This window comes from Coregonus clupeaformis, unplaced genomic scaffold, assembly GCF_020615455.1.
Source record: "Coregonus clupeaformis isolate EN_2021a unplaced genomic scaffold, ASM2061545v1 scaf0079, whole genome shotgun sequence".
Lineage (NCBI taxonomy): Eukaryota > Metazoa > Chordata > Actinopteri > Salmoniformes > Salmonidae > Coregonus > Coregonus clupeaformis.
Window position 1 is genome coordinate 341,808 of NW_025533534.1, and position 124,540 is coordinate 466,347.

General features: G+C 43.7%; 7 protein-coding genes across 17 annotated transcripts; 5 read left to right on the forward strand and 2 right to left on the reverse strand.

The window, feature by feature from the left end:
- The first annotated feature begins 4,482 nt into the window (after nt 1–4,482).
- On the forward strand, nt 4,483–11,372 carry LOC123483328 (kynurenine/alpha-aminoadipate aminotransferase, mitochondrial-like). The gene is made up of 7 exons (XM_045213132.1): nt 4,483–4,551; nt 4,725–4,893; nt 8,071–8,201; nt 9,000–9,076; nt 9,123–9,332; nt 10,126–10,215; nt 11,268–11,372. The coding sequence occupies exons 1-7, from the start codon at nt 4,545–4,547 to the stop codon at nt 11,370–11,372; spliced, it is 789 nt and encodes a 262-aa protein (XP_045069067.1). The 5' UTR covers nt 4,483–4,544.
- Nucleotides 11,262–28,943, forward strand: mfap3l (microfibril associated protein 3 like). Of its 3 annotated transcripts, none has more exons than XM_045213110.1 (4): nt 11,262–11,364; nt 19,014–19,433; nt 26,541–26,836; nt 27,016–28,943. In XM_045213110.1, exons 2-4 carry the CDS (start codon nt 19,160–19,162, stop codon nt 27,667–27,669), a joined length of 1,224 nt encoding a protein of 407 aa, XP_045069045.1. In that variant the 5' UTR covers nt 11,262–11,364; nt 19,014–19,159; the 3' UTR covers nt 27,670–28,943. The 3 variants fall into 3 exon arrangements, with proteins under 3 accessions (XP_045069045.1, XP_045069043.1, XP_045069044.1); XM_045213108.1 differs by lacking the exon at nt 11,262–11,364 and adding an exon at nt 17,496–17,841; XM_045213109.1 differs by lacking the exon at nt 11,262–11,364 and adding an exon at nt 18,605–18,645.
- A 5,061-nt stretch (nt 28,944–34,004) lies between these two features.
- On the reverse strand, nt 34,005–81,388 carry LOC123483320 (H(+)/Cl(-) exchange transporter 3-like). Of its 8 annotated transcripts, XM_045213115.1 has the most exons (16): nt 81,255–81,388; nt 73,012–73,204; nt 49,605–49,765; nt 47,966–48,065; nt 47,622–47,809; nt 46,405–46,527; nt 45,936–46,142; nt 44,695–44,775; nt 43,850–44,398; nt 42,767–42,953; nt 42,268–42,485; nt 41,786–41,966; nt 41,329–41,545; nt 37,999–38,074; nt 37,008–37,066; nt 35,303–35,385 (listed from the first exon to the last, which is right to left on the reverse strand). In XM_045213115.1, exons 2-15 carry the CDS (start codon nt 73,175–73,177, stop codon nt 37,052–37,054), a joined length of 2,469 nt encoding a protein of 822 aa, XP_045069050.1. In that variant the 5' UTR covers nt 73,178–73,204; nt 81,255–81,388; the 3' UTR covers nt 35,303–35,385; nt 37,008–37,051. The 8 variants fall into 8 exon arrangements, with proteins under 8 accessions (XP_045069046.1, XP_045069047.1, XP_045069051.1 ...); XM_045213111.1 differs by lacking the exon at nt 37,008–37,066 and having other exon boundaries at nt 34,005–35,385; XM_045213112.1 differs by lacking the exon at nt 37,008–37,066 and having other exon boundaries at nt 34,005–35,385; nt 73,012–73,284.
- On the forward strand, nt 77,463–78,074 carry LOC123483329 (proline-rich extensin-like protein EPR1). The gene has a single exon (XM_045213133.1). It carries the CDS (start codon nt 77,463–77,465, stop codon nt 78,072–78,074), a length of 612 nt encoding a protein of 203 aa, XP_045069068.1.
- Nucleotides 81,389–81,621: 233 nt separating the features above from the next.
- nit1 (nitrilase 1) lies at nt 81,622–96,792 on the reverse strand. Its single transcript, XM_045213119.1, has 7 exons — nt 96,521–96,792; nt 84,224–84,412; nt 83,689–83,922; nt 83,426–83,529; nt 83,195–83,331; nt 82,929–83,054; nt 81,622–82,599 (listed from the first exon to the last, which is right to left on the reverse strand). The coding sequence occupies exons 2-7, from the start codon at nt 84,319–84,321 to the stop codon at nt 82,330–82,332; spliced, it is 969 nt and encodes a 322-aa protein (XP_045069054.1). The 5' UTR covers nt 84,322–84,412; nt 96,521–96,792; the 3' UTR covers nt 81,622–82,329.
- Nucleotides 84,345–88,813, forward strand: LOC123483322 (prefoldin subunit 2-like). 2 transcript variants are annotated; one of them, XM_045213120.1, is made up of 6 exons: nt 84,345–84,452; nt 84,585–84,735; nt 85,208–85,252; nt 85,522–85,610; nt 86,192–86,315; nt 88,476–88,813. In XM_045213120.1, the coding sequence occupies exons 2-6, from the start codon at nt 84,658–84,660 to the stop codon at nt 88,662–88,664; spliced, it is 525 nt and encodes a 174-aa protein (XP_045069055.1). In that variant the 5' UTR covers nt 84,345–84,452; nt 84,585–84,657; the 3' UTR covers nt 88,665–88,813. The 2 variants fall into 2 exon arrangements, with proteins under 2 accessions (XP_045069055.1, XP_045069056.1); XM_045213121.1 differs by lacking the exons at nt 84,345–84,452; nt 85,208–85,252 and having other exon boundaries at nt 84,610–84,735.
- Nucleotides 96,793–96,942: 150 nt separating the features above from the next.
- On the forward strand, nt 96,943–103,329 carry b4gat1 (beta-1,4-glucuronyltransferase 1). The gene is made up of 2 exons (XM_045213122.1): nt 96,943–98,362; nt 101,843–103,329. The coding sequence occupies exons 1-2, from the start codon at nt 97,256–97,258 to the stop codon at nt 102,032–102,034; spliced, it is 1,299 nt and encodes a 432-aa protein (XP_045069057.1). The 5' UTR covers nt 96,943–97,255; the 3' UTR covers nt 102,035–103,329.
- The last annotated feature ends 21,211 nt before the right edge of the window (nt 103,330–124,540 follow it).

A 124,540-nucleotide genomic window follows, 5' to 3' on the forward strand; every position in this document is an offset into this window, starting at 1 on the left:
TTCCCAAATTTGGAGAAAAATGTCCGGGTGCAGACGCCACTCGTCGTCACGAGGACCCCCTCGAGACATGAGGTCTGCCCCCACGTTCAAATAGCCCGGAATGTGTGCTGCTCTCAACGAGCGAAGGTGCTCGTGAGCCGACAGCCACAATTCCTCCGCCGACCGGTGGAGTGCAGGAGACCTGACTCCTCCCTGGCGATTTATGTAGGCTACTGTGGTCCGGTTGTCTGAACAGACCAACACATCGCAACCCCGAAGGGTAGACGCGAAGTGGGTCAGAACCAGTCGAACCGTTTCCAACTCCAAGAGGTTGATGTGGCGACTTGAAAGAGGCCACACCCCTCCTATCGCTTGGGTCTGACATGTCCCTCCCCATCCCGTCAGAGACGCATCTGTGAAAACACTGGAATGCAGGAGGACACTTTGCCTATCGGGACTCCGTGCGTGAGAACGCGTGGGTCTCTCCAATAGTTCAGATCTGCCCTGAGCGAGAGAGGAACCACCACCAACCGATGACGTTGACTCACTGGGTCTAGTCTTAGTTGGGCGAACCAACGCTGCATCCTGCGCATGCGCAGGAGTCCCAGCGGGACCACGAAATGGGCTGACGACATGAGACCCAAGAGTGACATGACTGACAGCGCCGTTACCGTGTGATTCGGACGAAACCTTCTCAGGGCTAGCAACAGTGCTACCCTTCGAGGGTCCGAAATTCGAGCCCTCATCATTACAGTGTCTAGCTGTATCCCCAGGTAGACAATCTGATGACTGGGCCAGGGCGCGCTCTTTTTCCAATTCACAGCGAACACCAGACGCGTGAGATGAATCACTGTCTGTGTCGTGTGAGTGAACACCAGTTCTGCTGATGGGGAGAGAACCAGTAGGTCGTCTAGGTAGGCTAGTAGCCTTATTCCCTGACGACGCAACGGTTCCAATGCCGCCTCCACACACTTGGAAAACGTGCAAGGTGCCAGGGCGTACCCGAATGGCATCCTCGTGTACTCGTACGCCACCCCTTGAAAGGCGAATCGCATAAACATTCTGTGATGCGGCTGCACCCGCACATGAAAGTACGTGTCCTTTAGGTCTATGCTCGTACAAAAGTCTCCTTTCTGGACACATTCCAGTAGACGTTTTGTCGTGAGCTTTCGGAAGGGCCGTTTAGCTACGCTCTCATTGAGAATGCGTAAATCCAATATCGGCCTCATTTCCCCCGTCTTTTTGGGCACCAGTAAATAGGGCGAATATAGCCCTTTGTTCCTTTGCTCCTGGGGAACCACTGTGACCGCCTCCTTCGCCAAAAGTTCCGTAATCTCTGAAACCAGAGCGGCCACTTTTTGGGGCGTTTTCATCACCATCTCCACCACCCCCCTGAATGGGGGAGGGGTCCGATGGAATTGGATGGCATAACCCTTCTGCAGCGTCTGGTCTAGCCAGCGTGAGAGGGTACAGCTTCGCCGCCACTCCCAGCAATGCAGAGAAAGCGGAAGAGCGCGAAGCTGTGGTACATTCAGTAGGAAGGACCTGTATTCCTCGATGGCCCTCGCCGCCGCTGTTCCCCAGCACTGAGGTGGTGGAACAGCCCAAGGCGGGCCTCCCATGAAAGGGAGAGGAAACATAGGCGCGTTCTGAGAGAAGCGGGGGCGCCAAAGCATTGGTTACACCCGTAACCGTAGTATTCCGGCCCTCCGTGAACGCAGCACGGGTCTGAACTGCACTGACCGAGGCGGTAGCCTGGGGCAGAGCGCCATCCCGGGGCAGAGCGCCATCCCCGCATAGCGATTGCGTCATCAATCCATTACCTGGTCGTGACTGCATTCTGCTATGAGAGACCTTCACAACAGCACTCCTAGGAGTCTGTGGTGTGAGATCTTTATGAGGTAAGCTAAGGCTGCGCCTTGCTACCTTTATCACACTCGCTTCTTGTGTGTGCTCAGCTATGCACCCTAGGTGGGCTGAGCTACACTCAGAGTAGTGGGGGAGAGACATAGGGCGTGAAGTGTTCTGAATGTTCTCAGACGTGTTATGGAAAAAGGGCTCTCTTGTGACAATGTCAATAGGAGCCAACTCTTTATTGCACACATCAAAACATACAGTCTCCTCCATACCCTCAACAGAACGGTGGGGGGGAATAGTGGGCTCGGTCGTACTACGTGCCGAGCCAGCTCCCATTCTCTCCCCCTCGTCCCGTCATTGGCGCCGTCTCTTGTGAGCCTCCTTAGGGTGCTGCCACGTCGACGCCGTAATCACCTCCCTCGCCGGTGGAATCGTCGTAGCCACGGGTGCCGCTGGGGGGGCGGGGCCCACTCGCTTGCTGCTCGCGGCTGACGTCTGACGCCTGGCGTGCCGCCTCGCTGTAGATCCTGATCTACTGGGGGCGTTGGAGGTAGACGGCTTCTGTGATGCGTGGCTAGACTTCCCTGCCAGTGGCAGGTGTCTTGCCAGCTGCATCTTCTCCTCGACAATCTTGGCAAAACGCTCCGTCGCCTCTTTGACGGTGACTCCGAAGAGACTGTCGTCAGAGAGGGGGGCGTTGAGCAGTGACGCTCTGTCGGCCTCTTTCATGGCCGTTAAAGACAGTCAGAGGTGTCACTCCGTGACCACCGAAGTGGCCATGGACCTCCCCGCACATACGGCCGACGCCTGAGTTAGGTGAAGAATAGCGCCAGAAATTCTGGACGCCTCTTCCACCTCCTCACTCGTGAGCTCAGTCCTACCCATTGTTAAACGGGACAGAGAGGCCGCGAGGAGGGCAATATTGTTAGCTGCTGCTACAGCTTGGGCTCCCAACGTGAAGCGCTTCTCTGCCAGCTGCGCTGTGAGTCTGTCCTTTTGTGGCGGCAAAGTGGCTTTTTTGGAGGAGGGCCAGGGACTCGAACCCGGCACTAGATACGCCTCCATGGCGCTCTCGAGCCTGGGGATTCCCTTGGCAACCATCTCTCTTCCTTCCACTCTAGTGAATGGGAGGTACGCTTTAGCTGGCGAACGCGCCGCTAAAGGTGCCTCCCATGAGCCCTTAACATATTTGCTGAGAGAGGGCATGGCTGGAGCCAATGGCTCTGCCGCCCTTCTCGGCCGAGAATAGGGTCCGTCCTCCATCATATCCACCTCCACACGGGGGGGAATGGGGGGCAACGCTATCTCTAGTTGTCTGGCAGCCCTCTTAATGAGCCCAGGAAAGTCTGAGCGCAGAGAGGCCGCTGCGAAGGACAGGGCTACTGATCTCTCAGAGCCCGTGTCGTCATCGTCCAGGGAGTTACAAGACCTCTCACTCTCCACTGGAAAGGGGGTCTTGGTCTGGGTCAGAGGGACGGATTGTTCCATCGGAATATCCATCTCTTCCCCATCCTCCCTGTCATCCTCAGAGTCAGCGCCCTCAGATGATGCCTCAGAGGCTGAGGCTAACACTGAGAGCACATCCTCCAAGGGGATATCCTCCTGAAAAACACCCAGCACTGCTTCCTCTCCTTCAAAGGAAGGAGGGCGCAGCTGGCGCAAATAGGGGGATCGCTGATTCCATCCTTGGCGTGCTGCGCACCCAAACACACGAAACAAAGGTCGTGGGAGTCCGCAGCCACCATGGAGGAACAGCTGCATTGAGCTCTGAAAAGAGTTTTTGGGGGTGGAACATTTCCTGGTGTGCTCATTTTAGGACGATGTCGATGAACTGGAAAATCGACGGCGTAATCTCGTCCTGAGTCTTCTCTTCGTCTCTTCTTAGCTTCTTCAGTCTATCGCTGAAGATAAAGGGAGGCTGATTGAGGGGAAGCGTCCCCTCTTATAGGGACACAGGTACTCCTATTGGCTGCAGGTGTGTGCATAATTTTGTCTCAGTCTGTTGCTGCCTTAGGGCAGTGGGTAAACCAATAGGAGCAGAGCTCCCCTATGGGGCGGAGCTCCACGATATAGAACATATGAACTCTCCTAAGCATGTGTTTACCACAGGCTTTGTCCAACAAACCATGGCGGAGTTAGTGCCTACAAAAAGACTCCATTACTATTGCTCTCTACTCGCTCTGCCTTTATTGCAAGATAATCCACTCCAGTGCTGCTGTATGCAGGAGCAGGACAACATAATAGCCTTACTACTTAGGAGTTTAGTTCGCTACCTTCTACTGTACAAGTCTTGCCAATAACATAGAAGGTACTTTGTCAAAGTGCCAAGGATATCACACTCAAACTAAACATAGTATAATGCATCTCATCAGTTTTTATGAAGATGATTCACATGGAATGGATGGGTGAACAGTATTTACATGTCTTGTTGTAACTTGACCCAACAATCAACATTAGTAGGCAACATGTGAATACCCTGTCTGTACATGTGTCATCATGCAGCATGATGTCATGTGTTGCTGTTTACAATCATACACTGTCGCATTGTATATATGTATTCCTCAGGAGTGTTGACACACCACAGGCAAGCTTGCTCTGTCAGTGCTGATTGTTAGAAACCTACATGTGTGGTGATTTTACAGGAGCCATGAACTACGCTCAGTTTTTGACAGCTGTAAGTGCAGCTCGGAAGCCCTCCCATCATCCGAATGTTGAGTAAGTCATGGTTCTTTGTCAGTTTTCAGGTTTGATCCATAGTTAAATTCATTACATTTTATTAAGTTCCTAAAGTGTTGGGGTAAAATCATTTGGTTCAGTGTAATCTACCATACAATTTCATCATATGAAACTTGAGAAACCAACCTGTCTTTCCCTCTTCCACCCCTAAGCTGAGCTCCAGCAGAGGGCTCCCCTCTCCATGATCTCCCTGGCCGGAGGGGCTCCCAACCCCAACACCTTCCCCTTCCAGTCCTGCTCCATCCAGGTGAAGAATGGGGACACGCTTATCTTCAACGAGACCATGATGAAGAGGGCTCTGCAGTACTTGGCCTCCAGCGGGTGAGTCAGTGACTGAGGAAACATTGGGTGCGTCCGAAATGACACCCGATTCCCTATATGGTGCACTACTTTTGACCAGGATATTGTTTATTAGGATGTATTTTAGCCCACCAAAGGGCTAGTCTTCTAAAAGTCCCTGGAAGCTTCTTCAGAACATGATATTGTAACGACCTTAACCCAACACCTAGTGACCTCGTGAACAGGTTCGGATCTCTTGGCGTAACGGCTAAGGCGTTGGATTGACAGTTAAATCAAATCAAATCACATTTTATTTGTCACATACACATGTTTAGCAGATGTAATTGCGGGTGTAGCGAAATGCTTGTGCTTCTAGCTCCGACAGTGCAGTAATATGTAACAAGTAATATCTAACAATTTAACAACATATACCCAATACACACAAATCTAAGTAAGGAATGGAATTTAAGAATACATATATGGACAAGCAATGACAGAGCGGCATGGACTAAGATACAGTAGAATATTATAGGATACAGTATATACATATGAGATGAGTAATGCAAGATATGTAAACATTATTAAAGTGACTAGTGTTCCATTTCTTAAAGTGGCCAGTGATTTTAATAGGCAGCAGCAGCCGCTAATGTGCTAGTGATGGCTATTTAACAGTCTGATGGCCTTGAGATAGAAGCTGTTTTTCATTCTCTCGGTCCCAGCTTTGATGCAACTGTACTGACCTCGCCTTCTGGATTATAGCAGGGTGAGCAGGCAGTGGCTCGGGTGGTTGATGTCCTTGATTATCTTTTTGGCTTTCCTGTGACATCGGGTGCTGTAGGTGTCCTGGAGGGCAGATAATTTTCCCCCGGTAATGCGTTCGGCAGACCGCACCACCCTCTGGAGAGCCCTGCGGTTGCGGGCGGTGCAGTTGCCGTACCAGGTGGTGATACAGCCCGACAGGATGCTCTCAATTGTGCATCTGTAAAAGTTTGTGAGGGTTTCAGGTGCCAAGCCAAATTTCTTCAGCCTGTTGCACCTTCTTCACCACACTGTCTGCGTTGGTGGACCATTTCAGTTTGTCAGTGATGTGTACGCCAAGGAACTTGAAGCTTTCCACCTTCTCCACTGCGGTCCCGTCGATGTGGATACGGGGGTGCACCCTCTGCTGTTTCCTGAAGTCCACGATCATCTCCTTTGTTTTGTTGACGTTGAGTGAGAGGTTATTTTCCTGGCACCACACTCCCAGAGCCCTCACCTCCTCCCTGTAGGCTGTCTCGTCATTGTTGGTAATCAAGCCTACTACTGTTGTGTCGTCTACAAACTTGATGATTGAGTTGGAGGCGTGCTTGGCCACGCAGTCATGGGTGAACAGGTAGTACAGCAAGGGGCTGAGCACGCACCCTTGTGGGGCCCCAGTGTTGAGGATCAGCAAAGTGGAGATGTTGTTTCCTACCTTCACCACCTGGGGGCGGCCTGTTAGGAAGTCCAGGACCCAGTTGCACAGGCGGGGTTCAGACCCAGGGCCTCGAACTTAATGATGAGCTTGGAGGGTACGATGGTGTTGAATGCTGAGCTATAGTCAATTAACAGCATTCTTACATAGGTATTGCTCTTGTCCAGATGGGATAGGGCAGTGTGCAGTGTGATGGCGATTGCATCGTCTGTGGATCTATTGGGGCGGTAAGCAAATTGAAGTGGTTCTAGGGTGACAGGTAAGGTGGAGGTGATATGATCTCTGACTAGTCTCTCAAAGCACTTCATGATGATAGAGGTGAGTGCTACGGGGCGATAGACATTTAGTTCAGTTACCTTTGCTTTCTTGGGTACAGGAACAATGGTGGCCATCTTGAAGCATGTGGTCAGGGCTACCCTCGAATTGCTACAATATAGGAGAGTCAACAAGAACATAGCCACCAAAATCTCTCCTTGACACAAACAGAGTAATGTACAGTACATGGCTAGCTCTAACACACAATTCATATGGTCAGGAATTGGCTAAGTTTACAATGTAAAATAATGCGGAAACTAATAGTTTCATTATGGCCTGTTTAAACTTTTGACCTGTTACAGTGCTGTTCAACATTGAAAAGGTTAGGACAACATGACACCTATACTAGTCAATGGCAGTGTTAGAAGGAAGGTTATCTCTCTAATGGCTCATTATCTAGCTTTACAACTGTCTATGTAAATAGTGGCTCGTATTGGTCTATAGCTCTCTCAACCAGTGTGTGTGTGTGTGTGCGTGTGACAACTGATAAGAGATAACGGGACAATAAAGCCAAGGCTGTATCTCAAATGGCACCCTATTATGCACCACAGTATCGAATACACACATCAAATATTGAATATGTTATTAATACATACCTTGGCTGCTATTCAAATGTTATTATTAATGATTAGGCCTATTTCTTGTTAAAAAAAAGAAATAAGATAATTTGGTGATGTTTTGTAACTGTAGGTTGTTCTGTATGGGGCGAATCCCAACCTCCAATTTCAAGTCTTTCACTTAGCCTCTCATTTACATAAATTAAAATTCAACTGAATTTAGGATTCGCCCCTATGAATGCAAAGTTTAAAGTAACTGTCTAGTGAAAATCTGACTTTGAAAAGTTCATTTTAGTGATAATGTCAGAGAAGCCAGTGTTTGTTGGATATATTGGCATGGGTGTTGTTAGGCCCGAGACGAAGTCGAGGACCGATCAAGTTTATAAAGTGCCTGACTGTTTTGATGATACAGTGGATTGCACAGTCAGATGGAACAGTGTAAATAGGCATTTTAACGTCATAGATTTAGCTGGTGGTAATTTGTGGAATAGACACCGGCTGGAATGCGGTTTTAACCAATCAGCATTTAGGATTAGACCCACTGTTGTGTAAATTCTGTTAACTCATACCCAAGTAATGTTGTTGACTCATATTTGTGGCCAAAGCATAAATTGGAGAAAAAACACTTCAGACTGTTTAAAAAATGCTTGCTATTTCCTCATATAGGATGATGTCATTCTCCTAATATTTTTCATGACAGATGCACACATCATTATGTTGTTGGGGTACGCCCACACCATTCCAACACAGAACAGATGCTTTTTAACAAACGTAATTACAATATTTTGGAAGGAAAACAATTTCACTCATATTGCAATTAATTATTGGTCATATTTCATAGAATTCTGGAGAAACACTGGCCCGTTACTTTAATCCTCTTTCTCCCCTGTGTAGAATCCCAGATCTGTTGACTTGGATGAATAACCTGCAGAAGAACCTTCACAACCCTCCTACAGCCAACTACAGTGCAGAGAAGGGTCAAATGGATATGTGTGTTACAGGAGGGCTTCTGCAAGGTATGACTATCAGTAATGATCCTGTGATCTCATGATCTTGTTCTATTCTCACCCTCTCCTCTTCTATATGCAACAATTTCAACGATTTTACTCAGTTACAGTTCATATAAGGAAATCAGTCAATTGAAATAAATTCATTAGGCCCTAATCTATGGATTCTATGCATAGGTCCACCCACTAGGGAGCCAGGCCCAGCCAATCAGAATTATATTTTCCCCACAAACGTTTCATCAGCTGTCCGGGTGGATGGTCTCAGATGATCGCAGGTGTAGAAGCCGGATCTGGAGGTCCTGGGCTGGCGTGGTTACACATGATCTGTGGTTGTGAGGCCGGCTGGACGTACTGCCAAATTCTCTAAAACGACGTTTGAAGCGGCTTATGGTAGAGAAATTAACATTCAGTTATCTGACAAAATCTCATTCCTCCAGTCAGTATGCCAATTGCACGCTCCCTCAAAACTTGAGACATCTGTGGCATTGTGTTGTGTGACAAAACAGCAAATTTTAGAGTGGCCTTTTATTGCCCCCAGCACAAGGTGCACCTGTGTAATGATCATGCTGTTTAATCAGCTTCTTGAAATGTCACACCTGTCAGGTGGATGGATTATCTTGGCAAATGAGAAATGCTCACTAACAGGGATGTAAACAAATTTTGGCACAACATTTGGGACATTTCTGGGATCTTTTATTTCAGCTCATGAAACATGGGACCAACACTTTACATGCTGCGTTTATATTTTTGTTCAGTATACTTTTCTCTATGTTGAAGGGAATGTTTTGAGTAATAATTTTTTCTAATTTTTTTGGTAGGTGTTTGAAATGCTTGTCAATCCTGGAGACAACGTTCTACTCCACGCACCTACCTACTCTGGAACTCTCGCTGCAGTAAGAAGCCCTTTTCTCACTCACTCACTCACTCCCCCATCCCTAGCTCCAGCCGCTGGGGTGTAACCTCATCAACGTGCCCAGTGACCAGCACGGTATGATCCCGGGGGGCCTGAAGGAGGTGCTGTCCCGCTGGGATCCGGCAGACGTCCACAAGCCACACAGCACCGCACCCAGGGTCCTCTACACCATCCCCAACGGAGGAAACCCCACCAGGGCCTCCATGACCACCCAGAGGAAGAGGGAGATCTACGAGGTCAGTCCACTCCCATACACTCTCAGAAAAAAAGAGTGCTATGTAATACCATGTGTCCCTGTAGGAGAACCCCCTGAAAATAGGCTCCAGATAGAACCTTTTTCAGGTTAGATAGAACCCTTTTGTGTTCTAAATAGAACCTGGGTTTCAAATATAACCTATTAAAGGGTGCTATTTGTAACCAGAAAGAGTTGTATTTCATCTTAAATGATTCAATCTGGAGCCTTTTTTCAGAGGGTTCCCCTACAGGGACAAATGGTGCCACATATCACTTTTGTTCTGAGAGTATAGGCCCTGTTCAAAGACTTGAAAATGCATCCTTCCTTTCTACTGTTCTTCCTTGAAGTAATCACAGATTTGAATTGGTTGAATTGGTGAAAGCAAGAGGTTGGTAACCTTGCTTTCACCTATTTCATCACTTATAGATCAGTGCTTACCTCAAGGAAACAAGGAAGGAAGGATTTATAAAGTAATTAAACAGGGCCATGCATTAGCGAAGGAAAGAGAGGGAAACAATCTGAATCCATTGTTCTAGTTCTCATTAATGATTTCCCTAACGGTCTGATTCACGTTGACTAGCCTATGACTAGGGCCTGGAGTTTTACACGGTCCTGGTCAGGTCACAGGGCCAGTAAAAACTACTGACCCTAAAACAATGACTCATGCATATGGGAGCGAAGGAAAGGGTTATTTTCTAAAATGATTGTGCTTCTATTCTGGCCTCAGTGGAAAATTGATTTCCCTAAAGGTCTACTTCACCAGAACTAATCAGCTTTTGTTCTCGTTTTGACAGCTTGCGAGACAGTATGACCTCCTTATTAACGAGGATGACCCCTATTACTTCCTACAGTTTGAAAAGGTAAAAATTGTGTCATTGTTTCATGTATTATGACTTTGTGTGGTTTATTGGGACACAGCACTGGCATCCCCCCTACTGTATATCATAAACAGGCTGCTCGTCTGTCTGTCTCTGTCTCTGTCTCTGTCTCTGTCTCTGTCTCTGTCTCTGTCTCTGTCTCTGTCTCTGTCTCTGTCTCTGTCTCTGTCTCTGTCTCTGTCTCTGTCTCTGTCTCTCTTCTCTCTCTCTCTCTCTCTCTCTCTCTCTCTCTCTCTCTCTCTCTCTCTCTCTCTCTCTCTCTCTCTCTCTCTCTCTCTCTCTCTCTCTCTCTCTCTCTCTCTCTCTCTCTCTCTCTCTCTCTCTCTCTCTCTCTCTCTCTCTCTGTCTCTGTCTCTCTCTCTCTCTCTCTCTCTCTCTCTCTCTCTCTCTCTCTCTCTCTCTCTCTCTCTCTCTCTCTCTCTCTCTCTCTCTCTCTCTCTCTCTCTCTCTCTCTCTCTCTCTCTCTCTCTCTCTCTCTCTCTCTCTCTCTCTCTCTCTCTCTCTCTCTCTCTCCCTCCCCCTGGGCTCCCAGGTTTCTCTCCATGGACGTTGACAGGCAGATCATCAGGACAGACTCCTTTCACCTCTAGCTCTCTCTATCCAATAAACATACAAAGACTTTACAAATATAATTTTAAAAAAGAGACCTGTTTAGTTTCAGTTATTACACTATTACTAGTTATATCAGTGTAATTTTGTAGTAGTCTCTCTCCCTCTGAGTCCAGTGTTCAATGAGACACGTAGGCAATGTGGTTATCTATTTACCCGTCTGAACATGTTTACCGAGAGATTGAGTCAGAATGTGTGTACTTAGTGGGTTAGTGGCTCCTTGATTTACCAGTTCATGTGGCCAATTTAATTACACACACACACTTACACACACACACAGACACACAGACACACAAACACACACAGGATGCATATGCACAGAGTATTCCCTTCAGTATGTCAATATGGACCACAGGGACTCTTGGGGGGGGTGACTGTGTGTGTGTGTGTGTGTGCGTGCGCGCGTGCATGTGTGTGTTTGTGGTGTGCGTGTGTGTCTGTCTTTGCAGGCTGAGAATAGGCTTTGTGACTGGGCCCAAGCTGCTGGTGGACAGAGTGGTACTACACATCCAGGCTTCTACGATGCACACCAGCACCTTCACACAGGTGAATGAACCTCTACTTCTAACCCCACCTTCCCCTTTAAAAGTAGGCCTAGTAGTAAACTACCCCACCATCCCCTTTAAAATACATGTTGTAATAAATTACCCCACCTTCCCCTTTAAAAATAGGCCTAGTAGTAAACTATCACACCATCCCCTTTAAAATACATGTTGTAATAAATTACCCCACCTTCCCCTTTAAAAGTAGGCCTAGTAGTAAACTACCACACCATCCCCTTTAAAATACATGTAGTAATAAACAAGTAACTACATACACTACCAGTCAAAAGTTTGGACACACCTACTCATTCAAGGGTTTTTCTTTATTTTTACTATTTTTTACATTGTAGAATAATAGTGAAGATATCAAAACAATGACATAACACATATGGAATCATGTAGTGAACAAAAAAGTGTTAAACAAATCAAAATATATTTTATATTTGAGATTCTTCAAATAACCACCCTTTGCCTTGATGACAGCTTTGCACACTCTTGGCATTCTCTCAACCAGTCTTGAAGGAGTTCCCACATATGCTGAGCACTTGTTGGCTGCTTTTCCTTCACTCTGCGGTCCAACTCAATCCAAACCATCTCAATTGGGTTGAAGTCAGGGGATTGTGGAGGCCAGGTCATCTGATGCAGCACTCCATCACTCTCCTTCTTGGTAAAATAGCCCTTTCACAGCCTGGAGGTGTGTTGGGTCATTGTCCTGTTGAAAAACAAATGATAGTCCCACTAAGCCCAAACCAGATGGGATGGCGTATCGCTGCAGAATGCTGTGGTAGCCATGCTGGTTAAGTTTGCCTTGAATTCTAAATAAATCACAGATATTGTCACCAGCAAAGCACCCCCACACCATAACACCTCCTCCTCCATGCTTTACGGTGGGAAATACACATGCAGAGATCATCCGCTCACCCACACCGCGTCTCACAAAGACACGGTGGTTGGAACCAAAAATCTCAAATTTGGACTCCAGACCAAAGGACACATTTCCACCGGTCTAATGTCCATTGCTCATGTTTCTTGGTCCAAGCAGGTCTCTTCTTCTTATTGGTGTCCTTAGTAGTGGTTTCTTTGCAGCAATTCGACCATGAAGACCTGATTCACACAGTCCCCTCTGAACAGTTGATATTGAGATGTGTCTGTTACTTGAACTCTGAGAAGCATTTATTTGGGCTGCAATTTCTGAGGCTGGTAACTCTAGTGAACTTATCCTCTGCAGCAGAGGTAACTCTGGGTCTTCCATTCCTGTGGTGGTCCTCATGAGAGCCAGTTTCATCATAGCGCATGATGGTTTTTGCGACTGCACTTGAAGAAACGTTCAACGTTTTTGAAAAGTTCCTTATTGACTGACCTTCATGTCTTAAAGTAATGATGGACTGTCGTTTCTCTTTGCTTATTTGAGCGGTTCTTGCCATAATATGGACTTGGTTTTTACCAAATAGGGCTATCTTCTGTATACCCCCCCCACCTTGTCACAACACAACTGATTGGCTCAAACGCATTAAGAAGGAAAGAAATTCCACAAATTAACTTTTAAGAAGGCACACCTGTTAATTGAAATGCATTCCAGGTGACTACCTCATGAAGCTGGTTGAGAGAATGCCAAGAGTGTGCAAAGCTGTCATCAAGGCAAAGGGTGGCTATTTGAAGAATCTCAAATATAAAATGTGATTTGTTTAACACTGTTTTGGTTACTACATGATTCCATATGTGTTTTTTCACAGTTTTGATGTCTTCACTATTATTCTACAATGTAGAAAATTGTAAAAATAAAGAAAAACCCGGGAATGAGTATGTGTCCAAACTTTTGACTGGTACTGTGAATGTACATGTGGAATGCATGTCTTAGTAAACTACCATACCATCCCCTTTAAAATGCATAGTAGGTAGTAATAAAAACTTCAGGCATGTTTCCTTTCATGTGATTGTATTTTCTACTTTGTGTCTATTCTCTAGCCATTTTTTAAATCCCATAAGAGGCCTCTTTCCTGTGACTGTAATAAGAGCAAAACTGGAAAGCTGCTGGCTTATATGCATTAGTGCACACCGTCTCAACATGTTTCACAAAAGAAAAGGATAACAAGCGTTTCTTATTGGACAATTTTAGGTAGTCCCTCCCCATTTTGGTCTGTTTGCTTCCCTTTGGTTCCTAGTGAATAGGACCATGATTTTAAAAAAACATTTGAAAGTGCTTTTCCCAGAAGAGACAGTTGGCCTGGGTTTAAATGCGACAAATGCAATCATCGAGAGAGATATTTACAATATTTTTTTCTGTGAATGTACTGTAACATTCTCAGTATAGATTAGTGGCATAATTGTCTGTTGTTATATCCCAAATGGCACCCTACTCCCTATATAGTGCACTACTTTTGACCAGGGTGGTCAAAATTAGTACACTATGTAGGGAATAGGGTGCCAATAGGGACGCATCCTGAGTTTCCATGTAGATGAGAGTAGAAAGAAAGTGTTGGTAGTTTAATCAGTGTCATCACAGAGGTTAATAAAATATTAATTCACATTTCATGAGCTGGGTGAAAGAAACAGTCACACTCACTCACTGCTTTCTCTTTGTAGACGAACGTCATGTTATCGTGACATCTGTGGGTTATTCTCTCCCCCGCAGGAGGAAGTTAGGGAATAGATAAATGAGGATGTGTGATTAAAAGACAAGCACACTGTCTAGTGCTCTAGAATAGATGGAATTACATCGGTCAGTTTGATCATCACTTCAGTTTTTCCTGAGTAAATGTAGATGATATAGAAGTATGGAATGTTATAGACAATATGGAATATAAAAATAGTTCATTCCATTTGTTTACAATGTGGGAGAAGAAAATACCAAAAAATGCAGTCATAACATAGCTATACTGTATATTCCTTTTCCATGGTCAAGTTCTCAATGGTTCGTAGTACCTTACATTATTGCTCAGTGGGGGCTGGTGAGAAGTCTCTCATGACTGCTGAAACATTAAAATGTAGTTGGCCAGCGTGCGCACGAGATTTGGTTATTGGTGTTGAGATTGTGGTGACTTCTACCTTTGACTACTACACCCTGGCCTGGTTCTCAGTCTCCTATCTCTATCGCTCCCTCTACAGTGAGGGAAAAAAGTATTTGATCCCCTGCTGATTTTGTACGTTTGCCCACTGACAAAGACATGATCAGTCTATAATTTTTATGGTAGGTTTATTTGAACAGTGACAGACAGAATAACAATAACCTCTGTGATTACCAACAAGGGTTTTGCCACCAAGTACTAAGTCATGTTTTGCAGAGGGGTCAAATACTTTCCCTCATTAAAATGCAAATCCATTTATAACATTTTTGACATGCATTTTTCTGGATGTTTTTGTTGTTATTCTGTCTCTCACTGTTCAAATAAACCTACCATTAAAATTATAGACTGATCACATCTTTGTCATTATCAATTTGGAAGACCCATTTGCGACCAAGCTTTAACTTCCTGACTGATGTCTTGAGATGTTGCTTCAATATATCCACATAATTTTCCTTCCTCATGATGCCATCTATTTTGTGAAGTGCACCAGTCCCTCCTGCAGCAAAGCACCCCCACAGCATGATGCTGCCACCCCCTTGCTTCACGGTTGGGATGGTGTTCTTTGGCTTGCAAGGCACCCCCTTTTTCCTCCAAACATAACGATAGTCATTATGGCCAAACATTTCCAATTTTGTTTCATCAGACCAGAGGACATTTCTCCAAAAAGTACATTCTTTGTCCCCATGTGCAGTTGCAAACCATAGTCCTGCTTTTTTATGGCGGTTTTGGAGCAGTGGCTTCTTCCTTGCTGAGCGGCCTTTCAGGTTATGTCGATATAGGACTCGTTTGACTGTGGATATAGATACTTTTGTACCTGTTTCCTCCAGCATCTTCACAAGGTCCTTTGCTGTTATTCTGGGATTGATTTGCACTTTTCGCACCAAAGTACGTTAATCTCTAAGAGACAGAACGGGTCTCCTTCCTGAGCGGTATGATGGCTGCGTGGTTCCATGGTGTTTATACTTGCGTACTATTGTTTGTACAGATGAACGTGGTACCTTCAGGCGTTTGGAAATTGCTCCCTAGGATGAACCAGACTTGTGGAGGTCTACAAATTTTTTTCTGAGATCTTGGGTGATTTCTTTTGATTTCCCATGATGTCAAGCAAAGAGGCACTGAGTTTGAAGGTAGGCCTTGAAATACATCCACAGGTACACCTCCAATTTGCTCAAAATATGTCAATTAGCCTATCAGAAGCTCCTATAGCCATGACATTATTTTCTGGAATTTTCCAAGCTGTTTAAAGGCACAGTCAACTTAGTGGATGTAAACTTCTGACCCACTGGAATTGTGATACAGTGAATTATAAGTGAAATAATCTGTCTGTAAACAATTGTTGGAAAAATTACTTGTGTCATGTACAAAGTAGATGTCCGAACCGACTTGCCAAAACTATAGTTTGTTAACAAGAAATCTGTGGAGTGGTTGGAAAACGAGTTTTAATGACTCCAACCTAAGTGTATGTAAACTTCCGACTTCAACTGTATATATATATATATATATATATATATATATATATTTCAAATACTGTACACTCATTCACACTTGAATCACAGAAATACTAACTTACCTCAGACAAGATATGCATTTTGCCTTGGAGATGACTGTAAATGTAATCACCATTTTGCAGTCATCGGTCTAGTTTTGTAGCTAGCACTGTGTAACTCTATTAACAACTTTACAATCAGCATTACTTGAGCCAAGCATTTCTGAACACAAAAATATTCATCGTTTTTAACTGTTTTTGTAATGTGAGAGGCACCTAGGCAGCCAGACACGTGTTTGGGTTTCATCAGAAAGCAACCCCTATGTCTCACTCCTGCTTAGAATTGAACTTGCAGTTCCTTGAAACTCTGCTGTTGTGTATATTTATTGGGAAATAACACTCTTTCCACAATATGAACACTTGCTAATGCGAGATAGCTAGTGTTATGGATTAATTTATCAATGAATTGAGTCTTTTAAAAGCATGTGTCCATTTCAGAGATCAATTAATGCTTTTAAAGCACCGAGAAGGTCGGTCAATAATCCGCTCCGGAAGGCAGATATGACCTACTTGGGTTGAGCCAAACAGGTTGATATTTTTACCTGAACTTTATACACTCTCTTTTGACCACAACAGTGTGTGAGTGTGTGGATAGAGTGTGTGAAGAGAGTGTGTGAAGAGAGTGTGTGTGGAGAGTGTGTGGAGAGAGTGTGTGTGGAGAGTGTGTGGAGAGAGTGTGTGTGGAGAGTGTGTGGAGAGAGTGTGGAGAGAGTGTGTGTGGAGAGTGTGTGGAGAGAGTGTGTGTGGAGAGTGTGTGGAGAGAGTGTGTGTGGAGAGTGTGGAAAGTGTGTGGAGAGAGTGTGTGTGGAGAGTGTGTGGAGAGAGTGTGGAGAGAGTGTGTGGAGAGAGTGTGGAGAGAGTGTATGGAAAGTGTGTGGAGAGAGTGTGCCTACAATGCATACAGTAAGCTACTGATAGCATTGATTTAATTTGTTTGTATCTTAGTTATTTTGCCTATTCAAATTAGTCGTGTTCTGAATACAAATCATCTCATCAGTCATTTGTATATACAAAGGAAGTCTGAGGATTCAATAGAACCACAACATTAAGTGTCCTTGCATTTGGCCGCTTCATAAGTCTTCAGTACTGTAGTTATGTCCATCAGATCGAACAATGCAGTGGTTGATGATGGCAAATTGCCTGGACCTCAGAGAGAGTGAGACACCGGCCTCTGTTTACTGTCTAGAGAACTGTATGCTAATGTACTAGACTTCATATAAAGAAAAAGGGCAGACACAAAGCAGAAAGCCCTAAATGTAGCCTACAGTTTAGTGCATGAATGCACTTCATTCATTCATGAAAAAACGACATGTTTTAGTTGCTATGTGTTTTAGTTCTTGGAAGAAGAAGTGATGATGTTCTTTTCATTAATTGCTAATATTTTTGGGAAAAAATTAAATAGCATACTTTTGTAGCTACATTTAATTCCATTGTTGACACACTCATGATTGCCATTCATGTAGCCAACAGGTTACTGTGCTGTACTCTTATATTTAATGCAGCCATCGTTTTTTGCGGATGTGGACCCAGATCAAATAAAGTTGGTGCATGGCCAATGACCGACCTAGTTTTCTTGCTGCTTGCTTGTAATTTGATTAGGGTAGGTGCTTGTAATTTGACTAGGGTAGGTGCTTGTAATTTGACTAGGGTAGGTTCTTGTAATTTGACTAGGGTAGGGAGGCGGAACGCTACAGCGAAGAGCGAACGAATGTTGTGTCAAGCTGCCAGCTGAGCAAGAGAGATGAGGATGTCGAATAAATAGCGGAACGCAGCAGCATCCGAAAGATAGACGGCGATCTCCTTCTTGACCGCATAACGATAAAACATCTGTAGTAGCTAGCTAAGCAAAATAACAGTGGACGATTATCGTGTAAGTATGCAATCAGATGTTGGAAAACGTTATTAATCGAGATAGCGTTATCGCTAGCACGCTAGCTAGCTATGGTGATGGCTAGTTACTAACGTTAGCCATCATTCCCTGTACGTAACGTAACTAGCTACAGTAACCGTTATTTATTTTTCTGTTGGTTAGCTAGCTAACGTTACTGCATTAAACATGACATTTAACTAACGACCTATATTATGTGAGCTACTTGGCCGTTTATATAACTCCTTCTAAGTTATAGCTAAGTTAGCTAAATCAAAGAAGCTAGCTAGTTAGTTAGCCAAACCGTTGTGTCCTTTCCAGGCTAGCGACGTTAACGTTAGTTTGCTAGCAAGCCTCCGCTATTTTGCATCCAACCAGATATTAGCTTGCTAGTGCAAATAGCCGAAATTTGCTAGCTAGCTAGGTTAGCTACTTTTTTGCAGTCAAATTGTCAGTCAAATACATATATTGATTTATACTACTAGCTAGCTAACATCATTTATTGTTATCAAGCAACTGATTTTAGACAATAAGTTAGGCCTAACGTTAACTAATAAAAATAGACGGAATTTATTATGTAGGCGTCAATATTATTATAATTATACCATGTCTGTTACATTGCAGCTCTATGTTGTAACAATGACATGTAACAGATTATGTTGCTGTAACAACGTTGCATTCACTGTTGGCTTTACAGTAAAAAACGGTTTTTGTATTTGATAGTGTTTCTTTGTTGTTGTCCGAGTCAAAGACTGTATTGGGTCGGGGGGGGGGGTCAATTATCAACCAAAAAATGACAAACATCGTGTAAGTATGCAATCAGATGTTGGAAAACGTTATTAATCGAGATAGCGTTATCGTGTAAGTATGCAATCAGATGTTGGAAAACGTTATTAATCGAGATAGCGTTTCGGACAGGTCCCTGTCCTTATCTTTTGGTTCAGTAGAGAAGTCATCACTGTCTAAACAAATAATAATAATATGCCATTTAGCAGACGCTTTTATCCAAAGCGATTTAGTCATGTGTGCATACATTTTTACGTATGCGTGGTCCCGGGGGTCGAACCCACTACCCTGGCGTTACAAGCGCCATGCTCTACCAATTGAGCTACAGGGGACCACAGAATGTTGATGAGTGCTTTTCTTTGTTTCTTTTTTTTTTTTTCCTCTTCCAGTGGAATGCTTCAAGATTCGGAGCAGAATATCAAATTGCCTTTCATTACCGCTATCAGGAGATAGCCAGTATGTTTTGAACATAAAGACGCGAGTGGCATGACAAACTATCCTCGGGTGAAAGCGACGGTCAGGAAGAAGGGGAAAAATGAATCGGTCAAGTGGCTACGCTTTTAGCCTCTTCCTACTGTCCATTATCAGCCTCTACACCGCCGGGGTTCTATCGGCGGTTTCAGATGGAAACAGCACAGAAAACGGCACGGTGGCAGATGGTGGATTTGTCCCCCTGGTGTACTCGAAAGTAAGCCAGATCATCGCCCGCGAGGGCAACTGCGCTCTGATTGATTGCAACGTCACTGGAGAGCCTGTCCCGAATATACAGTGGTTCAACTCGCATGGAAACCTGCTAGACACGGAGACAAGTAAGTCAAGTTAATTGAATGTACAGTTGTCAATAATATCCCCGATGTGGCTTTAGCCAACGAATCAGCAGCTCTCAACACCAACTTGAACTGCCAGTGTCAGGGTTAAGGCAATACCATTCAAGTTCTCTTTCAATAATAAGGCATTATGAAATAAATTGTGTGAAAATGCAGACAGGCTGTTGCAGAGGATGACAGGCATTAACACAAACTGTCACTGTCATGAAAAAAAGAGCTAGAATTATGATTTATAGTTAAAATAGCCTCAATCCCCGTAAATCACTGACTAAATCCCTCTGTATTTAAGTTTTTGTGTGGCCAAACAGCAGCATTTGTAGACTACAGTCAAATATATTTGTGTGCTGTGAACAATGGAGAGATGGACAGACTGAGGAGGAGGTAGAGTGAGGGAGAACAGAGAGAGAGAGAGAGAGAGGGGGGGGGGATTTCAAATGAAGGTCACATTGAGTAGTTGCATTATGACAGACTAAGATGACAGTGATGTATGATGACTATATAAAAAAGGGGGATTATTTGCTGCGATTATGCAATGCCAACCCAGCAGATTAAAAAATGAACATAATCATACACCAAAGCCATGATGATGATGATGATGATGATGATATGATGACAACAAACCAAACAAGCTGGCCTGTCGGCTCTTTTTCCAAAACATTAAGAGTTAAAAAGTCACGGCCACTACTTAACTTCAGATACTTGATAAATGACATATTATTGCTGCCATTGAATAGGATACTATTGTCATAGATTACAACTGAAAGAGAGAACAATCTACTGTAGCCTATATGGAGGCAGATTGGTGGTCACGCCCACAACCTAACTGTTTGTAGATATTTAATAGTGTCCAGCTGAATCTAGGTCATAAGACAAGGAGGTTGTTATTAAATATGAATGGCATTGGATAGGATACAAACAGGTAGGATACTAACAGGATACTAACAGGTAGGATACTAGTAGGATACTAGTAGGATACTAACAGGTAGGATACTAACAGGTAAAATACTAATAAGATACAGGTAGGATACTAACAGGTAGGATACTAACAGGTAGGATACTAACAGGTAGGATGGTAATAGGAAACTAACAGGTAGGATGGTAATATGATACTAACAGGTAGGAGACTAATAGGATACTAACAGGTAGGATAGTAATAGGATACTAACAGGTAGGATAGTAATAGGATACTAACAGGTAGGAGACTAATAGGATACTAACAGGTAGGATAGTAATAGGATACTAACAGGTAGGAGACTAATAGGATACTAACAGGTAGGATAGTAATAGGATACTAACAGGTAGGTTACTAATAGGATACTAACAGGTAGGATACTAACAGGTAGGATGGTAATAGGATACTAACAGGTAGGAGACTAATATGATACTAACAGGTAGGAAACTAATAGGATACTAACAGGTAGGATGGTAATAGGATACTAACAGGTAGGTTACTAATAGGATACTAACAGGTAGGATGGTAATAGGATACTAACAGGTAGGATAGTAATAGGATAATAACAGGTAGGATGGTAATAGGATACTAACAGGTAGGAGACTAATAGGATACTAACAGGTAGGATAGTAATAGGATACTAACAGGTAGGAGACTAATAGGATACTAACAGGTAGGAGACTAATAGGATACTAACAGGTAGGAGACTAATAGGATACTAACAGGTAGGATAGTAATAGGATACTAACAGGTAGGAGACTAATAGGATACTAACAGGTAGGATAGTAATAGGATACTAACAGGTAGGAGACTAATAGGATACTAACAGGTAGGATAGTAATAGGATACTAACAGGTAGGAGACTAATAGGATACTAACAGGTAGGAGACTAATAGGATACTAACAGGTAGGAGACTAATAGGATACTAACATGTAGGAGACTAATATGATACTAACAGGTAGGATGGTAATAGGATACTAACAGGTAGGAGACTAATAGGATACTAACAGGTAGGATAGTAATAGGATACTAACAGGTAGGAGACTAATAGGATACTAACAGGTAGGATAGTAATAGGATACTAACAGGTAGGAGACTAATAGGATACTAACAGGTAGGAGACTAATAGGATACTAACAGGTAGGAGACTAAATGGATACTAACAGGTAGGATGGTAATAGGATACTAACAGGTAGGAGACTAATAGGATACTAACAGGTAGGAGACTAATAGGATACTAACAGGTAGGAGACTAATAGGATACTAACAGGTAGGATAGTAATAGGATACTAACAGGTAGGATAGTAATAGGATACTAACATGTAGGATGGTAATAGGATACAAACAGGTAGGATGGTAATAGGATACAAACAGGTAGGATGGTAATAGGATACTAACAGGTAGGATGGTAATAGGATACTAACAGGTAGGAGACTAATAGGATACTAACAGGTAGGAAACTAATAGGATACTAACAGATAGGATGGTAATAGGATACTAACAGGTAGGATGGTAATAGGATACTAACAGGTAGGATGGTAATAGGATACTAACAGGTAGGATAGTAATAGGATACTAACAGGTAGGATGGTAATAGGATACAAACAGGTAGGATGGTAATAGGATACAAACAGGTAGGATGGTAATAGGATACTAACAGGTAGGATGGTAATAGGATACTAACAGGTAGGATGGTAATAGGATACTAACAGGTAGGATAGTAATAGGATACTAACAGGTAGGATAGTAATAGGATACTAACATGTAGGATGGTAATAGGATACTAACATGTAGGATGGTAATAGGATACAAACAGGTAGGATGGTAATAGGATACTAACAGGTAGGATGGTAATAGGATACTAACAGGTAGGATAGTAATAGGATACTAACAGGTAGGATAGTAATAGGATACTAACATGTAGGATGGTAATAGGATACAAACAGGTAGGATGGTAATAGGATACAAACAGGTAGGATGGTAATAGGATACTAACAGGTAGGATGGTAATAGGATACTAACAGGTAGGAGACTAATAGGATACTAACAGGTAGGAAACTAATAGGATACTAACAGGTAGGATGGTAATAGGATACTAACAGGTAGGATGGTAATAGGATACTAACAGGTAGGATGGTAATAGGATACTAACAGGTAGGATGGTAATAGGATACTAACAGGTAGGATGGTAATAGGATACTAACAGGTAGGATGGTAATAGGATACTAACAGGTAGGATGGTAATAGGATACTAACAGGTAGGATAGTAATAGGATACTAACAGGTAGGATGGTAATAGGATACTAACAGGTAGGAGACTAATAGGATACTAACAGGTAGGATGGTAATAGGATACTAACAGGTAGGATGGTAATAGGATACTAACAGGTAGAATGGTAATAGGATATTAACAGGTAGGATGGTAATATGATACTAACAGGTAGGTTACTAATAGGATACTAACAGGTAGGATGGTAATAGGATACTAACAGGTAGGATGGTAATAGGATACTAACAGGTAGGATACTAACAGGTAGGATACTAATAGAATACTACCAGGTAGGATACTAACAGGTAGGATACTAACAAGCAGGATACTAATAGGATACTTTCTCTCATTCAGTCCTAATCTATCTACTATATGTGGAGGCAGATTGGAAAGAGAAGGGGGGAGAGGAGATTTGGGGAGGGGGGGAAGAGAAAGAAAAAGGAGTTGAGAAAAGATGTAGCGATAATACTGTAGATAGAAAAGATGTTCCAGATAAATAGTCGGCTACAATAATGAAGAATCTAAGCTCTTAACCGTGTGAGTCACCTGCTATAAAACAGGAATGCTAAATCAACATTGTGGGTTCCATTTTGAACAGACCTGTTGGAACTTGCTCTTGCGCAACAACCATCATTGAACCACTGCGACTAGGGCCTGTTACCTGTAGCATGCAAACAACATGAATACATTTTTCAATGTTTAGATTGATGTTTGTTGTGATCATAGCTGGGGCGGTTTTGTTCATGGTTGACGGTGAGCCAGTCAGTAGAAGACTTCATGTTCCACAAGGCTCTGTTAAAGACCTGTTATGACATGTATAACAGTTGTTTCTTCCCTGTTGCTCATGACTTTGCTTTTCTTTTATAGCTTTTGCCACTTGTTTTTTAGAGAGCTTTTGCTTTCCACACACTGACACACTTTCAAAGCAAGCCTTGAAACACTTCACATGGGGGTAGGGGTGTATACATTTAGCAGTCTCTCGCTACATTTCCTTTACGCATTCAGCTTTTCTAGAGACATGACAGACAGGCTGGAGGCTTGATGGATAAAGTGTGTGTGCGTGTGGAAAACGAAGGTGTGAGCACTAGTCTTTTCATTCTGTCTTAAAACGAACACTACTCGGCCTCCAAAATCTGTTTCATGCTCTCTCTCATTCTGCGATAGTCTCTCTCTCTGAGTCACCCACCCACTCAGGATGAGCTGTCAGAATCTGGAGAGCGAGAGACGTGAAGTCATCCATCCATCCACAGTCTCACCACATGCCTACGTACGTTGATGTTATAAGGCAATGGCAGATGATGCCACTTCATGCAGTGATAGGAGAATAGTGGTCAATGTAGACCATGGTGAAATATAGCCTGGAGGACATTTTATACTGAACAAAAATATAAACACAACATTTAAAGTGTTGGTCCCATGTTTCATGGGCTGAAATAAAAGGCCCCAGAAATGTCCCATACACACAAAAAGCATATTTCTCTCAAGTTTTGTGCACAAATTTGTTTACATCCATGTTAGTGAGCATTTCTCCTTTGCCAAGATAATCCATCCACCTGACAGGTGTGGCATATCAAGAAGCTGATTAAACAGCATGATCATTATACAGGTGAACCTTGTGCTGGGGACAATAAAAGTCCACACAAATGTGCAGTTTTGTCACACAACACAATGCCACAGATGTCTCAAGTTTTGAGGGAGCGTGTAATTGGCATGCTGACTGCAGGAATGTCCACCAGAGCTGCTGCCAGAGAATTAAATGTTTCTTTCTCTACCATAAGCCACCTCCAACGTAGTTTTAGAGAATTTGGCAGTACATTCAACCAGCCTCAGAACCGCAGACCACGTTTAACCATGCCAGCCCAGGACCTCCACATCTGGCTTTTCACCTGCGGGATCGTCTGAGACCTGCCACCCGGACAGCTGATGAAGCTGAGGAGTATTTATTTCTTTAATGAAGCCCATTTGTGGGGAAAAACATATTCTGATTGGCTGCGCCATGATTTCCTTATATGAACTGTAACTCAGTAAAATTGTTGCATGTGGCATTAATAATTTTGTTCAGTATATTTTGCCTTGATAGGTATAACAAAAGAGCTTCTTAATAAATTGGATATTATACCAAGATTAGTTGTAGCAGTAGTAGTAGTATCCTAGTAGAGGAAGACGAACCAATTTCGACAGTCAACAGATGTTTGTAACATGCTGTAATGTTTGGCTGGCTACTTCCTTGGTTCTACATTTACATGAGAGCTTATTTGTTTGTGTTCTGCTCCAGGCGTTTGTCTCCCAGTTCACCAACAAGCACCACTTGGTATTTTTCCAGACAGATTACAGCCTCCCTCAGCCCCACTCTCTATTTAAACATCCCAAATGTCACCCTATCCTCTATTCACCTTGTCATCCCCAGGTCCAAGCTCCAGAGCTTCGGCAACAGGGCCTTCTCCAGGGTTGCCCCTAGGCTCTGGAACTCCCTCCCTCCAGCCCTCATCACTATGTTTCAGTCCCTCCTAAAGCCCCACCGCTTTGACAAGGCCTACTCTTTCCCTTCTTTGAGCCCAACCATCTCTTTATTCATGTTTTGTTTAGTCTGATGTTTTGTTTTGACTCCTGTTCTTTCTTTTTAATTTCTATCATTGTAAAGCGACTTTGGGTCCTTGAAAAGCGCTATAGAAGTCCCATGTATTATTATTTAGTGCACTACTTTTAACCAGACCCCTATGGGCCCTGATCAAAAGTAGTGCACTAAATAGGGAATAGGGTGCCATTTGGGACGAATAAATTGAATAAACAAGGAACAAAACGCATCATCTGTGACACTTTCTGTATTTTGAAAGTTCTATATCTTGAAAACTTGATTGTTGACATGCAAAATATTTTTGGACTGTATCAACAGTGGACTAATGAAACAAAGATGATTTCTCAGTAACTAATAAAAGAGGAAGACTGGTCCACTTTAGTGGGGGGTCCAGGATTCAAATCCAATCCAAAGTATATTTTAAAATACCTGGTTGCTGGATTGCAGCCTCGAGGACAGTCCTTCAGTTGGAATAATATTATCACTCAATAATATAAATTATGCAACCTACTTAGTGGATTAATGAATTGCTGTTTGTTGCAATAAATTAATATAGGCCTAGATTATGAGTGATATTGAATGAATCGAGCAGTGCAAACCGAAAGGCCTTCTCAGAAAGCCTAGCTATAAAAAGCTGTTGCATGTGACTGTCTTGACAAACTAGCAGAGACCTTCCCCCTGGCCTAGCATAGCCTGGCCTGGCATAGCTGCTGTCTTTGCAACCAGGAAATGCATATTACACTGACCTTGAATCACAAGAGGTTGGAGGCACCTTAATTGGGAGAACGGCCTCGTGTTAATGACTGTAGCGGAATCAGTGGAATGGTATCAAACACATGGTTTCCAGGTGTTTGATGCCATTCCATTTGCGCCGTTCTGGCCATTATTATGAGCTGTTCTCCCATCAGCAGCCTCCTGTGCCTTGATTGATCCATAGAAATAGAATTCCTAGAAGGGATATAGCCCATTCCTTGAAGGAAAATAGATCCTGTTTCTATGGTATGATATTTCTTTCTGTAGCAATGTATCATGAGATTTTCTAGTTAAGTCCTTTACCATTGTTAATGTGGATCAGGGCTCTCCAACCCTGGTCCCGGAGCGCTACCATCCTGTAGGTTTTCACTCCAACCCTAATCTAGCGCACCTTATTCGAAAAATAAGATGGATGATAAGATGAATGTGAAAAACATACAGTTGATTTCAGTGAATTTTGGTTTTAAATGGTGGGGACCAATTTTTAAAGCTACACTCTTCTAAATGACTCTCTCTGTCTGTCTCTCTCTCCTCCGAAGGTGACAAGTGGTTGCTGACAGACGATGGCATCCTCAACATCACAGAGATCACGTTCGCCGACCGCGGCAAGTACACGTGCATGGCGTCCAACGTGCACGGCAGCGCCAACTGCACGGTGACCATGCGCGTGGTCCTGCACAGCGGGGACCTGGGGGCCTATTACGTGGTCGTGTGCCTCGTCACCTTCACCATCATCATGATCCTCAACATCACGCGTCTCTGCATGATGAGCAGCCACCTGAAGAAGACGGAGAAGGCCATCAACGACTTCTTCCGCACTGAGGGCGCCGAGAAGGTTTGTGTCGTGATTTACTATACTTGTGAGGACCGTACATAGGTAGTAACTTTGTTTGTGTAACTGTTGTACTGTTTTGATAGTACATGAGCTATAGGTGATTTTTAAAATCGAAAAAAAATCCATTCATGATAATTAAATGGCCAATAAATGACATTCCAATCTGTTCTATTCTAAAGCTCCAGAAGGCGTTTGAAATCGCCAAGCGTATCCCCATCATCACATCAGCCAAGACCCTGGAGCTGGCCAAGGTGACCCAGTTCAAGACCATGGAGTTTGCCCGCTACATCGAGGAGCTGGCCCGCAGCATCCCGCTGCCCCCGCTCATCATGAACTGCCGCACCTTCATGGAGGAGATCTTGGAAGTGGTGGGGGTTGAGGAGATGAGGCACACGTTCCTCCGCCAGGCCCCAGAGGGGCACCACCTGGACGGGGCATTGGGATGCCGGGCGGCCCTGGTGCAGGGGGCCCTGGTCGGGGTGGGGCCCGGCGACGTCTTCACCATCCTCCGGGAGAGAGATAGGGAGCGTGAGAGGGAGCGTTCCGGATCCCCTGCAGCGGATTCTGACGATGCGTCATTGCATGAGCAGCCTCAGCACATCGCCATCCAGGTGTCCATCCACCCCCCGCTGCCCATGGAGGCCCCGGCTCTAGCCGAGGCCACGCCCTCATCTCCTCCGCCATTGGCTCCCCTGCACCTAGAGGAGGAGGAGGAGCAGGGTTCCGAGCCGGAGCAGGAGCCAGTGGAGGAGGCGGAGTTGGGGGTGGAGGCGGAGGCAGAGGTTACTACTAAGCTACAGCCTGGTCAGGTGATTTACGAAAGCTACGTGTAAACAACAACAGGGGGAACCAATGGGATGAACGATCCTGTCCTATGCATTTCCCACCCCCAACCCTCCCTCCCCCACCCTCAAAAACATAGAATATGTCAAGAAAATGTCATTTTATTTCACTTTTCAATGGAACTAGCTTTGAAAAGTGAAATAGCTCCTACGTATGTAGGTCCATCTGGATCTATTCTGGATTCCAATAAATCAACTTGATAAGACATTGAGTATAATCATCATCCTTCATGCTTATGGATCTTCATGTTGAATATATTGTGGCTGGAGAGGATAACCAATAAGCGATATGCGTAAGTATTTAATTTGTATTAGTGAGCAGACGAAAGAGCTGTTTGTTATTCGATTCAAGCATTTCCTAAATCGATTTCAGGAGAAAAAAAACTATAGACTTGTTGACGATTATGCTTTTCTCTTTGCAGTATTATTCTGTTTTATGATAAATTCATAAATTAGCTCTTCAAGCTGACGTTGTGCAATCACTGTTACTAAGCAGACCACAAAGGCGTCTTTTGTTTCAGCTTCAAAAGACTGCACATTATCCTACCACTGTTACAACCAACCAACCTGAAGTTTCAGTATCATGCATGCTGGACTCTGAGAAAAGAATACTGATTTGAAAGTGTGATCTATAGTCACATTTTGTCATTTAAACTCTATATACGTGATTTATATAGACTGATGTATAACTTCTGTAACGACTGAATTATTGGATCATGAATAACATTTCAGTGGATGATTGAAGACCTAGTTGTTTCAGGCCTTCTGGTCTTTGATACACGTAATTAACAATTGCATAACCACTATAGCCCTTCTAGTGTGGTTCATTGAAACGTTTCTGAGAAATACATTTATTATTATTATTATTATTATTATTATTATTATTATGCCCACTGGTGTTTTGACTTCCTAGATGTTAGACATTTTACAATTTTGCCGCCTTTATACGCTCTGTGTTGTTTCCAATATTTCCATATTTTTTTCTCCCATTTCTATTTTTACTATGTTAAGTTCTTATCTCGTTTTAAATGGGTCTCAAACCCCAACCCCCTTCCCCCTCCTCTGTACGTGCTTTAATTAAAGAGGCTACAGTGCTCCATTGACAGTCTGATGCATGTTAAATGAGTGCGACGTATTCGGATTAGTCTTTAACGGGACTAAAATACTTAAATATCTGCTTAATAGTCTGGGGGGGGGGTTCGATGTTGCTCAGCTTTAAACAATGCTTTTTTTTGTAGTGAAAATAAAATCTGTGTGTTACCATGGTTTCCTCCAGTTTGGTTTTAATTGTGCAGTAACAAAGCATTATGGGCCATCCAAGGCCTCTCTCTCTCTCTCCCTCCTTCCCTCTCTTCTCTCTCACCCTCCCTCGCTCTTTCTCTGAGGACCAAGGACACCTAATCATCACCTGATTTGTTCCCCCAAACAAAAGGCACCCATCTTGTTTTTGTAACCATAGTTTTGGTGGTCATTATAGATGGGTCGCGAGCTAGCAAGTAAACATTTGTTTTAGCTCACTACTCGTCTTGGAAGGAAAGAATGTTCAGGGGAAGCAAAGCATTAACCTAAGCATGCGTAATGTGAATCATACCGACGGCGGTGTACACACACACACGCATAGAAATAGCCCAGTGGATGTTAAAAGGACAGGCACAAAGGCTTGTAGAGCAGATCAGAATTTGAATGGAAAACCAGTCCAAGGCCAGTGACTGACAGTGTGAACAATCCCTGTACTGTAGTAGGAGACTTGGGTGTGTGTGTGTGTGTGTGAGAGCGAGCAGACAGTGTAAACTGACTGGCATTAGATGCTGACTTCTAGGCTTTGTCTTTGCACTTCTCCTGACTCTCACAGGAAAGGAGGCCTTCACAAAGAGTGGTTTGTGTTGGAAGTCTGGGTGGCATAGTCCCCCCCTTCTTTCTGTTCTTTAACCAAGTGTTTGCTCGTCTCTCTCGCTCTCTCTCTACACCAGTGTTCCCTCTCTCTCTCTCTACACCAGTGTTCCCTCTCTCTCTCTCTCTACACCAGTGTTCCCTCTCTCTCTCTACACCAGTGTTCCCTCTCTCTCTCTCTACACCAGTGTTCCCTCTCTCTCTCTCTACACCAGTGTTCCCTCTCTCTCTATACCAGTGTTCCCTCTCTCTCTACACCAGTGTTCCCTCTCTCTCTTTCTCTCTCTCTCTCGCTACACCAGTGTTCTCCCTTGCTACACCAGTGTTCCCTCTCTCCCTCTCTCTACACCAGTGTTCCCTCTCTCTCTCTCTACACCAGTGTTCTCTCTCTCTCTCTCTCTACACCAGTGTTCCCTCTCTCCCTCTCTCTACACCAGTGTTCCCTCTCTCTCTCTCTACACCAGTGTTCTCTCTCTCTCTCTCTCTACACCAGTGTTCCCTCTCTCTCTCTCTACACCAGTGTTCCCTCTCTCTCTCTCTACACCAGTGTTCCCTCTCTCTACACCAGTGTTCCCTCTCTCTCTACACCAGTGTTCCCTCTCTTTCTACACCAGTGTTCTCTCTCTCTATACCAGTGTTCTCTCTCTTTCTACACCAGTGTTCTCTCTCTCTCTCTACACCAGTGTTCCCTCTACACCAATGCTCCCTCTCTCTCTCTACGCCAGTGTTCTCTCTCTCTCTACACCAGTGTTCCCTCTCTCTCTACACCAGTGTTCCCTCTCTCTCTACACCAGTGTTCCCTCTCTCTCTACACCAGTGTTCCCTCTCTCTCTACACCAGTGTTCTCTCTCTCTCTCTCTACACCAGTGTTCCCTCTCTCTCTCTCTACACCAGTGTTCTCTCTCTCTCTCTCTCTCTCTACACCAGTGTTCTCTCTCTCTCTCTCTCTCTACACCAGTGTTCCCTCTACACCAATGCTCCCTCTCTCTCTCTACGCCAGTGTTCTCTCTCTCTCTACGCCAGTGTTCTCTCTCTCTCTACACCAGTGTTCCCTCTCTCTCTCCACACCAGTGTTTTCAATACAATTTAAGGGCTTTATTGGCATGGGAAACATATGTTAACATTGCCAAAGCAAGTGAAGTAGATAATAAACAAAAGTGAAATAAACAAAAATTAACAGTAAACATTACACTTACAAAAGTGCCAAAAGAATAGACATTTCAAATGTCATTATGTGCAAATAGTTAAAGTACAGAAGGGAAAATAAATCAACATAAATATGGGTTGTATTTACAATGGTGTTTGTTCTTCACTGGATGCCCTTATCTTGTGGCAACAGGTCACAGATCTTGCTGCTGTGATTACACACTGTGGTATTTCACCCAATAGATATGGGAATTTATCCAAATTGGGTTTGTTTTTTAATTCTTTGTGGGTCTGTGTAACCTGAGGGAAATATGTGTCTGTAATATGGTTGTACATTTGGCAGGAGGTTAGGAAGTGCAGCTCAGTTTGCACCTCATTTTTTTTGGCAATGTGCACATAGCCTGTCTTCTCTTGAGAGCCAGGTCTGCCTACGGCGGCCTTTCTCAATAGCAAGGCTATGCTCACGGTGTCTGTACATAGTCAATGCTTTCCTTAAGTTTGGTTCAGCCATAGTGGTCAGGTATTCTGCTACTGTGTAATCTCTGTTTAGGGCCAAATAGCATTCTAGTTTGCTCTGTTTTTTTGTTAATTCTTTCCAATGTGTCAAGTAATTATCTTTTTGTTTTCTCATGATTTGGTTGGGTCTAATTGTGTTGCTGTTCTGGGACTCTGTGGGGTCTGTTTGTTTTTGTGAACAGAGCCCCAGGACCAGCTTACTTAGGGGGCTCTTCTCCAGGTTCATCTCTCTGTATGTGATGACTTTGTTATGGAAGGTTTGGGAATCGCTTCCTTTCAGGTGGTTGTAGAATTGAACAGCTCTTTTCTGGATTTGGATAATTAGCGGTTATCGGCCAAATTTTGCTCTGCATGCATTATTTGGTGTTTTACGTTGTACACTGAGGATATTTTTGAAGAATTCTCATTTTGGTGTTTGTCCCATTTTATGAATTATTGGTTGGTGAGCGGCCCCAGACCTCACAACCATAAAGGGCAATGGGTTCTATAACTGAGAAGTATTTTTAGCCAGATCCTAATTGGTATGTCAAATTTTATGTTCCTTTTGATGGCACAGAAGGCCCTTCTTGCCTTGTCTCTCAGATCGTTCACAGCTCTGTGGAAGTTACCTGTGGCGCTGATGTTTAGGCCGAGGTATGTATCGTTTTTTGTGTGCTCTAGGGCAACGGTGTCTAGATGGAATGTGTATTTGTGGTCCTGGAAACTGGACCTTTTTTGGAACACCATTATTTTTGTCTTACTGAGATTTACTGTCAGGGCCCAGGTCTGACAGAATCTGTGCAGAAAATCTAGGTGATGCTGTAGGCCCTCCTTAGTTGGGGACAGAACCCAACCGCTCTCTCTCTACACCAGTGAGAAGATTGTGTTATCATGCTTAGATAGGTGGAGTTTAGTGTACTGCTGGGAACATAGAGATTATCTGGATCTTTGTTGTACTGTGCCACCAAATTCATCACAATCACTGAAAAAAGCTTTTGACACGTTTTTAGTTGTATAGCAGAATACCGGCCTGACAGTAACTGAGGTATGTTCAGCCTTTTACCTCACTACTATCAGAATCATGCTTGTTCAATGTTTAAAACATTAGTTAAGAACCCAGTCACTTTTTTATAGCAATTTTAACATTTTTTATTAAACAAAATGTTTAATCTTTACATATTTAGTTTTAAATGTACAATTAAGCCATCAATGTAATCATACATACAATATACAATTATGCCTAATGTACATCTAAACAACTACCATAAAGGAAAAACATTGATCATTATGAAGAAAACCACAGTGCTAGACGACACCACAGGGGACGATGCGCTCTTCAACCGACAGAGCAGCTCGTATCCATTAGGGCACACAACGGAAAACGTTTTAAAACGTTTGGCAATGTAAAATGGGTCCAACTAGTCCCTCTCTGTTTCAGTCAGTTTTTTCTTCCATTTGGTCCCTAATGAATATGACCTAGGACACTGCAATAGAAAGAAACTAGAGCGAAGAACACTGGCAGTGGTAGTCACCACCTGCCCTTCCGCCCATCACACACTAGATTGTGTCCCAAATGGCACCCTATTCCCTATGAAGTGCACTTCTTTTGACCAGAGTCCTTTGGGCCCTGATCAAAAGTAGTGCACTATATAGGAAAAAGGGTGCATTCTGGATACAAGCCATAGCCTTTACTCAGCAGGTAAGTTATGCATCGTGTCATGGAAACGAAGCAAGAGAGAAAGAGGACTCCTTTGGCTGGCACACACATTGTGAGGTCACTGCTTCCTGTGTGATGGACCACACGTTAAAGGGTGAATCCGACATAAGATCCTATTTTATTTTTAATGAGTCTAGGTTTACACGTGGCTGGTTCAAAATTATTTCCTTTGGTGTACTGTACGTTTCAACAACTGTCAAATATACATATTTACTTCATTGAAGTTTAAAGGAGTTGGTGGCAGAACTCCAAAAATGTGCTGCGGCACGTTGAGTGTTGCACCTTCAAATCATGCTTCTAAGAATTAAATATGGTCTGTGTAACAAATGGCTCCCTATACACTGAGGGTACAACACATTAGAAACACCTCTTTCCATGATATAGAATGACCAGATGAAAGCTATGATCCCTTATTGATGACACCTGTTAAATCCACTTCAAATCAGTGTAGTTGAAGGGGAGGAGACAGGTTAAAGAAGGATGTTTAAGCCTTGAGAGGGTGAATGGGAAAGACAAAAGCTTTAAGTGCCTTTGAATGGCATATGGTAGTAGGTGCCAGGCGCACCGATTTGAGTTTCCTGTGTGTGTCAAGAATGGTCCACCACCCAAAGGACATCCAGCCAACTTGACACAACTGTGGAAAGCATTGGTGTCAACATGGGCCAGCATCCCTGTGGAACGCTTTCGACACCATGTAGAGGCCATGCCCCGACGAATTGAGGTTGTTATAAAGGCAAAAGGGGGTGCAACTCAATATTAAGGTGTTCCTAATGTGTTGTACACAGTGTATAGTGCAGTACTTATGACCAGAGCCCTATGGGCCATGTTCAAGTGTAGTGCACTATATAGGGAATAGGGTGCCATTTGGGACGCAACCATGGAGTGATGGGAGTAGATTTAAAATGTTTTATATTGGTTTTAACTGACATGCGAAGAAGATTTGATGTTGAATTGTTCTTGTTGACGACTGGGCAGAGGAGCTATGCAATAAAAGATTAAGCTCCTGTCAAAAATACAAGATACATGTTTCACACACCATGAGAGCTTAATTAAGCAAAGTAAAATCTTTAAGACATGGTTACTGTGCAGTATTACCATCGACATCATCATCATCATTTATTTTGTTCACTTGGAAAGAAAAGAGTGCAGTTTTCCAGTCTTGACTTTGTCTCGTTACAAGCCGTAAAAAGTTACTTGATTATGTAGATATCAATACTAAAAGTAGTAGCAATAGTACAAAAAAAAAATGAAAAAGTTATCTCCAGTTAAGAGTAAACAGAATAACTCAACCTTCATTTATTTATTTATACAAACTGCCCACCTTCACTGTGGGATGGTCTCTAGGTCTCTATCCTCATTGGACACTCACACAGTTCTTTACTTCAACAGGGAGAATGTAACCGATGACTATCTGTTTTCACATAGATCTTTAACTACAACACACATCCATACAGTCAGTCATTAACTAACTACTACAGTACATCCTGCTTGTACCCTTCACTACCCTCTAGCTCTCTCTCCTCACACACACATTAAAGCAATCTCCCTTGGGTCGAGGCCCAGTCTAATATTAGACAGCGGTTGTCTTTAGGGGGGTGGGAGAGTGTGCTGTCTCGGGTTATTATGACAACCTGAATGGAATGTCGAGGTGCTCGTGACACACACATAAGCACTCTTTATTGCTCTCTCACACACAGTTCACAGGTAAACAATTATTTCGAGGATGGACGGGGTGTGAGGGAGGGACACAGTGGGGGCAGAGCCTGGCAGGGCAACTGACAGACATGGCAGACAGCCAATCAGCAGTCGAGGTGTCTGAAGGTCCCTCCTCGCGGATCATTCTGACCTCTCACCCTGGCAGCTAGGCATCAGGATCACAGCAATGTCCGCTAGCATAAACCAATAGGAAGAGGACAAGGGTAGAGGAGCATGAAGAGTGTGTGTGTGTGTGTGTGTGTGAGGTGCAATTGGGCTAGTGTGCGCGAGCTTGCTCTTGTGTGGAATCTGTGTTTGTATGAGTGAGTGTGAGCTCCTGTATGTGTGTGTCTGAGTGTATGTGAGTGGAGGTGTGTGTATGTGTGTGTTCCTTGGGTATATATGTCCCAGTCCGTAGTAGCTAAGACTATGGGGACGGAACATCCTTCAAAACAGCCATTTCATGTCTCTTTAGTCTGTCTGTCTGTCTCTTCCATCCTGGGGCCACTAGAGGGTTCTGTGGGGATCAGTCAGTCTGGTTAAGGACAGGGTTCCATGGGGTGGGAGGTTTGGGGGTCGGGGGCTGTGTGTCATAGAAAGGAGCCTTGACCCTCCAGTAGGTGCACCACCTCCTCCTCGCTCTCCTCGTCGTGACGACCTGGGAAGGAGGTGACTAGTTGAACATTATGTTGTCGGGGTCTTGGTTGGTCATCTGGGCCATATGACGAAGGATATCTTTTTTTGTGATAATACCAAGGAGACGCCTGGAGAGAGAGAGAGAGAGAGAGAGAGAGAGAGAGAGAGAGAGAGAGAGAGAGAGAGAGAGAGAGAGAGAGAGAGGAGAGAAGAGATTATTCACGGAGGAGCAGGCAGGGAGCACAGTCTGGTTGGTGTGGGAGAGAATTACAAGTTTTTGTTGGCTCGTGCAGTCGGTCAGTCGGTGGTGGTTTTGGCCGGGATTCAAGATAGTGGAATCAATCAACAGAGAATGATAACACACCAATAACCAAAATAATGGGCTCTGTTAACCAACTGACTAAATTATGGAAATGTGTTTAATGTCAGAGGAAACTAATTATTTTGGGGTCTGATGCTTAATGATCAGATGGTTTATATTATTCTGGGGCTTAATGATCAGATGGTTTATATTATTCTGGGGCTTAATGATCAGATCTCACAAATAACAATGACAAAACAGTGATACAATCTACAGTCAAGAGAAGTAATGCACCGTTACTACCACAGTGTATCTGTATTTTAGCCCAAGGTGATACAGGGAACGCAGTAATACTTCAACCACTCAGCCGACTGTAACCGTCAATGCAGCCAGGCCAACAAAAACATAAGTCCCACTGGTGCCGAGGAAGGACAGAAGGAAGAGAGGAGGGACCAGGGGAGAATGGTGAGTGAGTGATTCTCGTTGGAAGCCTGAGGAGGAGATGTACTGAACACCTACAGGAAGAGCAGGTGAGATGAACACTATAGGAAGAGCAAGGCAGAACACTTCTGCCTTACCAACCAACCAACCCTTCACGTTGTCCGAGATAAACATTCTGGAACGCTCAGTCAAGAATTCTGGCTAATTCAAGAGCACCTTTATCTAAAATACTTTGAGGGTCATCGCTACAGGCTTCTTTACAGATACTCCCTTCTTCCCAGAGCCAGGTCACAATTGGTTGAAATGTAATGAGTTCTGCTAACACAGAAAGTGTCAATTACAACGTTGTAAGAGTGTGCAGCTGGATAACAATTAGATGTCAACAGGACAACATTTGTTCCTAGAATTTACTTTTTGTTATGACTTGTGCTCTTGAATTTAGCTATGACGAAAACGTTCGAGATTTAGTGAGACATCTCGAGACATTGGAGAGAGTGAGACAGACGGTGAGTGTAGAGTTGAGCTGAGAGAGAGCAGTGAGAGGAGGAGAGGCTGTATGACTGTCTGTCATAGCTACAGTACAGGATAGATCTATAGATTCAGTACTGTAGGAAGTGGAGGGAGGTGTTAGTGCTACAGAAACAGGAGGCATGAAACGCCACACAGACCAGGAATGGGGGGTTGAGGTGGGAGGCACCGGATGAGGCAGGGGGGTTGAGGTCAGGTGAGAGGGGGGTGAAGGAGAGGTGGGTACGGTTTAGGATCAGGGTGGGGGTTGCTTGGCTTAGCTCGTTACTGCTACTGTAGGCATTATCTACCAACACACACACTACTACTACCATCATTATATCACCACACCACCATAGAGGGAGTTTTCTCTCTCACTACAGGAGGAGGGTTCTATTAAGTCTACGGCAGGGCGGGAGGGACACTAGATGCTAAAACTCCCCCTCCCAGAAAAAACACATCAACCAACGGTCCGCTCCCACGTAGCAGCCGGTTACTCGCCAAATTCGGTAAAGGCGACGCCGGAAGCGCTACGTGTTATCGGGTCAGATGTCGTCGATCTGTTGGTCCGACAGACGGACGGACGGCGGCGACCCAGTGGGTGGGGGGCGGGGCAAGAGGGAGAGGGAGGGGTTGATTTTTATACATAAAGAAGCAGTAAGTCATTGAAGTAAAGCGGTGCCAGCATCCAATATAGCACCCTATTCCCTTTATAGTGCACTACTTTTGAACTAGTAGTAGTACACTATATAGGGAATAGGGTGCCAATTGGGATGCAGCCTGTGTGAGCTTTTAGAGTGAAATGATGTAATAATGTGTATGTGAAGGTTTTCTAGGTGCCGAGTGAGACAGACAGACAGACACACACACACACACACACACGCTCTAAAAACACAGGCATGGCTACATGACTGTACGTAAGTTATAGGGACAGTGGCAGGGGGAATGAGATCAATATACAATCTGTATATTCATGCTTATATCTATATTCTATAATGACTTCTTATAGTGGATGAAACAGCCCATACTACTGATGAAGGGACTAATAGCTAGTAGGATGTTGTTGATGGGAATGGCTGTGGAGCAATACTAAATTACGGATATCTAACTAATCAAGCTTCAAATGACAGTTCCCATCAAAGCCCAACATTACAGGACCCATAATAACACTCATCTAGAGTAGATCTTTAAAAAAATAGTAATCTTACTAACTGTTGTCAATGACTAGTAGTGAATGAATAGGGAGATCAGTGATAGTGTGACACAATAGGTATCCGGAGAGGAGAAAGTGGATGCATACACCCCCTCCCTCAAAAAAAATTGTGCATTCATGAGTGAGTTGAAAATAAGACACAGTAAGATGAGTGGGTTGCTATTGGAAACGGGAACTGTCAGTTACAGTTTCATGCGTCACTCCTAGGAGGCGGGGCCTAAGAGGTGGAAATGGGAGAGGGGGAGGGGTCAGTGGAATGGGAGGGGAAGGGCTAGTCACCAGGGGCTCCGTGTGTTCCTTGAGCTCCTCCAGATGCGCTAATATATTCTTCTTAGTGATGATGCCCAATACAATCCTGTACAAACACACACCTGTTACTCAGGAGACTGCCCGTCACACACACACCACACAGAGAGAGAGAGAGAGAGACAGCAGCACAAAGCATAGTACACTAAAAAAATAAACGTATATAACCAACTTAATATGACATAACATAAAGTGAAAAATCATAACACAACCTACCTAACATTCTAATAGTATTGCTTTTTTTAAAAAAGCTCAATTAACAACATATTTTACTTGTCCATAAATATACCACTTCTACTGATGGTGAGTGTGTATAAGTGCATGTCAGTTGGATGCCAACTAATGTTATCTGTGCATATCATTCATCTTTGTGTCGGTTTCAATAACTTCCTTGTTGATTTGTAATGGAATCTAATCTTGTGAGTAGTATGGACTCAAGTGTTGTAGGCAAATAACCTAGAATTCGATAAAGTAGTGTGCAAAGCTGTCATCAAGGCAAAGGGTGGCTACTTTGAAGAATCTAAAATATATTTTGATTTGTTTAACACTTTTCTGATTCCATATGTGTTATTTCATAGTTTGGATGTCTTCACTATTATTCTACAATGTAGAAAATAGTAAAAATAAAGAAAAACCCTTGAAAGAGTAGGTGTGTCCAAACTTTTCACTGGTACTCTATGTCTGATGCTTTCACTATTATATGTATTGATATTGAATGATGAATGAATTGAGACCAAAACAATAGAAAAGGATAAAATCACAACAAAACGATAAAAAATGAACATGTATCAAAACAAAGGACTGCTGCCATCTGTATTCTCATTCACTCTCAGTGCTCTCCTCTCCTGACTAGGCGTCTAAACAGGCATCTTTAAACATATATTTACACTATGACTGCCGAGCAGTGGTGGAAAAAGTACTAAATTGTCATACTTGAGTAAAAGTAAATGCTATACATCAAATTCCTTACATTAAGCAAACCAGATAGCATGATTTAAAAGATAATAATAATAATTTTGCGGCCAGCCAGGGGAACACTCCAAAACTCATAATTTACAAACGCAATATTTGTGTTTAGTGAGTCCGCCAGATCAGAGGCAGTAGGGATGACAACGCGTTATAATGATAGGTGTGAGAATTGGACCATATTTCGAATGCTGCCTGAGCATTCGAAATGTAACGAGTACTTTTGGGTGTCACGGAAAATGAATGGGAGTAAAAAGTATACATATTCTATTTACAGGGTTCATACACATTTTGACAGAGGGAATTTCATGACTTTTGCATGACTTCTCCATGACTTTTAACCAAATTTCCATGACCACCGTTAGCGGCATCTCCATGTATGTAGAAACAAAGTATGCGTAATGTGGTATTGACACTGGGAGGCTGCTCTCTGATCCTATGTACCATCTACTGTCATTGTACAAGGCACAAAGTAGAATCCCTGTTAGGCAACGGTATAAAACACACGTGGTCAACCCTCAGTCTGGAGAGCTACTGGCTGTGCAGGCTTTTGATCAAGCCCTGCTCAAACACATCAGAGACAGTTTATCAAGGTCCGGTTGAGCAGCTCATTTCTAAAATGTGGTTTGTTAGAGGGGGACTGGAATAAAAGCCTGCACACCATTAGCTCTCCTGGAGGATGGTTGTCCACCCTTGATGTATAACATTGCAACCAAATACGTTTTATGCCTTTTGAAATAATTCACTCATTTAATATATAAAATATCAAATGGCTATGGTAGGCTACAAATATTTTTATTCAGCTGAAGCAAGCCCACAAGGAAGGCTACATATAATATTTTTTTTATAAAATTACTGTTTGCGATTCACAAATTATTATTTTGATTCACATTCGATTCATCGCATTGAACCAAATCCCAACTAATACAATAGCAAAGTGAATTGTTTGTTCCGTGTTTAAATGAATGAATCAACTTTGTATGTATCGTTTAAATGAATTAACTTTGTATGGCCTTCCTCGCAAGCAGTAGCGGTGCGTGGGTAAAATCACTGTTGATTTTTATTTGATTGATAAAATATTTAAAAACTGTGCCTAAACAAATGACATTAACAGAAATGATTACATTCATTTCCATGACTTTTCGGATTTGATAATTTTCCAAAACATTGAGGCCTCGAAAACACCATTTAAAAATTCCATGACTTTTTCAGGATTTTCATGACCATACGAACCCTGTCTTTAGGAATTTAGTGGAGTAAAAGTAAAAGTTATCCAAAATATAAATAGTATAAAGTACAGATACCCCAAAAAACTACTTAAGTAGTACTTTAAAGTATTTTTACTTAGTTACAACGCACAGAGCAAGGGTTTATCCAATTATACACCATCTGTCCTTGTTTTAACCACCAGGTGTCTCTGAAGTGTCATATTCAACCAGTGAGCTCATCCACAGTAATTTACTTCTAAACCAACTTCTAAACACATCACGAGTCTCTCAAATATTTTATCCAGAGGAAACTGGATAAAACGATCAAACTATCCAACTATTTGCTAAAGCGGTATCACAGTAGTTATATTGGTGAGCGTAGCGCAGCTAGCATTTAGCTGAGAAGTCATGCAGCCTACAAGGTTATATTGGCTTATAACCCCAGGGTTTCGAGTCCCAGTGTCCATGCATCACTCTATCCCTTACAAAAAAAGATTGCAGTTTTGAAACTGCAGTAAAAGGGAAGTAACTGCAGTCGACTGTGGTATTTTGGATGGAGTAATAACAGAATAACTGTCATCACACTGCAAAATTACTGCAGTAAAAAAAAAACATTTGGACGCAGTTTTTGCAGCATAAACCGCAATACTTCACTCTACCTGCAATCTTTTTTCGTTAGGGTGTGAGGAGATGCTACTATGTCCCAATATCCACACTAGCATAGCACTTAGAGTAGATGATGTCCAATAAATACACTGCTTCATTCTAAGTAGTAGTGTGTTCATTGGAACAAAACTTGAGAGTGTGTGTTGGGTTTGTTAGGGGAACTCTGTCTGTTGCCTGTTGAGGTGTTTGTTAGTTCAAGCTGAGAACATTGAGGCCTGAGGTTAGGAGGACTGAGGAAGACTCTTTCCTCCCAGTGTTCCTTCCTTCTCTTCCTCCATCCTCCTCTTCTTTCACCCCCACCCTTCCAAAACACATCCCCCCATTTTGAGACTGTGATTCCCTCCCCATCGTTCTCATCCAAGATCACTTTTAATCACCCCCTCTCCCCTCCTCACCTCCCCCCTGCCCTCTTCACATGCCACCCTACCCTTTTCCCGCTCTCCCCCCAGCCCCTTCCTCTCACCCGTTGTGCGTCACCAGACACTGGCGGAGGCCCATCTTGCGGAAGATGTCCACCACGATCTCCATGGGCGTGTGGTCGGTGACGGTGAAGGGGCTCATGTCCAGGATGGAGCGCAGCTTGAGGGGCCGCGGGCTGTCGGCGGGCAGGGTGGGGGCGTGCTGTGTGAAGTAGACCCGCGAGGTCAGCAGGATACCCTCCTGCTTTCGCCGCGCATTATCTGTGAAAGGGGGGAGGTAAAAAGGGAAGAGAGGGGGAGATGGAAGGAGAAAGATTAGCGTCTAAGGAGTGCCAGACGGGCGAGGTTTGCACTTTTGAGATTATTCCATTGGTTCCATCGCGCTAGCCAAGCAAGCTAAATCAAGTGCAGCTAAAGTATATAAAATTTAAAAAAAACATTTGAAGTTTTTAACCCAGGTCTGAGCGCCCTCCACACCCTGCCGTCTCAGTTTCTCCTCACCTATAGCGATGGTAATGTCCCTGCGCAGGGCGAAGCCCACGAGTCTCTGAGACTCCTTGGAGACAATGACAGGGAAGCCGTTGTAGCTGGTCTCGTTGATGATCCCCTGGAGTTCCTCCACCGTCAGGTCGTCCTGCGTCAGCACCGCTAACGGCGGATCACTACGCCGCGGCCGCATCACCTGAAGTCACACAGGAAGTGGTTTAGAGCTGAAACCTAACTGACGCTTTAAGTCAACTTTCCACTTAATCATGCATTGATATCAATGGTGCTGCATCTAACTGTTAATGATTCAGTGTGCCAATGTTTTAATTGTATCTGTCCATAATAAATATTTGTTCCTAACACACACACACACACACACACACACACTTATTGATATTGATTATATGTTGATGGAGCTAGCATGCAAGCATTTCACTGCACCTTTTATACATGCTGTAAACTGTGTACGTGACGAATAACATTTGATTTTGACACACCTCCCGCGCCAGCGTGGTATGTGTGAACTCCGACTTGGCGTCCAGGAAAGGATACCCGTTGAGGCGGATGTGTGACTCGTAGATGCCCTCGCGCCCAAAGGCGTCGCCCACCCACTTGCTGGTCATGACGGCCGCCATGAGGGGTACAATGTATTCCAGACCGCCAGTCAGCTCAAACACAATGACCACGAGAGACACGGTCATCCTCGTCACACCACCTGGAACAAAAATAAATAAATAAATAAATGATTGCCCTTTTATTTTACCAAGTAAGTTGACTGAGAAGTGAGAACCTGCAGACAAGAGGAAGAGTTGAATGGGAGAGGACCAAAGCCATCCAACAGGATAGATAACATTTTACACAGCTCCGTGTTTCTGTGATCCATTGTCAAACACAGTCTATATAACAATGTATCACAAGAATGGGGAACGAACACTGAGTAGGAGTAACAGACATGACCATAACATTACAGACCCACAGCCAGTCAGTGTAACTCACCCAGACATGCGGCAGCCCCCACCATGGCGTAGAGTCCTGGGGTGATGCAGTCGGTGCCTACCTCGCACCACTCCCTGAACACTAACCAGTCGTGGTGGTAGTACGCCAGCTGCTCCACAGCGATGCCAACAATCCGCCCGGCGATCGCCCCGATGGCCATACTGGGGATGAACAGGCCCGCCGGAACCTGGGGACAGGAACCACAACTTAGAACCACAAAAAACTATCCTTAACTGAAATTCTAATTCTGATTTTTCTCAATATTTCTCAATTCTAACCCTGATCAGCATTACTTAAAGTCTAGACTGCAATCTAAGATTTGGATTAGACCACAATCTAAGAGACATGCATACCCAATACAATCACATTAAAGGGGAAGTTCACCCAAAAACACTTCTGGGCCCTTTATAACACTTGCCTGGCTGTTTATCAGTACCCCAGACTGTTTTTAGGTCCATTGTTTGAGTATTTAGATTTCTGTATTTTTAAATCAAAATGCTGAATTTCTCGATATTACATTTATTGGTAAAAATGTACCTACTGAAATAAGTTAGCTGAAAAATTGTGCAGAGAAAGTAATTACAAGGACTATTGGGAGGCCAGAGCAGTGTGTTTAGGAGGTATTTTTATTTATTTATTTTGTACTTTTTATCCCCAAGGTCGAGAGCCATGCATCCTCTGAAACACGACCCTGCCAAGTCGCGCTGCTTCTTGACACAGTGCCCCCTTAACCCGGAAGCCAGCCACACCAATGTGTCGGGGGATACACCGTACAAACCCGGATCTCTAGTGACGCCTCAAGCACTGCAGTGCCTTAGACCGCTGTGCCACTCGGGAGGCTTTAGGAGGTATTTATGATGGACTTTGACGTTGCATGGGGTTTCTATGGGGAAGGCGGGGGTAGAATCAGCTTATTACCTACGTCTAAATTATCAAGCAATGGACCTAAAAGCTGTCTGGGGTACTGACAAATAACCAGGCAATAGTAGTTATAAAGGGCCCAGAAGTGTTTTTGGATGAACTTCCCCTTTAACTGCCGGGCTACATTAACTAGACGACAGTACCCAACCTGCCCTGCCTCACCTTGAGTCCGAAGGTGAATATGGTCATGATGATCTTGAAGACGAGTGCCAGGCACAGCTGCCACATAGCGGTGTACACCCCGGATCCCGCCGGCTTGTTAGGTGACGCATCCACAAACGCCTTACTCCCATTCATATGGCTCCTGTACTGGCAAAGCTGGGACGACTCCAGCGGCCCGCAGTCAGTGAACAACTCCTTAATTAGCTCGCTGGTGTTCTGCCGCGTGTACGGGTTGGGGAACGCCACCACGGCGGTAATGGCCGCCACGAAGATGACCTCCAGGACGGGGTATTTCCCAAAGCGGGTGGACTTCCTCCTCCGACACCAGGCGATGTTGGCCTTGATGAAGAAGGCCCCCCAGAGACCCCCAAACACCCCCAGCAGGATGAAGGGGATAAGCTCAAACAGGTACCAGGGGGTGTGGTACTCCACGTAGAACAGGACCAGACGGCTGTTGCCAAACGGGTTGATGGAGCGGAGGACGAAGGCTGCCACCAACGCAGCGAAGAAGGACCTCCACAGGGTCTTCAGAGGGAAGTAGTAGCTCACCTAGGGAGAGAGAGATGCAGAGAGACAGGTGAAGAGAAAATTATAGTGTGATGCATTAACTCATACAGAGACACACATGCACAGATCAATCAATCAAATGTAATTATTAAGCCCTTTTTACATTTGTCACAAAGTGCTTATACAGAAACCCAGCCTAAAACCCCAGAGAGCAAGCAATGCAGATGTAGAAGCACGGTAGGGGTGCAAGGAAACAAGGCTATAGTGTGTGTGTGTGATGTGTTTATTTATACGGACACACTCATAGAAACAAACACACACACATACATACAACGTACCTCCTCCAAGCTGAAGAGTACTCCTCCTATGGGAGCACCAAAAGCCACAGACACCCCAGCCGCTGACGCTGCAGATAGGACCTGCAGAGAAAACATATAAAAAAGACTAATACAAAAACACAGGCCAAGTCAGCTGAAACACTGACAGGAATTTACCCAAAACACAGGCAGTCAGCTGAAACACTGACAGCAATTTACCCAAAACACAGGCAGAGTCAGCTGAAACAATGACAGGAATTTACCCAAAACACAGGCCGAGTCAGCTGAAACACTGACAGGAATTTACCCAAAACACAGGCAGAGTCAGCTGTAACACTGACAGGAATATCCCCAAAACACAGGCCAAGTCAGCTGAAACACTGACAGCAATTTACCCAAAACACAGGCAGAGTCAGCTGAAACAATGACAGGAATTTACCCAAAACACAGGCCGAGTCAGCTGAAACACTGACAGGAATTTATCCAAAACACAGGCAGAGTCAGCTGAAACACTGACAGGAATTTACCCAAAACACAGGCAGAGTCAGCTGAAACACTGACAGGAATTTACCCAAAACACAGGCAGTCAGCTGAAACACTGACAGCAATTTACCCAAAACACAGGCAGAGTCAGCTGAAACAATGACAGGAATTTACCCAAAACACAGGCCGAGTCAGCTGAAACACTGACAGGAATTTACCCAAAACACAGGCAGAGTCAGCTGTAACACTGACAGGAATATCCCCAAAACACAGGCCAAGTCAGCTGAAACACTGACAGCAATTTACCCAAAACACAGGCAGAGTCAGCTGAAACACTGACAGGAATTTACCCAAAACACAGGCCAAGTCAGCTGAAACACTGACAGGAATTTACCCAAAACACAGGCCGAGTCAGCTGAAACACTGACAGGAATATACCCAAAACACAGGCCGAGTCAGCTGAAACACTGACAGGAATTTACCCAAAACACAGGCAGAGTCAGCTGAAACACTGACAGGAATATACCCAAAACACAGGCAGAGTCAGCTGAAACACTGACAGCAATTTACCCAAAGCACAGTCTTAAATCATGCAACAGAAAAGGTCATCAGGAGAATGTCTTATAACAAAACTCTAAACTTTGTAATGTAATACAATGGATACATACACCAAACCATACACTCCCTCTTCTTGGCCTCATTCCTGCTGTACTTGGACAATAAAGTTATATTGTATTTGACCACACCTAATAGAACAGTAGATCATAGATCATACATACCTCTCTCTTCTTGGCCTCGTTCTTGCTGTACTTGGGGAAGAGGTATGAGAAGATGTTTCCACAGCAGCAGGCCACGTGGACCAGGGGTCCCTCTTTCCCCAGGCTCAGCCCAGACGCTACAGCCAGCACCAGGGTCACCGTCTTGATCAGCAGGGTCCACTTCCCCAGGTAACCCCGGATGATGAACCCACTCAGGATGGTCTTTATCTGGGAGACAGAGAGATGGGGGAAATAAGGTAAAGAATTTCGAAGAAATAAAAACTCAAACTGGTCCCCAGTGCTCAGCCCCATCTCGCTTGTTCTCCTGTTGCCACAGCAACTACAAATTGAGATTTCTAGTGCTAGACTAGAGCAGACAACCTCACCTCAAAATGGATTTTTCCTAAACAGCAGGTACAGATCCCACCTGAATTACAATACATAGTTTGTGTGTGTGTGCGCTTGCATCCATGCATGTGTGTGGTCTTACCTCAGGTATGCCTGAGCCACAGGCGTAGGGGGCGAACACCTTGACCAGTAACACAGCCAGCAAGGCAAAGGACAAAGCCCAGTAGATGTACATGAAGTAGTTCATGATGTAGGAACCAGGACCCTGGGAGAAGAGGAGGAGAGATAGGAGGAGGAGGAGGAGAGAGAGGAGGAGGAGGAGAGGAGAGAGAGGAAGAGGAGATAGGAGGTGGAAGAGGAGGAGAGGGAGGAGGAGGAAGAGGAGAGAGAGGAGGAAGAAGAGGAGAGAGAGGAGGAGGAGGAATAGGAGAGAGGAGGAGGAAGAGGAGGAGAGAGCGAGGAGGAGGAGAGAGCGAGGAGGAGGAAGAGGAAGAGAGAAAGAGGAGGAGGAAGAGGAGGAGAGAGAGAGAGGAGGAGGAGCATGTTTACACACAAACTGCCATTAAAGGGATAGTTCAGGATTTTGGCAATTATCTACTTCCCCAGAGTCAGATGAACTCATGGATACCATTTTTTTTATCTATCTGCATCCAGCATGAAGGAAGTTAAAGGTCGTTTCGTAAGCAAATGCTAACTAGCTTAGCACAAAAAGGGAAATGTTTTGGGTACAGTTAGCATCAAAATCCCAACAATCCTTTTAACGTTACTACATTGAGACAGTTTTGACTATTCTGAGTGAAAAGGTCATGGAAAAAAGTGGTGAACTACTGATGGACCACAGAAGTATTAGCTCACCCAAGCTCTTCCATCTCAGCAATGGAAACTACTAGCTTATAACACCTTATAACACCTTATAACACCTTATAACACCTGTAACACATATGTGACTTAAAACCTCTTAAACGTTAAGTCCCCTATTTACGGGACTGAGCGGTTCTGGACCAGTTCCGAACCAATTTTTTTTTACAAAGCGCTCTGTGAACGTAGCAACATCATTTGTTGTGCTTCGCATGCCGTTCTCCGCTCTCGTCTGAGATGCAGTATGTGAAATGTGACACCTCATTTGCATAGGGAGCGCTAGATTTTCTGGCCTATCCAGACAAAGGATCGAACTCCCCTGGCGGTATCCTCAAAAGTGACTACGCCTCAGCAATTTATAACTATTTATACCAGAGATTTTAATCTTTCTGGCAGTATAATCATTACTAGGTATTGTTTATGGCCTTTTCACGATAAAAAATGATGTCTGGTTAGGTCGGAAATCTACATTTTGACATGACATTTTAAAATCCCTCTCACCTCTTCCTGGCCCAGGATAAGCCCCGCCCAGCTTTTCCACTGAGGACACTTGTCCCTCTCAGCGAACGTGGTCTCGTTGGAGCCCCAGCAACACTGCTCGTGGTTGAACCACATGGCATTCAGACACACCCCCTCCTTGATGTCGTTCAGCCAATCAGCAGCGATGTCGATCAGACCCGCCAAGGCACCTGATTGGACAAAGAGGAAGAGGACGAGGAGGAAACAATACTTTAAGCCTGTGTGACTAATCAAAAACAAGATGAACAACAAACACGTTGTCAATGACGAGCCTACATACTCTGACTACTAGTACAGGTGAGCTCAGGTGACTGTGCGTGTATTACCTGAGGCCAGTCCTGTCAACGTCACCACCAGCCATCCAGACCAGGCATCATACAGGCTCTTGGTGAACTCCCACGCAGAATCTTTCTTCTTAGCGTTGATCTGTACACACACACACACACACACACACACACACACACACACACACACACACACACACAGAGAGACAGAGACAGCAGGGTTAGAAACACACACACACACACACACACACACACACACACAAACAATTAACATAAATACTGAAAGTCACGGCTAGTTAAAAGTACTAAACAATGTACTGTTCTCCCCCTTTTTAGAGAAACGATTATATAAATATGATCATATTATTTTATTACCACTCATAATGAGTGGCCTAACCACCCATGAACTGCTGCTACTGCAGTTTGTCAAATTGAGAGCAACTGTTACATGTTCCTGTTTGTTAGGTGATTAAAAAAATCAAAAAATCCAGACAACATTCAAATGACATTCAAATGTGGGAGTGTATGGAACCTTTAGGAAACCATGTAACCCAGATTCATATCACAAAAGACAAAAAGGTTTTCCTCGTGGTGTTCATAAGTCATGCACACAGAGCCACCACAGAGAGCAGAGGATGGAACACTGTTGTCTAGGGCACCATTTCTTTCATGACACCTCCACAACAACATGCCAACTACAACAACAGACATGACACCTGGCAGACACTGTAGAGCCTTGGGCGGTATACCGTATACCGGGGTATTTGGAAATAGCCACGGGATGGTTTTTCAATACCGTTGAAACTATTTATTTTGAAGTTTTCTTTCTTTTTAAGTAAATACCTGCAGTCAACTTGTGCAATACATTAGGAGATAAAGAAGATTGCATTCTTCATTTCACCTGGCACATCATTTTTCATTATGAAGCTTACCGGTAGTCCTCAGTCACGTGGTGTTTGTTTACAAGCACACAATGACGAGAGAACGGAGCCTTGTGAGGTCACTCACCGTTGTGCAGCAAGGTGATCTAGTTACAGTATGGAATTCACAACTAAATGTTTGCCAGCTAGATGTCTTATAACTATTAAGTTAACTGTCTAAAATGTGCTAAATGCTCTTCAGTTGTGCATTTGGTTTGCTAGCTAAGTGGTTAGCTTCTTCCAAAATCAAGTTTCGCTGAACTGTTTTTTGGTAACAGTGGAGAATCCCCTCCTGGATCAAGAGCCTTGCTGTCTAATATTTGCTTTGTGGGTGCAGCAAACTGTGAGTAGCATTTTTTGAGTTACTTGAGTTACAATTTCTTTCACAACACAACAACAAACATGAGCCCTGACCTGTGGCAGACACTGTGGAGAATAGTTCCCTCTCCCCCCACTCATCCCACTACCACAAGACAACAACTACACATAAGACATCTGTTCAGACACAAAATTACACTGTACAGCACAAAAGCGTGATAATAGGGTTAGAAGTTACTGCTGTGTTGTGAGTAGGATGTAGAATCTAGATTATGGGGCCCAGCACATAGCCCTGGGGGACACCCTTGTGGTTATTTTACCTACCCTAGCCAAATACACTGATTGTAAGTCTGTTAAATTACTCAAATCTAACTATCTATCTAGTGTGCAGCTATTATTTTCTTAAATTAGTTTCTAAATGTAAAATGTGAACGCGTCCTCACCTTGCGGTGGCGTTCGCGGTCCTTGCACTTCTCCCGGACCCAGTCGATGGTATGGAAGTCATCGTAGGTGCCGACCCCCGGGATGGGCTCCTCCAGGAAGTCCAGCAGGTGGGTGGTGCCGCTCATCACCCCGCCCCCGTTAGACATGACGTAGTTAGATCCTACAGGTGAGAGAGAGAGAGTTTGTGAGAGACCAGGCAATGGCATACTAGTTCCTTGACAGCGTGCTAGAAGTCTGGATGGGACAAATGCTGCTATGAATAAACCAGAGAAAACCTCCCACTCTCTGAGTAACACAGTCACATCTGACACGGAAGATATGATTTCCTCCGCCCTGACAAGGGGCGACAGCAGAAACACTGCTACAGTACATAAAACCCACCAGCATCGAGGCATAACTACAGTGTGCTGTAGTCTTTTCTCCTTTCTTCTCACATGACGATAATCATCCCTTAAAACAAATTACACCAACCCCAGTTTCATCTTTATTCTTTACACTGTGTGCGTCAACCTGGAAGCAGTAAATATCTATGTGACGAGGTGTGAATGAAGGAGTCAGGCGCAGGAGGTAAAACACCGAAGTCCAGAGTTTATTCCGTTTACATAAATCCAACACCCCAGGCGTCAAACAAAACTATTACAAGGGAAAACATCCACCTTGGCATAAACACAGTGAATAGTAGCTCAACCGAGCTACACGCTCTCACAACAAACAATCACTCACAAAGACAAGGGGAACAGAGGGAACACTTATACACATACTAATTAGGGGAATGAGCACCAGGTGTGTGTGATTGACAAGACATGACAAGTGGAGTGATAAGAATGGGATCGGCAGTAGCTAGTCCTCCGGTGACGACGAACGCCGAAGCCTGCCCGTACCAGGAGGGACAATCTACTCCATTATCTGCTCCATTAGGAACACTGCATTGCACTGCACATGCTGCCTGCTGGCATATGGAAATGAATGAGTTTGTCTGACCGACTGGTACTTGTGGCACATTGGGGAAAACGTCCATCCATCAATCCATCCGTTGGCTGCCTGCTGAATCTCAACCACACACAGCCCCGTAATAAATCAGCTTTACTCCCTTTACCCCCTCACCACAGTGCTCAGAGCCAAAATGGAGGTGCAGTTGCAGACTTTCAATGGCAGATTGAGCCAGGGCTCTATGTTTCCTTTTAACTAATCACTCACTGGTCATGGAGGTTAGTCTCAGAACAGTGGTTCATTCACAATCTAAAGACTTCCTTCAAAAGGGCCATTCTGGTTGAAAGAAGAATGTTTACTTACAAGTCTGTGAGGTTTTCTTCCTCAAAACTCATTTCACAATCTCTGATAACAGTTCCCCTTAAAAATTGCCACAAGGGCCTTTCTACAGTCACATGCCTCTGTGTACAAAACAGGCTGTGTTGTAGTAAAAATGTGGCAGGGGAAACAGAGGCACAGTAGTAAAGTGTGACTGTAAAGTGAACACTGGCCAAGGTTTACAACACTGACTGCAGTTCACCAGTCTGCCATTCTTCTCGGTCTAGGTCTGTTTGTCTTATTACAGGATGTAGGCCTCAGGCATATATCAGACAGACAGACACCAGTTGGTGAAACTGCAGTAGGCTACACAACACTTACAGTTTAACACAGTATAGCCTACCACCAACGGTGCACTTTCAATGAATGTTCAATGGATGTTCCGTTCACCATTAGGGATTTGAACACTCAACTTTGGTCACCCTTCTAGCGTGATCAAAAAGCACACGGAACGTAGCAATATTTGCAAAAGCACAGAGAACGTAGCAATCTCTAAAATTGCATTCCAATACAAAAAATGTGGACAAACACTTAAAATGTGGCAGAGATGCATGATAGGAGAAAAACTGACAGCATTTCCAAAAATATACACTACCGTTCAAAAGTTTGGGGTCACTTAGAAATGTCCTTGTTTTCCATGAAAACATACATTAAATGAGTTTGAATAGAAAATATAGCAAAATGCATAGGAAATGTAGTCATTGACAGGGTTAGAAATAATGATTTTTAATTGAAATAATAATTATGTCCTTCAAACTTTGCTTTCGTCGAAGAACCCTCCATTTGCAGCAATTACAGCCCTGCAGACCTTTGGCATTCTAGTTGTCAATTTGTTGAGGTAATCTGAAGAGATTTCACCCCATGCTTCCTGAAGCACCTCCCACAAGTTGGATTGGCTTGGCTTGATGGGCACTTCTTACGTACCATACGGTCAAGCTGCTCCCACAACAGCTCAATAGGGTTGAGATCCAGTGACTGTGCTGGCCACTCCATTATAGACAGAATACCAGCTGACTGCTTCTTCCCTAAATAGTTATTGCATAGTTTGGAGCTGTGCTTTGGGTCATTGTCCTGTTGTAGGAGGAAATTGGCTCCAATCAAGCGCCGTCCCCAGGGTATGGCATGGCGTTGCAAAATTGAGTGATAGCCTTCCTTCTTCAAGATCCCTTTTACCCTGTACAAATCTCCCACTTTACCACCACCAAAGCACCCCCAGACCATCACATTGCCTCCACCATGCTTGACAGATGGCATCAAGCACTCCTCCAGCATATTTTCATTTGGTCTGCGTCTCACAAATGTTCTTCTTTGTGATCCGAACACCTCAAACTTCAATTCGTCTGTCCATAACACTTTTTTCCAATCTTCCTCTGTCTAGTGTCTGTGTTCTTTCGCCCATCTTAATATTTTATTTTTATTGGCCAGTCTGAGATATCGCTTTTTCTTTGCAACTCTGCCTAGAAGGTCAGCAACCCGGAGTCGCCTCTTCACTGTTGACATTGAGACTGGTGTTTTGCGGGTACTATTTAATGAAACTGCCAGTTGAGGACCTGTGAGGCGTCTGTTTCTCAAACTAGACACTAATGTATTTGTCCGCTTGCTCAGTTGTGCACCGGGGCCTCCCACTCCTCTTTCTATTCTGGTTAGAGCCAGTTTGCGCTGTTCTGTGAAGGGAGTAGTACACAGCGTTGTACGAGATCTTCAGTTTCATGCAATTTCTCGCATGGAATAGCATTCATTTCTCAGAACAAGAATAGACTGACGAGTTTCAGAAGAAAGTTATTTGTTTCTGGCCATTTTGATTCTGTAATCGAACCCACAATTGCTGATGCTCCAGATACTCAACTAGTCTCAAGAAGGCCAGTTGTATTGCTTCTTTAATCAGCACAACAGTTTTCAGCTGTGCTAACATAATTGCAAAATAGTTTTCTAATGATTAGGCTTTTAAAATGATAAACTTGGATTAGCAAACACAACGTGCCATTGTGTCACGCCCTGGCTCTGGGGACTCTTATATGTTGAGCCAGGGTGTGGATTTTCTATGTGTGATTTTCTATGTTGTGTTCTAGTTCGTGTTTTCTATGTTGGCCAGGGTGGTTCCCAATCAGAGGCAGCTGATTCTCGTTGTCTCTGATTGGGAACCATACTTAGGCAGCCTGTTGGCACTAGTTATTTGTGGGATCTTGTTCTGTATAGGTTTGTGTTGGTGAACCTTTAGACTTCACGTATCGTTTTGTTGTTTTGTTGTTGTTTTGAAGTACTCATTAAAAGATGTACGCCTATCACGCTGCGCCTTGGTCCGGTTCTTACGACGATCGTGACACATTGGAACACAGGACTGATGGTTGCTGATAATGGGCCTCTGTACGCCTATGTAGATATTCCATTAAAAATCAGCCGTTTCCAGCTACAATAGCCATTTACAACAATAACAATGTCTAAACTGTATTTCTGATCATTTTTATGTTATTTTAATGGACAAAAAAAATGCTTTTCTTTCAAAAACAAGGACATTTCTAAGTGACCCCAAACTTTTGAACGGTAGTGTATATTCCAAAATTATGTCCTTCATGATGATAATCAAGAATGATCATTGCCTGATGATCATTGCTAATGCATGATATCCCAGATCCAGTCATACTCAACTGTGCTGGTTAGTAGCACTGCATCAGAGCATCTAACAAGGACAGTTAAATAGATTCTACTGGCTGGCTGGCTGGCACACACAGACACACACACAGACACACCACAGAAAGGCGGAAATGGAGCAGAGGTGGCTAAGGCCTCTTCTCTATTTATCTGTCACATCAGTACAACTCAGCTGTTCAGCCATCCGCCATTTTGAAAAAGGTCATCTTTCTGCAGTGGATGTGATCTTAGAGAAACAAACAACGCTACAGTAAAAGACACATTCATGTGACGTAGCACCGGACAACAGCACGTAGTCGTCAAAGATGTGTCTTTATAAAGTAAGTGCATTATCCAATTCAGTGGATTGTTTCACAGTATTCTCTGAGTATGATAGGGATTACATATTATTTTCAAAAAGGCACAGAGACAGGTCTACATTCACCTACCAATAAAGAGGGAAATCTCTCACGTTATGCAACTTCCATGTCCTTCTGACAACTGTACAAGTCTGTGGGAATGTATCCGGGAAAGAACAGTCACTATGTGTCCCAAAACAAAGTCAAAAGAGAACATTTGTCTCCTCAAGTATGTGCTTTAAACAACTGGTAGGCATGCATGACATTAGACCCATTCTTTGTTGTGCAAATTCTTCTATGCAGCTCTCTGATATACAGTACAGTGTATTGTGTATTTTTCCAGAGCGACATTTTGCCTGAGAGAGAGAGAAATACACTGCAAAGCAATACAGGCATAGCTCAAATCTGTTGATGATCTGGCCTAGTAGAATGTCCAATGAAAAGTATTCACCTAAAACCCTCTGTGACATCACATCAACTGACATAACCCGATTTAACCCCAAAAATCTGCAGAAGATGGATGCAAAGCTAATTACAGGTTGTTGTCAAGTTACGGCTAAATACATTTTTATGCAGAGCGACTTACAGTAGTGAGTGCATACATTTTTCATACTTTTTCTTACTGGTCCCACGTGGGAATCGAATCCACAACCCTGGCGTTACAAGCTCCATGCTCTACCAACTGAGCCACGGGAATGTGATTCAGTTATGATGACGATTCATGGCTTGCTGCCTTCGAAACCATTCTCCATTGGCATGCGGTCAGGGACACACCACTGCTGTGTAGTTGCTGAACTTCCCAGCAGTGTGTGATATTGTGCTGGGGTTTGTTAGTTAGGGTGGCATACAGCCACAGGGGCTGTTTAGTACAACCATGTCATCCAGGGGCTAACGTTGTGTGGCTTGGCACAGTTGGTACAATGACATCCAATGAGTGCTATAAAGCTGTAGAGCCTAGTGTTAGCCTATAACGATACCTAGGAGAGGCAGTTGGTGCTAACTGCTAAGCTAACTAAGGATATCAACACTAGGAGACAAGGTGCTAACTGCTAAGCTAACTAAGGATATCAACCCTAGGTGCTAACTGCTAAGCTAACATCAAATACTAGAAACCTGGGCCTGTCACCTGATCTGTGGGAAGTGGGAATGTGATCAAAGTTCAAACACTGGTGAATGATTAGTCACTCATTAGAAGGATGGTCACTTTAATAATGGAACACTAGTCACTTTAATCATGTTTACATACTGTTTTACTCATTTCATATGTATATACTGTATTTTAGTCAATGCCACTCCGACATTGCTCGTCCTAATATTTATATATTCCATTCTTTTACTTTTAGATGTGTGTACTGTTGTGAATTGTTAGATACTACTGCACTGTTGGAGCTAGGAACACAAGCATTTCACTACAACCGCAATAACATCTGCTAAATATGTGTATGTGACCAATGTGACTAAAATCCAAGATGGCGAAGTAGTGCAGTCTTGTTTCTGTCGTGTGTCTGTAAATAGCCTGTAAATACCCAGTTTTTTGTATTTTTCGTACATATTTCCCTATCAGACTTTTCATCCTTCTACAAAATATACTTTCCTGCAACCTGCCTCACTCAATGTGGAACGGATTCTATTATTGACTTACCTTTTATCCAGAATCTAGAATCTCCAGTTGAAACTAGCTAGCCAGCTAACTAGCTACTTGCTATTAGCCACGGCTAGCGGTGTTTCACCCAGAACATAGGATTTTTTTCCGCAGGATTAATTTTAATCACTGGACATTGATCACGGATATTCGGCCAGTCTGCACAGCGCGTTATCGACCCAGAACATATCAGTTCTTCCGCCGGATTCACTGGACCTCTAACTCCGGATTCATCGCCACCAGCTGGCTACAACAAAACGGACGCTGTGGTCTGGCTAATCCAACCTGAGCTAGGCCCATCTCCCGGCTATCTACCTCTCTATCAACTGGACGGGACCACCTAGGATTGACGCGGAGCCCCGCCGATCCTACACGACTGGTCTGCCGACGAAATCGTCTGATGTGGTTACGACGTAACCACGAAGATTCCATCCATCTGCTAGCCCCTGGCCCGTTAGCACACGCTTACTCACTAAACTGAACTAGCTACTGAACTAGCTACTTGCTATTGGCCACAGCTGGCGGTGTTTCACCCAGAACATTTGATTTTTTTTTTTTCCGCGGGATTGGTTTTTAATTCACTGGACATTGATCGCCGGATATTCGGACAGTCAGCACTGCGCGTTGTCGACCCAGAACATATCAGTTTTTCCGTCGCTACCAGCTGGCTACAACAAAACGGACGTAGCACACGCTAGCCGTGGCCTCTTGCTCACTGGCGCTTCACCACCGGACCTTGTGATAACTCAGCTATACAGCTGATATCTGCTGGACTGTTCCTTTTTACGGTACTACATCCTGTTTATGTTTAGCCTCAGCCCAAACATGGTTAGTTTATTGTTGTTTCGGTTATTTCTAATTGTACTATATCACTGTAGACCCCCAGCCTAGCTGAACCTGCCTTGAGTTAGCCCCTTTGTCCCTCCACCCATACACTCACAGACCGACTCAATTTATGCCTCTAGAGATACTATCTCTTTCAGTGTTACCAACGCTTAGGTTTGCCTCCACTTTACTCATGTCCTTCCATATCCTTGTCTGTTCATAATGCCCTGAATCTTTTCTATAACACCCGGAAATCTGCCCCCTTTATTCTATGTACCCAACGCACTAGAAGACCAGTTCTTAAAGCCTTTAGCCGTATCCTTATTCTAGTCCTCCTCTGTTCCTCTGGTGATGTAGAGGCTAACCCAGGCCCTGTAGCCCCCCAGTATCACTCCTACTCCCCAGGAGCTATCATTTGTTGACTTCTGTAATCGCAAAAGTCTTGGTTTCTTGCACATAAATATCAGAAGTCTACTTCCTAAGTTTGAGTTATTCACTGCGTTAGCACACTCTGCCAACCCTGATGTTCTAGCAGTGTCTGAATCCTGGCTCAGGAAGGCCACCAAAAATTCTGAAATTTCCATCCCCAACTATAACATTTTCCGTCTAGATAGAACTGCCAAAGGGGGTGGAGTTGCAATCTACTGTAGAGATAGCCTGCAGAGCTCTATCATACTATCCAGGTCTGTGCCCAAACAGTTTGAGCTTCTACTTCTAAAAATCCACCTTTCCAGAAATAAGTCTCTCACTGTTGCCGCTTGCTACAGACCCCTCAGCCCCCAGCTGTGCCCTGGACACCATATGTGAATTGATTGCCCCCCATTTATCCTCTGAGTTTGTACTGCTTGGTGACCTAAATTGGGATATGCTTAATACCCCAGCCATCCTACAATCCAAGCTAGATGCCCTCAACCTCACGCAAATTATCAACGAACCTACCAGGTACAACCCTAAATCCTTAAACATGGGTACCCTCATAGATATCATCCTGACTAATATACCCTCTAAATACACCTCAGCTGTCTTCAACCAGGATCTCAGCGATCACCTGCCTTATTGCCTGCGTCCGAGACGGGTCCGCGGTCAAACGACCACCCCTCATCACTGTCAAACGCTCCCTAAAACACTTTAGCGAGGAGGCCTTCCTAATTGACCTGGCCCAGGTATCCTGGATGGATATAGATCTCATTCCGTCAGTAGAGGATGCCTGGTTGTTCCTTAAAAGTAATTTCCTCTCAATCTTAAATAAACATGCCCCATTCAAAAAATACAGAACTAAGAACCGATATAGCCCCTGGTTCTCCTCAGACTTGACTGCCCTTGACCAGCACAAAAACATCCTGTGGCGTACAGCATTAGCATCAAATAGCCCCCGCGATATGCAACTTTTCAGGGAAGTTAGGAACCAATATACACAAGCAGTCAGGAAAGCAAAGGCTAACTTTTTCAAGCAGAAATTTGCATCCTGTAGCACTAACTCCAAAAAGTTTTGGGACACTGTAAAGTCCATGGAGAATAAGAGCACTTCCTCCCAGCTGCCCACTGCACTGAGGCTAGGAAACACTATCACCACCGATAAATCTACAATAATCGAGAATTTCAACAAGCATTTTGCTACAGCTGGCCATGCTTTCCATCTGGCTACCACTAACCCGGCCACCAACTCTGCACCCTCTGCTGCAACTTGCCCATGCCCCCCGCTTCTCCTTCACACAAATTCAGACAGTTGATGTTTTGAAAGCGCTGCAAAATCTGGACCCCTACAAATCAGCTGGGCTAGACAATCTGGACCCTTTCTTCCTAAAACTAGCCGCCGAAATTGTCGCAACCCCCCTATTACTAGTCTGTTCAACCTCTCTTTCATAACGTCTGAGATCCCCAGAGATTGGAAAGCTGCCGCGGTCATCCCCTCTTCAAAGGGGGTGACACTCTAGATCCAAACTGCTACAGACCTATATCCATCCTGCCCTGCCTTTCAAAGTATTCGAAAGCCAAGTTAACAAACAGATCATCGACCATTTCGAATACCACCGTACCTTCTCCGCTATGCAATCCGGTTTCCGAGCTGGTCACGGGTGCACTTCAGCCACGCTCAAGGTCCTAAACGATATTATAACCGCGATTGATAATAGACAGTACTGTGCAGCCGTCTTCATCGACCTGGCCAAGGCTTTCGACTCTGTCAACCACCGCATTCTTATTGGCAGACTAAATAGCCTTGGTTTCTCAAATGACTGCCTCGCCTGGTTCACCAACTACTTCTCAGATAGAGTTCAGTGTGTCAAATCGGAGGGCCTGTTGTCTGGACCTATGGCAGTCTCTCTATGGGGGTGCCACAGGGTTCAATTCTTGGGCCGACACTTTTCTCCGTGTATATCAATGATGTCGCTCTTGCTGCTGGTGACTCTCAGATCCACCTCACGCAGACGACACCATTTTGTATACATCTGGCCCTTCATTGGACACTGTGTTAACAAACCTCCAAACGAGCTTCAATGCCATACAACAATCCTTCAGTAGCCTTCAACTGCTCTTAAACACTAGTAAAACTAAATGCATGCTTTTCAATCGAACGCTGCTAGCACCCGCCCACCCGACTAGAATCACCACTCTCGGCGGGTCTGACCTAGAGTATGTGGACAACTACAAATATCTAGGTGTCTGGTTAGACTGTAAACTCAACTTCCAGACTCACATAAAGAATCTCCAATCCAAAGTTAAATCTAGAATCGGCTTCCTATTTCGGCAACAAAGCCTCCTTCACTCATGCTGCCAAACATGCCCTCGTAAAACTGACTATCCTACCGATCCTTGACTTCGGCGATGTCATTTACAAAATAGCCTCCAACACTCTACTCAGCAAATTGGATGTAGTCTATCACAGTGCCATCCGTTTTGTCTCCAAAGCCCCATACACTACCCACCACTGTGACCTGTACGCTCTTGTTGGCTGGTCCTCACTACATGTTCGTCAGTCAAACCCACTGGCTCCAGGCCATCTATAAATCACTGCTAGGCAAATCCCCGCCCTATCTTAGCTCATTGGTCACCATAGCAGCACCCACCCGTAGTCTGCGCTCCAGCAGGTATATCTCACTGGTCATTCCCAAAGCCAACACCTCCTTTGGCCGCCATTCCTTCCAGTTCTCTGCTGCCAATGACTGGAACGAATTGCAAAATCTCTGAAGCTGGAGACTCTTATCTCCCCCAATAACTTTAAGCATCAGTTGTCAGAGCACCTTACCGATCACTGCACCTGTACACAGCCCATCTGAAATTAGCCCACCCAACTACCTCATCCCTATATTGTTATTTAATTTGCTCTTTTGCACCCCAGTATCTCTATTTGCACATAATCTCTTGCACATCTAGCATGCCAGTGTTAATACTATTGTAATTATTCTGCACTATAGCCCATTTATTGCCTTACCTCCATAACTTGCTACATTTGCACACACTGTATATATATTTTCTGTTGTATTTTCTGACTTTATGTTTTTTTCTTTACCCCATATGTAACTCTGTGTTGTTTTTATTGCACTACTTTGCTTTATCTTGGCCAGGTCGCAGTTGTAAATGAGAACCTGTTCTCAACTGGCTTACCTGGTTAAATAAAGGTGAAATAAAAAAAAAAAAAAAAAAAATACAATTTAATTGAGGAAAGTAAGACATGGCGAAGATGAGAAAATAAAGAAGTAAACTAATCTAATAACAGTAATAACAGAGACTTGGGCCTTATATAAATGTGTGCTTTCACTACACTACCTACTACCACTAGGAGTAGAGAAATTAGTAAAGGATTTCTCAGACCTCTAACCTTATTTTAGAAGGCCAAGCCAAGCCATTGAAATTAGAGTATTAGGCCTATATGAAGCCCTTTGATGTAGGAATAGAAGTGAAAGAGAGCAGCGGGAACTAGTGTGTGTGTGCGCGCCCACTACATTAATAGCTTTAATCTGGCAGTGCTTCCCTTCCTGAGGGGGGGGTGATGAGTCAGATGATGACAGGACTTGAAATTAGATAAGAGGTGGATTGGTCTTTGGGACACTAATAACAAGTTGCTACTCTTGATGGAAAACCAAACAAAGAGATGAAGATGCATATGTGCATGAAGATGCATGAAGATGAAGTATCAGGCTACTCCAGCACTACTCCAGTATCAGACTACTCCACCACTACTCCAGTATCAGGCTAATCCACCACTACTCCAGTATCAGACTACTCCAGCATCAGGCTAATCCACCACTACTCCAGTATCAGACTACTCCAGCACTACTCCAGTATCAGACTAATCCAGCACTACTCAAGTATCAGACTATTCCACCACTACTCCAGTATCAGACCACTCCAGCACTACTCCAGTATCAGACTACTCCACCACTACTCCAGCATCAGGCTAATCCACCACTACTCCAGTATCAGACTACTCCAGCATCAGGCTAATCCACCACTACTCCAGTATCAGACTACTCCAGCACTACTCCAGTATCAGACTACTCCACCACTACTCCAGTATCAGACTACTCCAGCATTACTCCAGCATCAGGCTACTCCACCACTACTCCAGTATCAGACTAATCCAGCATTACTCCAGCATCAAGCTAATCCACCACTACTCCAGTATCAGGCTACTCCAGCACTACTCCAGTATCAGACTACTCCAGCACTACTCCAGTATCAGGCTACTCCAGCACTACTCCAGTATCAGGCTACTCCAGCACTACTCCAGTATCAGGCTACTCCAGCACTACTCCAGTATCAGACTACTCCAGCACTACTCCAGTATCAGGCTACTCCAGCACTACTCCAGTATCAGGCTACTCCAGCACTACTCCAGTATCAGACTACTCCAGCACTACTCCAGTATCAGGCTACTCCAGCACTACTCCAGTATCAGGCTACTCCAGCATTACTCCAGTATCAGGCTACTCCAGCACTACTCCAGTATCAGACTACTCCAGCACTACTCCAGTATCAGGCTACTCCAGCACTACTCCAGTATCAGACTACTCCAGCACTACTCCAGTATCAGGCTACTCCAGCACTACTCCAGTATCAGACTACTCCAGCACTACTCCAGTATCAGACTACTCCAGCACTACTCCAGTATCAGGCTACTCCAGCACTACTCCAGTATCAGGCTACTCCAGCACTACTCCAGTATCAGACTACTCCAGCACTATTCCAGTCCTGCAAAGCAGATCAAGGAGGCTCAGCTCAGCAGCTGGACTGACTGGGGCTGGAGAACAGCAGGCTGACACTAACCCTGGCTAGCAAGGAAACATGTGACCGAAAGGCCTACCTCATAACAGACTAGAGAGAAAATAAATAGAGGGAATGAGAGAGAGGGAGAATGAAAGAGAGAGAATCCTTTGCCAGTGTCTTTGTTCATTCAGCATGGGAAAGTAACGATCAAGGACTAGGAGGACTACACCAACACAAACCATTATCTCAGACACACAGATAGGGATGTACCATAACACACACAACCTAAGGAGCTCAACCATAAACTGAAAGTGGATGGAATAGGGCTGATGTTAAGTAGTTTTCCTCTCTTTTGAGCTAATCAGTGACGTGGTAGATTATGTTTAAGTTGAGCGATTAACCAACATTTTGGTTATTTTTCGTTTTGTAAACAACTAATGGACCAACTTTGGTTAAATTATTTGAATTCCACTTCGTTCTGGGTTTTTTTCTGTGAGCTCAATGCAGTTTCTGTAGAGATAAATCAGATCAAGCCTGAACTGTGCGATGTAGTAGGGAGTTGTAGTTTCCAACAGGCCAATATTCTAAATAGTTTAGCGCAGAAAACATGGTAATTAACTACAATGACCATAATCCATTGCGCGCCCGCATACTTGTCCGGTCTGTGTGGAGCACTGAGCTATAATAAGAATGATGTGGAGCAGACAAGGAGAAGAAAGAACGCACAATCTATAGAGATAGAAAGCAGTTACTTTGAGAGGTATTTTCATCTGAAAGTACATGATCTAAGTGATTGATAGTTGGTATTCAGCAGTCATAAAAGTATGCCTTATTTTCTTTGAAGAACTACTAAAATAGTGATGTTGTCTGACAGCACAGGAAGTAGCTCTATAGAGATGAGATGACTTGGAATGAAATAAATCAAATAAAACAAATATTTTATTAAAGTAATGTGAATAAATGATGGTTAAGCAGTAATGGGCAGTCACTACCATTGATTGTTATGTTTTTTACTTTTATTAATTGTTGTATTCTGCATGGTTACAGCATTCAACCCACATCATGCATAGTGGATTTCATGTTTTAAAAAATGATCAAAACCGAAAACAGTGATAATATTTTCATAATTGAACCAAAACAACCTCAGAAAGCACTAACCGCTCAGCACTATGTTTAAGGCAAACATATTATTAAGCGCGGGGCCCTGAACGGCTAAAGCCTTAGGGAGGATAGCACAACATACAGTTGAAGTCGGAAGTTTACATACACCTCAGCCAAATACATTTAAACTCAGTTTTTCACAATTCCTGACTTTTAATCCTAGTAAAAATTCCCGGTTTTAGGTCAGTTAGGATCACCACTTTATTTTAAGAATGTTAAATGTCAGAATAATAGTAAAGAGAATTATATATTTCAGCTTTTATTTCTTTCATCACATTCCCAGTGGGTCAGAAGTTTACATACACTCAATTAGTATTTGGTAGCATTGCCTTTAAATTGTTTAACTTGGGTCAAACGTTTTGGGTAGCCTTCCACAAGCTTCCCACAATAAATTGGGTGAATTTTGGCCCATTCCTCCTGACAGAGCTGGTGTAACTGAGTCAGGTTTGTAGGCCTCCTTGCTCGCACACGCCTTTTCAGTTCTGCCCACCAATTTTCTATAGGATTTTCTGGACGAACCAAGTCTCGGGCCCTAGGAAGGAACATTTTGGCATTGTAGAGAAAATCTAGAATTTTTAAGCTAATATCCTGACATTTTACACATTTCGCCATTAGGCAGAGAGAAAACTTTGCCGTTTAAAATCTTAAAATGACAGTGCATTTATGTTATATATATAAATAACAATAACAACAATAATAAAGGGGATTACAAGAAGTATTGAGTTGAATAATGTATAATTGGTGGCCTACTGTGGATAACTATATCCCTGTGAGCCTCCCGGGCCCATGTTGCCCAGGGTTAAGAACATCAATTGTAGATCAACAATATTACAATACATTGTATTGTATTACACCCTCTAAACGTATTCCACTGATCCCTTGGCCAAAATGTGTATAAAATCGGTTGCTGTTAGTAATATCCATTTTTAAAAAACAAGAAAAATGTTGTTGTTTTTTTAAACACTGTTGCATGTTAAATGGATCAGCACCACGCTGAGACAAACATCTGAAAGCTGTTATAGAGGTGTTCCCACACACACACAGACACACACACACCAGCTTCTTCTAAATCAAGAGAATAAAGGTGGAGGTAGTGACACACATTGCTCCTCCTCAGCCATTGCTTCTTCCAGCTCAGCTAATTCACCACGCAGATAACACACACACACACACACACAACCCAGATACTGGGTCACTCACTGCCAAAGTTAATCATCAACGAGCAGGGGTATGGTCGAAGAATGGCAGCCAGCTAGATAACATTGTCACCCACACACACAAACCATTACAGCCCTCCTGTCTGTCCTAAGTCATAAGCGCCACACCATTTTAATCTTTATAACAACAGCTGGGAGCTGGATCATTTTATTATCCAGCTCCATGACTAACTGTAGCCAGATGGACAGACAGACAGAACCGAATCTCCAACCTCCATTCAGAAGGAAAGGAGCGAGGATCGTGGCATACCTCTTTTAGTCAGCTCCTGCAGGGGGATGGTAACCCCTCCCCCGTCGTAGGGGAGATAGGGGTCGGCCTCGGCTGAGATATCCTCCATGGTTGACTGACAGTTGGACGCTAAGCTTATGTTAGCTCTCTCACTGCGCGTTAGCTACTCGTCTCTAGGCGAACTGTTTATCATGGAGCAGCCTCCATGATTTCCAGCAGCCACGAAGAGAGTACCGGGCTGTGTGCGTAGGCTTATTTGTGACTGTGTGTGTACGTGAGTGACGATGTGTGTGTGTGTGTGTGTGTGAGCCGAGCTCTCTCCCTCTCTCAGCAGTTGACTGCTAAGGGGCCGGTGATGTCATCACAGGAAAGACAAATCGGCTCGCGCTTCAAGCCTGGTTGGTTGGTTGCTAGGGGAGACAACTGGCTGGCATCATATTGAACGCAGCGCTATACAGTAAATGACAGTTGTAATTCGCTGCTTACCAAGCAACTTACAAATGAATACAGTTTTTTTGGACAATCAGTAGGCCTAATTGACTTGAATAAAGCAATTTCTCACAGAGGCAGAACAGTGTTTGTGTACACACACACACACACACACTACAGCTAAAATCAAATGTCAATAGAGCAAAAGCCACAGCAGGGGAGAGCGAGAGAGAAATAGCCAGAACATGAAAACTATCATAAACAAATCAGTGAAACCAATAGTGCGAGACCGACACTCCTCTACCCCTTCCCCTTTCCCACAAACACATTAACTTTCTCTCTTTCGCTCTCAACCACGTACGCACAAAGAGAATATGATTCATTAACTACAAAAAGTTAAGACGTGTTTTTATTTTAATTCTGGTGCCGCTCTGCACACACAGGCTTGTTAGCTGGCTAGCTTGTTAGCTAGCTCTGGTCTAGCTCTCAAACTCTAGGCAGCATTATGTGTGATGTAATGGAACTGAGATTCACGATCAAGGGCTAGATCTGGTCCAACGTTAGTTAAACCAACTCTCTGAAATTCAAAGACATCCAAAGTTCCCTCATAGAGCATCTCCTCCGTAGGTATAATTCTGTGGGCCTAATTCAGATAATGCATGTCATAACAACAAGATGCCCAGCGCTCTCCTCACCCGCAACATTTCAGTCGCATGTCGCACCCTACACTACACTTGCCTGCCCAATAGCAAGCTGCTCTATCCATTGGTGAAGTCATTTAATGTCGAGGTTAAATGAAAAATATATATAATTTCAGAGGGTAAAAAAGAAACAGAAAGGAATGATAAACCATTACTTTTTTTGTTTGGAACCGGTTCAGAACTTTATTTTGCTGGTCAGAACAGTAGAACGGTACGAAGAAAAAAATTATGGTTCTGTTCAGAACAAAACGATAGGAAAATAATTTACGTTCCAACCCCTAGTTTTACTTTAGTGCCTTGTTGATGTCATTTAGGTTAGTATTGTTGAGTAACTACAATGTTGTTGATCCATCCTCAGTTTTCTCCTATCACAGCCACTAAACACTAACTGTTTTAAAAAGTCACCATTAGCCTCATGGTGAAATCCCTGAGCGGTTTCCTTCTGCTCAGGCAACTGAGTTAGGAAGGACGCCTGTATCTCTGTAGTGACTGGGTGTATAGATACACCATCCAAAGTGCAATTAATAACTTCAACATGCTCCAAAATTCTAAAAACATAATTCCACTTTGACCTTATGGGGTATTATGTGCCATTATGGAGTATTGTGTGCCAGTGAAACAAAATCTAAATGTAATCCATTTTAAATTCAGGCTGTAGCACAACAAAATGTGAAAAAAGTAAAGGGGTGTGAATCCTTTCTGAAGGCACTGTATGTGTCATGAAGCATAGCACTGCCACATTTGGCAATGAGTGTGTTCCTGTGTGAAACAGTCACACTGCAGCAGCTCTATCAGAATCAGTCACTAGAGAGCGCTGCACCAGAAGTGTACAGTACCCGTCAAAAATTTGGAAACACCTAGTCATTCAAGGGTTTTTCTTTATTTTTACTATTTTCTACATTGTAGAATAATAGTGAAGATATCAAAACTATGAAATAACACATGGAATCATGTAGTAACCAAAAAAGTGTTAAACAAATCAAAATATATTTAATATTTGAGATTCTTCAAAATAGCCACCTTTTGCCTTGATGACAGCTTTCCACACTCTAGATATTCTCTCGACCAGCTTCACCTGGAATGCTTTTCCAACAGTCTTGAAGGAGTTCCCACATATGCTGAGCACTTGTTGGCTGCTTTTCCTTCACTCTGCCGTCCGACTCATCCCAAACCATCTCAATTGGGTTGAGGTGGGGGGATTGTGGAGGCCAGGTCATCTGATGCAGCACTCCATCACCCTCCTTCTTGGTAAAATAGCCCTTACACAGCCTGGAGGTGTGTTGGGTCGTTGTCCTGTTAAAAAAACAAATGATAGTCCCACTAAGCCCAAACCAGATGGGATGGCGTATCGCTGCAGAATGCTGTGGTAGCCATGCTGGTTAAGTGTGCCTTGAATTCTAATTAAATCACAGACAGTGTCACCAGCAAAGCACCCCCACACCATAACACCTCCTCCTCCATGCTTTATGGTGGGAACTACACATGCAGAGATCATCCGTTCACCCACACCGCGTCTCAAAAAGACACGGCGGTTGGAACCAAAAATCTCAAATTTGGACTCCAGACCAAAGGACACATTTTCCCCGGTCTAATGTCCATTGCTCGTGTTTCTTGGCCCAAGCAGATATCTTCTTCTTATTGGTGTCCTTTAGTAGTGGTTTCTTTGCAGGAATTCAACCATGAAGGCCTTATTCACACAGTCCCCTCTGAACAGTTGATATTGAGATGTGTCTGTTACTTGAACTCTGTGAAGCATTTATTTGGGCTGCAATTTCTGAGGCTGGTAATTCTAATGAACTTATCCTCTGCAGCAGAGGTAACTCTTGGTCTTCCATTCCTGTGGCGGTCCTCATGAGAGCCAGTTTCATCATAGCGCTTGATGGTTTTTGCGACTGCACTTGAATAAAGTTTTAAAGTTCTTGAAATGTTCTGTATTGACTGACCTTCATGTCTTAAAGTAATGATGGACTGTCGTTTCTCTTTGCTTATTTGAGCGATTCTTGCCATAATATGGACTTGGTATTTTACCAAATAGGGCTATCTTCTGTATACCCCCCCTACCTTGTCACAACACAACTGATTGGCTCAAACACATTAAAAAGGAAAGAAATTCCACAAATTAACTTTTAAGAAGGCACACCTGTTAATTGAAATGCATTCAAGGTGACTACCTCATGAAGCTGGTTGAGAGAATGCCAAGAGTGTGCAAATCTGTCATCAAGGCAAATGGTGGCTATTTGAAGAATCTCAAATATAAAATATATTTTGATTTGTTTAACACTTTTTCTGGTTACTACATGACTCCATATGTGTTATTTCATAGTGCCGACTATTATTCTACAATGTACAAAATAGTCAAAATAAAGAAAAACCCTTGAATGAGTAGGTGTCCAAACTTTTGACTGGTATTGTATATTCACACTATGACTTGTTATTATTAAGAAAGATGACATGTTGACTGCTGTGCTGGCACCATCAAACCAAACAACCAACCAATGAAGCCCCTACCTTTCAGCACTGCTCCTGTTGCTAGGCGATGGCACAGGTGATATCACCCATCTGGAGTTTGGAAGTAAAGTCCAACTGACAGTTCAACAGAGAGTACCAAGTTAATATGGCACCAGGGTTCTAGAAATCAGATGAACCAGCACTCCAGAACCAAAGATGTTCTAACTCCACAGTTCCAATATGTAATTCCTCTGTTCTAAGCCTGGATGAGGTAGTTCCATTCTGTTCCACCACAGAACATTCCCACAGCTGCCTGACACAGTACACCAGCTGGGCCAGACAAGGGTCCACTTCCACCCCCCAACACACAGAGCATATAAATAGCACCAGACACACAGAAAGTCATCTTAACCTACACGCACAATCCTGACAGATACCGGTATTTACACTGCATTTATTGCCACGAGGCACATGCTGATTGGACGGCAAGCTGCCAAACTGGTTCATGGGAATTTGTTATTCACTCCCCTAGGCACTTAATCCAAAAGTATGTGGACACCCCTTCAAATTAGTGGATTTGGCCATTTCAACCGCACCCGTTGCTGACAGGTGTATAAAATCGCACACACAGCTATGCAATTTCCATAGACAAACATTGGCAGTAGAATGGCCCGTACTGAAGAGCTCAGTGACTTTCAATGTTGTACTGTCATAGGATGCCACCTTTCCAATAAGTCGGTTCTTCAAATTTCTGCCCTGCTAGAGCTGCCCTGGTCAACTGTAAGTGCTGTTACTGTGAAGTGGAAACGTCTAGGAGCAACAACAGCTCAGCCACAAAGTGGTAGGCCACACAAGCTCACAGAACGGGACCGCCGAGTGCTGAAGCGCGTAACACTTTTTTGTCCTCGGTTGCAACACTCACTACCGAGTTCCAAACTGCCTCTGGAAGCAACGTCAGCACAAGAACTGTTCATCGGGAGCTTCATGAAATGGGTTTCATGGCCGAGCAGCCGCACACAAGCCTAAGATCACCATGCGCAATGCCAAGTGTTCAGCTGGAGTGGTGTAAAGCTCGCCGCCATTGGACTCTGGAGCAGTGGAAACGCATTCTCTGGAGTGATGAATCATGCTTCACCATCTGGCAGTCTGGTGGATGAATCTGCGTTTGGCTGGTGCCAGGAGAACGCTACCTGCCCGAATGCATAGCGCCAACGGTAAAGTTTGGTGGAAGAGGAATAATGGTCTGAGGCAGTTTTTCATGGTCCAGCTAGGCCCCTTAGTTCCAGTGAAGGGAAATCTTAATGCTACAGCATACAATGACATTCTAGACGATTCTGTGCTTCCTACTTTGTGGCAACAGTTTGGGGAAGGCCCTTTCCTGTTTCAGTCTGACAATGCCCCGTGCACAAAGCGAGGTCCATACAGAAATGGTTTGTCGAGATCGGTGTGGAAGAAGTTGACTGGCATGCACAGAAATCTGACCTCAACCCCATCTAACACCTTTGGGATTAATTGGAAAGCTGACTGTGAGCCAGGCCTAATTGCCAAACATCAGTGCCCGACCACACTAATGCTCGTGGCTGAATGAAAGCAAGTCCCCGCAGCAATGTTCTAGTGGAAAAGCCTTCCCAGAAGAGTGGAGGCTGTTATAGCAGTAAATGGGGGGCCCAACTCCATATTAATGCCCATGATTTTGGAATGAGATGACGAGAAGGTGTCCACATACTTTTGTATATAACATGTGTATGAACACTGACTTGAGTAGCCTGTTACTTAGTAACAAGTGGATACACCTACAGGCAGTAGTCTACACCTAGGATCACTGAGAAAGTTTGCAGACTTGGAGACTGGAGACCACTCACTGGGCAGAGATTACTGAGGGACCTTGTAACCCAATCCCAGCCAACTCACACTCATTCCCTAGGGGGAAGGGAAACAGGAATTAATTAAATATGGTACTTAAACATACATGATTAAGTAGTTTTCTATAATTATCTGTTGTAACTAAGTACTGATGTTCTTACCTTTGACCTGTTTAACTGCCAGTATCAAATGTCTGCCAGTGTTGAACGTTATGGTTAAAGTTAGACTGCAGACTTTGTCAAGGGATCACTGATAACATATCTGTGACACTATGTGATTCTGTAGCAGCTGATGTTGTGACATCCTACAAGCCTCTCGGCTGGTGTTTACAGAACATTAGGTGCTGTGTGATTAATAATAAGGGTATTCTCAGAGAAGGCCCGTTAGAATTTTGTTCTGCTTCGGCTCTGGAGGTGTCGCCCTGTTGCAACTTGTAATAAACCAGATTGACTTCTGATCAATGTTATCAACAACTGCTCTACTTTTGGTTCACCGGAAAATTCCCTTTACACACAGACACACAATGGTCTGTGTCACGCCCTGGCTCTGGGGACTATTAAATGTTGAGCCAGGGTGTGGATTTTCCTTGTTTAGTTTTCTATGTTTTTCGTTCTAGTTCGTGTATTTCTATGTTGGCCAGGGTGGTTCCCAATCAGAGACAGCTGTAGCTCGTTGTCTCTGATTGGGGACCATACTTATGCAGCCTGTTGGCACATGTTTATTGTGGGATCTTGTTCCGGAAGGTTTGTGTTCAACCCAGGACTTCACGTATCGTTTGGTTCGTGTTGTGTACACTAAATAAAAGTATGTACGCATCTCACGCTGCGCCTTGGTCCGCATCTGTCGACGATCGTGACAGTCTGCCTTGGCCTGCTTTCTCTGTGTCCTACTAAACAAAACCTGGTCACCCTCACTGGATACAGCCAGTCTCCACTGGGTCATTCATTATCAATGTGACGGGTCTGCTCTGGTCTCCTTGTCACAGGACACCAGTAACACTAAAGAAAAACATATTCACATGGCCTACCCAAATTGTGATAGGTTACAGCAGGGTGCACTAGATATAACATTTTCTAGTTAGATATCGCTGGGTGTGAGGACTCCCTGCCCTGAGGCTGAGGCAATGCTGCATTAAGACATGATGAGCCAGTTAAACTAGGTCTACATGATAAAGTATTCAGACTCACTAACCTGGTTTCCCAAGCGTTTCAACATTCAACTGCTACATCCTTTCATTGCCTTGCTTGGAAATACGACAAGCCGGCTAAAGAAGTAGAAACAGACTGGCTCTCAGGCATGCAGCGAAACAGGGGTTAGGCTGCATACTGGTATTCACACATAGTACAGTATTGGCAGTAGTGTTAGTGCCTGTCCACTCTCTGGTTACACATCTTCATTGACTTCTGGAATCTGTGGATGAGCTTAATAGGAGAAAGAAGAGCCCTGTACTCAGCAGTTCATAGTACTGCATTCACAGAGGCGCACGCACTCACACGAGGAGCTCTGCCCTTGTACACAACACTGCGGAGAGACGGTAGATAAGGAGAGTATTGTGCAGCAGAGTAAAAATGTCAAGCACTCCCTGTGTGCCCCTAAACACAACTTCAATTAGATTAGAACAACTAGTTTAGACTAGTATTACGTCCAATCAGACTCAATCAACATAAACAGGCTCTCCTGATGTTGGCTTCCCTTGGCCTCTCCTTGCATCCATGGTTTAATACATTTAATTTAATACCGGTAATCCATTTATAATCCTTCCTTCAGACTCACATATTCCAATCTCGCACACAAACATGCACACAGAAGTTCAAACACACTTAAAATTGTCACACAAAAACCCTGAAATAAATTCATGAGGTTGCCTGGCTTTCGATTCGATTGCATTTCAAAGACCTTAAGATAACACAAGCTTCCCTAATTACTATTCACAGTCACTGCAGGCAACTGTGACTTGTCATATTAAGGGAGTTGAGGGAGTCGTTTCTCTGTGACTTGTCATATTAAACGTCATATATCAGATACGAGGGAGTTGTTTCTCTGTGACTTGTCATATATCAGATACGAGGGAGTCGTTTCTCTGTGACTTGTCATATTAAACGTCATATATCAGATACGAGGGAGTCGTTTCTCTGTGACTTGTCATATTAAACGTCATATATCAGATACGAGGGAGTCGTTTCTCTGTGACTTGTCATATTAAAACGTCATATATCAGATACGAGGGAGTTGTTTAATAAGTCACAGAAAACAACTACCTCCTATCTGATATGTTTAATATGACAAGTCACAGAGAAACATCATATATCAGATACATGAGGGAGTTGTTCCTCTGGGACTTGTCATATCAAACATCATATCAGATATGAGGGAGTTGTTTCTCTTTTGATCAGCTACTAGAACCCCAACCTAGAGCAGCAGCAGGAAGCCAGTGTAACTACGGTAACAAGACATGACTCAGCAACACAGGCATCAGGCCAGCAGGCAGCAACAGGAAACAAGAAGGATGTGGCAGTGGGTTGAAGGTACAGGTGATTAGTACAGGACTGACAGAGGAGCATCGGTGGTACAGGAACAATGTGAAGGATGCTGTTACTGTAAGATGCTCTGGATAAGAGTGTCTGATAAATAACTACAAATGTCAAATGGATGCCATCAAGTCTACATCATAGTGATGAGTGAAATAACATGAACCACATTTACAAAGCACATATGTCCAGACACAAAGCTGCATGGGTACAAGCCACACCAAAAAAAAAACGGTGAATAATCAAAGCCACACCCACAAACCAGGAAGTGTACAGTTCAAGTGTCCAATCACAAAGCAGCATGGTACAAGCCACACCTAGAAAAGCAGCGAATTAGGTCAAAAGTACACAACCATAAAAGCTGCAAAATGTAACGCCACATGTCACAACCACAAAGTAAACAGGAAGTGAAGCACAATGAATAGAGCAGTGAATGAGGTACCGCATGAATGGCGATAGCAGGGAAAGTATGAAAATAAAACAGGATTACAGGAATGGACATAGTCTGGTCCCAGATCGGTTTCTTTGTGCTGTATTAGCCAAGTCCTATGGCCGTTGTCATGCAAAAACATGTTTGTTGATCTGGGACCAGGCTAATATGGACTAGGCTGTAAGCATGAAACAAAAACAAGATGGCGGGTGGGCGGGTAAGTTTGCAACCACCAATCGCAGGTATGGAGATGACCGGTATGAATTGGAGCAGAACTGAAGTCAAGAGGCAGCAGACATCTGATGGAGGATGTTTTGGGATGGGGTGGCATGGCTGGATGGATGGATATCTCCGTTGGGAACAGTAACCCAGCGCCATGGGGGGGCTATGGGGGTCTGATGGCGTAGTCGGCAGTGATTAGCAGTGGGCCTACCTGGTGAGGTGGCGTCTCCATCCAGAAGGTTGTCGTCCTCAGAGGTGTGGAAGTCCATGACAACCCCTGCGCCATCTAGCAGCTCCTCGTCGCTGCTGGCGCTGGTGATGCTGTTGTAGCCGTTCCTGTAGTAGCCGTTCCTGTTGAAGAGCTGCTCCGACTCCATTTAGCTACGCGCTACACACGCAGTGCCCTGGTGGAGGGAACACACACTCAGATCGCAGGGCAGGGCACTGTGGTGATGCTGTTGTAGCTGTTCCTGTGTAGTGGTTCCTGTCGTAACACACACACACACACACACACACACACACATACACCTTCAGGCAGACCACAGGCTGGCTGGTTAGGAAGTTGGAACCAGAGGGACCGAGTCTAGTAAAGGTTTCTGTTTCAGATTAGGTCTGACTCCAAACCTGGTACCAACCTCAGTGCAGGGTTGTTTATAGTTGGTGACGGAAGGAGGGATAGGAAGGAGGGATAGGAAGGAGGAAGGAGGGATAGGAAGGAGGGATAGGAAGTAGGAAGGAGGGATAGGAAGGAGGAAGGGGTAGAGGTCATTAGGAGACATGTGTGAGCTGTCAGACCCAGACAGGAAGAACAGCAGTAAACTGATCTGCTGTATCTCTCTACTTTCAGTATGGAGGACTGTGATGATGGAGGGCCCTGGTGGTGAACATCCTAAAGGCCATTCTGTGTCTGAGTGTGTGCTAGAGAGGAGTGATGAGTCTGTATGCCCTGCACATTGTACACGACACCTCTCTGTCTGAATCTCAAATTGAACTCTGTCGTTTTGTGTTTGTTCCTTTGTTTATATGGTCCCCACTCAGATGGAGTTATTGATTCCTATTAGAAATATTTTTGTTTACCTCTCCAGTCCATCAGTTATGTGGGGCATTTATGCTGCATCCATTTTGAGGAAATACATGAACACAAACAAACCATTTCTGTGTGGGAAGAACCAGCCAGGAGTGTGTAGGCCTATTGGATTGGGGATTAGGATGAACAGAGTGACACACACATGAACAGGAGTGGACACATCCTGCCCACTGTACTGTGATGATGTGAAGCTGGCTTGGAACACAATGCTCCTAGAGCACAGTAACTTCACTTTTTTGCCCCCTAGTGTTGGCAGGGGCAAACAACACCTTCTAGACCAGAAATCAAATAAAATGGTATTATTCTTCACATGCTTCGTATGCAACAGGTGTAGACTAACAGTAAAATGCTTACTTACAGGCCCTTCCCAACAATGTAGAGAGAAAGAAAATAGAGAAGTAATAGAAAAGTAAAACACGTAATAATAAAAGTAATAATAGATACACAATGAGTAACTATAACTTTGCTATATGCACGGGGTACCAGTACAGAGTCGAGGTGCAGGGTTACGAGGTAATTGAGGTAGATATGTACATATAACTAGGAATAAAGTGACAGCTAATAAACAGTAGCAGCAGCGTGCAAAGGAAATAATCTCCCAAATATCACTATTTCTAAAACAAGCCATAGAATGTTGGTTGCAATTTCAATTTCATCCTCCAGAAATGACAGAACAAATATTGCAACAAATAGTAGTTAAACTCAAATATACTAATTAATTTAAAAAAACGTTCTTTTTGTAGAATTTTTTTTAAAAAGGTATAATCTTTGATTATATTATCGGTAGGAATGGTGGAGTTACTGTATGTCGCACATGCAGCTAACAAAAACATATGGAAATATCTGCTCTACCCAAAATTACAACCAAATAATTGCAGCATTACCGCAAAAATGGAAGAGGAAAGTGGAAGGAGGAAAAAGTAAGGAACTTGTCTGTCGGCCTTACATTAAAGAACATAATTGGTTAAAGAAAATTGTGATAAATAAAAAAAGTTTACCAGTTTCATTTAAGGACCAAAAGATTGACAGCCGTCCCATATAGATTGCAAAATAGTTGGGAAGAGATTTTTGACGTACCGATTCCATGGCATAGTGTTTATGAACTGATACGCAAAACGACGCCGGATTCAAAATTTTGAATTTATCAATTTAAATTATTATATAAAATTCTTGCTACCAATAGAATGTTATTTGTATGGGGGATAAAATCTTCCCAGCTCTGCAGATTTGGCTGTGAAGAGACAGAATCATTAGATCATTAGTTTTGGTACTGTCCATTTGTAGCTTGTTTCTGGACACAGGTCCAGGAATGGCTGAAGGATTGCAATATTTGCATGGAGCAGACCCTGCATATAGCACTACTGGGTGATCTGAAAAGTCATAGTCAATCGATCAATAATATAATAATACTTTTAGCAAAGATGTTTATTTTCAATTCACAAACCGTAGAAACAATGAGAATAGAAAGGTTCAGAACTTTTGTAAAACATCACAGTACAGTTGAAAAATATATGGCAAATAGAAATCCAATATGGATGGTGTTAAGAGATAGATGGGTGGTGTTGAATGGAGCTGAAGGATGGGACTAATAACAACAACTAATAACAACAGGATAACTAGTGTAAGACATGCTGTGTCCATAATAAGTATATAGGTTATATATTGTGAGCTTTTGTGAAAGAGCACAGTTAGAAAGATATGGCATATAGAAGCATACCAGATGGACATCATGAAAATGATCGGAGGAAGTTCAGGAGTAAAAACAAACAAAATATAATTAGTGACTGTGTCCATAAAATGTATATAGTATGTATAAGCATGAAGTAGAGGCCTAAGCATTGTTGTTCACTAGTTTACTCCAATTAGGGAAGGGATGGTGGGGTTGGAAAGTAATAAAGGGAAATATATATATTTTTAAAGGATATATATATATATATATATATATATATATATATATATATATATATATATATATATATATATATATATATATATATATATGTGTATGTATATGTATATATATATATATATATATATATATATATGTGTATGTATGTGTATATATATATATATATATGCGAGAAAAAACAAAGAAAAAAAACATATGGGGGATTGGAAGTGATGCAGACAATTACATTGATGGAAGTTATAATCTATCTGCAATATTAAAGCTGATCTACCCCCTAAAAATAAAAAAATAGCAGCAGCGTATGTGATGAGAACCTGAGAGGAAGGGCTGATACACCAACATCTTAGCTAGATCATCAAAGATAGGATAGCTACTAGCTGACTGAATACGCAGGTTAATGATTCTTCTAACAATGGTTTCTGGTCTTATGCAGCAAGATGTGATCTTTTTCCACTACCTACTAGCTAGCCTATATGACTGTGAATAAGCAGGTTAATGATTCTAACAATGGTTTCTGGTCTTAAGTAGCAAGACGTGATCTTTTTCCATGTGGTAAAACAAGCTAGGCCTATGAGTTGAAATGGAAGCAGGATGAGCTAACAATGTTTAAATCACATAGACTAACTTCATATATAACTGTGAAGTGTATCATCATCCCAACCAGACCCAGGGCAATGAACTAAATTCATCCTAAAGTGAACCGTATGAAATCAAAAGGCAGGCAGCAATTGATTTCATCTATAGACGAGTCAAAATTCAAAAAGGCACTCGCACACCTGAGCTATCTTTTTTGCTGGTGCATGGTAACAGTTGAATAAGATGAGAGAGAAAAGGAACTCTATAGACCAGTCACCAACTAACAGCCAGAGAGCGTGAGGGATATTGGATTCACTGTTCTGATAACTTATTTTAGGCTGGCAGTGGTGTCACTGACTCTTTTGGGGAGATTAGATAGTCTAGTATCTTCTCTCTTTAAACAGAAATAAAAATAAAATAGTATGTCACATGCTTCGTAAACAACAGGTGTAGACTAACAGTGAAATGCTTACTTACGGGCCCTTCCCAACAATGCAGAGAGAGAAATAATAGAAATGTTTTTTTTAAAGTAATAAATACACAATGAGTAACGATAACTTGGCTATATACAGATGCAAGTCACAAGCTCATTATGACAGGAAGAAATAGAGTCAGAAGTCCTCCTTCTAGGCCTAATCCAGATCATTTACACTCATCAACATTTAACAGAAAAAGCAAAAGGACATGTCACTACAGCTTATGTTTCATTCAAGTATAAATCATTGCAGACACAGCTCTGTGAACACTACTATGTGAGACAGACACACATCTTGTTACATCAACATTTTCTCATAGGTGTCTATGGAGAAAACGCACCAGAGCCTACATTTCACTAGCCTGGTCCCAAAACGTTATATACAGTAACCTACTCTTTTCTATTGTTGTCATGCTAATACACCAACAGACTGGACCACTAGGCTAACAACACTCCTCTCACCTTGAATTAAGAAATCAATTTGAGCTGTATCAAATCAAAGCAGGAAATAAAATTATGTTTGTTTTTAGAAGGAATGCCAACAAGTCCAAGAGGGCTCTACTTCTTGGTTAAAAAGTGTGAGTCTTTTTCATCTTGGCACCTGTTCCTGCAGTCATGAGCTTGCTAGGCCCAGTGCTCACCAAGCCACCGGGTCCTGCGGTCATGAACTTGCTAGGCCCAGTGCCCACCAAGCCACCGGGTCCTGCGGTCATGAACTTGCTAGGCCCAGTGCCCACCAAGCCACCGGGTCCTGCGGTCATGAACTTGCTAGGCCCAGTGCTCACCAAGCCACCGGGTCCTGCGGTCATGAACTTGCTAGGCCCAGTGCCCACCAAGCCACCGGGTCCTGCGGTCATGAACTTGCTAGGCCCAGTGCTCACCAAGCCACCGGGTCCTGCGGTCATGAACTTGCTAGGCCCAGTGCCCACCAAGCCACCGGGTCCTGCGGTCATGAACTTGCTAGGCCCAGTGCTCACCAAGCCACCGGGTCCTGCGGTCATGAACTTGCTAGGCCCAGTGCCCACCAAGCCACCGGGTCCTGCGGTCATGAACTTGCTAGGCCCAGTGCCCACCAAGCCACCGGGTCCTGCGGTCATGAACTTGCTAGGCCCAGTGCCCACCAAGCCACCGGGTCCTGCGGTCATGAACTTGCTAGGCCCAGTGCCCACCAAGCCACCGGGTCCTGCGGTCATGAACTTGCTAGGCCCAGTGCCCACCAAGCTGTGAACACACTCAGCTGGAGTCTCAATAAGACAAAAACCTACAATGACTAGGTCATTCCATGTCAAAATTTAACTAAAATGGCAATTGGAATTTTGTATTCCCTGAATTGTGGTACAAAGAAATGGTAGGCTATTTGAAGGACATATATTTTTGACATATAATTTAAATGTTGTTACATTTCCACATGGAACTGTCTGTTCCCACCCAGTCTGGAGAGGTGTATGTTTGTTCCTCTCACCTTTTCACAAGGTTGAGGTAAAGTCGTGAACATTTTGGTCAATTTAAACAACCTTCAGGCTTCATTATAGACAGAGGGAAAGTTTATATTTTAGAACAGCCCAATAAGAGTCAATAGTGAAATGAACACTCCCAGGGGAGTCTCAGAACCAGCCTGACGTGGCAAACCAAAAGGGTATGAAATTATCTATCATAAATAGGCTAAGTATCTTTATACACTTCAATCCAACAGATGTCAGGTACATGAAGTTGCTTACCACACACTAAGGCTAAGCTTTTGATCTCATATCAGAACAAATACAGCATTAGGTTAAACTTGACAGGACGATGACTTTATAAAACAGCTACTAGAATGCAGTGTTGGGGTCAATTCCATTTTAATTCCAGTCAATTCAGAAAGTAAACCAAATTCCAATAAAATAAGATTTATTGAAAAGTATTGAAGAGATTTGGAATTTCAGTGTTCATCCTGAATTGACTGTAATTTAAATGGAATTGCCCCCAACCCTGCTACAATGGATACATGATCCCTATCAATTTTCACTCTGACATTTGAGAGAATGTGTATGAGGAGTGAGAGGTTTGTAGAACAGATGTGTTTGAATGGCAAAACAGCATTATTATCATCATCTATCTGAGGTACAAAACGAGCCAGGTTAGTTCCACAACTTATAGAGTAGGAGAGAAAGCAGGCCTCTTCTGTCAGTAGTCAAGGAGCGACGTGTTGCCAGGGGAGACTGTTGCTGGGATATGACTCAGCGTTTTGCCCATCTCTCAGTGATATGATCACACCTCCTGTAAGGCATAGGCCCCACTGCCAACACTACAGGTTGACTTGACACACCTCCAAACAAAATAAAAGCAATTTTTCTATACTACTATTTTTCAATGCTGATTTATACCTCCCCTACTAATAGCACCTATTACGTTGATCATCCCCAAACCTACCTACTGTAATAATCGAGGGTATAGCCTTATAATGCAATACTGTTCAATTGCAAGTTGTGAGAAACCTAAAACAAAAACGTTTTCCAAGCTCTCTAAGCTTGCATTATGCTGCGTATTTTAGGAATCAGACCATAATGGTGAAGCACCCTCCTCAAACAGTGTTGTCTATCCCCATTCCCCAAGCAGAACGTTTCAAAAGGAAGGCCTGGTACATCTGAAGAAAAAGAGGAAGTGCTTACTTTGAGAGCTGATCCAGCAAAAAAGATGTAGAAATATACCAGACCATCTATAAGCAACAGGGCAGGAACTTGTGTTGTGACACTGTAGAAGTGAGAGTACAAAACTGATGATTCTTCAATAACATGTCAGCACTGTCATAGATGGAACACCGAAAATGGACATGAATATAGTATCTTAAATACTATGAATGCCGCCCTGCACCTAAATAATATAAAGAGTACCAGCAGGCACCTATTTCTGTCCACTTCAAGCACTGTGGACGCCAACCGATGCTCTGGACAAGAGCTCCAGAGGGACTCAGGCTAACTTAATCATACAGCACTGGTGAAAAGACAAGTGTGGTTCCTGAGTTAATTAAGCAATGAACATCCCATCATGCTAAGGGTCATGTATAAAAATGCTGGGCAGGCCATTATTTTGGCTACCATGGCTATGCTCCCGTAGGATGACAATGCCCCCATCCACAGGGCACTAGTGGTCACGGAATGGTTTGATGAGCATTAAAACGATGTAAACCATATGCCATGGCCGTCTCAGTCACCAATTGAACACTTACGGGAGATTCTGGAGCGGCGCCTGAGACAGCGTTTTCCACCACCATCAACAAAACACCAAGTGATGGAATTTCTTGTGGAAGAATGGTGTCGCATCCCTCCAATAGTTCCAGACACTTGTAGAATCTATGCCAAAGTGCATTGAAGCTGTTCTGGCTCATGGTGGCCCTATGCCCCATTAAGACGCTTTATGTTGGTGTTTCCTTTATTTTGGCAGTTACCTGTAGCTGCATGGGGCAAATGAATATGAGCAGAAACTAGAGAAAGACATCGACTTTCCTAAAAACGCAAATGTTCACCCAAAGTAATTGTGGGTGAGGCCTGAGGTTATTTCCTGTTGCTCACATGCAGAGGCCAACGTATGCCCCATACTCACCCTAGCATCATACTTCGCAGTATGTAAAACACAGCTCCATTAATTTAGTTATGGTATGGTAATAATCACGTGATACATAGGACTATATATGGGTGTATGTATGGAAGGAAAAATAAATACCACTATGCAATACCGCCATATAGATTTATGCCATAAGATCTTCATGCAATACAAACTATGTATCTCCGTTTTACTGTGTAAGCTACCTTGCCACTAAATAAGCATGAAAATGCAAAGTTCCACTGCAACTACAGTATCTGTCATCACGCGCCTTTCTGATGTATCATGCCATGGGGGTGCTATGATTTTTTTTTGTAGCTAGTTCAGTAGGGTTTCTGGATGATACAACGAATGTTTGTTATAGTTTACAATGACATCATCCTAAATTTAACATAAAAGATGCAGCCAGCTAGTTAGAACCACAAATAAGTACGATTTATCTGTGAATGACTGTCTTGTAGTATGATATAAAAACCTACTCGAATTTTGCTAGCTAACTACCAAGGTAGTCAACAAGATACGACTGGCAGGGGCTCGAGCGCTCCTTTATAACATCAGTTGGTTAAGGGGGGCCTGATTCGATTTTGATGTAACTCCACCATTTGGCATGGTGAAATTGACAACGCGATTTCTTATTATATGCATAACTGACTTGTCAAATGTATCTATAAATGCATCATATGCTGAATATGTGGTGAAAATGATTTACTGCATAATACATGGAGAGATGAGCAACCTGTATTCAGTTAAAATTGCCTACGGGTAGTTACGATGGAGTGTAAAATATAACCTCATCACACCGCGGTGTGCACCAGCAACATACCTTACCTTTTCAATCCCTATTCCACCCGGGACAGATCGAATCATCCTTTTCTTGAGTAGAAACTGAAGACTTTTTACTAAAATATATTTCACATTCTCCCCATGTTTTTTTCTGTCCCGTTCCTGTGGGTCGTCACTAGTTATCACATACAATAAAGTAATAAACCCCGCCTATTTCTACAATTTCGCTTTTTAGGACATTTGATTTTTTAAACCTAACCTTAACCACACTGCTAACCTTATAACTAACCCTAACGTTAAATTAAGACCAAAGGTAAATGTTTGTTTTCATGAATTTTTACGACTTTGTGGCTGTGCTGTTTAGTGGGGGTCAAAACCAGTGACGTTAGCTTCCGGTTTCTTGATCGCCCACTTCAACCCATTCTTTTTATTTTTCATCAAGTACATTGGATTGGGAATAGTCAGAGTGCAACGTTATATATTTGATGTCAAACAAGATCATATGCCACATTTCTTGCAGCAAAGGATTTTTGCCCTACATAATAAATGTATTATTAAACAGATATTATTTCATCCATGTCCTCATTTAATCCAGCATAACACACACATACAGTGCTTTATTGGAAACCCCCATGCATTTGGTTAGAGAGGAATATCTTCTGGTCCTCCTGGGCTTGGTCATGGCTAACATTGGATTGTGGCTAGAAAATCTAGTTTATCTTATTTGAAGGGTCAAAAAGCCAGAAAGTCGATCACAGTCTAAAAAAATTAGTTACAGCATCGATAATAAATTACTACTGATTGTGGTATATAAAAAAAAAAAACAGTGTAGAAGCCTCATACTAATAGCACCATCTGCTAGTTGTATACAGCATAGCAACATTGACATCAGTAACATGGTAAATCTGCTCTTCCAGTGTTTTTTCCGGAACATGCCTACGTCCCAATTCTCCACCCTTTTCCCTGAAATGTGCATTTACCCACATGGATTAAAAATGATTGGATTGGTGTAATAGCCACATGCTTACACCAATCCTATGCTGTTAAATCTATGTGGGGGAGTGCACAAGTGCACACTTCCAAGAAAAAGTGTGGAGAATTGGGACACAAACTTTGACTCTCAGTCCTTTCCACCCAAGCTGTAGTAGAAGCTGGTGTCTCTGCGATGTTGCTGCACAGGCATGTTTCTCTGTGTGTCCCTGAGCTTCTCCAAGTCGATCTCCACCAGAGCCATGCCTGTGTTCTCTCCTCCACAGTCCCCCATCACCACCCCCCAGGGGTCCACAGCCAGGGCGTGGCCGTACGATGAACGTTTCTCGTGGTGACTGCCCACTTGGGCCGCGGCAAGGACAAAGCACTGGGTCTCAATGGCCCTGGCTCGAAGCAACACCTGTGGTTAGAAGAGCAGCATGTTTTCTATTGGTCCACATTCTTCAACACTGGTCCTGAAGAGTAGGATCCACAGGGGTTGCAGGCTTTTGTTCTAGCCCAGTACTAAGGACCCTGAATCAACTAATTAAGTTTATGATTTGAATCAGGCATGTAAGTACTGGACTGGAACAAAAGCCTGCATACCCTGTGGGTCCCCAAGACTAGGTTTGAACAACACTGTTATAACTTGTATTAAAACATAGAAATAGCAGTGCTAGAAATAGTAGCTAGTATAAATTATAGTACAACACAGAGGAAGACGTGTGTTTCTGCAACAATTTATCCCACCTCCCAATGGGCAGCTCCTGTGGCCACAGTGAACGCTGACGGGTAGGTCAGAATCTCCGCCCCCTGTCGCAGCAGACTCAATGACAGCTCAGGGAACCTCAGGTCATAACAGATACCCAGTCCCACCTGGAACACAATACAGTGACAGAACGCTGGTGAAGAATCAGAATGCTGGGGTGGTAGATCATAGAATCTGGTGTAAAAAGATGGAGGTTAGTTGCAATAACAATTCAATGAGAGCTGGATTGGTGGAATCATAGAATGACCTTGCCAATGGGAGTTTGGACTGGATGAATGAGGCTGGATCCAGGTATGGTGAAGGCACTCTCTTTTAAGGACACACCTCTTCCTGGCAGCTCCACATCAAACAAGTGGGACTTCCTGTATACGGACACTATATCACCTGTAGGGTTAAGAGAAAGTGTCAGCACTTCAGTATTTGTGTGTGTGTGTGTGTGTGTGTGTATGTGTGTGTGTGTGTGTTTGTATGTTAATACCCTTTTCATTGATGATGATGTGGCTGTTGTAGATTCGCCTGTCCATCTCCCAGTCATGCCCTCTCTCATGAAACCCTCCAAGAGAGAGCCACACGCTCAGCTTCCTAAGAAAGGACAGATGAGGATTAACTGCAAAAGCACTAATCAATAACAAAACAAGTGCGATGAAGTCTCCCCATTCCAGAATTATTATTAGACTAGGATGTAATAGAAATGAATAGAATAGACAACCACACTCTGTGGCTAGTCCTAGTAGTACTCACTTGGCCAGCAGGGTGTAGCGTGAGATCACGTCTCCCGTTAGCCTCTCAGACATATTCAGGGTCTCCTCTCGACTAGAGCCGATGTAGTCAAACCCCTCAGGTAGGAAAACCATGCTGGCTCCACCCTCTTTTGCCGCCTGCACCAATCGCTTGCAGGCGGTGAAGTTGGCCTCCTTGTCAGGGGTTGCGGTCACCTGGCACACCGCTGCCACTGGATGAGGCGATGATGACATCCTGGAAAGAAAGACACACTTGAGTTTAGATGACGTCAAGCATGTAAAGGGTTAGTGTAACAAGGGGTCAAAAATATGTGACTAGTTATAATAGCTGAACATTACTAATTGACCTACATTTACAAGTCAGTGACACTAGTACTGTAAACCTTGACAGAAAATGAATTATTGAATGAAAACAGAGGCATGAAGTAGTTTCATCTTAGAATTACCAATTCAAAAGGGATCTTGGGCTATGGTAACAGATGCATGCATTGTAAACAACTTTCAGTTGTCAGTTAAAAGATTGACCGTGTAATTACCTGTGATGCACCCCAATGTAGTTCGAGCCCCAAGACGAATGACAGTCCAGTAAATGTTTCACCGGAGTTCTTCTCAAACTGCACCTCACCACGAGCATTGGCTTGACGCAAGTGTCAAACCAAAGGTGTCTGTACCCGACTGAGCAACACCAGAGAAGTCTCTTCTTTGCTTGTGCTGTACTTTGGACTCTGTTTTAATTTCAAGTTAATGCAAAATCCAGTCAGTAATGTATGAAAACATCAACAATGTAACTACCTACTGTACTGCATGCGTTGTGTTTGCGGCGCCAAATTACACGACTACGAGACTAGCTAGTACGACATTGTTCGTGTGTTGTGTTGATTACGGTTTTCCTAACAGGCAATCACACGAGACAGCTCAAGATGGTACGTTTTGGGCCCTCAGCCCACTCCACTAGCGACACCCTTCCAAGATGGCAGCCAACAGCAGCACGGTTAGCAAACCCAGCAACAATACCGGGGGTAAACAATCAGGGCCATCGGCCGAGCAGGTATCCTCACTCTCCTTTAAATCCTTCAGTGTCAGAATATTCATGTTTTGTTAGCAAATGCATTTTTAATAGTTGCGGACTTTGAGATACAAACCCGGACTTGCCAGTCACGCATCTAGCTAGCTAGCTATCTAGCTCGCTCCCTTACCATCGTCTGCTTCTTACTAGTGTGTTCCTCAAAACTGATATTTTATGATTAAGAGGCCAAGTCTGGTATCAGTCGTATTCACAACATAACCTCATTGAGTTTATAATAATCTTAGCTAACTGCAATCTATCAGCCTGACTAGGTTTCTATCAGTACAGTATTCAGTACTGTTGTTCGTGCTACTAGTGCGTCGCTCTCCCTTGCCAACCAGTGGCAAACACAACCGCATTAGTAATACAGCCAGTTTGACAAATCACAAATAAACGACTATTGTATTTACTTATAGCTAAGCAATAAATGGTCTAATGATATTTCCTTTTCCAGGTAGGCCTATATAACGAGGCTTTTTGCAACTTTGTTCAGTCTAATGTAAGTTCAGAAATCTGTGTGTATTGTGGCTGCCTGAGTTGGTAGAGCATGGCGCTTGCAACGCTAGGATCATGGGTTCGATTCCCACTAGGGACCCGGATACGAAAATGTATGCATGCACTACTGTAAGAGAGCTTTGACACTGACTAAACTTGTTGCCCACGCAGGCCTTCCGCAGGTCACCAGATTTAAGTCACTTTGTATAAAAGGGTTTGTTAAATGGCACATATTATAATGAGTGAATGTGATGTATTTGGTGTGTTCAAAAGGTTGTGGCTGCATTCCAGAGGATGCGCTCAGAGCAGCGCAGCATGGCCTCCAAGGCTGCAGAGCTGGAGATGGAGATCAACGAGCACAGGTAACTACAGTACTATTTCACTCACTGTTCACCTCAGTGGACTTAACTGTGGACTTGGCCACAGAGAGGAGTAATCATTGTTCAGTCTGTAAAGTAGTGCATCTCCTGAGTGGCGCAGTGGTCTAAGGCACTGCATCGCAGTGCTAACTGTGCCACTAGATCCTGGTTCGAATCCAGGCTCTGTTGCAGCCGGCCGCGACCGGGAGACTCATGGGTGGCGCACAATTGGCCCAGCGTCGTCCAGGGTAGGGGAGGGAATGGCCGGCAGGGATGTAGCTCAGTTGATAGAGCATGGCGTTTGCAACGCCAGGGTTGTGGGTTCGATTCCCACGGGGGGCCAGTATAAAAAAAATATGTATTCACTAACTGTAAGTCGCTCTGGATAAGAGCGTCTGCTAAATGACTAAAATGTAAATGTAAAGATTAGATGTTCGGACACTAGGGGGTGAATCAAGTCTTCCCTGGATTCCTAATTTCCTCTCTCCTCTTCCTCTCAAAACGCATTGGAGGAAAAGGTCAGAGGGGAGGAGCTTCATGTCTTAATATTACATTCCTCTCACAACTTCCCTCTTTTCTCTTAGCCTAGTCATCGAGACCCTAAAAGATGTGGACCCAACCAGGAAGTGCTTCCGACTGGTGGGCGGGGTGCTAGTAGAGAGGACGGTTAAGGAAGTCTTACCAGCTCTGGGAAGCAATAAAGAACAGGTAAGCTGCTTTGCTTGCTCTTTGGGGTATAATCCGAGGTTGCTGTAAAGCACTTTGTAACGACTGCTGTTGTAAAAAGGGCTGTCTAAAATGAGATTGATGGTAAGATACCATTAATATATCAACTGTCAATATGTACATAATATGTACATGATGTGGTGGCCTATGGGCATAGTCCAACTGGGGAAGCAAACCTCTAACCTTCTGGGTCCAAAGCACTCCAGCTAAAAAACAGTACAAACACACTAGCCACCTAACGTTCCCAAGAGGGTCAAATCGCTTGGGAGTGTTTTTAATAGAGGAAACGCACTAGAGCAACTGACGGCCGAGTGTACTTTAAAACAGTAGGTGGCCGTCCTATCGCCTCAGACAAGAATGCCGGCCATAATTTCATTTTTATTTCCTGACGATTCTACATGTTAAATCACTACCGTTCGTCGACACCCAGCACATAATCTACTGCACACGACCGACGTTAATTATGGTGCGTCTTCTCTTTAACATACACTACCGGTCAAAAGTTTTAGAACACCTACTCATTCAAGGGTTTTTCTTTCTTTTTACTATTTTCCACATTGTAGAATAATAGTGAAGACATCAAAACTATGAAATATCACATATGGAATCATGTAGTATAACCAAAAAAGTGTTAAACAAATCAAAATATATTTTATATTTAAGATTCTTCAAAGTAGCCACCCTTGGCCTTGATGACAGCTTTGCACACTCTTGGCATTCTCTCAACCAGCTTCACCTGTAATGCTTTTCCAACAGTCTTGAAGGAGTTCCCACATATGCTGAGCACTTGTTGGCTGCTTTTCCTTCACTCTGCGGTCTGACTCATCCCAAACCATCTCAATTTGGTTGAGGTCGGGGGATTGTGGAGGCCAGGTCATCTGATGCAGCACTCCATCACTCTCCGTCTTGGTAAAATAGCCCTTACACAGCCTGGAGGTGTGTTGGGTCATTGATAGTCCCACTAAGCCCAAACCAGATGGGATGGCGTATCGCTGCAGAATGCTGTGGTAGCCATGCTGGTTATGTGTGCTTTGAATTCTAAATAAATCACAGACAGTGTCACCAGCAAAGCACCCCCACACCATAACACCACCTCCTCGATGCTTTAAGGTGGGAAATACACATGCAGAGATCATCTGTTCACACACATCACGTCTCACAAAGACACAGCGGTTAGAACCAAAAATCTCAAATTTGGACTCCAGACCAAAGGACACATTTCCACCGGTCTAAAGTCCATTGCTCGTGTTTCTTGGCCCAAGCAAGTCTCTTCTTCTTATTGGTGTCCTTTAGTAGTGGTTTCTTTGCAGCAATTCGACCATGAAGGCCTGATTCATACAGTCTCCTCTGAACAGTTGATGTTGAGATGTGTCTGTTACTTGAACTCTGTGAAGCATTTATTTGGGCTGCAATTTCTGAGGCTGGTAACTCTAATTAACTTATCCTCTGCAGCAGAGGTAACTCACAGGTCCTCCATTTCTGTGGCGGTCCTCATGAGAGCCAGTTTCATCATAGCGCTTGATGGTTTTTGCGACTGCACTTGAAGAAACTTTCAAAGTTCTTGAAATGTTCCGTATTGACTGACCTTCATGTCTTAAAGTAATGAGGGACTGTCGTTTCTCTTTGCTTATTTGAGCTGTTCTTGCCATAATATGGATTTGGTATTTTACCAAATAGGGCTATCTTCTGTATACCTTGTCACAACACAACTGATTGGCTCAAACACATTAAGAAGGAAAGAAATTCCACAAATTAACTTTTAAGAAGGCACACCTGTTAATTGAAATGCATTCCAGGTGACTACCTCATGAAGCTGGTTGAGAGAATGCCAAGAGTGTGCAAAGCTGTCATCAAGGCAAAGGGTGGCTATTTGAAGAATCTCAAATATAAAATTTGTTTAACACTTTTTTGGTTACTACATGATTCCATATGTGTTTTTTAATAGTTTTGATGTAGTTACAATGTAGAAAATAGTAAAAATTAAGAAAAAACGTTGAATGAGTAGGTGTTCTAATACTTTTGACCGGTAGTGTACATAACTACCAAGGCTATAGGTTGTTGCAATATTATCTTGTAAAACTAAATCACTGCTGATCATGCATCATGATTAACATTCTGCTATCCCCTCTCTTTTCCTTACAGATATCAAAGATTGTAGAGTCCCTCAACACACAGATGCAGATAAAAGGTCGGGAGCTCACGGAGTACCGGGAAAAATACAACATCCGATTGGTGGGAGAAGGAGAGGAAGGACAGGGCAAATCGGCAGCATCCTCCAATGCGGGCGAAGGGGGCCGTTCTAAAGGCGGCGCCGGCGTTCTAGTTTCGTAGCTTTGTGTGTAGAGACTTTAGTACGATAGGAAATCGTGCAGAATGCCATCGAGCATCGAGTCAGCACAGATCCTGGAAGGCATTTCAAGGGCAGAGTTTGACGTGTGTCTTGCATGAAGGAAATTATATAATAAACCAATGTCACAATGGCCAGATTATCCAGAACATTCAATTCAGATCAGTGATCCCTTTTCACCTATTGTTCAACAAAACTTAGCCAACATTTCACTTACACTCTGGTTTACTTACAAGCCTTTCGCCTTTTACTCAAGACAGTGTTTCATCAAAATCTTATTGGATGATTGTTGTAAAAGACAACATGCCTTCTTGATGGCCATATATTGTCTTAGTCACATTGATTTGATGTTTATTTATACTCTATTGTCAGTCATATTTCAATGTACATTATGATCCTGTTGTTGGTGGCTCTGTATTTGAGAGGTTTGTCTCTGGCATGCTGTAAAATAATGCTTGAAAAAGGAATGACAATCTGATTGGGAAAACACAATTCCCAAACAACACACTATCATTTCAATCTTTCTTAAAGGTGCACTATGCAGAAATGGCTCCGCCATTTCCTCATTACAAAAATTATAGTAGTTCGCCTAATTTCAGTTTGTGACAAAACAAGCAAGTGTAGTGTAGAGAATCATTGTACCATCTAAACCGCTGTGAAATATATTTTTCCATAACCAAAAATATTGTATTTCCAGTTGTTGGATGCTGTTGTATAAAACCTAAAGTAAAAGACACAAAAATCAAACTTAAGAACAGGAAGCATAGAAATAGTGCACATAGAATAATAACAGATCTACAGCTTCTTAGACTTGCGTTCAACGATAATGACAGATCTGTAACACACATTTATATGTGAATTTGGTCAGTCGCCCAGAAAGTTACATATTGCAGCTTAAAGTGTTGAGGGAAAAAACACTGTGCCCAGAGCATTTGTTGTAGATGAATAACATAAAATGTACGTCCCAAACGGCAGTCTATTCCCTATATAGCGCACTACTTTTGCCCAGGGTGCCATTTCAGACACTTCCAGTCTCTGACAGAGCAAATTCAGTCCTATAGTCTTAAGTGCCCCCAAAGTATCTGAAGCACACTGCCCTATCCTACATTATCTATCACCATGTAGTTGTGTGGAGAAAATTAGTTTTTTGTGTGAATGTTTATGAATATTTAAAAAAACAACGCAAAACATGTTTTCTGATGTCTGCTGCTTTTCGCCTGTATATGCATAATATACAGATATAAGTAATATATTATACATACATACAGTTTGCTGGTGGTCACTGTTTCAGGCATCTTTAGCTGGCCGCCAGCAGTCTCGTACTACTTACTGTTGGGCCCCTTTCATGGGCAAATACCTGGAAGACCACATGAACCAAACCTGGACAACATCTGCCGATAAACTGGTCTCAGAACAGAGAACCTACCAGCTGTCATGAACAGAGCTATGGCATGCCATCCCACCCCCCTGCGCAAGTAAGTAAACTATACAGTACTTGTTAGAGAGGTACGTTAACGAGGTCTCTAATGGAAGATACCGGTTCATACAGTACCCATAAAATAGCACACTATAGTTCATAACTTTCTTTGGCTTTGGGCAATGAATAAGGTTTGGATTTTGTGTCCATGGTAGGTGATGGAACTACACAGGTCTTGGTACTGTGTCTATAAGCGGTCATTCATACATCTATCCCAATTTAGTTAAATAGTTTGGCTATACTTATTCGCAACATATGTTTTAATGTAACGTTAGAATAGTTTCATAGGCGGCAAAGGCACTGGTGGTTTTGACCAAGATCGTCTTCATTTTCTACACACACGGAGAAGGATAATTTGCCAGATAGTGTTCATTCAAGTACTGTTCAAACTAGCTAGTTACGTTACACCACTACTATTCGTGAGATGCGAAAATAATTGTCGACGAGGATGGGATTCGAACCCACGCGTGCAGAGCACAATGGATTAGCAGTCCATCGCCTTAACCACTCGGCCAAAAATGGGGCAAAAGGGACTGCTAGGGGGGGGGGAGAAGGAAAAAGAGGGGGGGGGGGGGGAAAGAGAAGAAACGGAAAGAGAAAAGGAGAAAAACAAACAATTTGTCATGTTTTTTTCTCCACTCACAACGCCTTTAAAGTTATTTTCACACGCATGTGCGCTTATTTTTATCACTTTTATCGACAACATTGACACTTTGTCTCCTGCGGGATTCGATCCGACGACGCTGTGCACCGTGGCAGCATGCACCAATACCATGCATTAACATAATTTTTCTTTCGTATAACGTGTATATTGCTTGTATTAAGTGAGTTGTGTGAATATTGCATGTATTGTTTAAAAGCAGCCAGAACCAAAATCATTGTGTGTGTGTTAACATACTTGGCCAATAAATCTGATTTTGATGTAATTAAAGTGCTATGTGTCATTCATCCTGATTAGGGGTTAGTTGTCCCAGAATATATATATATATTTAGCAACTGTCCCAGACTGCGGGGGGACCAGAAGTGGGTGAACAACCTGAACTTGTTCTTCAACAGGTTTGATCAGCCCCTACCCCGGCTGCTGCACACCTCAGGTGCACCCCCAGAACACTGCCCTACCCCCATCTCCACAGCACTCAGGTCACAGACCCCCCACCGCTTTGGCTTCTCCTGCCCCATCCCTTTCATCTCACCTCTTACCCTCAGCTCCACCCCCCTCTCAACACCCCCTACAACATCAAACACTGGTGAGAAAAGAGGTCAGGAAGATCAAAGCAAGAAAGTATGTATTTTCATTGGCAGAGGGCTTTCCAGAGTGCTGATATTTAATAACAGCACTGGTAGCCTACTTAGTTACTTTGCAAGAGTTCTAGGAATAAAGTATAGGAGGTATAGGAGAAAAACAATCCAGAAGTCAAAATTTGAGAAACTTTGGTCAGTTTATTAAACCTGAAAGTATATATTTAGCAAATATATACATCTTTATTTTTTTGTTGTTTTCTTTTTTAGAACACCATGCAATGCACAAACACAGAAATGAAAAACATAACTATATACAATACTTTACTATCTACACATTATTATACAATTTGACAAACTTTGGTCACTTTATTAAACCTGAAAGTATATATTTAACAAATATATACATCTATTTTTTTTTTTTTTATTTTTTTAGAACACAGAAATGAAAAACTTAACTATATACAATACTTAACTATTTACACATAACTATTATATACAGTATTTATTTATTCATACATTTTCCTTTATTTCCCACTGGCAAGACTGGTCAACTGGTCCTTCCACTCTGCCAGGGTGAGTCCTGAGGCTGGACAGTACCACCGCCCCTTCAGCTGGGTGTGACCCGTACTTTTGTTTTTCCCCTGCCCACACTGCTTGCAAATGTACTGGTAGGTATCCCTGAACTTCTTGCGTGGAGGTTCACCCCTAGCCATCAGCTCCTCGTTCTCCTGGGCAGCTTTTTTCTGTCTCCACGTACGTTGCCTTGGCTGAACAGAGGTGCCAGGTGGTGGAGGGGCCAGGTACAGTGGATGGTCAGCAGGTGGCTGGAAGGGGGGAGGTGGCTGGAAGGGGGGAGGTGGCTGGAAGGGGAGAGGTGGCTGGAAGGGGGGAGGTGGCTGGTACGAAGGCCAGGCAGGAGATGGTGGTGGTGGCAGGTAATCCTGCTGGTACGAAGGCCAGGCAGGAGATGGTGGTGGTGGCAGGTAATCCTGCTGGTACGAGGGCCAGGCAGGAGATGGTGGTGGTGGCATGTAATCCTGCTGGTACGAGTCCCAGGCAGGAGATGGTGGTGGTGGGAGGTGACCCTGCTGGTACGAGGGCCCAGGCAGGAGATGGGGGTGGTGGTGGTGGCAGGTGACCCTGCTGGTACGAGGCCCAGGCAGGAGATGGGGGTGGTGGCAGGTTACCATGCTCATACGAGGCTGAGCCAGCAGAACCAGGCCATACGTATGACCCAGGCTGGTAGTGCTGTGCCAAGGCAGAACGAACACTGTGCCGAGGGCGTATCACTGCCTCACCCTCCCGGTTCTCTGGCTCCTCAAACACCATAGCCTCATGCCCATGCTGCACAGGAGCAGCCGGAAGAGTCTGGGCTTCAGGGAGTGAGTCCTTGGCCAGTTCAAACCGTTTGGGGAGTATGGTGCCCTGCAGCAGCATGTCCCTGTCCTTCCTCTTATCCCTCCTAAGCAGCCTAAAAGACAAAAATGCATACAGTAGCTTCCAGTTAGTTCTTTTATACATAGTAGCCTATCCTCCTATGTTTAGTATTTTCTAACAAGCAAGCAGTTGAAGGTTTTTCTTGCAGTTTAATAATATAATAATATAATGTCATTGTATAGGAAAGGTGCACACGTAAAAAACAAGACTCACCAAGAAGAGATTGTTGTGTTGTTTACTGGTATCAGAACCACGTTGGTCTTCTCCAGAACAACCCTGCTGTCCTCCAGCAGCTGTTTAAGATGGCTGTAGGCCACCACAATGGACTGTGGGATGGGCAGAGTTCTACTCCTTGTGTCCTTGGGCCTGTTTGGTGCTTGCTGAAACTCTTTTAAAAGTCTCAGGCAAACACATTCGCTGACCCTGTGGACTTCGGGGTCCTGGGCTGCCTGCCCGTGAGTCATGAACAGTCTGTGGGAAAGAAGGATGATATGGTCCGGACTTTAAACAAGGCTGTAAACAAAAAATAATAATAATAGCAACAACCTGTCACCTGTGAACAGCCCAATTTACCCCCACAAACTAATATAATCACAAAATATTTTTTTCAATCCTGGTTTGACGCAGTACAGCCTTCTGATTCAATGATTTGTAATGAACCAAAATGATTAAGAATTGTGTCAAATCACCTCTCTGCCGCCTGCTGTCCAGGAGCAGAGCCACTCGGCTTCCTGGGCGCTCTCCAAGGTCCTGCCACGGTCTTCTTCCTCGCTTTCTGGCCGAACCTCAAAGGTTCCTTGTCCATAGCAGGGAGAGCCATGTAAAGATGGACTATGTCAGCCTCCTCTTTTGATGACAAGGCAGTGATGGTTCGGTTCAGGCCAACCAGGTAGGCTGCCAGGTCATCAACCGCATCCCAGCCCAAGACACCTCTGGAATCACATCGGCTATTCTGAAAAGTGAAAATCATGAAAAAAACACATGTAAATAAATGTGTAAAATTCTTTGAACTATTTGAGCAATGTTGACCTTTTTTCTCTCTCCATAAAACGTAATACTTGACGTTTTACTTGACAAACGATGATACTTGTGGCATATCATTAGCGAACTTGTTACATATCTTGTTTTTGAGAAAGGTGTTACATTACCTGGTCTGATGTGCTGTCTTGTGTGTCGTCTTCCTCCACAATGATGTCCTCATCCAGGGATCTGGGTCCACTGTCACCCTCCAGTGTCACCTGGGCCTCACGGCACATATTGGAGGATCAGGATCACCTACCCTAAGGTCAGCTACCTGGCACACCGTGACGTCAGGTTCACCCCCGTCGTCCCCGAGCTCCTCTGTGGGGATCTCTGGCAGCTGCTGTGGAACCAGCAGGTCGCCTCTATTGGACTGGGCCAACAGGTACTCCACAGCAATGCGCTGCCTGTAACACATAGTGTTTAAACACATAGTTAAAGAAGAGGAAAGGACACAAACACAGACACAGACACATCTCCTACATGTAGAGCCCGATCTTCACTCCCACGTCCTCTGAGGAGGGGTGGAGGTGGCAGAGAAAAAGAAAAGTGGGAGAGGAAGTAATACTCAAATGCTCAGTGCTGATCTGAGAGCTATCTCACCAGTAGGTTTTCCAGGTGGGGTGAATTCTGGAACCAGAGAACAACCAAGGACCCGCTGGCTCATGCTGTTTAGGTGAGACATCAAGCGAACATCAAATGTCCTCAGGGTTGATGCCCCCACCACAGCTACAGCTTCCTTTGCCCGGTTCATGTTCCACCTCGACACCCCCCTCCAGCATGTACATTTGTGTGTGCAATGCATTGCATCGAAAGCCTAAGAAACAAAATACTCAGGTTAGGTCAACCATTATTATGAAGTCAATACATATTAACACCTATTAAATACAAAGTGACAATTACATTGTTATTTGAATAATTCAAGTGCATACTATGTCATAACACAGACTTTTTTTAAGATCAGCATACGGCAGAGTTAACATTTTGAATTTACCTGGAACAAAAGCACACTGGTGGCGGTGAAAACTCTCGAGGGAGGAGGACCCCTCCCACACCTGAGGACGTCAAGGACTTTGCCACCCTTCTGCAGTGTCCCTGTCTTTGTGTACAACTCCACCCCTGCAGGGTCCTGGATGCACTCCAGGAGCCTCCACCTGCCTGGAGCCTCCACCTGCCTCATAGGAGCCTCCACCTGCCTCATAGGAGCCTCCACCTGCCTCTGATGCATCTGACTGAAGGGGGGAGGCAGGATTTCAAAGCACAAAAAGAGGCTCATGCTACTTGTAATAAATAATTTCACCAATGATCCTACACTGTTAGTTTTATCCAAATTTGTGCACATAGGGTATGATCCATCAAATAATCGACTTCATGCTACAGCAACTTATCATCACTTAAATGAAATAAATCATCATATAACCTACCTTATGGAACACAAGAGCATTTTAGGTGTCTCCCCGAACAGATCCACCTTACTCTTGCTCTGCAGCGGGCAAGCATCCATACACTCCAGGGCTCTTTTCCATTTCTTACCACCGGGCCTTTTGCCTGTGGAAAACTGGTAGCTGCCCTGGGCATACTTTTGGCAGATGTCTCTCCAGTATGAGTCTGGCTTCCCCGTCTTGGTCAGTATCTGCAAACATGAGCTAAGTTAGACTAAACGACCAAGTTCTCTGTTGTGATTACATTCTCAATCAATTTAGCATAGATGTACAGTCGTGATAGTTTGCTCTGGCTATGGTACAGTAATACCAGGTCCATACCATTTTATAAAATTAATACTTCCATAGAATAATATGCTTGTACTCCAACACGTAAACTTAATTTTGTTATCTCAACAACCTGGTCAAAGTATCATCAATGTAGTCATAGTTTTGTACTTCTGAGGTCAAATTAAAGTCAGCGGAAAAGTTGCATCTCACAGAGGGGACTGTACTATGGGGCAGCGAGTCTACATCGACAATTTAAATACCAGGACCGACATAAAAACATGTACATTCAAATCGTACGTCCATGCGGAATAATTTGCCTGTACATATCGATATTATTTTTTTGTTACGCTGACAAAGACCAAGTAACTACTCAATTTAGCATTGATGTATCTACTGTCTACTGTACGCGTACTGTACCACTACGTTCAGCGGATAAGTTACAGACAATAAGAATACGTTTATCGAGACAGTTAGTCTACATCGGTCAATCAACATAATTCAGAAATACATGTCGCTTATACATATAATTTGCATTTACATACCTATTTTTCTGTTGTTCTTTTCTTTTGTACGTCTTAAAAAAAGTTCTGTGCAGTACTGGCTCTTTCACTCAGCGCGCTGATTTGTAGTCTTCTGCAGTTTTACGTCACGTCAAAATGGGGCAAAAGGGTCACGTGACCCCTAGACCCACCTCTGTTCAGAATGGTTCGAAATGTGTTCGGAATTAGCAGTTGTTCAGAATATTTTCCTAATGTGGTTCGAAATGTGTTCGGAATTAGCAGTTGTTCAGAATATTTTCCTAATGTGGTTCGGATATTGTTAAGATGTATTTGCAGTCCAATTCTTGGCGGGTACGGCCACCTCGTCCTCTGAGTCATCACATGGATCGAAAATACAATTTATCTCAAATGCATGGCAAACTAGCGCTTTAAAAATAATGTATTTTACATACCTGGCTGATGCGGTTGAAACCGTACTGCCTGAAGTTCTCGTCGTACAAGGGCACGGTGCGGGGCCCGATGTAGAAGGGCTCCCAGGGGTCCACCCAGGATAACGTATGTAAATGTAAATAACGTATAGGCCACGTCCAGGGGCCCCAAACCCTGGCGGTGTCTGTTCACCCACTGAGAGTAGTTTGTGGGGGCCTGGCACTGCGGGCACAGCTCCTCGTAGAAGGGCCTCAACTCGCCCACCTGGTACAGCTGCACCAGTTTATGTTATTCAAGAGACCATTTTCATAAAAGTGCTAGCTAGCCGCATAGCATATTTGAACGTGCAGCTGTTTGCTGCGAACACAATAAATGCTCCATTATGTCAAACTTTACATGCCCTTCTATTCTAGGGTTCGTGGTAATATGAAAAGCGCATAGACATGCGCCACAACATCACAGGCGCCCCTTCTCCAAATGCCCTAATGGGTTGTTGATGTTGCTGAAACGCTATGAGATTGACAGAACCGTATAGCATCAGATATGAAGGATGTACATACAATGATTTCACGATCTAAAATGCGTGGTGTCAACGACACGAGATAGTCGAGCCCCCCACGTATCCAAAGTGCCAAATTAGCTAGCTAGCGCCGTGTAGCTAGCTAACTAGCAAGCAGTGGTAGATTTGATACCTTCCTGGGGCATATTGCTCAAGTATTTTTGACTTGTTGCATGTGGTGTACATGTAATGGTCGGGAATGCATTTCTCTAAGAAATGTTCGGTGTTCAAAGTGGTGCTCGGCGCTCTGGTGCTCGTGGCACTCTTACAAATGATCTACCTCTCCTTCCTATCGAAACTGCACGGTAAGCAGCAGCGCTACCGATACTCAGAGCTTTTCGGGAGCTCTGGCAAGAAAAATGTCCACCCGGAGATAAATTCACGGAAAGAGCGTCTCAGGTACTCTTTGTCCACAGGGGGTTTCTTTGATGCCAGCGGGCAATACCGCGTGTACAAGAACTTGATCAAAAGCGATTTCTCTACCAATCAGAAGCCAGGAGCGGATGCGAGCTCTCACTTCTTGGCCTTAGCAACGCACACATCCATCAACAATTTGCATCACCTGAATTCTTTAGTGGAAAGGTGGCAAAACCCTCTCTCAGTGGCCATATTCGCTCACGGCCAAGATGTCAAGTTTGCCACAGCCCTGGTCTACGCCCTCAGCATCTTCTGCCCTCAAATCCAGGCCTTGGTGGACTTCCACTTGGTGTGCCACTCTGGGCAGATGGCCAGTTTCCCGGAGCAGGACCGGGAGCATTTCACCGGGCTTGAGGACTGTGCCGCTGTTTTCGCCAGGCTCGAGACGCACCGAGACAAATACCAGAACTACGCCATCGGTGGAAAAGGAAACGTCTCCTACCCGAATAATCTCCTTCGGAACGTTGCCCGTGGCGGCACGGAAGCCAACTACATCCTGGTCATCGACATCGACATGGCACCCAGTGCCGACCTCCACCAGCAGTTCCTGGCGCTGGTCATGAGACGTGAACCCGCCACGGACGAGGTCTTCGTACTGCCCGCCTTCGAGATCCGCCACGTACGCAAGATGCCCGCCACCAAGTCGGAGCTGGTGCAGCTGTACCAGGTGGGCGAGGTGAGGCCCTTCTACGAGGAGCTGTGCCCGCGGTGCCAGGCCCCTACAAACTACTCTCAGTGGGTGAACAGACACCGCCAGGGTTTGGGGCCCCTGGACGTGGCCTATACGTTATCCTGGGTGGACCCCTGGGAGCCCTTCTATATCGGGCCCCGCACCGTGCCCTTGTACGACGAGAACTTCAGGCAGTACGGCTTCAACCGCATCAGCCAGGTATGTATTGTATGGATATGGGTAGCCGGGTACTCTTAGAGTGCAGTGGAGAGGAGACGTGTGTGTATGGTTGCACACAGTTAGGGCTTCATTACATCAACTGACACAGTACCCTGCAGAAACCCTTGCACTGCAGTAATATATACAGTGCCTTCGGAAAGTATTCAAACCCATTGACTTTTTCCACATTTTGTTACGTTATAGCCTCATTTTAAAATAGATTAAATATATAAAAATCCTCATCAATTTACACACAATACTCCATAATGACAAAGCGAAAACAGGTTTTTAGAAATGTTTGCTAACAAAAACAAACAGAAATACCGTATTTACATAAGTATTCAGACCCTTTGCTATGAGTCTCGAAATTGAGCTCAGGTGCATCCTGTTTCCATTGATCGTCCTTGAGATGTTTCTACAACTTGATTGGAGTCCACCTGTGGTACATTCAATTGATTGGACATGATTTGGAAAGGCACACACCTGTCTATATAAGGTCCCACAGTTGACATTGCATGTCAGAACAAAAACCAAGCCATGAGGTCGAAGGAATTGTTCGTAGAGCTCCGAGACTGGATTGTGTTGAGGCACAGATCTGGGGAAGGGTAGCAAAAACATTCTGCAGCGTTGAAAGTTCCCAAAAACACAGTGGCCTCCATCATTCTTAAATGGAAGAATTTGGAACCACCAAGATTCTTCCTAGAGCTGGCCGCCCGTCCAAACTGAGCAATCGTGGGAGAAGGGCCTTGGTCAGGGAGGTGACCAAGAACCCAATGGTCACTCTGACAGAGCTCTAGAGTTCCTGTGTGGAGATGGGAGAACCTTCCCGAAGGATAACTATCTCTGCAGCACTCCACCAATCAGGCCTTTATGGTAGAGTGGCCAGACAGAAGCCACTCCTCCGTAAAAGGCACATGACAGCCCGCTTGGAGTTTGACAAAAGGCACCTAAAGACTCTCAGACCATGAGAAAAGATGATCTGGTCTGATGAAACCAAGATTGAACTCTTTGGCCTGAATGCCAAGCGTCACGTCTGGAGGAAACCTGCCACCATCCCTACGGTGAAGCATGGTGGTGTCAGCATCATGCTGTGGGGATGTTTTTCAGCGGCAGGGACTGTGAGACTAGTCAGGATTGAGGCAAAGATGAATGGAGTAAAGTACAGAGATCTTAATGAAAACCTGCTCCAGAGCACTCAGGACCTCAGACTGGGGCGAAGTTTCACCTTCCAACAGGACAACGACCCTAGCACACAGCCAAGACAACGCAGGAGTGTCTTCGGGACAAGGCACTGAATGTTCTTGAGTGGCCCAGCCAGATCCCGGACTTGAACCCGATCGAACATCTCTGGAGAGACCTGAAAATAGCTGTGCAGCAATGGTCTCCATCCAACCTGACAGAGCTTGAGAGGATCTGCAGAGAAGAATGGGAGAAACTCCCCAAATATAGGTGTGCTAAGCTTGTAGCGTCATACTCAAGAAGACTTGAGGCTGTAATCGCTGCCCAAGGTGCTTCAACAAAGTACTGAGTATATGTACAGTTGAAGTCGGAAGTTTACATACACCTTAGCCAAATACATTTAAACTCAGTTTTTCACAATTCCTGACATTTAATCCTAGTAAAACTTCCATGTCTTAGGTCAGTTAGGATCACCACTTTATTTTAAGAACGTGAAATGTCAGAATAATAGTAGAGAGAATGATTTATTTCAGCTTTTCTTTCTTTCATCACATTCCCAGTGGGTCAGAAGTTTACATACACTCAATTAGTATTTGGTAGCATTGCCTTTAAATTGTTTAACTTGGGTCAAACGTTTCGGGTAGCCTTCCACAAGCTTCCCACAATAAGTTGGGTGAATTTTGGCCCATTCCTCCTGACAGAGCTGGTGTAACTGAGTCAGGTTTGTAGGCCTCCTTGCTCGCACACGCTTTTTCATTCCTGCCCACAAATTCTCTATAGGATTGAGGTCAGGGCTTTGTGATGGCCACTCCAATACATTAACTTTGTTGTCCTTAAGCCATTTTGCCACAACTTTGGAAGTATGCTTGGGGTCATTGTCCATTTGGAAGACCCATTTGCGACCAAGCTTTAACTTCCTGACTGTCTTGAAATGTTGCTTCAATATATCTACATAATTTTCCTTCCTCATGATGCCATCTATTTTGTGAAGTGCACCAGGCCCTCCTGCAGCAAAGCACCCCCACAGCATGATGCTGCCACCCCCGTGCTTCACGGTTGGGATGGTGTTCTTCGGCTTGCAAGTACTCCCTTTTTCCTCCAAACATAACGATGGTCATTATGGCCAAACAGTTCTATTTTTGTTTCATCAGACCAGAGGACATTTTCCAAAAAGTACGATCTTTGTCCCCATGTGCAGTTGCAAACCGTAGTCTGGCTTTTTTATGGCGGTTTTGGAGCAGTGGCTTCTTCCTTGCTGAGCGGCCTTTCAGGTTATGTCGATATAGGACTCGCTTTACTGTGGATATAGATACTTTGTACCTGTTTCCTCCAGCATCTTCACAAGGTCCTTTGCTGTTGTTCTGGGATTGATTTGCACTTTTCGCACCAAAGTACGTTCATCTCTAGGAGACAGAACGTGTCTCCTTCCTGAGCGGTATGATGGCTGCGTGGTCCCATGGTGTTTATACTTGCATACTATTGTTTGTACAGATGAACGTGGTACCTTCAGGCGTTTGGAAATTGCTCCCAAGGATGAACCAGACTTGTGGAGGTCTACAATTTTTTTTCTGAGGTCTTAGCTGATTTCTTTTGATTTTCCCATGATGTCAAGCAAAAAGGCACTGAGTTTGAAGATAGGCCTTGAAATAAATCCACAAGTACACTTCCAATTGACTCAAATGATGTCAATTAGCCTATCAGAAGCTTCTAAAGCCATGACATAATTTTCTGGAATTTTCCAAGCTGTTTAAAGGCACAGTCAACGTAGTGTATGTAAACTTCTGACCCACTGGAATTGTGATACATTGAATTATAAGTGAAATAATCTGTATGTAAACAATTGTTGGAAAAATTACTTGTGTCATGCACAAAGTAGATGTCCTAACCGACTTTAGTTTGTTAACAAGAAATGTGTGGAGTGGTTGAAAAACGAGTTTAAATGACTCCAACCTAAGTGTATGTTAACTTCCGACTTCAACTGTAAATGTGTATGTAAATGTGATATTTCAGTTTTTTATTTTTAATAAATTAGCAAACATTTCTAAAAACCTGTTTTTGCTTTGTCATTATGGGGAATTGTGTGTAGATTGATGAGGGGGGAAAAACAATTTAATACATTTTAGAATAAGGCTGTAACCTAAGAAAATGTGGAAAAAGTCAAGGGGTCTGAATACTTTCCGAAGGCACTCTACATTATACACAAATAATATAAATACTTAACTTTTAGTTGAATTATCACCATTTCATGTTGTCCCCCCCTTACCTCATTGTCCCCCTCTTCTTCTCCTCTTCCCTCCCCAGGCCTGTGAGCTCCATGTGGCGGGCTACAGGTTCTCCGTGCTGAACTCTGCCTTTGTGGTGCACAAAGGGTTCAAAGTTCAGGGTGAGTTCCACAGCAGGAAGGACGAGGAGAACCGAAGGAACCGCCTGCTCTTCCGCAGCTTCAAGGAGGGCCTAAAGACCAAGTACCCCTCCTCCCCTCGACGCTGCTGAGGAGACAATGTGAGAACACTGGTGCCTGATTGACACTATAGGGCAAAACTATGGGTTGGCCTGGTTACGCATCCACCATAGTTGCTGGAACTGTGCTAGGGAGGATATCCAAGCCAGAATAGTACAGTTTGGCCCTATAGTGGGATACAGCATTGGATCACTTCTCCCCTAAGTATGGCGCTAGAGGTTGATTTGGAGTTCAGCACTCCTATAAGTCCACAAGACTTCTGTCCAGCAAGAAATCAACAAATGACTCACTACACTACAACATAAACATGAACCAGTCTCTGGTCCCTCAATTTCTGCTCATTTGTCTGTCGTTCAACCACCAGAGAGACACCTGACTCCACTAGGGTTTCATCATCATCATCATCATCATCATCATCATCATCGTTACCTATGTATTTACAGTGAGGGTGGTCCTATCATTTCCAGTGGTTTCCAGTGCCCTCTTGAGACCTTCATCCAGCCCAAGGAGAACAAAACATAGACACTTTTTACTTACAGAGCATTTGTGACAGAATATTTTGTAAATATGACCTTGTTCTATACAAGCTGGGCTGGGTTGACACTCCCATAGAGAGATGCAGTCTATGTAGCGGGAAAGAGTGACAAGAGTGGTCTGGGTCGAACACTGTTACCAGTGTGTTAACTGGAAAAGGCTAGTTATGTAATACCTGCAGGTTTAACAAACACTGATAAATGTTTAGAGAGACTGTAAAAGCAATGGATATTATACATTTTCTTCGCTACTACTCACATACAGTATCTATTTAATTGAAATGCTCATTTATTTATAAAGGATTTGATTTTTATGGTTTGCGATAATTTGAAGTGTAAAGAGTTTTATGAACTTTGCTCCGTTCATCTTTTATGTTGTTTTCTTAAAGGTGATCAGCTCTTCAGGTCACGTACAGTATGTAGGCCCTAGTGGCCGTCCCAAATGGGCTGCCAATAGGGACCTAGCCATAGTCTTCATCCTGGATATTTTGCATTGTGAAAATATGGTACAGTATTACAATTTTCTGCATACATGGCGACTGACTTGTTGGACCTGTGAAGGACTTACTGTAGCACAGATAAGTTCTGTACTCCAACCACTAATTAATATTGTTCTTAGTTATTTGGGAGTCAAATTTGAATTACATTTTGAAAGTTTACGTATTAGTGTGATATTTTTCAAATGTATTGCTCTCTCCCTGACCTGAGAATGACCTGAGAAGGGTTTAAGTTGTCCGAAACGTAAGTATCAATGCTTTGTTTGGATTCCTATTAAAATACACACAAAAAAACTACAACTTCATTCTTAAATTGCTTTTCATTAAATGTCCTGTTTGGGGTGGAAGTTAATTATTTAAAACAATCAAAATATTTCAATTGGCTATTGTGTGTAGTAGCAACACAAACCAGCAGAGGGCACTGGAGTAAAGGTTCTCAATGTTAAGAGGACTTGTCATGTAGGACTGCAGTTCTTATTCTGTTGAGTCTAAATCAAGTTCCTGAGTACTTCAATCCAGTAGATTTTCATGCCAACCATCTACTTCTTAGATGATTAGGAAGGAAATCTACATATTTATCTCTACATTTCTCTTATATTTCTGTGAAAGGGGTTGGGTATCGGGTTCAGGGTGAATTCAGCTGTCAATGTAAAGGCCCAGTGCAATCAATTCTGGTTTTCCTATTATTTTATATATGTGATGTGTTATTTCCTGATAGTTGCTGGTTGAAAATACAATCTAGACAGGACCTTCTAATCAGCAGGTTTACATGGGTGGGAGTTTTGACTTTCTATGGTGACATTGCCATGTGGTAAATTGGTTAATAGACCAATAACAAAGTTTCAAACCTCTCTGCCAATAACAGCTTGATTTCAGTTTCCCCCTTCCCACTCAGACCACCCCCAGACAGTCTTAGTAAAATTATTGCTTGAGAATTGTTTTTGTTGCTAAAAAGCTACTTTTGCCCATTTTAATGGAAATCTATTACAGTAAGTTAGTTCATTGTTACCCATAAATTATTTGATATTGATATAAAAACTGCTTCATCGGGCCTTTAAGAAATGTAATGAGTTGAAAACCCCCCTTAAAAAAATAGGGCCATTTTTTATTCATGAATTCCATTTAAAACCATATCTGATAGTGTATCAAATCTTCCTGATACCGTTTTCAGAAAGATACAGGGTATGTCTAGTGTGGTGTTTACACCTTAGATAACTCCAGTCCTCCAGTAGCCCAAACAGCACACATGTTTGTTGTAGCTACACACCTGATTCAACTCATCGAGGGATTGATGATTAGTTGACAAGTATAATCAGGTGTGCTTGTCCAAGGCTAAAATTAAAATGTGTACTGTTGGGGGTACTGCCTTAGATGATTGGATGCCAAAACTACACGTTACGTATATCTCAATTTCTCTGTTTTGTATTAATTCAGGAAGTGAAAAAGTCAACATAAAACAATGGACAATTAGCAATTCATGAATTTGCAATTGAACTTGTATCTTTCCATCCGAGCAAACCGTATCTGTAGTGTGGTGTTGTTCACAGCTTGTGAGGCCACAACATGTCTCTGGGTTTAAAAGATATCCCTAAACCAATGGGAGCTGATGCCAAAGGTGATTCGGCCGAACATCCAATTAAAGGCAGTTTTTAGTCATTAACACGACCTGTATTGAAGTAAACTCCACAGAGCCCTGTGATCTTGCCTAACGCCTGATAGGGGTATGTTGAATTAGATCTGTAAGGAAGACACACATCTAGTAGGGGTGCGTCCCAATAATATAGAATTATTTTGAAATGTGTGATCGTTCACTACTTGCCACAAATCTGAAAGCATTGGAATGGTGGACCTGGTGCAGGCATGGGTTAGTGGAAGTTCCCACCATATTTCTTATTATACCAGTCATTTCCATTCAAATCAGTGTAGGGAAGTGAACAAGTGCACACTTCAGGAGAAAGGCGATATTATTGGGACGTAGCCTAGAAGTCTTCCAATAAGAGGGAACGACAGAGCAACATTCTAGAATGACCCTGCCGCAACTGTGATGTTTTTCACTTCATGGTGTTTTTTTTTTTTCTAACCTGATGTATTTCGAGGGGTAAATCATAGGTCTTCATAGGCTGCGTTTATACAAGGCAGCCTAATTCTGATTTTTTTCCACTAATATTGCTCTTTTGACCAATCAGATCAGCTCTTTTGCCCATAATTGGGCAAAAAAATCTAAATTGGTCTGCCTGTGTAAACACAGCCATAGGGGCCTATCTGAAAACCAAACCTGAAATTCTGTTCATTTTTTTTCTATAACGAGTAGGGAGTAAAGACTTGAGAAACAGTCTGTCACAAGTGATTACTCTATAAAATGTATACATTTATATGACTGAATCTCTCATCTCCGTTTCATAGAGAAACTTAATAGCAACAACACAAGTTAGTGTGTTTAGCTGACTAGTGGTGTGGTGTGAGGTTTGCCACGTGATGACGTTCGTGACAAAGTGGCATTTTGTGGCTAAGCCACCTTGCGTTACCGAACCAGGTGGAGAGTCACGGAGGAGAGAATAACATGCAATCACTGCTGCTGGGCATTTGGTTCTTCATACCAACCCTTTCGACTCATAATAACACTAGCTGAACATTTCTTGGAAGTCTTCCTATCTTAACAGAGACACATCTCCACTCTCACTCCAACAACTCCACTTCACAACCACATTATCATATTTTTTCACATTATTTTATTTTGCTGTTTCTTTTTTGTGTGCCTCTCCTTTATCTCACCTGACCAATAACTTTTAGCTTCCCATATTGTCTCTTCCTCTCTTTCTCTTCCCGCCCCCTCCTTAGTAACCCCCACCTCGTCCCATCCATGGTGTTCGAGTGGCAGAAGGCTGGGGGGGGGGGCTGTATGGATAAGGAGTGGTATTAAGCAGGTTTGGTGAGGTAAAGTGGGGTTTATCTCCACAGCTTTGGGGAGCTGCAGCTTATTTGGGTCAGGGAGCTTTACGACAAGAGCAATTAGGACTGGCCTCTCTGTGTGGAGCTAGCAGGAGGCCTACCACTGGATTAGCAAGGAGAGGAGTAGTAGAGAAGGCAGAGGAGAGGTGTGTGTTTCACACTGTGTGCCTGTGTGTGTGGACAGCTTCTGTACTAAAGGGGAGACCAGACCAGCTGGAGACCCCGGCCTAGTGGTGTTTTTGAGGTGGGGGGTTTGCGGGTCACTGCGGGGTGAAAATTGGAGTGAGGAGGCAGTGACCCCAAAACTAGGACTGGAGAGACGTAGGATGTGTCCCAAATGGCACCCTATTCTCTTTATAGTGCACTGCTTTTGACCAGAGCCCTATGGGCCCCGGTCGAAAGTAGTGCACTATATAGGGAATAGGGTGCCATTTGGGACGTACACATAGAAATTAAAGTAGAGCTGAATGACCTGTTGTCTATGGCCACAGCATGTTAAACAGACAGTCATTGAAAAGGTTCACCATTAGGACCTTATTGCATGCTGCTAATGACAGCTTCCTCTGTTGATTGACCATTAGAGAGCACTTGACTGGAAATCAATCAATCAATGCCTTTCATTTTTGATTGCCCCTTAGGGGATAAGTAAAGTTATGTGGAATTGAAACACGACTGGCTCTGTATGCTGAGTTTACTTGAATAACATTACTCTGTAGCAAATGATGCAGTACAAGTTAAATAAATACTGTCTGGTTATATCAAGGTGCATTTTGAGTCATTGTGTGTCACTGAAACAACATTGAGGTAAGTTATATAAAATGTCACCAACTAGAAAAGGGAACTCAAATATGCCCTACACTCTCCGAGTAGAAGTTGTTGAGTGTTACATGTCAGATGAGTCCGCCTGAATTTCACTATGTGGTCACTCTCAAGCTGTTAGGTCATGACTGATCAACGACATTTTACAACTTCACTAAAACTTCTTATAAAACAAAGTAGCCTATGACTACATGGAAATGTTTTTTTTAAATGCATAAATAAGTAATATCCTAACTATAAACCAAATAGGACTACATTTCAGTAAAATGTGAGAAGTGCTTGTGTCTCAGGGTGAGAGGAACAGGTTGGCGTTTGCCACCTGGTAACTCTAAACTGCGGGAGGGAGTGATCCGTTTCACTTAAACGAGTGAGCTTATCAGTCAACAAATGCCAGCTTTAGGAGTAGGTTATGTCTGCTTATGGAACAAGCTCAACAAGCTCCCACCGATGCATGCACCCAGATCACTCTGGCCAGTTAAGTCGAGTGTTCTTGGACACCCTGGCTACCAGCACCTTAAACGTATCCCGCTAAGACGTCGTCCTTCCACCCACCACCCCCGGGGTATCCAGCTAGCGGGGGCAGTTCTTATAGGACGTGACACTGACCGGGGCAAAGAAAATCAGGCCTAACGGATCTAGGCGCCTTGCTTTTAGCCTGCAAGTCCTCCCCTCCTCCTTCGCCTCCAAGTCCTCCTCCCCACTGCCCAGCGGCTTCCTTGTAGCCTTGTCCAAGTCCTCCCCTCCTCCTTCGCCTCCAAGTCCTCCTCCACACTGCCCAGCGGCTTCCTTGTAGCCTTGTCCAAGTCGTCCCCTCCTCCCCGCTGTCGCATGAATTCATCAGGAGAGAACAGACGGACGGGGGCAGGCAGGGCCTCCCCCTCTGACACACAGTCACATACACACAGACACACCTCTCCCCACACACACACAACAAGGAACCAGCAACTGACCACACACTGATACTGGTCACACAGAGCTAAATTAAATCTGTCTCCTCGATCGATGCGCTAATGCAAGATCCTATATCACAATCATTTAGTAACAGATTAAGGATGACATGATATTGTACTGTGTTTGTACACTGGCTGCACATTCACTGGGCCCTCACAGCTTGGGCCCCCACCTAGGATTTTACATTATACATATTTTACTGCATTAAGACTAAGTGGAGACGAGCACACCCATAGTTCAGAGGGGAATACAATAAAGTAGGATCAATGAGTTAGCCAGCTAACTTTGATAAACAACCAGAAATAACAATACTTTTCTGGTTCATTGAAAAAGCTACACTTAGATTATTTAGCTAAATTAGCTGGCTAACTCCTTGATCCTGCTTTGTAGTATACCTCTCTCGTACACACAAGGGTACACAACGTGTTTTCTTGTAACAAAAAGCAGTAGAAATTGTTTTCATCTGTCAAACATCACTCAAGAATAAATACAATTATAGAGTGCTGGGCCAGTAACCGAAAGGTCGCTGGTTCGAATACCCGAGTCGACAAGGTGAAAACTCTGTCTGTGCCCTTGAGCAAGGCACTTCACCTAATTAGAAGAGGTAAGTCACTGAAGCAGGAATTAATGACAATTAAAGTATTAGGTGAGAATAAGTCCTACCTTTAAGCCATTTAGCATTTCTAAACAACTCCAATAACACCTGTTACATCATGGAATCGCAGCGAGGCTGCATAGCATGAGAATTAAATAATTTTCCCTATTGAGTCACCTAAGACAAAGACATGATGGCCAAACTGGTGAGCACAATGTCTTTGAGTATGATATTCAATTTGACTACAATTGGTAAAGGAGCGATAACCATCAAATATAACTCAATACCAATAGAATTGAGACTCCAATCCAAATCCACAGAACTACCTATTGAGTTGCAGACGGAATACCAGAAGTGAACAGTCAGTCCTTTCTTCGACATAGAGGGCTTCTAAGATTTCAAAGGAAGTAAGACTCTCTTTCGTCTTCTCTAAGATTCTCTTCTAGTCTCTGAGTTCTCTGGGTTATGATGTCATTGCAGCAGGGAGGCTGTAGTTACATATGAGGACACTGAGGTCTGGACCTGGGTAATTTTTTCAACAACAAAAATAATACATATATAAAACTTTGGTAGGGGAACTCAGCCGGGGTCTCAACTTACTGTTGAGAGTTAGAATAGTAGAATACACCAGGTGGAATTAGTTGTGCATCAGCAGTTTTCCTCTTGTTATATGTCACTAACCAACAGTCACTCAATTAGCCCATGTCAGTAAAACATTTTTAGATTGGTAAATGTATGAAAATGTATGCACTCACTAACTGTAAGTCGCTCTGGATAAGAGCGTCTGCTAAATGACTCAAATGTAAAAAAGTAAAAAAGTAAATCAGTCTAGTTAGTTTAGCCAGCTATCTAAACATGTAGTAATCATGGCCATATTACCGACAGGGCATGTGCTCGCAGGACACATGCTCAGGGGCCCTGACCTCCAGGGGCCCTGACCTCCAGGGGGCCCCCCATTGATTTTGTTAGTCACTCTCACTTGGATATCATATTAACATGGTATAAGCCAAAATGTGTAGAATTACAGGAAATTAGCTGTAAAAATGCAAGAACAAAAAAGTTATGTAAAGCAAACATATTTGTTTACCTAATCTTAATAAAATACCTTTTCTGCTAACAGATCCCTCTGTATGTATTAAATTATAGTTTTTAATCCCGGTGCTGAGTTAATGTGAGTTCATGTGTAGCGGCTAATTGTATAGCTCATAGGCTATGTGTTTGTAGATCAACTAAGGTGAATGAAGCTACAGCAACCAATGTGATAATGGCCGGGGTAATTTTTGCTTGTTTTTGCTATTCTCCAAATAGCATTTTAGAGTTTTTAAATTGTAGACAACTGTAGTAAATGACCTTTAACTTTCTTAAAATGTCAAGACAGAGAGACAGACATCGCCATGACCACTGATCACCATCAGGATCATATCCTATAGTACAAAAAAAACAGAAAGTATGAAAATGTATGCACTCTACTATAAGTCACTCTGGATAAGAGTGTCTGCTAAATGACTAAAACGTACAAATGTAAATATGTAGCTCCGGTAGCCTTTGGTGCCTGTCACTAATGACAGTATCAGAGCACAAGGGTCAACGGCCAGCCCAGCAAACAAACAAACCCTGAGAGTGATCCATCCACCCACCCATCCCTCCCTGGATCTATTTTCTACTGCAGAGAGCCTAAATTAGAATGTGTCGTCAGTTGGTCGGTTAGCCACCGAGAGGAGATCCCCTTGTGTAAGCTAATCTTCACACACAGCAATGGTGATACCTTCCTTAGGGTGGAGCCATAGAAATATAATTACTAGAGACCGGGCTTCCGCATCAAAGTGGTGATTCTATGATAGGTGGCCCGTTCTAGTGATTCAATTTCTATGGGTGGTGGAGTACTTTCTGGGACTGTGTTAGGAGGACAGGCCGTTTGTTAACTGAAGCGGAAAAGAACATCTCATTATGATATATAATCTCTGTTCGGCTTTATGACCGCCCGGTGACATGTAGACTAATTTGACCATTGATTCAAGTTAGAAGGGATTTTCTGTAGAATCTCTCCTGGAAATTAGATGTATGTTAGTTAGGTAACTTGTCATTGTGGTAAATATTGTACAATGTGGTAAAACAGGTATTTCGATAGATAAAACCTTTTTGAAATTTACTCAACAACTATCTTAATTTTCATTAGCATGAAAAGTTACATAGACAGATAGCCTTTATGCTTTTTAGTTGTCTTTGAAAACCTATTCCTGTGGATATCATATCACAGGGAGAAAATTACACATTTATTTAAAAAATTACAAACCTGCCATACACTGTACCTCTCAACAACAACAAAAAAGTCAACTGATATTTAGTACAATGTAAACAACAAAAACAGATATGTTGTTAACACGTGGTAGATGCTGGTTAAAATAAGAGCTCTGTGGGGTCCTTCTTACTGTTAAGATGAGATGGGGATTCCCCCTTGTCTTTTGCTCTTTCACCTCTATAGCACCTCTCGACAGCGTAAGGGGAAGTGAATATATTGTTTGTTTGGTGCTGCGAGGGAGGCCCTGCTAGGTGGGAAAGGATGGAGGAACAGGGGGGACACTAGACCTGTCTGAGAGTATACTGGTATTGAGTTGCAAATGAGTTTGTAATTAGCCCTTACTTCACTTGCAGGGAGGAATTAGTCTGTGTGTGTTGGTGTGTTATGCTTATGCGAGTGTGTGTGTGTGTGTGCTTAATGCACGTGTTTCGGTGTGTGTGTGTTGACCCCCTTTTCTTTGGGGAGGAATGGGGGTTGGGGCCGGTTTTGAGTAAATAATGGTAATTATTCTCCTCCCAGTTGCTTGTTAATTGTGTTGTGTTGTGGATTTATACAGCATGGTTGGATGGATAATACCCCACCCACAGGGCATAACACCCCCTGCCTTTCCTGATGGCAAAATCAACAGCTAGTTTTTAAGCTGGGCTTCTTGCTTAAGCCTAACTAATTATGCCAAGTGGGGTTCCACCACCATAATGCTTTGGATTGCATCACAAATGGCTCTCTATTACCTTTATAGTGCACTACTTTTGCCCAGGGCCCATAAGGCTCTGCTCAAAAGTAGTGCACTATTTATAGGGAATAGGGTACCATCATTTGGAACGCAGCCCTTGTCTTGTCCAGAAAGGGGAAGAGGTACAGGGATGGGAGGGGGGTACGGGAAGGGGGTCCAGATATGTGCATATGGTCACAGAATTAATTAGAACACAAAATTATTATATTGTATCTCTATGATACGGGCTGTAGAAGTAGTTGTGTTATAGCACATTCTCCTTTGAGATCGGCATTGTTTAGTCACATAACGTATGAGATTATTTTTTCGGCCAGGTAGCTAAACCGTCCCAAATTTCTTGCCTTTATAGTCAATATTGCACTCTTGCAAGCTGAGAAGACAAAGTTTACAAGTTGAAAAAAACACATTGGAGGGTTGGTCAAGCCATTGTACACGCTCTTACTAAGACCAATGGCTCGATTCAGTCTGAAGCTCTGAATATCAGAGTTACAGCGTAATTGAAATGTAAAGGCAATGTTCCCGCATTCGCGGAGACTGCATACACGGTAAACGTTGCATATGTCGGCTCAATTGGAAAATATCTTTACATTTCAAGCGCGCTACACTGCTGAAATTCGGCGATACGGATTGAATTCAGCCGTAACTGTTTAACACCTGTTTCCTGACACTTCAACCATAACTCTGCTAACTAATGTAAAGGATAAATAGATAGAAATATTGCTACAAGGTTGATGACCACTCTTCAGCCCCAATATGTTTGATTCAGCTTGTAAACTTTGCTTGCTCAGCTTGGTATTTGGTATTTTATTAGGATCCCCATTAGCTGTTGCAAAAGCAGCAGCTACTCTTCCTGGGGTTCACACAAAACATGAAACATGACATAATACAGAACATTAATAGACAAGAACAGCTCGAGGACAGAACTACATACTTTTTTTTTTTAAAGGCACACGTAGCCTACATATCAATACATACACACAAACTATCTAGGTTAAAGAGTGCAATACTGACAATAAAGCTAAGAATATTAACAATTTGCTTAGGTTAACATTGGTGGGCTCGATCAGCACGCTATATAATAATAATAATATAATTTGCCATTTAGCAGACGCTTTTATCCAAAGCGACTTACAGTCATGCGTGCATACATTTTTGTGTATGGGTGGTCCCGGGGATCGAACCCACTACCTTGGCGTTACAAGCGCCGTGCTCTACCAGCTGAGCTACAGAGGACCACAATCGTATGTATCATATCAAAACAATGCCTCTAAGAATGTATAATATTCACTAAATCAATACAGTTTAAACACCCTGATACTGACTGCCACCACACACACACACACACACACACACATACACACACATACACATACAAACTATCATCGCCTCATCCTTCATTTTATGATGGATCCCATTCTAACGGCTTGGGAGTGGTTTAGCAGATTTCAGCTCCCCAGTCTGCTCTCAGTGTTAATAGATTAGGGGTTGGTTGGGGTTCAGGGCGGGGGATAGAGGGGTGTGTGTGGTGGTGGAGGGAAGTGTCTGAGACCTAACAGGGTCAGATTAACAGTAATGAGTATGATCTTCCCCCGGTTCATCTTTCTCCTCTCTCTGTTCCTCTATATACCGGCTGTGTGCCACTTGAACACACACAGTACAATCCACCCTGACACACACACACACACACACACACACACTGCACCCCACTGCCCTGATAATCTAATCTAGTTTTAGGATCTAACATATAGCCAGGCTATCATCTGCTGCCCTCTGGGAATCTATACTCTTTCCTTGAGCTATGCTACTTGTCATTTCTGCTGACTTAATTTGAAAAATACTGTTTTTGTCACAAACCGTTTTTTTAAAACATTGCAGTTATAATTTTTTACTTTTTTAAACCTTCATGTTTTGGTTGATATTAAAGTTAAAGTGTACATTTATATATGGACATACTGTATAAACATTTAAAATATCAATGTTCCTGTACATTGTTACTTTCACAAACAACTTGTTTTTTCAACAGTCTTTTGTGACAAAGAAATGTATCCATTCAACATTTACATTTACATTTTAGCATGCATTCTACACAATGTATTTAGTTGTAATATGACTTTTGATTTTTAGTTGTTTTTTTCCTTTACAATTGTCTTAAAGGGACATTTCTAAATTGTTCAACTTCATATTCATCATCTCCAGCACCACCCCAACATCAACAAAAGTATGTGGACACCCCTTAAAATTAGTGGATTTGGCTTTTTCAACCACACACCGTTGCTGACAGGTGTATATAATCGAGCACACAGCCATGCAATCTCCAAAGACAAACATTGGCAGTAGAATGGCCTTACTGAAGAGCTCAGTGACCTTCAATGTGGCACCGTCATATGATGCCACCTTGCCAACAAGTCAGTTCATCAAATTTCTGTCCTGCTAGAGCTGCCCCGGTCAACTGTAAGTGCTGTTATTGTGAAGTAGAAACATCTAGGAGCAACAACGGCTCAGCCACGAAGTGGTAGGCCACAAGTTCACAGAACGGGACTGTCGAGTGCTGAAGCACGTAGCGTATAAAAATTGTCTGTCCTCGGTTGCAGCACTCACTACCGAGTTCCAAACTGCCTCTGGAAGCAACGACAGCACCGAAACTGTTTGTCGGTAGCTTCATGATATGGGTTTCCATGGCCGAGCAGCCACACATAAGCCTAAGATAACCATGCGCAATGCCAAGCGTTAGCTGGAGTGTTGTAAAGGTCGCCGCCAATGAAACATGGTGAAGCCCCAAAATTGCCCTCGCTAGAAGCCTGTGTTTCAGACATAAGGAAGTGGATGGCTGAAAACTTTTTACTTTTAAACTCGGACAAAACAGAGATGCTTGTTCTAGGTCCCAAGAAACAAAGAGATCTTCTGTTAAATCTGACAATTCATCTTGATGGTTGTAAAGTCGTCTCAAATAAAACTGTGAAGGACCTCGGCGTTACTCTTGACCCTGATCTCTCTTTTGACGAACATATCAAGACTGTTTCAAGGACAGCTTTTTTCCATCTACGTAACATTGCAAAAATCAGAAATTTTCTGTCCAAAAATGATGCAGAAAAATTAATCCATGCATTTGTTACTTCTAGGTTAGACTACTGCAATGCTCTATTTTCCGGCTACCCGGATAAAGCACTAAATAAACTTCAGTTAGTGCTAAATACGGCTGCTAGAATCCTGACTAGAACCAAGAAATTTGATCATATTACTCCAGTGCTAGCTTCCCTACACTGGCTTCCTGTTAAGGCAAGGGCTGATTTCAAGGTTTTACTGTTAACCTATAAAGCGTTACATGGGCTTGCTCCTACCTATCTTTCCGAGTTGGTCCTGCCGTACATACCAATACGTACGCTACGGTCACAAGACGCAGGCCTCCTAATTGTCCCTAGAATTTCTAAGCAAACAGCGGGAGGCAGGGCTTTCTCCTATAGATCTCCATTTTTATGGAACAGTCTGCCTACCCATGTGAGAGACGCAGACTCGGTCTCAACCTTTAAGTCTTTACTGAAGACTTATCTCTTCAGTAGGTCATATGATTGAGTGTAGTCTGGCCCAGGAGTGTGAAGGTGAACGGAAAGGCTGGAGCAACGAACAGCCCTTGCTGTCTCTGCCAGGCCGGTTCCCCTCTCCACTGGGGTTCTCTGCCTCTAACCCTGTTGCAGGGGCTGAGTCACTGGCTTGCTGGTGCTCTTTCATGCCGTCCCTGGGAGGGGTGCGTCACTTGAGTGGGTTGAGTTACTGACGTGATCTTCCTGTCTGGGTTGGCGCCCCCCTTGGTTTGTGCTGTGGTGGAGACCTCTGTGGGCTATACTCGGCCTTGTCTCAGGATTGTAAGTTGGTGGTTGGGGATATCCCTCTAGTGGTGCGGGGGCTGTGCTTTGGCGGAGTGGGTGGGGTTATATCCTTCCTGTTTGGCCCTGTCCGGGGTTTCTTCGGATGGGGCCACAGTGTCTCCGGACCGCTCCTGTCTCAGCCTCCAGTATTTATGCTGCAGTAGTTTATGTGTCGGGGGCTGGGGTTAGTTGGTTATACCTGGAGTACTTCTCCTGTCTTATCCAGTGTCCTGTGTGAATTTAAGTATGCTCTCTCTAATTCTCTCGTTCTCTCTTTCTCTCTGAGAACCTGAGCCCTAGGACCATACGTCAGGACTACCGGGCATGATGACACCTTGCTGTCCCCAGTCCGCCTGGCCTTGCTGCTATTCCAGTTTCAACTGTTCTGCCTGCGGCTACGAAACCCCTACCTGTCCCAGACCTGCTGTTTTCAACTCTTAATGATCGGCTATGAAAAGCCAACTGAGAGACCTGAGCCCTAGGACCATACGTCGGGACTACCGGCCGTGGTGACTCCTTGCTGTCCCCAGTCCGCCTGGCCTTGCTGCTATTCCAGTTTCAACTGTTCTGCCTGCGGTTATGGAACCCCTACCTGTCCCAGACCTGCTGTTTTCAACTCTTAATGATCGGCTATGAAAAGCCAACTGAGATTTATTCCTGATTATTATTTGACCATGCTTGTCACTTAAGAACATTTTTGAACATCTTGGCATGGTTCTGTTATAATCTCCACCCGGCACAGCCAGAAGAGGACTGGCCACCCCTCATAGCCTGGTTCCTCTCTAGGTTTCTTCCTAGGTTTTCGCCTTTCTAGGGAGTTTTTCCTAGCCACCGTGCTTCTACACCTGCATTACTAGCTGTTTGGGGTTTTAGGCTGGGTTTCTGTACAGCACTTCGAGATATTAGCTGATGTAAGAAGGGCTATATAAAATAAAATTGATTGATTGATTGATTGATTGGACTCGGGAGCAGTGGAAACGCGTTCTCTGGAGTGATGAATCACGCTTCACCATCTGGCAGTCTGACGGACTAATCTGGGTTTGGCGGATGCCAGGAGAACGCTACCTGCCCGAATGCATAGTGCCAACTGTAAAGTTTGGTGTCGGAGGAATAATGGTCTGGGGCTGTTTTTCAGGGCTAGGCCCCTTAGTTCCAGTAAAGGGACATCTTAACGCTACAGCATACAATGACATTCTATAAGATTCTGTGCTTCCAACTTTGTGGCAACAGTTTGGGGAAGGCCCTTTCCTGTTTCAGCATGGCAATGCCCCTGTGCACAAAGCGAGGTCCATACTGAATGTTGATGTTGGGGTGGTGCTGGAGATGATGAATATGAAGTTACATTTTTTTCTTTAAAATATCACAGCTTTTATGTAATGATTTATTCCATATTATTTACCTTGTCGCAGACCTGCCGTTTTCGACTCTTCCTCTCTCGCCCTCTCTCTCCCTCTCTCTCTCTCTACTGCACCTGCTGTCTCGACCTCTGAATACTCGGCTATGAAAAGCCAACTGACATTTACTCCTGAGGTGCTGACCTGTTGCACCCTCTACAACCACTGTGATTATTATTTGACCCTGCTGGTCAAATACCCAATCTGGCCTTAATGGCCATGTACTCTTATAATCGCCAGCCGGCACAGCTAGAAGAGCACTGGCCACCCCTCAGAGCCTGGTTCCTCTCTAGGTTTCTTCCTAGGTTCCCGCCTTTCTAGGGAGTTTTTCCTAGCCTCCGTGCTTCTACATCTGCATTGCTTACTGTTTGGGGTTTTAGGTTGGGTTTCTGTATAAGCACTTTGTGACATCTGCTGATGTAAAAAGGGCTTTATAAATCAATTTGATTGATTGATTGATTCAATTGGACTAGTTATTTTCAGAGGTGTACAAAAAAGTAAGCAATAAAACAAAATAAGCAAACCAAAAACCTCCCAATACAATAACGTATTTACTTACTAACTCAGCTATTACCCTTACATTCTGCATAAAGTCTGAATAACTTGTCAGTTGACTTAATAAAGTCTGAGTAACTTGTCTGTTGACTTAATTCTATAATCAATCATCACCCTAAATGTCCCCAGCTAAGCCAGCATTGTCTGATAAGTAAGCCCATATTTGTGTTTTGTAGACAGATTATTAGACTAAATCCCTTTACCTTATTGTCACGATCGTCTTGACGAGAAGGAGTGGACCAAGGCGCAGCGTGTGAAATGAACATGACTTTAATTGATAAAGTACAAAATACAAAACAAAAGACGACTCGTGAAGTCCACAGTAACAAAGACTGAACACGGAACAAAAACCCACAAACACAAGGTGAAAACACACAGTTTAAATATGGCTCCCAATCAGAGATAACGAGCCGACAGCTGACACTCGTTACCTCTGATTGGGAGTCACTCGATTAACCACGAAAACACAACCAAAGACAACCAACCAAAACACAACAAAACGAACACACCCTGGCTCAAAATACACAGTCCCGGAGCCAGAGCGTGACAGTACCCCCCCCTAAAGGCGCGGACTCCGACCGCGCCTACAACCCCAAATAGGGGAGGGCTGGGTGGGCATTACTCCTCGGAGGCGGCTCCGGCTCCGGGCTTGACCACCACCCTTCCACAATCCCCCCGTAGCGCCCCCGGTCCGGTCTGACCCCGCTGGCTGGATCTGGACCGGACATAGACGGAGCGGATTGCTCAAACTCCGTAGTGGAGTAGCTGACCTGACCAGGCCCCGGACTGACGACGCGCACCCCTGGCTTGGCGCGTGAGGCAGGAACGGACCGGACCTGGCTGACGATACGCACCCTTGGCTTGATGCGTGGAGCCGGAACGGACCTCACCAGGCTGACGACTCGCATCCTTGGCTTGGTGCGAGTAGCAGGAATGGGCTGGATCAGGCTGACGACTCGCACCCTTGGCTTGGTGCGAGTAGCAGGAACGAGCTGGACCAGGCTGACGGCTCGCACCCTTGGCTTGGTGCGAGTAGCAGGGACGAGCTGGACCAGGCTGACGACTCGCACCCTTGGCTTGGTGCGAGTAGCAGGAACGGGCTGGACCAGGCCGATGACTCGTACCCCTGGCTTGGTGCGAGTAGCAGGAACGGGCTGGACCAGGCCGACGACGCACACCGTAGGCTTTGTGCGTAGGGCAGGGACAGGCCGGGCTGGGCTGGCGACGCACCCCGTAGGCTTGGTGCGTGGAGCAGGAACAGGCCGGGCTGGGCTGGCGACGCACCCCGTAGGCTTTGTGCGTGGAGCAGGGACAGGCCGGGCTGGGCTGGCGACGCACCCCGTAGGCTTTGTGCGTGGAGCAGGGACAGGCCGGGCTGGGCTGGCGACGCACCCCGTAGGCTTTGTGCATGGAGCAGGGACAGGCCGGGCTGGGCTGGCGACGCACCCCGTAGGCTTGGTGCGTAGAGCAGGGACAGGCCGGGCTGGGCTGGCGACGCACCCGTAGGCTTGGTGCGTGGAGCAGGGACAGGCCGGGCTGGGCTGGCGACGCACCCCGTAGGCTTGGTGCGTAGAGCAGGGACAGGCCGGGCTGGGCTGGCGACGCACCCCGTAGGCTTGGTGCGTAGAGCAGGGACAGGCCGGGCTGGGCTGGCGACGCACCCCGTAGGCTTGGTGCGTGGAGCAGGGACAGGCCGGGCTGGGCTGGCGACGCACCCCGTAGGCTTGGTGCGTAGAGCAGGGACAGGCCGGGCTGGGCTGGCGACGCACCCCGTAGGTTTGGTGCGTGGAGCAGGGACAGGCCGGGCTGGGCTGGCGACGCACCCCTTAGGCTTAGTGCGTTGAGCAGGGACAGGCCGGGCAGGGCTGGCGACCCACACCGTAGGTTTGATGCGTGGAACAGGCACAGGCCGGACCGTACTGGGAACACACACCACTGGCTTTAAACGGGGATCAGGAACGGGCCGGACCGGACTGGCAATACACCTCAGTCCCTCTCGCCGTGCCTCTACGACTTCCCTCCCTCTACTCGCCAATGGCTCCCGTAACCCGGTGGCCTTCTCTCCTCTTCTCCTATCTCGCCCTGTGGCAGCCTCCTGCTGCCCAGTCGCCCATGCCGTGTGCCCCCCCCTAAAAAATTCTTGGGGGTGCCTCTCCTCCGCCCGACGATGGCACTGCTGACGCCGCTGCTCCTCTCTCGCCAGGGCCTTGATCCTACCCCAAGGACCCTTGCCCCCGAGCATGTCCTCCCAGGACCACACTTTGCCCACCTGGGCCATCGCCAGCCTCTCTATCTCCTTGCCTGGCGCCTCCTCCCATGCCCAGGCTGCCTGCTCCTGGACACGCTGCTTGGTCCTTCTTTGGTGGGTTTTTCTGTCACGATCGTCTTGACGAGAAGGAGTGGACCAAGGCGCAGCGTGTGAAATGAACATGACTTTAATTGATAAAGTACAAAATACAAAACAAAAGACGACTCGTGAAGTCCACAGTAACAAAGACTGAACACGGAACAAAAACCCACAAAAACAAGGTGAAAACACACAGTTTAAATATGGCTCCCAATCAGAGATAACGAGCCGACAGCTGACACTCGTTACCTCTGATTGGGAGTCACTCGATTAACCACGAAAACACAACCAAAGACAACCAACCAAAACACAACAAAACGAACACACCCTGGCTCAAAATACACAGTCCCGGAGCCAGAGCGTGACACTTATTCTAAACCATGACCCCTTAACTTGACTACAACCTCTATTTTAAAACCTATATTAACACAAAGCCCATAAGCTTGGTTTAGTGGTGGTGGATTGGCATGCATGTGGCACTCTAGACTAGGGATATACTGGGCAAGGTTGGGGTCAATTCCATTTCAATTCAACCAATTCGGGAGAATTATTGAAATTCCAATTCAAGAGTGGCAAAATATATTTTCAATGTGGATCTTCCTGAAGTGATCCCAACCCACCTCCACCACCATATAGGCTAGCCATCATAGCCACAGGAAGTAGTTTGGGGGGAGATGTTTAGTCAAATATGTATTTATTTATTGATTTTTTAGGGGCTGCTGCAGCACCCCTACTTCCCGTGGCTATGCTAGCTATTAACATTACTCCCCTAAACAAAACAGTCATAAATTAAATCATGAAAAATAAATGAATAAAAATGGCAATGTGCGTAAAGATCAAGATATGTTGAATGAAATAGAAAAGCTATAGGCTATAACCTAATAGGTTCATTGGGCATATCATAGCCTTTCATGTGTGTTTGTTGTACCGCATTCATAAACAGATGCTTTTTCTAAACTGCATTTATAAGAACATTGTCCCCTAAAGACTGATTAATACTATAAAATCAGAGAGGGATTGAACCCTTGGAACAGGATCATGTAATACCGTGTCATTGTGTAACACTGTCGTGCATCCCCATCATCCTGCCTCGAGAGACTGGTGTTTTTAAAAACAATAATCTGACCTGGGGACCAACCGGGATGGGGGAGATTACGGTATAACCGTGTCCACTTTAATTAACATGCGATTAGTTTGTCAGGTGCGTTGAGAAGATGCAGCCGTCTCGGAAATGTCGCCGCGGTTAAATGGACGCTGCCGCCACAAATGTGATACAGGTTTTCATGCAAGCCTCATTAAAAACGGAGGGTATATTATAGATGTCTGTCATCTATAGCCCATACATTTTCTGAGCCAGGGTGCATCCATCCACCACCACTGTATAAAAAAAAAATTCTGGGGTGAATTGAAATTGACTCAAAAACCAACCAATATATAGGCCTACTTAATAAAAATGAAATCAGGTAATTTCAATAATTTGTTCATTTCATTTTACCCAAAAATATATATACAGTGCATTCGGAAAGTATTCAGACCCCTTGACTTCCACATTTTGTTATGTTACAGCCTTACTCTAAAATGTATTAAATTGTTTTTTCCCTTATCAATCTACACACAATACACCATCATGACAAAGCAAAAACAGGTCTTTAGAAATTTTTGCAAATTTATTAAAAATAAGAAACTGAAATATTAACATTTACATAAATATTCAGACCCTTTACTCAGTACTTTGTTGAAGCACCTTTGGCAGCGATTACAGCCTTGAGTCTTCTTGGGTATGACACTACAAGCTTGGCACACCTGTATTTGGGGAGTTTCTTCCATTATTCTCTGCAGATCATCTCAAGCTCTGTCAGGTTGGATGGGGAGCGTCGCTGCACAGCTATTTTCAGGTCTCACCAGAGATGTTAGATCGGGTTCAAGTCTGGGCTCTGGCTGGGCCACTCAAGGACATTCAGAGACTTGTCCTGAAGCCACTCCTGGGTTGTCTTGGCTGTGTGCTTAGGGTCATTGTCCTGTTGGAAGGTGAACCTTCGCCCCAGTCTGAGGTCCTGAGTGCTCTGGAGCTGGTTTTCATCAAGGATCTCTCTGTACTTTGCTCCGTTCATCTTTCCCTCGATCCTTACTAGTCTCCCAGTCCCCCCCTCTGAAAGGGATCCGTAGGGATGGTGCCAGGTTTCCTCCAGACGTGACGATTGGCATTCAGGCCAAAGAGTTCAATCTTGGTTTCATCAGACTAGAGAATCTTGTTTCTCATGGTCTGAAAGTCCTTTAGGTGACTTTTTGCAAACTCCAAGCGGGCTGTCATGTGCCTCTTACTGAGGAGTGACTTCCGTCTGGCCACTCTACCATAAAGACCTGATTAGTGGAGTAATGCAGAGATGGTTGTCCTTCTGGAAGATTCACCCATCTCCACAGAGGAACTCTGGAGCTCTGTCAGAGTGACCATCAGGTTCTTGGTCACCTCTCTGACCAAGGCCCTTCTCCCCCGAGTGCTCAGTTCGCCCGGGCGGCCAGCTCTAGGAAGAGTCTTGGTGGTTCCAAACTTCTTCCATTTAAGAAAGATGGAGGCCACCGTGTTCTTGGGGACCTTCAATGCTGCAGACATGTTTTGGTACCCTTCCCCAGATCTGTGCATCAACACAATCCTGTCTCTGAGCTCTACGGACAATTCCTTCGACCTCATGGCTTGGTTTTTGCTCTGATATGCACTGTCAACTGTGGGACCTTATATAGACAGGTGTTTGGCTTTCCAAATCATGTCCAATCAATTGAATTTATCACAGGTGGACTCCAATCAAGTTGTAGAAACATCTCAAGGATGATCAATGGAAACAGAATGCACCTGAGCTCAATTTCGAGTCTCATAGCAATGGGTCTGAATACTTATGTAAAAAAAATTCTGTTTTTTATTTGTAATAAAATTGCAAAAAAATGATAACCTGTTTTCACTTTGTCATTATGGGGTATTGTGTGTAGATTGATGAGGGGGAAAAAATGTTTCATCCATTTTAGAATAAGGCTGTAAAATAACAAAATGTGAAAAAAGGGAAGGGGTCTGAATACATTCCGAATGCAATGTATATTTTATGAGGATAACCAAAAAGATAGAAAATTGTGTAATTTAATTTACTAAATGTTAATACATTTTGTAATTTTTTATAATAATAATAATATTTCTCTCAACTTAACAATTTTATGTTCTTGCAAAAACTTGCCCGTTTTTAGAGGATTGTGGGTAATACATTATTTTTTACACAATGTTGTATGCATTTTTGAAGAAAGACAAGTAGGCTATAATAGTATTGAGCAGCTTGTTGTGCCATGAGGCGTAATGGATTATGATGAACGGATATCAAAACCGTTTTCAAATTGATGTTCAAAGGCGAGATCACCCATTCCCACCATCACCATTCTTAATGACAGAGGCAAATTCAGCATCATGCAATGCTTGCAGTTCTACCTCCAAGTACTGCTGATGGGTGAATAACTTGTTCACATGCTAGTCAAAGCGTTCAACCAGTTAGCAAGTCCGAAATGTCAGACCTCCGACTAGCACGTGAACGCGGCATGAGCACTGTGCTCAACAATGCATGCCAAAGTGGGTTAAAATGGCAAATGATCAAATACATTAAACTATTTTAAACATGAAGTATTTTTGAAACACTCATATGTTGGGTTTACTAAATATTTTTGTGACATCAACTCATACTTAATCATATTATCAGTAAATCCAACACATTTTTATGGCTATTATTAATTCCCTGGACTTACTTTATTTGTGTGAATCCAAACAATTTATTCAAGTTGTTTTACTCAAAAACATAGGAAGTTACATCTACTAATAATATTAAGTGTCTTCTTGTTGCCTTAATTTTTTTTAAAGCAGATTCAATACTTAATAATAAAAAAATATCTGAAAACAATTGTAGCATAAATTCCGTTCGGGTTAGGCCTATCTAAAAGAAAAGAGAAACCTGCACACTGCTCTTGCTAGTATCACTGTTTTCTTTATTGACGTTAAGCTTGAAGTTGGGCATATCTGAAATATGCACAATTTACCCAAGACCTAAAATAATCTATTGACAAACTTTCTGTAGGGTGAATTCGGAATAAGTGTGACACGTTTTGCATTTCCGTCTTCTGTAAACTCTTTCGTCATCTGTCCAACATATTAGCCCAACACATGATACATTTCTGAAATCCTTAAGATGTTTCCTAATCACACACAAAAAAACAAATGTTGATATCATATTTACAGGAGGCATGACACACCCATTTGTGTACACTGACTCAAAACCATATTTTCATTTTGCATTTGGTGTCCTGGGACAGCAGGTTAGATAAACTGGGACACCATTATTATAGTCCTAATGGTACCCCAATGACACTTTTATTCAATTTTGTGTGATTAGGAAACATCTGAGGATTTCAGAAATGTATCATGTGTTGGGCTAATATGTTGGATAGATGACGAAAGAGTTTACAGAAGACAGAAATGCAACACATGTCCCACTGAATTCACTCAAATAACAGTCTAATAACAGAAAGAAAAAATTAACAGGATATAGTACAAGAACCAGAGCCCAGCCTAAACTACTGTAAGTACACGGGGTCCCTAATGTAAACTGGATCTCTTTCCTCCATTGGAAAAGCCTATAAGACTGTCCCACTTTAGCTATATGGTTGGTAACTTGGGGCAACGTTTTCTTTTTACTGAATTACAAAATTGAAACTGTTTTTATGTATTTTGATGCACCAGTACATAGTATGCACATTTACATCACCATTTGGCACAGTGCATTATTTATGACAGTTTTATAACCTTAACATCAGAACAGAAAAAAAGCTGTCACAGATCTTACTGTGTCCTTCACCTGATTCCTATCCTGATTCAAACGATTTTAAGCATTACAATTATATGACACATTTACTATTCCAATTTAAAGTAGGAAATTGGTCATATAAAAGTTATTGATTATTCATCACTTCATTATATT

Excerpts from the sequence above, each read along its gene's own strand:
- LOC123483328 (XM_045213132.1), top strand. Across the intron at positions 9,077-9,122 it reads ACTCTGGAACTCTCGCTGCA|CTCCAGCCGCTGGGGTGTAA; the intron begins GTAAGAAGCCCT and ends CCCCATCCCTAG. Across the intron at positions 10,216-11,267 it reads AAATTGTGTCATTGTTTCAT|GCTGAGAATAGGCTTTGTGA; the intron begins GTATTATGACTT and ends CTGTCTTTGCAG.
- LOC123483320 (XM_045213111.1), bottom strand. The coding sequence starts at position 73,177 with ATGGAGTCGGAGCAGCTCTTCAACAGGAACGGCTACTACAGGAACGGC. Across the intron at positions 49,766-73,011 it reads TGGAGACGCCACCTCACCAG|GATCTAACTACGTCATGTCT; the intron begins GTAGGCCCACTG and ends TCTCACCTGTAG. Across the intron at positions 44,399-44,694 it reads TACTCTTCAGCTTGGAGGAG|GTGAGCTACTACTTCCCTCT; the intron begins GTACGTTGTATG and ends CTCTCTCCCTAG.
- b4gat1 (XM_045213122.1), top strand. The coding sequence starts at position 97,256 with ATGCATTTCTCTAAGAAATGTTCGGTGTTCAAAGTGGTGCTCGGCGCT. Across the intron at positions 98,363-101,842 it reads GCTTCAACCGCATCAGCCAG|GCCTGTGAGCTCCATGTGGC; the intron begins GTATGTATTGTA and ends TTCCCTCCCCAG.
- mfap3l (XM_045213110.1), top strand. The coding sequence starts at position 19,160 with ATGAATCGGTCAAGTGGCTACGCTTTTAGCCTCTTCCTACTGTCCATT. Across the intron at positions 19,434-26,540 it reads CCTGCTAGACACGGAGACAA|GTGACAAGTGGTTGCTGACA; the intron begins GTAAGTCAAGTT and ends TCTCCTCCGAAG. Across the intron at positions 26,837-27,015 it reads GCACTGAGGGCGCCGAGAAG|CTCCAGAAGGCGTTTGAAAT; the intron begins GTTTGTGTCGTG and ends TCTATTCTAAAG.
- nit1 (XM_045213119.1), bottom strand. The coding sequence starts at position 84,321 with ATGCTCGTGGTGAGGTGCAGTTTGAGAAGAACTCCGGTGAAACATTTA. Across the intron at positions 83,923-84,223 it reads TACATTGGGGTGCATCACAG|GATGTCATCATCGCCTCATC; the intron begins GTAATTACACGG and ends CTTTCTTTCCAG. Across the intron at positions 83,055-83,194 it reads TCCAAACTCCCATTGGCAAG|GTGGGACTGGGTATCTGTTA; the intron begins GTCATTCTATGA and ends ATTGTGTTCCAG.
- LOC123483329 (XM_045213133.1), top strand. The coding sequence starts at position 77,463 with ATGAGCTTGCTAGGCCCAGTGCTCACCAAGCCACCGGGTCCTGCGGTC.
- LOC123483322 (XM_045213120.1), top strand. The coding sequence starts at position 84,658 with ATGGCAGCCAACAGCAGCACGGTTAGCAAACCCAGCAACAATACCGGG. Across the intron at positions 84,736-85,207 it reads CAGGGCCATCGGCCGAGCAG|GTAGGCCTATATAACGAGGC; the intron begins GTATCCTCACTC and ends TTCCTTTTCCAG. Across the intron at positions 86,316-88,475 it reads TGGGAAGCAATAAAGAACAG|ATATCAAAGATTGTAGAGTC; the intron begins GTAAGCTGCTTT and ends TTTTCCTTACAG.